Raw genomic sequence first — 138,233 nt, 5'->3', positions numbered from 1 at the left:
TGACCAAAACACCAAGGGTGCAGCCTAATTTCTTTGTTTACGGGACAACCTGTTTTCTTCTCACTTGATATCCTCTCAGTGTTTAAGCTGACGTTACACCGTGGACTTTGATGCAGTGCCAATGCAAGGATACTGGCTGCTCGGCAGTGTACCGGACTGTTACCAACACAGCACTGGAGGTATCCTTCTGCTGCAGTCATTTCAGTATTTCACACAGTTCTAGGGCTCAGCTACTACCAGTGATCCTGTACAGCTGCTGTAATTGAACATGCCCTTGTAGAATATGCCCATTCTTTTACAAGAAACAATGTCTGAAAATCAAAGTGACCATATTTACCACTTAAAGTGTTGGAATAACTCAGCGGGGCAGGCTGCATGCTGCCTGAGTTACTCCAGCACTTTGTGTCTTTTTTTGGTCAACCAGCATGTGCAGTTGCCTTTTTCTGCATTTCTACAAAACTCTTGCAGATGTCTGGAGGCTGAGCTGTTTCACCTATCCACAATCATTTGTCTTCAACCCAGTGATTCACGTGTAATTCAGGAGGGTGCACAACAGACAGGAGCTAGTGGGATCAGCGTGCATGGTTTCTCCAACACCACTGGTATTGACCCACAGCCCAGTCCCGGACTCACCCGTCTAGCAATGGAGTAGAGGGGCCACCTGTGGAACACCCACCACCTTCATCCACTGGACCCCAGGCCCCCTGCTGGTGGGGAGAAAGGTTTGCTCTCCATGTACAGTCAATGGTGTAGATCTACAATCATCTACATTGACTCCCAGGACTGGCTGATGGAGCTGAGCTAAGACCAGGGCTCAGGGACCTGCAGTCTTCCATAGGTGCACAAGGTCGCCCCTAATTCCATGTCTAGGAGCAGACTTAGGCCATTCGGCCCATCCAGTCCACTATTCAATCATGGCTGATCTATCTTTCCCTCTCAAACCCATTCTCCTGCCTTCTCCACAGAACCCCTGACACCTGTACTAATCAAGAATCTATCAATCTCCGTCTTTAAAATACCCATTGACTTGGCCTCCACAGTCTTCCACAGATTCACCACCCTTTGACTAAAGAAATTCCTCCTCCTCTTTCTAAAGGTACATCCTTTTATTCTGAGGCTATAATAATAATAATAATAATAAATTTTATTTATGGGCGCCTTTCAAGAGTCTCAAGGACACCTTACAAAAATTGAGCATGTAGAGGAAAAACATGTAAGGGGAATGAAATAAATAGTAGAGACATGACTAGTACACAAAGTAAAGACAGAATTCAATACAAAACACAGTATGAGGCAATTAATGCACAGATGAAAAGGGACGGGGACGTGGGGCTAAGGATAGGCAGAGGTGAAGAGATGGGTCTTGAGGCGGGACTGGAAGATGGTGAGGGACACGGAATTGCGGATCAGTTGGGGGTGGGAGTTCCAGAGCCTGGGAGCTGCCCTGGAGAAGGCTCTGTCCCCAAAACTGCGGAGGTTGGACTTGTGGATGGAGAGGAGACCGGCTGATGTGGATCTGAGGGACCGTGAGGGTTGGTAGGGGGAGAGGAGGTCAGTGAGATATGGGGGGGCCAGATGGTGGAGGGCTTTGTAGGTGAGGACCAGGATTTTGTAGGTGATCCGGTGGGAGATGGGAAGCCAGTGAAGTTTTTTGAGGACTGGAGTGATGTGATGCCAGGATTTGGTGTGGGTGATGAGTCGGGTGGCTGCGTTCTGGACCAGTTGGAGTCGGTTGATGTAGGTGGAGCTGATGCCAAGGAGAAGTGAGTTGCTGTAGTCCAGTCGGGAGGAGATGAAGGCATGGATGAGTCTTTCAGCAGCAGGCGGTGTGAGAGAGGGTCTGAGTTTGGCGATGTTGCGGAGATGAAAGAAGGAGGTTTTAATGACATGGCGGATGTGAGGCTCAAGGGAGAGGGTGGAATCAAAGATCACGCCAAGGTTGCGGGCCTGGGGAGATGGGGAGACAGTGGTGCCGTCGATGGTGAGAGTGGGGTTATTGATTTTGCTGAGTGTGGCTTTGGAGCCTATGAGGAGGAATTCTGTTATAGGAGGCCTCTGGTCATAGACTCTACCACTAGTGGAAAGATCTTCACCACATTCATTCTATCCTGGCCTTTCATTATTGGGTAAGTTTATTTTTTTATCACACAAAGAGTGGGGGTGTATGGAATGAGCTGCCAGAGGAGGTATTGAGGCAGGGACTATTCCAACATTTGTGAAAGTTAGACGGGTACATGGATAGGACAGGTTTGGAGGGATATGGGCCAAACGCAGGCAGGTGGGACTAGTGTAGCTGGGACATGTTGGTCGCGTGGATAAGTTGTGACAAAGGGCCTGTTTCCACACTGTATCACGTTATGAGTCTACCCCCCCCCCCCCCCCCATCTCATCATACTAAACTCCAGCGAGTACAGGCCCAGTGCCATCAAATGCTCATCTTATGTTAATCCACTCATTTCTGGGATCATTCTCATAAACCTCCTCTGGACCCTCTCCAATGCCAGCACATCCTTCCCCTCTCCCGCAACCCATCAGAAAACCTAGGGAACTGGACCTTCTGCAGCAGGCCACTCGGCCCAATACTTGCTGCTTCCCCTCTTGGGGACAGGACCTCTGACTGGAGCTCACCATATACCAGCAGTATTCAGCCATATACTAGGCCACAGCCAGGCTGATACCAAGGCAGGAACCACAGGGAGTGCCCAGAGCTCCATTTATTAAAAGGACTATTCCACCCACCACTTACCTGCTTTTACCATTAGATACCGAACAATAGCTTGAATTCGTAATTCATTATCCGAGTCCTCAGGATGGTGATAAAGAAGCAGGCGTCTGCTGCTGTCCAGCTTGTTTTACACAAAACCCATTGTCAAAATAATTGGGCTGGTCAGTGATATATCCTCCTCCCACTGGAGTGGCCACAGCTGATCATTGGGTGGCCAGCTGGTCATTGGGTGGTCAGCTGGTCATTGGGTGGTCAGCTGGTCATTGGGTGGCGTTTGCTGTCAGGAGGCAGTCCGTAATCATCGGACCACTTGCACCTCTTAGAGGAGCCTCCTAAAGGTGGCTAGAACCATAGACATTGACAGAAAAATGGCCATAGACACTAGCTAAAGCAAACTGCCCTGGACACTGGCTACGCCAAAGCCATGCTTAGCTGGCAGTCAAATGAGTCAAAGGAAACATATTAAAACACTAATATATCCAGCATTTAAAGCATTTAAATAAATAAATCAAAACTTTCTTACACGGTCCTTTGTACCAACCTTCCTCCATTGGGTGAGTAGAGTAGCTTCGACCACCCCAGGCCGCGGTGTTTGAGCCGGCCCGTTTGCGGGGTTCGGTGAGCCGCGGGTCTGTTTGTGCCATCGCCCGGTGGGGAATCGCCTCAGCACAGAGGGAGAAGAGGAGGGAAGAGACTGCAGCCCTAAGATTTTTGCCTCCACCACAGTGAGGAGGTGCTTGGAGGATACACTGTGGTGGATGTTAATTTGTGTTTATTGTTGTTTATTATTGAATGATTGTATGTATGACTGCAGGCACGAAATTTCGTTCAGACCGTAAGGTCTGAATGACAATAAAGGAATTCAATTCAATAGAGGAGAACTGTCTCGTGTTGAACCTGGCGACCTTCGTACATCAGGTTCACCAGCTGAAGGCATCGTTGATGACCTGCTTCCTACCTTGCCCTGTGACTCCGAGTTAGTGTGGACCCTGAGTGTGTGGAGCAGGGCACAGCCTGGCAGGGCAAGCAGGGATGCATTCCTTCTGCCATAGAATATAGGAGAGTAGGGCATAGGAACAAGCCCTTCAACCCACAGTGTCTGTGCCCAACCTGATGCCAAGAACATTTCCTAACTCCCTGCACATGATCCATATCTATGTGCCAATCTAAAAGGCACGTTAATGCCGTTATTGTATCTGCCGCAAACACCATCACTCACCCCTGGCAGCGTGTTCCATGCCCGCACCTCCTCTGTGTAAAACATTGCCCTGCACATCTTCTTTAAATTTTGCCCATCTCCCCAATGCACTCTAGTGTCGGATATTTCCATCTTGGGATAACGTTTCCGACTGTCTGTCTGTGCCTCAGTATTTTACCTGCTTATATCAGGTCTCCATTCAACCTCCACTTTGTCCAACCTCCCCTTGAAGGTCTTTATTCTTTGGAGCGCAGAAGGTTAAGGGGGGACTTAATAGAGGTCTTTAAAATGATGAGAGGGATAGACAGAGTTGACGTGGATAAACTTTTTCCATTGAGAGTAGGGAAGATTCAAACAAGAGGACATGACTTGAGAATTAAGGGACAGAAATTTAGGGGTAACATGAGGGGGAACTTCTTTACTCAGAGAGTGGTAGCTGTGTGGAATGAGCTTCCAGTGGAAGTGGTGGAGGCAGGTTCGATTTTATCATTTAAAAATAAATTGGATAGGTATATGGACGAGAAAGGAATGGAGGGTTATGGTCTGAGTGCAGGTAGATGGGACTAGGGGAGAATAAGTGTTCGGCATGGACTAGAAGGGCTGAGATGACCTGTTTCCATGCTGTAATTGTTATATGGTTATATGGTTATCGAAGCTAACACCCCCTCAAACAGACATCCCCTAAACCCATTCCAAAGCCTCCACATCCTTCCTGCATTACAGTGACCAGAACTGCATACAATACTCCAAATGTGGCTTAACCAAAGTCCTATAGAGCAGTATCTAGAATTCCTCACTCTTATGCCACAGCCAACAAAAGCAAGCAGACATCTGCCTTCTTTACTGCTCAATTTACTTGTGTAGCCACTTTCAGGAATTTATGGACTTGAACTCCAAGATCCCTCTGTTTTTATTAAAACTGTCTATTTTTTCCTTAGATTCGACCTCCCAAACTCCAATCTCTCACACTTGCTCGGGTTAATTTCAACCTGCCATTTCTCAGCCCACTTCTGCAGCTGATCCTTATCCCACTGTATACGTTGACAGCCTTATTCACAGTGCACGACCCCAGCAACCTCGATGTCATCTGCAGACATACTACCCAACACATCTACGCATATCCATTTACGTCATTGGCACTGGGCTCGATATGTTCCTTCACAAGGGGACATAGTTGTTGAGTGTAGGGGCAGACCGGGATTACTGTTTTTTTGCATCTTAATCTTCATATACTATTGTCAAAGGCTGCGGCTGGTGGTTTGAATGTGACCACCAGTCACCAGAATTCCATCGTCAATTAGTTTAATTTAGAGATACAGCGTGGAAACAGGTCCTTTGGCCCCCCGAGTCCGTGCCGACCAGCGATCCACATACACTGGCACTATCCTACACACACACGGGACAATTTATAATGTTTTTTTAACCAAAGTCAATTAACGTACAAACCTTTACATCGATGGAGAATGGGAGAAGCCGAGGATCCCGGTGAAAACCCACGCAGGTCACGGGGAGAGCGTACAACCTCCGTACAGACAGCATCCATAGTCAGGATGGAACACGGGTCTCTGGCGCTGTAAGGCAGCAACTCTACCGCTGCGCCACCATGCCACACCAATGTCTGCTTTCACAGAGTCGTGGCTCCAAGACATGGGAAATGACCCAATTTTCTAAAGCCGGTTAGATCTTTACTGCAAGGGCTGGTGTTCCACAGTGGGGCCAATAGCAGGGGGTCTTTCATGCATGTGGTGAGAGTAGGACCCTTCCTCTCATACACTGCATCCAACCAGTCGCCACCGACTTGGATCCCCGTGTCATAGACAACAAGCAGCTGTCGAGATGGGGAACTTTGTGGGGTTGAACAATCTCCCGTTTGCCCAATAGATGATGTGGGTAGCACGGTGGCGCAGCGGTAGAGTTGCTGCCTTACAGCAATTGCAGCACCAGTGACCCAGGTTCGATCCTGATTACGAGTGCTGTCTCTACGGAGTTTGTACGTTCTCCCCGTGACCTGCATGGGTTTTCGCCGAGATGTCCTGTTTCCTCCCACACTCCAAAGACGTACAGGTTTGTAGGCTAATTAGCTTCGTATCAATGTTAAATTGTCCATGGTGTGTGTTGGATAATGTTAATGTGCGGGGATCACTGGTCTGTGTGGACTCGGTTGGCCGAAGGGCCTGTTTCCGCGCTGTATCTCTAAAAGTAAAAAGCTAAAACTAAAGTTAGTGGAAACTTACTGAAGGTGCTGAATTGAAAAGTAACTGTGGGGTCACCAGCTTGTGGCAAATTCAGGCCTTGTACAGACTTGTGTGGGAGTCAAAGCGCGCTCGCAGTTACGCAAAGAAACCCTGGCAACTCCACATATAATTGGCTAATAAAGTATGATGATGATTATAAAGCAGTTCCAAAGTGTTGATGTGCTTCAGTTCCCCAGTGGTCACATGTTCTGCTCTGAATGACAGGAAAATGAAATCGATCAATTGACAAGTGACTGGATTTTCACAGAATGAGATTAAAATTCTCTCAACCACCAACCCTGGAGTTTAGGAATAAACTAGAGGTGCTATTATGAATATATGAATAAATATCAGGTCATTTGTGTTTTATTCAAAATAGCGTGTTGTGTACACATGGTTTTCTAATGGAAGTATTTGTATTCATGTATACTATAATAAAAGGATTCTGAACAACAACTCAATTTGCATAACTTACAATGCTAACCACCTCCGGGGATGGATTCCTGAGTCCAGCTTGTTATTGTGTCTAGTGTTGCATTTCTATTGGTGCTGTCTAACATCAAAGTGATTCACAGAGCACTTGTGACCAAAGATCCTATAGCAAGCAAGATAGCCCACTCAACAAAACAGACGTAGTACGATCATGGGCAGATTCATGGGTAATTTTAGGCCCCATTTCCGTAACCGGCTTCCGTCTCCGCACCAAAGATCCCATAGCGGAGCAAAGATACTAGTGGGGAGACGGAAGCCGGTTACGGAAACATCCTCGTAAAAATAAAAGTTATTTAGGAAAAATCTTCTAATTTTCAGAATTATCATTTATTAACACAAACTGTTTCCCTGCAATTGATTACACTGCGAGTCGGGTCGGGTTACTGAAATGAATGGAAAAAAGGCCCACGTTCCACTCCGTTGCGTACTACACGTCAGCCCATTGCATTTAGCAGGAGTGGTCTATCTTGCTCCACTATAGGATCTTTGCTTGTGACAAAGTAAACTTCTTCCAGGTGCTTTGCAGGAGTAGTGAAGCATAAATGTCGACACCAAACTGCATATAGAGAAGTAGGTGGTGGCTGCAAGGTCTGGAGAAAAGGAATAGGTGACGTTTTTGGGTCGAGACCCTTCTTCAAATTGAGAGTCAGTGGAGAGGGAAATAAGAGATACAGTAAGGTACATAGAACAAATGGTGAGGGTGGGGGGGGGGGGGGGGGAGGGAAGGAAGTATTTGCTTTCTTCCCTTCCCGTGATCAAACCCGCCAACAAGGGAGATGCCGTGGTAGTCTGGCCCATTGATCTCTACAAGGCTGAGGCCACGCACCAACTCTCAGACACCTCCTACTTATCCTTGGACCATGACCCCACAGACGAGCACCAGGCCACTATCTCTAGCACCATCACTAACTACATCAACCCCGGCTCCCTGCCCTACCAAGCCTCCAACCTCATCGTTCCCCAGCCCCACACGGCCCGAATTTACCTTCTCCCCAAAACCCACAAACATGACTGTCCTGGTAGACCCATTGTTTCCGCATGTTCGTGCCCTACCGAACTCATTTCCACATACCTTGACTCCATCCTATCCCCCCTGGTTAAATCTCTCCCTACCTATGTTCAAGACACCTCACACACTCTCCGTCGTCTCCGGGCATTCCATTCTCTAGGCCCCCATCTTCACCATGGACGTCCAGTCACTCTACACCTCCATCCCCCACCAGGAGGGTCATATAGCCCTCCGGTTCTTCCTCGACCGAAGAACCAACCAATCCCCGTCTACAGCTACTCTCCTCCGCCTAGCGGAGCTGGTCCTTACCCTTAATAACTTTTCCTTTGACTCCTCCCATTTCCTCCAAATACATGCGTGTGCCCATATAGCTATGGGCACACGCATGGGCCATAGCTATGCCTGCCTCTTTGTCGGGTACATCGAACAATCTTTGTTCAAGGCATACCAGGCCCCCATCCCCGACCTCTACCTCCGCTACATCGACGTCTGCATTGGTGCTACCTCCTGCACCCACACACAACTGACTGACTTCATCCACTTCACTACCAACTTCCATCCGGCACTCAAATACACCTGGACCATTTCCGACAATTCCCTACCATTTCTTGACCTCACTATCTCCATCGCAGGGGATAGACTACTGACCGACATCCACTATAAACCCACTGACTCCCATGGCTATCTGGACTACACTTCTTCCCACCCTGCTTCCTGTAAGGACTCCATCCCCTACTCCCAACTCCTCCGTATCTGCTCCCAGGATGAGGTGTTCCACACCAGGGCATCGGAGATGTCCTCATTCTTCAGGGAACGGGGGTTCCTCTCCCCCACCATAGATGAGGCTCTCACCAAGGTCTCTTCCATACCCCATGACTCAGCTCTCACTCCACTTCCCCGTACTCGCAACAAGGGCAGAGTCCCCCTTGTCCTCACCCTCCACCCTACCAGCCGTCACATACAACAAATATTCTTCCGTCATTTTCACCACCTCCAACGTGATCCCACCGCTCGCCACATCTTCCCATCTCCCCCCCTGTTGGCTTTCCACAGAGACTGCTCCCTCCTCCCTGGTCAATTCGTCCCTTCCCACCCTTCCCACCCCAGCGGTATGAACATTGATTTCTCTAATTTCAGGTAGTCCTTACTTTCTCCTCCCCTTCTCAGCTCTCCCTCAGCCCTATGGCTCCACCTCTTCCTTTCCTCTCCCCCCCCCCCCCCCCTCCCCCCACCCTCACATCAGTCTGAAGAAGGGTTTTGGCCCGAAACATTCCCTATCTCCTTCGCTCCATAGATGCTGCCTCACCCGCTGAGTTTCTCCAGCATTTTTATCTACCTTCGATTTTCCAGCATCTGCAGTTCCTTCTTAAACATAGAACAAATGGATGAGATATTTTGGGTCGAGACCCATGTTCAGGTGTAAAGAGCAAATGAATGAAAGGTATGCAAACGGACAAATCAAAGACAGCAACGATGATGAAGGGAAGGTGGAGCCCACGTCTGAAGAAGGGTCTCGACCCGAAACATCACCTATTCCTTCTCTCCAGGGATGCTGCCTGGCCCGCTGAGTTACTCCAGTATTTTGTGTCTACCTTTGATTTAAACGAGCATCTGCAGTTCTTCCCTACACATGGAGCCCACAGTGGCCCATTGTTGGCTGTGGGGAAGGTCATATAGTCATAGCGTGATACTGTGTGGAAACAGACCCTTCGGCCCAACTCGCCCACATCGGCCAACATTGTCCCATCTACACTTGTCCCACTTGCCTGGGCTTGGTCCATAACCCTCCAAACCTGTCCTATCCATGTACCTGCCCAACTGTTTCTTAAACGATGGGATAGTCCCAGCCTCAACTACCTCCTCTGGCAGCTTGTTCCATACACTCACCACCCTTTGTGTGAAAAAGTTGCCCCTCAGATTCCTATAAAATCTTTTCCCCTTCACCTTGAACCTATGTCCTCTGGTCCTCGATTCTCATACTCTGGGGAAAAGACTCCGTGCTTCTACCCGATCTATTCCTCTCATGATTTTGTATACCCCTATAAGATCTCCCCTCATCCTCCTATGTTCCATGGAATAGAGACCCAGCCTACTCAACCTCTCCCTATAGCTCACACCCTCTAGTCCTGGCAACATCCTCGTAAATCTTTTCTGAACCCTTTCAAGCTTGACAATATCTTCCCTATAACATGGTGCCCAGAACTGAACACAATTTTTGAAATGCAGTCTTATACAACCGCAACATGACTTCCCAACTTCTATACTCAATACTCTGACTGATGAAGGCCAAAGTGCCAAAAGCCTTTTTCATCACCTTATCTACCTGCGACTTGACCTTCAAGGAGCCATGCACTTGTTTTCCTACATCCCTCTGCTCTACAACATTACCCAGAGGCCTACCATTCACTGTATAGGTCCTGCCCTTGTTCGACATCCCAAGATGCAACACTTCACACTTTTCTGTATTAAATTCCATCAACCATTCCTCCGCCCACCTGGCCAATCGATCCAGATCCTGCTGCAATCGTTCACAACCATCTTCACTATCTGCAAAACCACTCACTTTTGCATCATCAGCAAACTAGCTAATCTTGCCCTGTATGTTCTCATCTAAATCATTGACGTAGATGACAAACAGTAACGGGCCCAGCACCGAACCTTGTGGCACACTACCAGTCACAGGTCTCCAGTCCGATAAGCAACCTTCCACCATCACCCTCAGCTCCCTTGCATGGAGCCAATTTGCTATCCATTCAGATCCCATGAGATCCTGTATGTAAGGATGACTCATAAATTTCAAACATGGATCCCGCAATTTCCTCTTGTTTCCTGAAATATCCTTGGAAATATTAGATCAAGCCCCAGAGATTTGTCTACCTTCAGACATGGCAGTACCTTCGGTACTTCCTCGACGGTAACCCTGACTGCTCTCATGACACGTTCAGTGGCTGCTCCAAGTTCCTCCGTCCTACTGCCTTTCTCCTCGGTAAATACAGAGGAGAAATACTCATCGAGGACCTTGCCCATCTCCTCTGGCTCCACACAGAGGTGACCGCTTTGATTCCTGAAAGATCCCACTCTCTCTCTAGTTACCCTTTTCCCCCTCATGTATTGATAAAATATTTTGGGATTGTCCTTAATGCTACCCGCCAGAGCTATCTCCTGGCCCCTTTTTGCCCTTCTGATCTTTTTTAGTTTGCTCCTTAGTTCCCAGAACTCCGTCAGGGATGCACTTGATCCCAACTGCCTATACCTGTCCCATGTATCCTTCTTGTTTTTGAACAACTCCTCAATTTCCCTCGTCAGCCATGCTTCCTTACATTTGCCTGCTTTGCCCTTCACTCTAACGGGGATGTATACATCCTGAGGTTTCTTCAGTACAATTTTAAAAACATCCCACTTGGCCGATGTTCTTTTCCCCTCAAATAACCTGCTCCAGTCAACTTGAACGAGACCTTCTCTCATACCCTCAAAGTTGGCCTTACCCCAGTTCAGCATTTTAACACGTGGACCCTCTCCGTCCCGATCCATAACTATCTTAAACCTAATCGAACTGTGGTCACTGGCCCCAAAAGGCTCATCCACAAATACTTCATTAACTTGCCCTTCCCAAGTTCCCAATACTAGATCCAGTGTTGCCCTCTCACATGTGGGAGCCTCCACATACTGTTTAAGAAAATTCTCCTGAACACTTTTGTGAATTGCACCCCATTTAAACCCTTCACACTATGATTTCCCCAGTCTATATTGTGAAAGTTAAAATCCCCTACAACAACCTTATTTGACCTGTAGCTGCCTGCAATCTCCCGGCACATTTGTTCTTCTAATTCCCGTTGACTATTCGGGAGTCTGTAGTACACCCCCAACAAAGTGATCATCCCTTTCTTGTTCCTCAGCTCCACCCATATAGCCTCACTAGATGAACCGTCCATAATGTCACCCCTGAACACAGCCGTGACATCCACCTTAACCAACAATGCAAGCCCCCCTCTTTTTCCCTCACCCCTGTCTCCCCTGAAGCTCCTGTACCCCGAATCATTGAGCTGCCAGTCCTGCCCCTCCCTTAACCAGGTTTCAGTCATGGCTACAACGTCCCAGTCGCTCGTACCTATCCATGCCCTCAGCTCATCTGCCTTACCCGTCAGGCCCCTTGCATTAAAATACGTGCAGTTTAAACCAACCCTCCTTCCTCGCTCTCCGCCTTTCACCTGCCTATTCTGTCCACTAACCTTTCCCATACCACCCTCCATACCAACTTCCAGCCTCTCATGTGCCCCTGTCCCACACGAGATCCCACCCCCCTGCCAATCTAGTTTAAACCCTCCCGTGTAGCATTAGCAAACCTTCCTGCTAGGATGTTGGTCCCCCTCCAGTTAAGGTGCAACCCGCCCCTTTTATACAGGTCACCCCTGCCCCAGAATAGATCCCAATGAGGTCTAACCAAGGTTCCATAAAGCTGTTCCCTCAATTTGTGGAGTAAAATATTCCAAAGGTGCATCCTAGCTTGTTACGGAGAGGAGCTGCATGGATCATGCATGGATCATTAGAATGTCGGGAGAGCTGGTGACGGGATGGATGGGAATTGTGACAACAGTGGAATCATTAAATTCAGGAATAAGTAAATGTCCAGTGGATAGCTGGAAGCTTTCTGCAAACTGAAGGGATTGTAGGTGTCGGGCGGTGTTGTTGGAACAAAGGGTTTGAACAGCTAATCGCCCGTTGTTGCTGCATTTTACACACCACCAAACACCGATCAGCTGCCGTTTGTGTCTTTGCCGGTCGTGGGATCTTGCTGTGCGGGAAGTTGCCCTGCACGGTGGCGAAGGCGGCTCCACCCGAGCTGACCACCTGCCCCTCGTCCAGGTTTACGTCCGCGCCCACGTGTCCCTCAGAGCAACCCGCGCTGTCCACGGGCATCCTGGGGGATTCCCGACCGCTGGGCACCGCGAGGGACCAGGATTGTAATATAATCATTTAATATTTAGTATATCTTGTATTATGGTGGTGGGTGTGTTGGTATTGTTTGTTTCGTAAATATTATTATTGTAAATAATTGAATACATTTATTTTGGTAAAAGAAATGTTGTGAAGGCCGTTCTACAGGTTGCGACCCACTTTGCAAAGTGCTGATGTGAAAAGCAGCAGGTGGATGCAACATGTTTGCATGTTTCTTAACCCTTTGTGCGCCAGTAGGGACGCGCTGTACGTTACTGACAGCATTGCCAACATTACTGACTATATTGTACAGAATGTTTGCGAGTTCCTTAACCCTTTGTGTGCGAGTAGCACAATGTATATCTCACCCTGCTGACTACGTACTGACACCAATGCTTCATCCCGTTGCAGGTCATAGAGCGAGGGATCTTGCATACACTGTCAACTGAGGAACGCAAGAGGCAGGAGGTGAGCACCAGTGTTGCTGGGACATGGGGACGTTGGCCAGGACAGAGGGGGGAGGGGCAGATCCAACTTAAAGATGAAGGAGCCACTAAAAGTCAGATATTCGCATCGCCATTGGAGGGGAGAGCAGGACAGCACTGGGAGAGGGGATTGGGGCAACGGCACTGGGTCAAGGGGATTGGCCCAAGGTGCTAGTCTAAGCAAGATAAAAACCAAATCATAGTTTGGTGACATGTGGTTGGGATTTTACAAGGTTTACAAAGTAGGAGTGAAGTCTCCCGTGGCAGAACTGTGGGGCAGAAGTTGATGAGTAATCGCTCCGCACATGTTGTTGCCTGCAAGTGCTCTGCAGTCCCCCTGTTTGTAGTTCCTTTCTGTGGGTGTATTGTGCAACATGTTGCTGCTGCAAGCTCCATTTCAGGAGGCCCGGTGTATTTAACGCCACCAGGGCCTGCAGTAACAGAGACCATTTGAGCAATGGGCTTGCCAGCTTGTCACTCTCTTAATAAACCCATCATCCACATCTCTTTAACCAACCCATCTTGCCTGCTTCCTCATTCCGTTCATGCTCAGCCCTTCAGAGGCAATATGGTGAGAAGGCAGGAGAGTGAGGTTAGAAGGGAGAGATAGTTCAGCCATGATTGAATGGCAGAGTAGACTTGATGGGCCGAATGGCCTAATTCTACTATTCCTTATGACCTTCCTGATCCATCTCTGCGTGATCCCTCTCTGTAAATGTCCTGTTGGAATCTCCACCACTGATTTTGAATTCTCACCTGTGGAAACATGTTCTCACGTCCACTCCGGGACATGTGACCTTCCCTTTTCTTGAGAAATACTCTAGTTTATTTGATGTTTGAACTCCTCAGGTCTGGGGACATCCCAGAAAACCTTGTCTTCACATTCACATGCCTTAAACATTGCAGCAAAGTGTTCTGTCTTCCTAGTGGGGCTGATACTGGTGAACAACTCCTCCATGCAATATCATTCCATCACTCAGAGTCATAGAGTGATACAGTGTGGAAACAGGCCCTTCGACCCAACTTGCCCACACTGGCCAACAATGTCCCAGCTACACTAGTCCCATTGGCCTGCGCTTGGTCCGTATCCCTCCAAACCTGTCCTAACCATGTACCTCTAGCTGTCTCCTCCCATCCTCCCACCCGCCCGCGGGCTCCTCCTCCTCCCCCTTTTTCGTTCCTTCTCCCCCCCCCCCCCCCCATCAGTCTGAAGAAGGGGTTTGGCCCAAAACGTCGCCTATTTCCTTCGCTCCATAGATGCTGCTGCACCCGCTGAGTTTCTCCAGCAATTTTGTGTACCTTCGATTTTCCAGCATCTGCAGTTCCTTCTTGAACACTAACCATGTACCTGTCTAGTTGTTACTTAAACGATGGGATAGACCCAGCCTCAAGTACCTTCTCTGGCAGCTTGTTCCATAATCTCACCACCCTTACCCCTCGGATTCACATTAAATCTTTTCCTCTTCACCTTGAACCTATGCCCTCTGGTTCTCGATTCCCAAACCCTGGGTAAGAGACTCTGGCATCTACCCCATCTATTCCTCTGATGATTTTGCACACTTATATAAGATACCCCCTCATCCTTCTGTGCTCCATGGAATAGAGACTGTTACGACTCCCGAATGCAAGTACTTCAGAGCCACGTAACACAAGTCAAAAACCAGGTTCAGGTTCAAAAAACAGTTTTAATGATTCATTGGAACACAAAACTCAAACCTGATTTAAACAACCCAGTCAGGGATATGGATAAACCGACAAACAATTTAACAATGCTCCAGCCAGCCACACCATGGGCCGTCGAACCGGAGATTCCAAAACTTGCCCAAAGAGATACAACCCTGAAACCAAAATACACGAAAACTCTAAGGTCAGCCCTTATCCGTCCCAATACAATATCTGATAACACGGAATGGTGAAAATACACAACGTTCTATGCCATGTGGTCAGGCTGCCTCGGCCCCCACCAACAGTCTGCTCATCAGTCGGAGTCTACGACGAAGAGAGAGAATTCTGGGAAGCTCTGGTCTTTATACTTCCGATGAGTCACCCGTCACCTGACGCAGCTGGGCCAATCGGGTACAGGAACCTTTAACCCCTCGATTCCAGACTCACAGCCACGAGGCCTGTACTTAGGATAGAAACAGAGAAGTAAGTACATAGCATTCACCAGGGGGGGGAAAGTGCCTAACACCCCCACCCAAAGATACTGAATAAGTTTCTGAAAATGAACTAAAAAAAACACCACCAAATTTCAGCAACTATTCAGTAACACAGACATCACTGGCGCGACAATGCATCAGCCAATACATCATCCTTGCCACGGATATGCCAGTCAAATGAGACAACCGCAAGGGAAGCGTCTCCAAAGCCTCAGAGTTACTCAGCTTTCCCTGCGTTACTGCCACAGACAACCGTGCCTCCCCCACATCACCACCCGTGTCAGGGGGCAGCACCACTGCAGCCAAAACATGCTTAGAAGGACTTAGCTCCGACCCATCAACCTCCACAGGCTCCTTCCTGTCGAACCAGTCCTTCATCCTAGACTGAGCAGAGGCAAGATTACCCATTGCCAGTTCGCATGCCCTCCTCAGTCTAGAGCGAAAAGTACAGACGTGGTCTAAAATACTACGTTTTGTATCCTCCTGCAACCATTTCTCCTTCAGGACCCTCAACGGACCACGTACAGTATGCGCGAACACCAGGTCAGCAGGACTGAACCCTAAAGACTCCTGCACGACCTCACGCACCGCAAACATAACTAGATGAACCCCCTCATCCCAGTCTTTTTCAAACTCCAGGCAGTAAGTCCTCAACATAGATTTCAAAGTCTGGTGAAACCTCTCGAGAGCTCCCTGGCTCTCAGGATGATACGCACTGGAGTAACAATGCTTAATATCTAACAACTTCATTACCTGACCAAAAACCTTCGACATGAAGTTGGTACCTTGGTCACTCTGCACAACCTTGGGCAAACCGAACAACGAAAAAAACTTAGTGAGAGACTTAACAATTGCAGGGGCAGTAATTCTACGCAAAGGGACCACCTCCGGAAAGCGGGTAGTCGCACACATAATTGTTAATAAAAACTTGTTGCCCACCCTTGTCCGAGGTAGAGGGCCCACACAATCAACTAGAATCCGCTCAAACGGCTCACCGACCACAGGGATTGGATATAAAGGCGCAGGAACAATCGATTGGTTCGGCTTTCCTGCCACCTGGCAAATGTGACAACACCTGCAGTGCTGTTTCACGTCCTTTTTCAACCCTGGCCAAAAAAAATTCCGTAAGATGCGGTCATACGTCTTATTGACCCCCAAATGTCCACCCAGAGGACCATCATGAGCCAAACAGAGTATCTCGTCCCTATACCGACGAGGCATCACAATCTGATCAACCACGCTCCAATCATCATGCCCAGATATATCCAAGGGAGACCACTTTCGCATCAGTAAGCCATCCCTTAGAAAATACCCCTTTGCTGTGGAATCCATATCCCCCTCAGGCACTGCGCAGTCGCACAGATCAGATAAACCTGGATCACTCTTTTGCTCCTCAACCAGCCGGTCACGTGACAGTGACACCGGCACATTTCCAGACTCTATCCCATCTTGAGATGGAGAAACACCCTTCACCACACAGGATCTATCATCCTGATCCCCAAAAATGCTCTCACTCAGGTCCACCACATCCTCAAACTTCGCCTGGCTCTTAGCCATAGCCCTCGTGACAGCACAAGCTGCGAAGACCTTTGGATGCTGCATAGCCAATCTATCAGGACTCTGCACCATCGGAACAGCCGTCACCTCAGGAGTAACTAAAACTCTACCTCCTGCCAAGTCATTCCCCAAAATCACAGAAACTCCCCCAACGGGAAAACACGGCCGTAACCCAACAGTTACCCGGCCTGAAACCAACTCGGACTCGAGACGCACGGTATGCAAAGGCACTACCATGTCATCCATCCCGAATCCTACCACTGGGACACTTGACCCAACCGATGATTCCCCAGAAAACGGCAGTACATCATCCAACATAAAGGACTGAGTAGCACCAGTATCACGCAAGATGGATACTGGAACTCTGTCACCCCCATCCTCTAGAGAAACAAAACCATTCATGATGAACGCAGAATAATTCCTACACTCATCAGACTCAGGCACCTCAGGTACGACAGGTGCCTTCTGTGCACCCACCAAAGCCACAGGCTTTGCATTTTTCTGCTTCAGAACGGGACACGACTTTAACATGTGCCCTCTCCTTCTACAATAGTAGCACACAGGACCTTCATCAGTCCTTACATTTTCGTCAACCTTATCAGCTCGGACATCCCCCTGTATCAACGTGCTGCCATTTGCAGGCACAGAAACAGCTTTGACACTGCCACCGGCGACACCACCACGATCAACCGGCCGTGCACCAAAACTATTGGATCGCCCAACAAAATCAGATTTATGAGTCAATACATACTCATCTGCCAATACCGCAGCCTTAGACACCTCATTCACCTTCTGCTCATTAAGGTAAGTAGTAACCCTCTCAGGGAGACAGTTCTTAAAGTCTTCCATAATTATCAAGGCCCGCAGTAGCTCAAAATCCTTCACTCCTTGAGAAGCGCACCACCTGTCAAAAAGTGCCTCCTTCTCCCTAGCAAACTCCACATAAGTCTGACTATCAAACTTCCTAAAGCGCCGGAACTTCTGCCGGGACGCCTCTGGAACTAATTCATAAGCCCTTAGTACTGTAGACTTCACACACTCATAGTCCAGACCGCTTTCAACAGATAAAGACGAGTACACCTCCCGTGCTTTACCCACAAAGACACACTGCAATAGCAAGGTCCACACGTCCCTAGGCCACTTCAAGGACAAAGCCACCCGTTCAAACACTGTGAAATACTTGTCCACATCCCTCTCACGAAACGGGGGAACCAGGCGGATGTTCTTGCTCATATCAAACTCCCGTTCCCTAGAAGAAACCCGGGAATTATCTATTTCTTTTTCCCGCAGCTGAAATTCAGCCCTTTTGGTTCCCTCCTCAAGCTCAAGCCGTTTCATTTCAAGAACATGCATGAGCTCTTTCTCTTTTAACAAAGAGGCAATTCTCTGTGACTCAAGCTCCATCTCCTTCAGTTTAATAATGGCCTCCATGTTCTGACCAGGCTGAACAGAAGGTGGGGGACTGTCTGTACCACCAGGCAAAACCCCAGCCTCCACCAACGCAGCCCACAACTCCGATTTAATGGAGTGTTTCTTTGAATGCTTGTCAATAGTCACGGCATAGTTCTCAGCCAGCAAAATCAAATGCTCTTTCGTACATCTATCAAACAACTCCCGACTAGGAGCCTCAACAAATTCTTTCACCTTAAATTCCATTTCTAAAGTAGCCCCAAAACACCAGCTAAAACCTGGGCACTAATGCTACCACAAACAGGGAAGAAAAAATTCCCTCTCAACACACAGACTTCCTCAGTCCAGAAGCCTTCCAAAAATACCCCCTAAAAACGTCTAGGGTCCTCAAAACTTAGGACGAGCCCCCATTTTGTTACGACTCCCGAATGCAAGTACTTCAGAGCCACGTAACACAAGTCAAAAACCAGGTTCAGGTTCAAAAAACAGTTTTAATGATTCATTGGAACACAAAACTCAAACCTGATTTAAACAACCCAGTCAGGGATATGGATAAACCGACAGACAATTTAACAATGCTCCAGCCAGCCACACCATGGGCCGTCGAACCGGAGATTCCAAAACTTGCCCAAAGAGATACAACCCTGAAACCAAAATACACGAAAACTCTAAGGTCAGCCCTTATCCGTCCCAATACAATATCTGATAACACGGAATGGTGAAAATACACAAAGTTCTATGCCATGTGGTCAGGCTGCCTCGGCCCCCACCAACAGACTGCTCATCAGTCGGAGTCTACGACGAAGAGAGAGAATTCTGGGAAGCTCTGGTCTTTATACTTCCGATGAGTCACCCGTCACCTGACGCAGCTGGGCCAATCGGGTACAGGAACCTTTAACCCCTCGATTACAGACTCACAGCCACGAGGCCTGTACTTAGGATAGAAACAGAGAAGTAAGTACATAGCATTCACCAGGGGGGGGAAAGTGCCTAACAGAGACCCAGCCTACTCAACCTCTCCCTATAGCTCACACCCTCTAGTCCTGGCAACATCCACGTAAATCTTGTCTGAACCTTTTCAAGCTTGACAATATCTTTCCTATAACATGGTGTCCAGAACTGAACACAACATTCTAAATGCGGTCTCACCAACGTCTTATACAACCGCAACATGACCTCCCAACTTCTATACTCAATACTCTGACTGATGAAGTGCCAAAAACCTTTTTGACCACCTTATCTACCTGCAACTCAACCTTCAAGGAACCATGCACCTGTACTCCTAGATCCCTCTGCTCTCCAACACTACCCAGAGGCCTACCATTTACTGTGTAGGTCCTGCCCTTGTTCGAAGTCCCAAAATGCAACACCTTACACTTCTCTATATTAAACTCCATCAATCATTCTTCTGCCCTCCTGGCCAATCGATCCAGATCCTGCTGCAATCTTTCACAGCCATCTTCACTATCTGCAAAACAACTAACTTTTGTATCATCGGCAAACTTGCTAATCTTGCCCTGAATGTTCTTATCCAAATCATTCATGTAGATGACAAACAGTAATGGGCCCAGCATTTGGGCCTCCATACCAACTTCTAGTCTCACGTGCCTCTGTCCAGCACGATATCCCACTCCCCTGCCAATCTAGTTTAAACCCTCCCGTGTAGCATTAGCAAACCTTCCTGCTAGGATGTTGGTCCCCCTCCAGTTAAGGTGCAACCCGCCCCTTTTATACAGGTCACCCCTGCCCCAGAATAGATCCCAATGATCCAGAAATCTAAATCCCTGCCCCCTGCACCAACTCCTCAGCCACACATTCATTTCCTCTATCTTCCTGTTCTTACCTTCACTAGCACGAGGTACAGGAAGCAATCCTGAGATCACTACCCTGCAGGTCCTGCTTTTCAGACTTCTACCCAATTCCATAAACCCATGTTGCAGAAACTCCTTCCTCATCCGACCCATATAATTCATGCCAACATGCACAATAACCTCCGGCTGCTCCCCCTCTCTCTTGAGGATGCCGTGCAGGCGGTCCATGACATCCTGGACCCTGGCACCAGGGAGACAACACACCATCCTGGAGTCTCGCCTGCTGCCGCAGAATCTCCTGTCCACACCTCTGACGATGGAGTCCCCCACCACTATGGCTCTGCCTGACGTCACTCTTCCACATTCAGCCTCAGCACCAGGGTTATAATCGCAGCCCTGGCTGCCACTCAATCTTATTGTGTCGTCTGCTCCCAAGAGGGTGCACCGGTTTTCAGTAGGTACAGCCACCGGGGTCTCCTGCTCTCCATGTTTACTTCACTTTCTCACAGTCACCCACCTTCACTCTTCCTGTATCCTTGGCGTGACAACCTCACTGTAGGTCCTGTCCAGGAAACTCTTGTTTTGCCGGATGGCTCTGAGGTCATCCAATTGCTGCTCCAGTTCCCCAACACGGTCATTCAGGAGCTGCACCTGGACCGGTGTGGTTTCCAGATGCTCCAGCAATGTCCCTGACTTCCCACATCCTGCAAGAAACACACTGTACCAACTTGCCTGCCATTACTTGAACAGACAACGGACAAAAAAAATCACAGCTTTCAAATCCAGTGTAGACTCCTTGCCTCAGTCTCCTCGCCGAAGACTCTTGAGCCAAAGACTCGCACAAGGTGATAATGTGATACAACAGTGAAACTCGGCAAGACAACAGTGAAACTAGTGCGACCACTAGGGTGGGGGAGGGATGGAGAGGGGATGCAAGGATTACTTGAAGTTAGAGAAATCAATATCCAAGAGAGAAGGCTGGAGAGGGAATTGCAAAGGTGACAGGAGTGATGCATCTGGGTCATGAGGAGAACGATTCTGTCTGACACTGGTCATGGACTTTTATTGTTAATTGGACAGTATAGGTGTATAAGATCATGAGAGGAAAAGACCGGGAAGATACACAGAGTGGGGGAATCAAGGACCCGAGGACACAGGTTCAAGGTGAAGGAAGAAAAATGTAATAGGAATCTGAGGGGCAACGTTTCCCACACAGAGGGTGGTGGGTGTATGGAACAAGCTGCCAGAGGAGGTAGTTGAAGCAGGGACTATCCCAACATTTAAGACAGGTACATGGATAGGACAGCTTTGGAGGGAGATGGACTAAATGCAGGCAGGTGGAACTAGTGTAGCTGGGACATTGTTGGCCGGTGTGGGCAAGTTGGGCTGAAGGGCCTGTTTCCACACTGTATGAATGAATAGATGAATATGTTTATTGGCCAAGTATTCACATACAAGGAATTTGCCTTGGTGCTCTGCCCACATTATCACTATAGGACTGGTGAAAGTAGGTACATTTGAATAGTTTGTATCAATAATCAATGGCCAGGCCAGACACTGCTGCAGGTTCATACAGGAATAATACTAAACTGGAGGGTGAGCTGGGACAACTAGCACGCATCACAGACATAGCTCAAAATGTTCAATAGAGAGAACACTGATGCACCTTCTCTGGCCCCCACAGCTCCCACTGATATTATAATCTCAGTCACCGAGGCCAACATCAGAAGATCCTTTAGGGGGTGAACCTTTGAAAAGTGTGTAGACTTGATGGTCGCTTGCTCAAAGCCTGTGCAAATCAACTAGCTGGAGTTTCTGCAGACATCTTCAACCTCTCATTACTGAGGTCTGAGGTTCCCACCTGCTTTAAGAGGGCATCAATAATACCGGTGCCCATGAAGAGTAAGGTGACGTGCCTCGTTGACTATCGACCGGTGGCATAACTTCCGTGGTGATGAAATGGAGCATATTAACTCCTACCTTAATGAGGACCTGACCCAATACAAGTTGCCTATTGTCACAATAGACCAATGAGGGATTCAATGTCTTGAACTTCTCCAGTTATACACTAGAGAACATATTGTCTGGTTGCATCAAGGCCAGCTCTCCGGGATGGCAACCCAAGGGATGAAGGAGAATGGAAAAGTGGTGAACACTGCCCAGTCCATCATGGGTACTGACCTCCCCATCATTAAAGGGTCTATTGGAGACGGTACATCTAAAGACAGCCAGCATTAATCAAAGACCCACACCACCCTGGCCACACTCACCCCACTCCTACATAGTGAAGGTGGAACAGGAACGTCCAGGTTCAAGACAAGCATTTGAGCACTACACAACACTAACCTGTGAACGGGTAGGAAAGAACTGCAGATGCTAGTTTAAACCGAAGATAGACACAAAATGCTGGAGTAACTCAGTGGGACAGGCAGCATCACTGGAGAGAATGAGTGGGTGACGTGTCGGGTCAAGACCTTTCTTCAGACTGATGATCTGAACAAAGGTCTCGACCCGAAACATCACCCATTCCTTCTCTCCAGAAATGCTGCTAGTCCTGCTGAGTTAAGGGGCTGTCCCACTGCGGCAACCTATTTGGCGAGTTTAGAAGAGTTTAGGAGAGTTTGAAAAAATGTCATGTTGAAGACCTCCTTAGACTTCCTTCAACCATGTTGAAGACCAGCTTCGGGAAAATTGGACACCGAATAGTGGAGAGTGAAGACGACCTCCTTCGACCTCCCTTCGACTATGATGAAGACTATCTTCGACTACCTTAGATTACCTACGACTAACATGCCGACCTACTACGACCTACTTCGACTAAACCATCAAGTATAAAAAGTAGCGATTTTTTCCATGGCGACCTTTTTGTACTCGCGGGCATTTGTCAACATGTTGAAAAATACACCACGACCTAGCTGAGGCCTCGAGTACGTGGGGACTACTCTCGAGTATGAAGGAGAGTTACAAAGACCTGCTAGGACCTCGTGTCGACCATGCTGCGAGTATGAGTCGAGGGCAAACTCGCCAGAACTCGCGGATCAGGTCGCCGCAGTGGGACAGCCCCTTATCTCCAGCATTTTGTGACTAATCTATGAACTATGGACTGGCTGTGGTTGCACTCAGAACCAGGCTGTGCACTAGTATTGGAGTTATTAATTTATTGATTTTTGTTTATTTCACACTATTTGTAAGGTGTTTGTTGACCTGTTCTGCTGCAGCAAGGAAGAATGTAATTGTTCGGTTATCAGTACATATCAACCCTTTCATCTCTAGATGGAGGTTAAAGGTCTCACTAATTGCAAAGCTCCTCTGCCTCCCCCTGATGGACCCTTCCAATAGAGCAGGGCCTGAGAGAGTGTGAGCACCAACCAGACGGCGAGGGCACAGAGGTGCATGGGCAGGCAATGGTTTAGTTTGAGATACAGCATGGAAACAGGCCAACACACACTAACATACACACACTAGGGACAATTTACATTTATCCCAAGCCACAGCGGCCCCTCAAACCTGTATGTCTTTGAAGTGAGGGAGGAAACAGGAGCTACCCAGAGAATACCCAAGCAGGTCACGGGGAGAATGTACAGACTCTGTACAGACAGCACCCATGGTCAGGATCAAACCCGGGTCTCTGGCGCTGTGAGGCAGATGTTGGCGATGCTCCAGCTATAAGATCTTGACAGGAGTCACAGAGGGCAGTGTTGAATGAAAGACTAACCATGGATCTGCCCTCCTTTGGCCCGACCCTTCATCAGCCCCACAGCAAGAGAGGCACAGCTTCAGAAAACCAACAAGTCACATCAGGTCAAACATTTTTTATACAATATTTAAAAACTGTAAATCATCCAGAATCTGTGACATTTAATTAATGAACATTTGGCAGATTCCAATGCAGCGAAAAGGCAGAAGGAGTGGAGTTACAGGTCAATAATCTCAACAAGGTTCAGGAGTAGGGCAGCAGGCCTGTCCCATGGGATCACAACCCAGGGAGGAGGCTGCACCTCACATCACTCTCATCTTTAGAGTCGGGTTCAGAAAGATGCCAGGTAAATGAAACATAGTCAAAAGTGAAGCACAATCTCCCCTAATGCCCAAGTCCTCCCGTTGAGCAGCTTGGAGTGGTTGAACTGGAACCGTCACACTGCACAGGGATACTGATTCAGTGGTTGCCATTGGAGAGTGGAGAAGGTTCACATTTCCCCTGCCCCTAGTGAATGCCTGGCCTGCCCTGGCCACCACCACTAGCTGGCAGACAAAGGTCTTGGTGATTTACTCAAGCACACAGCTGGTTGGCAGGGAGGTGGCGTGGAGGTGTGGGATACTGGCCAATACTCTCCCTCTCCCCCCTTCTCTTCGTGAGCCCCTGCGCCCACTGACACCACACAAGCTCCAGCTGTGGGGGAACAATATCCAGGCCCACCACTGATTATCTGGTGTCCTTGGCTCCAGAGCCTTTGCCGGACCAACAGAGGTGACGGCCTCCGAGTGGAGTCCAACGGTTTTGGATCGATCCGCCTGGGCTGCCAGGGAGCCGAGACACCGGCCCGTAAGTTGGCCTCAAAAGTTGGTTATGGGAACGGATTCGCCGGCTCTGGCCAGGCCAGAGTTCCAAAGCCCCGGCCACAGGCGGCAAATTCAACCCGCCGATCGGCCATGGAAGTCCCAATGAGGGCAAGATCAGCCGCCTCACCCAGTTGAGAATTTTCCAGAACTTTCTGATTATGTTTCAGACCGCCAGCGCCTGGCTTTGGAATGAATAATCTATCTCCACTCCAATCCTGGTCAAGATAACGGAGTCCAAGGACCCTGAATCTGGGAATTCTGTGATGGATCACGGGCTTCCTATTGACATCAGGGAGAGAAGTGTGGCAGGTCCTGGTAACTGGAACCATTTCACTGGTTGGTTTCTCCCCAGTGATGGAGCCCAGGGCAATGAGCATTGTTCCCCCACTCTCGCTTCACCCCACTGCCACTATGCCCATCACTACACTCTCTCTCCCTCCCTCCCTCCCCACACATATCCTCTCGCCAGCCCTGGCACTTGCTCATCCACCTGCATTCGCGCGCTCTCATTCTCGTTCTCAATCATTTTAAGGTCAGTTTAGGAAACTGCTTTTGTGCAACTTCTCGCTGGACAAGGTGCCCCCACTGACAAGAGGAAATGGCCTTAAACCCTGGACTTGCTTCTACACCATAAAACGCCACCACTCCCCAGGCTCATCGCAGGTTACACACGCTTTCCTCAATTTACACTAATCGCACCCACAATGGGCGTGAAACATTCATGACAATATAACCCAACAAAGCGAGGCTGTCCTCAATCAACATCACTGAGATTAAAACCCAACCCCTCCCAATAATTCACACACACCCTGAGTTTAAAATACAATTGCTAATTACTTTAGTGAAAGTGCATGAGTGGAAGTGTTGCAGAGCGGGTGATCTTGTCGATGGGAAAACCCAACACTTCCAGTCACTGTCACGGGGCACTTGTGGGAACATGAAGCCGGTTGCTGCCTCTGCTGGACATGTCGACTGGACACAACACTGCACACATCCATCCCCCTGAACAAGCAGAAATATTGGCTGAGACCCCCTTCCTCAGCCATCCCGGGCAGCAGAGGGAGTGGATGGGAATGATGCTGGGTGGTCCACCAGCCAATGCATGATGGTGGGGCAATGGGCATGGCTTGCTGATGCCTCAGGTGCAGGGTATAGCCCAGAACTAGGGCAAGCCATGATACCCCGGGTCTAGAGGGACCCATGCCAGGCTGAGGAGTGGGGCCAATGCCATGGTGTCCCAGGGCTGGGTATAGAGGGGACCCAGTGCCAGGCCGTGGAGGGGGGGGGGGGGTCAATGCCATGGGGTCCCAGGGCTGGGTATAGAGGGACCCATGCCAGGCTGGGGTGGTGGGGCAGGGTCTGGGGCTGGAGGTGGGCTGGGGTCAGAGGGCGGCTACACATCAGTCTCGATCCGCAGCCTCTCCATTCGCTGGACGTTCCGTCGCACCGCAATGTGATTGGTTATTTCCTTGGCACAGGACTCGGGAAACCAGCCTCTCTCCCAATCACGGATCCGCTCTCCGTGGTACCAGCCTATGAGAAGGAAGGAGAGATCCTGTTACTGGTGCAGGCTGGGCCCCACGGGTATTTAAACAAGAGACCAGCACTGATGGGGGGGGAGCGAGAATTCCCCCAAGTAGCACAAGTGATTATTTGGGGCATCCAAAGACACAACACCCTCACTAAGTAACTTCAATCATAATCAGCTGTTTGACTGCAGGGCATCTCCGAGACCAAACACTCCTGCTCTCGTCTGGAGCCCTCACCCGACCCCCTCCCCACCACTGCCCCTACACAACCTCACCATCGCAGTCTAGTTTAGTTTAGAGATACAGCACGGAAACAGGCCCTTTGGCCCATCGAGTCTGTGCCACCCAAAGATCCCTGGACACTAACACTTTCCTACACACACTAGGGATAATTTGCAATTTTCACCAAAGCCAATGGGGGAGTAGAATTGATGGCCTAATTCTGCTCCTATCACTTATGACCCGGGGAAAACCCATGCACGTCACCGGGAGAAAGTACAAACTCTGTACAGACAGCACCCGTAGCCAGGATCGAACCTGGGTCTCTGGCGCTGTGAGGCAGCAACTCTACCGTTGCGCCATTAAGCCCACAATGCAAAGCCAAGCAGCCATTGCTGGCCGATGACGTTACTCTGCCCATCCCCAGGTAGATGTTCCACCACAGCTCAGTGAGCCGAGCATGAAGGTGGGACAGGTCACTGGGGCGAGGGGACTCCAGCTAGCAACAGGACCTACCGTCCACTCTCTGCAGAATGACTACCACGTCAGCCGGCTGCAGTGACAGCTCGTCGGGCTGCTTGGCGAGGTGGGCCTTGACGATCTCCACCTGCTGGAGGCCTAGACAAGGAGAAGAGGAAATGGTCACATCACCATATAACCATATAACAATTACAGCACGGAAACAGGCCATCTCGGCCCTTCTTGTCCGTGCCGAATACTTATTCTCCCCTAGTCCCATCAACCTGCACTCAGACCATAACCCTCCATTCCTTTCCCCTCCATATACCGTCACACACACAGCTCCTTAACCCAACTAAATGCCCACAGAGCAGCCCTACGACAACAGTGACACCGTAGAATGCACGCCTCCCCCCTCCCTACCATCCCCTCCCGCCTTCCTAAAGTCCTCTCTCCCATCCCAATCACCCTCCCCACCAACCCCTCACTCTCCCCCTCCTGACTATCCTGTCCCTCCCACCGGACCATCCGCACCCTCCCATTGGACTGTCTCCACCCACAGAGAGGGTGGGTGCCAGCTCTCTGCCTGTCACTGTGAGCTTCCTGCCAGTGGGTCAAAGAGATTCCCCAGTACAGTGTTCGCAGCGCTGTGCCGCCACCTTTGGGCCTGGCATCAGGCAGCAGGAGTTTCAGCCCACAACAGCACACAATGGCCCAAAGGTCAGGCAAAGTACACTTCAGCATCATCAGTGAATGATTAATATCTCAATGTTCACACTGTAGGTAATCACCGTGACTCTTGACTTCTGCTTTCACATGGCCATCATTGTGTACTTGACTCTCCTGTGAGAGCCTCCAACAATGCCGCGTTGGAAATAATAATCATAATTTAAAAAATAATAATAATAATAATAAAAAATTAAAAAAAAATAAGTTTTAAAAAACAACAAACATCAGTTGGCTTGGACCAAAGTTTAGTTTAAGTTTATAGATCCAGCATGGAAACGCTGGGTCCACGCCGACCAGCGATCGCCCGTTCACACAGGTTCTATGTTATCCCACTCCCCACACCTATTAACCTACAGACTCGCATGTCTTTGGGATGTGGGAGGAAACCGGGGCACCTGGAGGGAAATCGTGCAGTCACAGGGAGAACGTGGGAACTCCACGCAGACATGACCCGAGGTCGAGTTCAAGTGAGTTCATTGTCACGGGTCTCTGATAGGACAATGACATTCTTGGGACGACAGATGGCACAATGGGCTAGGTGTTCGGCTGGCAACCGGAAGGTAGCCGGTTCGAATCCCGCTTGGAGTGCATACTGTCGTTGTGTCCTTGGGCAAGACACTTCACCCACCTTTGCCTGTGTGTGAATGTGTGTGAGTGATTGGTGGTGGTCGGAGGGGCCGTAGGCGCAGATTGGCAGCCACGCTTCCGTCAGTCTGCCCCAGGGCAGCTGTGGCTACAGAAGTAGCTTACCACCACCGAGTGTGACTGAGGAGTGAATGAATAATGCGATGTAAAGCGCCTTGAGTATTAGAAAGGCGCTATATAAATCCCATCCATTATTATTATTATTATTCTTGCTTTGCTTCAGCACAACAGAACATAGTAGGCATTGACTACAAAACACATGAATAAATAAACTTATCAAGTGCAAATAACAGATAATGGGTTATTAATGTTCAGAGTTTTGTTCGAGCCAGGTTTAATAGCCTGATGGGTGTGGGGAAGTAGCTATGGAATGGAATTTGGGGTCTCTGGTGCTCCAAGGCAGCAATTCCACCAACTGTGTCACTGGCGCAGAATGCAGAGAGACAGGAGGAAGGATGCTGTGTGATTGGGAGGGGAATGTTGCAGCCAAGGATTAGAGAGCAGGGGATGAACATCAGAGGCTGCAGGCGGCGCTGGAACAAGGCAGGACCTTTATTCTGCCGCGCTGCAAGTTCATAAGTTCATAAGTAATTCAGCGCATTAAGTCCTACTCCATCATGGCTGATCCAACTTTCCCTCTCATTCCCCCCATTCTTCTGCCTTCTCCCTATAACCCGACCCATGTATTAATCAGGAATCTGTCAATCTCTACCAGTCCACAACCAGATGAGGAAAAACTTCTTCACCCAGAGAGTTGTGAATCTGTGGTATTCTCTGCCACAGAAGGCAGTGGAGGCCAATTCACTGGATGTTTTCAAGAGAAAGTTAGATTTAGCTCCTTGGGCTAACAGAATCAAGGGATATGGGGAAAAAGCAGGAACGGGGTACTGATTTTAGATGATCAGCCGTGATCATATTGAATGGTGGTGTTGGTTGGAAGGGCCGAATGGCCTACTCCTGCACCTATTTTCCATGTTTCCATGTTTCTATGTCGGGTCGATCACTCACCTTCTTTACTGATGCGGTCATCATCCTTCTTCAGGAGGGCATCGATCCACCGAGCTCGGTCACTCCTGTCATGGAAACAGAGTGGGGGAGCTCACTAATCTCCACACGCCAAGGAACACGCATACACACCACACGGGTGTGACCAACTCTGCTGACATACAATGCTGTGCCTCCCCCCACCCACACAGCGAGACTCTCCCCAACCCCGACACCCAGCTTGTCCGTAATGCTTCTGATAACCAGACGATGGCAGCATCTGACCACAATCCCCAGCCCCCCTGAACCTCCACATCTAGAACTCATTCCCTTCCCATGGATTATCTGGCTGCGAGCAATTGATGGTGATCTGTGTCACTGCTGTTTCTCCCTCATACAGGCTGCCTGACCTGCTGAGCATTTCCAAAATGTTTCAGCGGTGGAGTTGCTGCCTCACAGCGCCAGAGACCTGGCCGGATTCCATCCTGGTTACGGGTGCTGTCTGTATGGAGTTTGCACGTTCTCTATGTGAACACTTGGGTTTTCTCTGGTTTCCACCCACATTCCAAAGACGTGCAGGTCTGTAGGCTAATTGTAGCTTTGGTAAAAATGGTACATTGTCCCAAGAGTGTAGCATAGTGTTAGTGTGAGGTTACCCATAGTGTTAGTGTGAGGTTACCCATAGTGTTAGTGTGAGGTTACCCATAGTGTTAGTGTAAGGTTACCCATAGTGTTAGTGTGAGGTTATCCATAGTGTTAGTGTGAGGTTACCCATAGTGTTAGTGTGAGGTTACCCATAGTGTTAGTGTGAGGTTACCCATAGTGTTAGTGTGAGGTTACCCATAGTGTTAGTGTGAGGTTATCCACTTTGTGGCAAATACAGGAAAGTAGACTATTATCTGAATGGTGGCCGATTAGGAAAGGGGGAGATACAACGAGACCTGGGTGTCATGGTTCACCAGTCATTGAAAGTAGGCATGCAGGTGCAGCAGGCAGTGAAGAAAGCGAATGGTATGTTAGCATTCACAGCAAAAGGATTTGAGTATAAGAGCAGGGAGGTTCTACTGCAGTTGTACAGGGTCTTGGTGAGACCACACCTTGAGTATTGCGTACAGTTTTGGTCTCCTAATCTGAGGAAAGACATTCTTGCCATAGAGGGAGCACAGAGAAGGTTCACCAGACTGATTCCTGGGATGTCAGGACTTTCATATGAAGAAAGACTGGATAGACTCGGCTTGTACTCACTAGAATTTAGAAGATTGAGGGGGGATCTTATTGAAACTTACAAAATTCTTAAGGGGTTGGACAGGCTAGATGCAGGAAGATTGTTCCCGATGTTGGGGAAGTCCAGAACAAGGGGTCACAGTTTAAGGATAAAGGGGAAATCTTTTAGGACCGAGATGAGGAAAACATTTTTCACACAGAGTGGTGAATCTCTGGAATTCTCTGCCACAGAAGGTAGTTGAGGCCAGTTCATTGGCTATATTTAAGAGGGAGTTGTGGCCCTTGTGGCTAAAGGGATCAGGGGGTATGGAGAGAAGGCAGGTACAGGATACTGAGTTGGATGATCAGCCATGATCATATTGAATAGCGGTGCAGGCTCGAAGGGCCGAATGGCCTACTCCTGCACCTATTTTCTATGTTTCTATGTTTCTATGTATTGGGGCCAGCACAGACTCGCTGGGTTGAAGGGCCTGTTTCCCAACTGTGTCTCTTAACTGAACTGAACTGGAACGTTGGCTTTTATTGCAGGGACCGGAGACAGGGTACAGATCATTGTTGAGATAGCACCCACGTATCGTAAGGTGCACAGAGAATTCTCCTGCACTTGCACTACATCTGGCATGAACTGTTATTCCCTTCATCCTGTATACTGTGGACAGCTCGATTGTAATCATGTCTTGTCTTTTTGCCGACTGGAAAGTACTCAACAATAAGCTTTGTGCTGTACCTGAGTGCATCTGACATTGGTAAACTAATCTAAACAAGGACACTGAAGAGAATGTGCGTGTATCTCCTGGTTAGAATAACTCAGTGAAACGTTGTCATGAGCCAAGACATTGTTTCCAGCAGCTGGAGTCCAAAACAAGGGATCGTTCCCCAGGCAACGGAGCAGCCACTTGGTACTGTGCCGAGAGGAAGGTCTTTTACTCAGGAAGATGTATCTCTGGAAGTCTTTAGCTGGGAGGACCACAGACACTCAGTGACAGGGTGTGCTCAGACAGCTGTGGAGGCCTCGCCAATGGATATTATTAAGGCAGGGAATGATCCATTCTGAGGTGATGCCCTCTGGTCCCAGACTCTCCCAACAGTGGAAACATCATTTCCACATCCACTCTCTGCCTTTCTGTAAGTTTCAATGAGGTCCCCCCCTCAACCTAAACTCCAGCGAGTGCAGGCCCAGTGTTGTCAAACGCTCATCATATGTTAACCCACTCATTCCTGCAATCATTCTTGTAAACCTCCTCTGGACCCTCTCCAGAGCCAGCACATCCTTCCTCGGATATGGGGCCCACATTTGCTCACAGAACTCCAAATACAGCCTGACCAGCACCTTATAGAGCCTCGGCATTACATCCCTGTTTGTGTATTCCAGTCCTCTTGATGTAAATGCTAGCATTGCATTTGCCTTCCTTGCTACCGATTCAACTTGCAGATTAATTTTTTGGGAATCCTGCACCAGCATTCCCAAGTCCCTTTGCACCTCCGATTTCTGGATTCTCTCTCCATTTAGAAAAGAATCTACGCCTTCAATTACCAAAATGCATGACTCCGCACTTTGCTGTACTGAATTCCATCTGCCACTTCTCTGCCCATTCTCCTAACCTGTACAAGGCCTTCTGCTGAGTCCTTGCTTCCTCTATACTGCCTGCCCCTCCACCTATCTTCGTATCATCTGCAAAGAAAGCCTTCAATCCCCTCATACAAATCCTTAACATACTACGTGAAGAGTAGCGGTCTCAGCACCGAGCCATGTGGAACTCCACTAGTCACCGACAGCCAACCAGAAAAAGTGCCTTTTATTGCAACTCTTTGCCTTCTGCCATCCAGCCAACCCGCTATCCGTGCTAGTATCTTCCCTTCAATACCGTGGGCTCGCATCTCCCCCAGCAACTTGACAACATCTACAGATCCCCTCTGCATGTCCTGTTATTAACTTCCACAAAGAACTCCAGCAGGAGTTGGTCCAGTGGGAGGGAGGGCGGTGGTTGGGCAGGAGTGGGGTTTACTGTTGAACACGGCTGGGGAGTGGGGGGGGGGGTACACGGCTCCCTCTGACCCCTACATACTCACAGCGAGTGTGAGCCAAAGACCATGTGCTCCAGTTCCCCCGCATTGTTCTTCTTCATGGTGATCTTGAAGAGGTGGTTGGAGGGGGTGCTGCCCCCGGTGCCCTTGCCGGGAGGGGAGTGGGGCGAGTCATTGTTCTCCAGGGCCTCCACCTCCAGCTGGTCCAACATGGCATAGCCCTGCACTGTGTAACTCTCCTCACTGCCACAGGGGGAGAGAATGTCAGCCTGGGTCTCTCCCTCACCCTCACCCACACCCACACCCACGCACCAGGCCAGCATTACTCCCCCCCACCCCAGCACCAGGCCAGCATTACTCCCCCCCCACCCCACCCCAGCACCAGGCCAGCATTACTCCCCCCCCCCACCCCAGCACCAGGCCAGCATTACTCCCCCCCCCCCACCCCAGCACCAGGCCAGCATTACTCCCCCCCCACCCACCACGGGCCCAGCATTACTCCCCCGGGCTGACCAGACCCTAGCCACATTGCCCCTACCTGCCTGCCCTGTGGGAGGGGCTGGGTGGGTGAGGCGTAGGGGGCACTGTCAGAGCGGGGTTGGAGGATCCAACATGGCCTCATCTCTGAAGCAGAGAGCAGCCCAGTGGTGCAGCAGGTAGAGCTGCTGGCTGCCTCTCGGTACGAGAGACCTGGGCTCAATCTAGACCGTGGGTTCAGGTGCGGAGATTGCATGTTCTCCCTGTGACCACACGGGTTTCTCCAGGCACGATGGATCACACACACATATGTAACACATGTGGGTTTGTGGGCTCATTGTCTGTGAGGTGGGAGGAGGGGGAGACGGGGCAGGGTTGTGGTGGGGGCTCGGTCACTGTACTCCCTGGTCTAGTGGCCACCCTTGCCACAGGCCAGTACTGGGGGAAGGAGGGGGGGGGGGGGGGGAGATGTGCTTCATTGCACCCTTCACACACAGCCTTGGCACCAAGGGGGGGATGGAGGAGGAATTGGGGGCGCAGGTCCAGTGCCCACTCACCCCGTTCCCCCCCACACACCCATTCAATGTGAGGGAGGGGGCCGAGGTTCTGTGGCCACTACCTCGCACACTGACGTGGGGAGAGAGTTTCAGGGAGTTCCCCCTCCCACCCCCCAGCACCAGGAGGGGGGGGGGTCTCCCAGAGGAAGCTACCTGCGTTTCTTGGTGATGATCAGCACGTCGTTGAAGAGGAAGAGGAAGCTGGTTTGTTTCCCAAACACTTTACTGAAGATTCCGGACTCTTCCGCAAAGGCGAGGAGCTCGCCGCGCTTCTGCAGCCAGCGCGAGGTGGAGATCAGCGGGAAGCCCTGAAACACACGGGGGTCCCGTCAGCACCGGGGGGGAGTGGAGGCCCATCACGGTGGGATGGAGGGGGCTGGGCCCGGCCCGAGCTGTGGGGATGGTTGAGGGGAGGGGGGAAGGGTGGGGGGTTGGGGGTGATAGAGGGGGGGCGAGGGGTGAGGGGGTGGGTGCTGGTCTGGGTGGAGGGGGGGGGGGGGTGGAGTGATTGAGGGTGAGGCAAGGCTGAGGGTGGGCGAGGGATGACACCAGGTGGGGATGAGGGGATGTGTGGACGGGCGAGGGGGTGGGAGGGGCTGAACCATGCTGCCCACATGGGTCTGGCCGCCCACCTTCATCTTGCCAAACTCCAGCTGTGTCTGGATGGTGAACATCTGCTCCGTCCTCTCCATCTTGTGAGCCCCATCGTTGCACGACTTCACCAGCTGCAAGGGGACGGGAGGGTGAGGGGTTAGTGGGCTCCAGGATCCCGCCACTCCACAACAATAACCGCAGGCAAGAGCAGTGCAACGTAGCAGCATCTGTAGACCCCCCCCACCCCACCCCGCCCCCCACTTCCTCACAGTGTAGAGATGCTGGGGCGTCACGGTGGCAAAGCGGTAGAGTTGCTGCTTTACAGTGCCACAGACCCAGGTTCGATCCTGAGTACGGGTGCTGTCTGTACGGAGTTTGTACGTTCTCCCTGTGAGCTGTGTGGGTTTTCTCCAGGTGCTCCGGTTTCCTCCCACACTCTAAAGACGCACAGGTTTGTAGGTAATTAGCTTGGTATAAAATGTATAAAAATTGTCTCTAGTGTGTGTATGGTAGTGGTAATGTTCGTGAATCGCTGGTCAGCACGGGCTCAGTGGGCCGAAGGGCCTGTTTCCGTGGTGTATCTCTCAACTGGATCAGAAATGTAGGGCCGCAGAGCTGCTCACATCCTCAGCTCCAACACACAGTGGCACTGGGCACACTGGACTAAACATTATTTCTTGCACTAAACGGTATTCATGTTATTCCCTTTATCATGTATCTGAACATTGTAAATGGCTCCATTGTAATCAGTCTTTCCACTGACTGGTTAGCATGCAACTAAAACGTTTTACTATACCTTGGTACACTTGATAACAAACGGTTACAATTAGACCGGGGGGGGGGGGGGGGTGGGGGGCACAACAAAGGCCTGACATTTCTACACTGGGGCTGCCTGACAGTTTGTACGTTTGTATGATCTTGTATGATCACTACTAATGCCTCCACAATCTGTACAGCTTCCTCTTTCAGTACCCTGGGGTGTAGTATGTCCGGTCCAGGTGACCTATCCACCTTCAGACCTTTCAGCTTTTAAAGCACCTTTTCCTTAGTAATAGCCACTCCACCATCTTCTCTTGAATTTCAGGCACGTTGCTGGTGTCTCCCGTTGTGAAGACTGATGTAAAAACATCGAATTCATCTGCAATTTTGTTATTCCCAACCCAGCGTCATTTTTCAGCGGTCCAATGTCCACTCTTGCCCCTCTTCAACTAATTATATATCTGTATAAACATTCGGTATCCATTTTTATATTATTGGATAGCTTACTTTAATATTTCATCTTTTTCTTATTGCTTTTTAGTTGCCTTCTGTTGGTTTTGAAAGCTTCCGAATCCTCTCGCTTCCTGCTAATCTTTGCAATATTACATGCCCTCTCTTTTACTTTTATCCTGTCTTTGACTTCCTTTGTCAGCCATGGTCACCTCATTCTCCCATTAGTAGGCTTCTTCCTCTTTGTGATGAAAACATCCTGCTTCTTCCAAATTACTCCCAGAAACTCCCACCATTGCTGTTCCACCTTCATTGCTGCTCGGGTCGTCTTCCAATCAACTTTAGCCAGTTCCTCCCTCATGCCTCTGTGGTTACCATATAACTATATAACAATTACAGCACACCAAAAGCTTTCTTTACCACCCTATCTACATGAGATTCCACCTTCAGGGAACTATGCACAGTTATTCCTAGATCTCCCTGTTCAACTGCATTCCTCAATTCGCTACCATTTACCATGTACGTCCTATTTTGATTGTCCTGCCAAGATGTAGCACCTCACACTTATCAGCATTAAACTCCATCTGCCATCTTTCAGCCCACTCTTCCAAATGGCCTAAATCTCTCTGTAGACTTTGAAAATCTACTTCATTATCCACAACACCACCTATCTTAGTATCATCTGCATACTTACTAATCCAATTTACCACACCATCATCCAGATCATTGATGTACATGACAAACAACAGTGGACCCAACACAGATCCCCGAGGCACCCCACTAGTCACCGGCCTCCAACCTGACAAACAGTTATCCACCATTACTCTCTGGTATCTCCCATTCAGCTACTGTTGAATCCATCTTGCTACTCCTGCATTAATACCCAACAATTGAACCTTCTTAACCAACCTTCCATGTGGAAGCTTGTCAAAGGCCTTACCGAAGTCCATATAGACAACATCCACTGCTTTACCCTCATCAATTTCCCTTTACCTTTACTCAACAGTAATACCAACATATCCGATGTCTCACATCTCTAGCAAATTGTAATCACTGCTCCCTAGGAGTTCCTTCACCTTCAGCTGCCTAATCAAATCTGGATCATTGCACAGCACCAGATCCAGAATTACCTATTTCCCCAGTGGGCTGGAATACAAACTGCTCTAAGAAGCCGTCTCGTAGGCATTCTACAACTTACTTCTCTTTGGGTCCAGTCCCAACCTGATCATGCCAGTCTACCTGCATAATGATATGCCCATGACCACTGTAACATTGTCTTTCTCACATGCTTTCTCTATCTCTTGATGTAACGTCTACCCTGTCATTCAGAAGCCTGTGTATAACTCCCCTCTGGGTATTTTCACCCTTGCAGTTCCTTACCTCTACCTACAAGGAACCTACATCATCTGATCCCAAATAATTTCTTGCCAAGGATTGGATGTTGCCCTGGTATTTTATTTAATTTGCATGTTTAATCGATAATGTTTTATTATTAATGTTTAATGTTTTATGTGTCATTCCTAACTGTCACTGTATGTCATGTTGTCACTTGCGGGCAGAGCACCAAGGCAAATTCCTTGTATGTGAATATACTTGGCCAATATACTTATTCATTCATTCATTCATGAGCGGAGCCACCCCACCCCGTCTGCCCACCTGTATGTATTTTCGAAAGGATGTATATTCTTGGATGCTCAGCTCCCAGCTCTAATCCTCTTTCAGCCACGACTCTGTGATGCCCACAACGTTGTTCCAACTAATTTCTAGCTGTGCTACACTTTCACACACCTTGTTTCAGAAGCTGCCTGCATTCAAATATAACACCTTTGGTTCTGCATTCACCACTCCTTTTCTCAAATTGTTCCCTATGTTAGACTGTTATCCCTTTCTAAACTTTCTGTCCTACTTCTTATTCTGGAGACATCAATAACCTCCTTTTCCAATCCATTATGTTTAAAGCCCTATCCACAGGGGAATGGACACAATTCTCTGTTGCAATGATTGAGAGTCCCGAAGGTTCCAGGTTCGGGCCATCCCATCTGATCTACAGAGGAATGTGGTGTGGGAGGCGAAATATCCAGTTGTCATGGCCCACGTGGGTACCAATGACATGGGTAGAACAAACTAAATTAAAACACAGTTATGCAATTTGCCAGGACTCTGGTCCCAGCAAGATTCCGTCTCATTGGACCACTTCCCTCCTTCCAATATCCCACAAACTCAAACCCACTTCTTCCACACTAATATTTGAAGAAGGGTCTGGACCCGAAACGTCACCCATGCCTTCCATCCAGAGATGCTGCCTGTCCCGCTGAGTAACTCCAGCATTTTGTGTCTATCTTCTAATATTTGAGACATGCATTTGACACTCATTTAATCTCTTTGACCCTATGGCAATTTGCTCGTGGCTCAGGTAGCAATCTAGAGATTATTATTGTTCTGCTTTTTAATTTAGTCCCAAGTTGCTCAAATTCCCTCAGCTGAACCTCTTTCCTTGTTCTACCTGTGTCACAGATAAAGATGTGACTGCCTCCAGAGACACAACGTCCAGGTCCCTGTCCCTGATGCGATGCAGTGCTTGAAGCTCAGATCCCAGCCTGAGGCTCAACGGGGATGACCAGCATTTACTGCAGATGTGGTCACCATGAACCACCAAGATGTCCACCAGCTCCCACATCATGCAGCTGCAGCATATCACGTGATCCTGCAAACTTACTTTATTTCTCCCCAACAGCTCCTTTTTAAGCTCCATCTCCAGACTTGGAACTGATTGGCTTGGCAGCTCAGCGCTCCTTTCCTCAGCCCTTCTCGCCAAAGCCTCTCGAGCCAAAACCTCTTGCAATTGACCTCAACATGACCTCGTTCCCAAAATGGCCGCGCCACTAAACTAAATCAACACAGCATCCCGGTTCATCTTCTCTACACCATCGCCTGCACTTGTGTTGCCCAAAACACCAGAGGAATTCAAAACAACTACGTATCCAAATAAAATCACTACCTCCAGTAACAGGACACTCCCTGAGTACAGTGTCGGAGGGAAGAAGGGTCTTGACCCGAAACATCACCTATTCCTTCTCTCCAGAGATGCTGCCTGCCCCGTTGAGTTACTCCAGCGTTTTGTGTCGATCCCCCTCAGTACTGCAGTGAGGAGGAACATTGACAGGTCTGAGTAACGTTGGTCAATATGGATGGGCATGAGGTCCTCAGCAAGAGCTGCCAGGCTTGTAGGGGTCAAGATGGTGGAGAGCCCGAGGATTTGGACAACGCAAGCGGAGAGTGGTGCTGGGGGCAGTGGAACAAGGACTGTGATCTGGCAGCCTGCTCTGATCAGGGCTTCTGCCAAGCCTGACATTGACAAAGTGGGGGAGTGGAGCACTGTGGGGTGGGGGGGGGGGGGGGGGGGGGGGGCAGGGCACCCAGTCCTACCTTGCTGATGGCCTTCAGTGCATGAGTCGCTGCATCATATCCCACTTCGAAACGGTTGGTTTTCTGGCAAATAGTCTGAAAGACAAATGTGGGAGGTTTAATGAGAGAGCACACACGCTACAGAGTTGCTGCTGGCACCTTTCACACCAAAACACAACACCAGGCTTCTCCAGAACTTCCTCTTCTTCTCTGGCTCCAGCCTTCTGCCGAGATTCACAAGAAGCAGAATGTGGCCATTCGCCCAACAGGTCTACCCCGCCATTCCATAATGTTTGGTCTATCTTACCCTCTCACCCCCATTCCCTTGCCTACTCCACGTAACCCCTAACACCCGTACTAATCACTAATCTGTCCAGAGGTGGTGAGTTCACGGCAGTCAGCTCCACCCACACTGAGCTGCACTTTCACACAAGGTCCCTCAAATTCCCAGGGCAATATTGACGGCATCTCTCTGCAACCATGGTCAGTGCAGTGCAGACAGCTCGCTGCGACTACATTCCCCTAGCAAGGATTAACTTGGCAGAGTCAAACAGAGACCTAGAGCCAGTATGCACGGAGCCACAGTGGTGCAGCGGTAGAGTTGCTGCCTTAGTGCACCAGAGACACGGGTTCCATCCTGACTATGGGTGCTGTCTGTACACAGCTTGTATTGTATGCTCTCTCCATGACCTGCGTGGGTTTTCTCCAGGTGCTCCAGTTTCCTCCCACACTCCAAAGACGAACATTGTTGTATGTTAATTGCCTTGGTATAATTGTAAATCATCCCTGGTGGGTAAGATAATATTAGTGTGCGGGGATCGCTGGTCAGTGCAGATTTGTTGGGCTAAAGGGCTTGTTTCTACGCTGTATCTCTAAACTAATCTGGTAACCCAGAGTGCAAGTCTGGTCCAACAAGGTCACTAATTTGTAATTACTAACTAGTGCTGGCTCTCATAATGGTGCTCTGGTTAAAATAGATAAAATTGTCTCTGTGGTCGGAAAGTTACTAGAGACTACTCTGAGGGATAAGATATACATGCACGTGAATGCACTAACATGGACAGAACCTACCCAGTGAACAGTAGGGCTGTGGGGAGTGTTGTAGAGCAGAGGGATCTAGTTTGTTGAAAGTGGCATCACAGGTAGATAGGGTGGTTACAAAGGCTTTTGGCACATTGCCCGTCATCAGTCAGTGCATCGAGTATAAAAGTTGGGAGATCATTTTGCAGTTGTATAAGACATTGGTGAGGCTGCATTTAGAATCTTGGCATGTTATAGGCATGTTATAGGCAAGATGTTGTCAAACTAGAAAGGGTGCAAAGAAGACTTGGAGGATGTTGCCAGGACTCGAGGGTTTGAGCTATAGGGAGAGGTTGAGTAGGCTGGGACTCTATTCCTTGGAGCACAGGAGGATGAGATAAGATCTTATAGAGAGAAATCTCTTATAGAGGTGTGTAAAATCATGAGAAGAATAAATTGGGTAGTCGCCCAGAGTGGGGGAATCGAGAACCAGAGGACATAGGTTGGAGGTGGGAAAGATTTAAAAGGAACCAGAGGGGTAACTTTTTCAGGCAAAGGGTGGTGGTTGCATGAAATGAGCTGCTTAAGGAGGGAGTTGAGGCAGATATTATCGCAATGTTTAAGAAACATTTAGACAGGTACATGGATGGTACAGATTTAGAGGGATATGGGTCTAACGCGAGCAGGTGGGATTAGTGCAGCTGGGACGTTGGCCGGTGCAGGCAAGTTGGGCCAAAGGGCCTGTTTCCACACTGTATCTAAAATTGTGATATGACCAACAAATGCCTGCATCCATCCCCACTAACTCTCAAATCCCCTTCTGGTTGGAAGTTTCTGCAAACCACTGCTGAAGTAGGGTCCAATAACCTGACCTCAGATGTGATCTATGTGGAGTCTACATGTTCACCCAGTGAGCGTGTGGGTTTTCTCCAGCTGCTCTGGTATAGAACTATGTTTGTTCCGAACATGATGCCAAGTTAAACTGATCTCATCTTCCTGCACGTGATCCATATCCTTCTATTGACGCCACTTCCATGTGCCTATCTAAAATGTGCCTGTTAAACATCACGATCGTATCTTGCTTCACCACCACCTCTGGCAATGTGTTCCAGGCCCCACCACGCTGTGTAAAAAGACTTGCACATCTCCATTAAACTTTCCCCCAACCCCCCTTTAGCCATGCGCTCTGAGGCTGGACATGTCCACTCTGGGGAGGAAGGTTCTGCCTGTCTATCGATGCCTCTCATATTGTTATATACTTCTATCAAGTCTGCCCTCAACCTCCAACATTTCAGAGTCTATCCTCTTCAATCCCAATTCTATCCAACCTCTCCCTGTAGCTAAAACCATCTAATCCAGGAAGGATTCTAGTAAACCTCCTCTGCACCCTCTCCAAAGCCTGCTCATCTTTCCTACAATGAGGCGACCAGAACTGCAGGCAATACTCCAAATGAGGCCTAACCAAAGTCATGTAGAGTTACATCGTGAATTCCTGACTCTTGGGTATCCTCCAACACTCCATAGATGTGACAGTCTGTAGGTTAATTGGCCTCTGTAAATTGATGGCAATGTTTTTTTAATTTTCAGACATACAGCCTGGACACAGGCCCGTCGGCCCACTGAGTCTGTACCAACCAGTGATCCCCACACATTAACACTATCCTACACATACGAGGGACAATTTACATTTATACCAAGCAAATTAACCTACAAACCTGTACATATTTGGAATGTGGGAGGAAACTGAAGATCTCGGAGTAAACCCACGAGGTCACGGGGAGAACGTACAAACACCAAACAGACAGCACCCGTAGTCGGGATCGAACCCGGGTCTTTGCCGCTGTAAGCGCTGAAAGGCAGTAACTGTGGCGCTGCGCCACCGTGCCGCCCCAGTGTGTTGGAAGCGGATGTGAAACAGAGAACTAATGTGAACGTGTGATCGATGGTTGGTGTGGACTCCGTGGGCCGAAGGGCCCGTTTCCATGCCGCATCTGTAAAGTAAAGTGATCACTCAGAATGCAAATTCCAAGGTGGCGACACCACCAGGGGGCAATGCTGCCCATTTACATGTCAGTGCAAATACTGGGCGGGGAACTCCCGCACGTTTAATTGATGCAACGACTTGTTGACGGGGATAAATAAATCACCCAACTTGAGGAGGCTCAAGTTGAAGGTGAAGTCCAGCATGGAGCAGCCCGTTAGAATGGCTTGTATCTGTGCTGTAAATACTGTTGCACTGTTACTAGGACCAGGCTTGGAATACAGTTTGCTCCATCATATCCTTTCCACACACGACTCCATCCTCTCTGAAATGTGTTGGTCTCCCAGCAGAGCGAGATGCCCGCCGGGGAATGTTGCCAACTGGCCCGCTGCAGACTGCAGGAGTACGTGCTGAGGGACGCACTGAAGCTCGGTGCAGCCAACGCCAAGGCTCTGTTGGGGAGGACCACAGTCTAGGGTCCTTCTGCTGCTGTACATTAGGGGGCAAGGTGTGGTGGAGACCCTCCTCAAACAAGGGAAGGATATCACCCCAGGGTGCTGGGTATAACTATGGTTTTAGGGGAACACTACCAAATAGAACATTAACGAATGTATGTGTTGCCATGGAGAATATTGCAGGAAGTTTTATACACCTCAGACAGGCATCTCAGCAAATCCAAAGCCTATTCTCCCCTTCACCACACAGCATCGTCAGAGTTACAGGTCAGCCTTCCACCATAATGTTAACCTTCGGCAGCTTAGAACCCAGCGGCATGAGTATTGATTTCTCTAACTTCAGGTAACCCTTGATCCCCTCTCTCTCCGTCCCTCCCCCACCCTGGTCATCCAACTAATCTCTCTGTCGTCCTGCTTAGTTTCACTTTGTATCCTCTTGTTATCACTTTTTCTGCCGCCAACAATGGACCATTGTGGGCTCCACATTTCCCGGATCATCTTTGCTGGCTTTGATTTGTTCTTTTGATGCCTTTCATTCATTTGTTTTTTGTACCTTTTCATATCTCTACTTTCCCTCTCCCCTTACTCTCAGACTGAACAAGGGTCTCAACCTGAAAAGTCACCTATTCCTTTTCTCCAGAAATGCTGCCTGACCCGCTGAGTTACTCCGTTTTGTGTTTATCTACATGATAATCAACATCCCTGCGAGACGGAGACAGGGGGACAGAGGGGGACAGAGGGGGACAGAGGGGGACAGAGGGGGACAGAGGGGGACAGAGGGGGACAGAGGGGGACAGAGGGGGACAGAGACAGAGACAGAGACAGAGACAGAGACAGAGACAGAGACAGAGACAGAGACAGAGACAGAGACAGAGACAGAGACAGACAGAGACAGACACAGACACAGACAGAGGAAAGGGTAACCTACATCCACCAACAAGGGCAGCCGTGTCACCCTCTGCATGGGTAGGATCAGGAAGGAGATGATGGGGAGGCCTCCACACTCTGGCTTGCTCTGAATCTGCTGCAGAACCTCCTTGAACTGCGTGTTGGAGATGCTGCAAGAGGCAAGGAGAGTGTCAGTAACACACGTGACATTGGCAGTATCAGTCCATGCACAGTAATTAAACCTTTAAAGTTGTTACTTCTCTCAGGATTGTATGATTGGTAGAAACAAGGAACTGCATAGAGTCATAGAGTGATACAGTGTGGAAACAGGCCCTTCGACCCAACCTGCCCACACCAGCCAACATGTCCCAGCTACACTAGTCCCACATGCCCGCGTTTGGTCCATATCCCTCCAAACCTATCCTATTTGTCTAACTGTTTCTTAAATTTGGGATAGTCCCAGCCTAAACTACCTCCTCTGGCAGCTTGTTCCATACACCCACCACCTTTTGTGTGAAAAAGGTACCCCTCAGATTCCTATTAAATATTTTCCCCATCACAGTCCAATGCCTTCTGGTCCTCGATTCATCTACTCTGGGCAAGAGACTCTGGGCATCTACCTCATCTATTCCCCTCTTGATTTTATACACCTCAATAAGATCACCTCTCATCCTCCTGCACTCCAAGGAATAGAGTCCCAGCCTACTCAATCCTGGGCCTACAGCTCAGAAGGTAGACAAAAATGCGGGAGAAACTCAGCGGGTGAGTCAGCATCTATGGAGCGAAGGAATAGGTGACTTTTCGGGTCGAATCTCTCCCTATAGCTCACACCCTCTAGTCCTGGCAACATCATAAATCTTCTCTGCCCTTTCCAGCTTGACAACATCTTTCCTATAACATGGTGCCCAGAACTGAACACAATAGTCTAAATGCGGCTTCACCAACGTATTATACAACTACAACATGACCACCCAACTTCTATACTCAATACTCTGACTGATGAACGCCAATGTGCCAAAAGCCTTATTGACCACCTTATCTACCTGCAACTCCACCTTCAAGGAACCATGCACCTGCACTCCCAGATCCCTCTTCTCTACAACACTCCCCAGAACCCTACCGTTCACTGCTCATGTTAGACTTCCCAAAATGCAACAGCTCATATTTGTCTGTATTAAATCGCAGCCCACCCGGCCCACCCGACCCACGTTGAGGACCCAATACTCATTGAGGACTGTTCCCAACTCCTGTGGCTCCACATAGTGTTGACCTCTGATTCCTGAGCGGTCCCACTGTCTCTATAGTTACACATTTCCCCCTTATGTATTTATATATATACGCAGATACCAGTTTACAAAAACAGGACAAGGTGCTGGAGTAACTCAGTGGGTTGGGCAGCATCTGTGGAGAAAGGACACAAAGAGCTGTATGATTGGACTAATTGCATGGGCTGCTGTAATATGTGCAGGAAAGTCCAGAGACACAACAAGCCCTTCCGTGAGGAAAGCAGTTGTTAGTGTCTGATATCTCAGAGTGAATATTCGGAATATTAGGAAAAAAGGAAGTGCAACGAGACCTGGGTGTCCTTGTACACCAGTCATTGAAAGTAAACATGCAGGTACAGCAGGCAGTGAAGAAAGCTAATGGCATGTTGGCCCTTATAACGAAAGGATTTGTATAGGAGTAAAGAGGTCCTTCTGCAGCTGTACAGAGCCCTAGTGAGACCACATCTGGAGTATTGTGTGCAGTTTTTGTCTCCTAATTTGAGGAAGGACATCCTTGCTACAGTGCAGCGTAGGTTCATGAGGTTAATCCCTGGGATGGCGGGACTGTCGTATGAGGAAAGATTGGAAAGACTGGGCTTGTATTCACTGGAATTTTGAAGGATGAGAGGATATCTTATAGAAATATATAAAATTATAAAAGGACTGGACAAGCTAGATGCAGGAAAAATGTTCCCAATGTTGGGCGAGTCCAGAACCAGGGGCCACATTCTAAGAATAAAGAAGAGGCCATTTAAAACTGAGATGAGAAAAAAACTTTTTCACCCAGAGAATTGTGAATTTGTGGAATTCTCTGCCACAGAGGGCAGTGGAAGTCAAATCACTGGATGAATTTGAAAGAGTTAGATAGAGCTCTAGGGGCTAGCGGAATCTAGGGATATGGGGAGAAGGCAGGCATGGGTTACTGATTATGGATGATCAGCCATGATCACAATGAATGGCAGTGCTGGCTCGTAGGGCCAAATGGCCTCCTCCTGCACCTATTTTCTCTGTTTCTAAAAAGAGGCTCAATGGGACACAACCCCACCTGGCACATACTTCAGAGTGCAGTAACCCCTCATTTAATGGCCCTCTTTATAACAGACTTAGTTATAGTAAACACAACACCCGGCCCTCACCCCTCGCCTACACCCACACCCACGGCCCTCACCTACACCCACACCCACGGCCCTCACCCCTCGCCTACACCCACACCCATGGCCCTCACCCCTCGCCTACACCCACACCCACGGCCCTCACCCCTCACCTACACCCACACCCACGGCCCTCACCCCTCGCCCACACTAGGGACAATTTACAATGAATGCAAGCCAATTTAACCTACAAACCTGTACGTCTTTGGAGTGTGGGAGGAAAGCAGACAACGCGGAGAAAACCCAAGCAGGTCACTGGGAGAGTGTACAAATTTGGTACAGACAGCACCCATAGTCAGGATTGAATCCTGGTCTCTGGCGCTGTGAAGCAGCAACTCTACCGCTGCACCTTCATACAATATTATACAATGACTTATACAATGATAATCCCTTACTTGGGTATAGTGGACAGTTGGCAATAACGGACACCATTCCATTATAACGAGACACCATGGTCTGTTATAATGAGGGTTTACTGTATCCCAAACCTTGGAGCAGTTCAGTCTGTACTCACAGTAACTTCTGCAAGGTTCTCTGTTGGTACATTTCATTGGAACAGTAGACAATGTAAGCATCAAAGTGATGTGTTGCGTGACGCTCCACAATGTCACTGATGTCTCGGATCACTGGGTTATCCTGGTGGCGTATTTCCAGCTCATCAAAAAACCTAAGGAAAGATCACAGAGTCGATACTAAATAAACCAAGCAGCCATTCCTTGCTCTTCTCTCTGACTCATTACAGGAAATGTCCTTGGCTTATCCAATCCACACACTTCCTTCAGTTACAGCAAGCACTGGTGGCAATGAACTCATTCTACCATCAGCAACAAACCTCTGCAATTATGTAGCCCCTTTTACAGGTATCTCAAGGTGACTGTGATTGCAAACCACCCATGAAATGAGGTATTAAGTCAATGGATATTTTTAAGGCAGAGATAGATGGATTCTTGATTAGTACAGGGGTCAGGGGTTATGGGGAGAAGGCAGGAGAATGCGGTTAGGGGGGAGAGATAGATCACCCCTGATTGAATGACGGAGTAGATTTGATGGGCCGAATGGCCTAATTCTGCTCCTATCACTCATGACCTTATGAGGATAGATTACCATAGACTCACTCAGAGCTCGTATCTAAGGGATATCTTGAAGAGGGTTGGAGAGGGGGAGGTGGGGAGACTTGGGGGGGGGGGGGGGGGTAGGAAGAGTTGGAGAGGCTCGAGAGGGAGGGGGTGCCTTGGCCCTGCCCACCACAGCCAGGCCCCGCCCCCCATGCTCAGGGAAGAGGCAATGGCTCCATGTGACTGGGGCAACGTGCTGGGGGACACAAAGGGAAGTGGTGATGGAGCCTGTTCACTATCATCATTTGTTGGCAGTTCACTTCTGAACCACATTAATGATAACTAAGCAATTACAAATAGACACAAGAAACCTGGCAGATGTCATTCAATACAACCAAATATCATGCCATGCATGTCTCACACAAGATCAAACCATTTTTTATCAAAATACAGCATGGGTGGCCATACATTGCTTGCTGTCGACCATCACCCATATCTAGGAGTCAAATTAAGCAAAGATTTAAGTTGGGCGACGCATATTAGTCAAGTGTCTAACAAGGCAAATAGAACTCTCGGCCTTCTCAAGAGAAATGTTCACGCATGTAGTACATCCGTCAAAGAGAATGCCTACAAGTCCTTGGTCAGGTCCAAATTAGAGTATTGTGGAGCCGTATGGGGTCCTTTCAACAACAACAACAACATCACCCTGGAGAAAGTACAACGCCAAGCAGCCCGCTTTGTATGTAATGACCACAAGCGCAAATCAAGTGTGAATAATACGCTGACGTCTATCGGATGGGATACCCTAGAGCTCCGCAGATTCAGGCTAAGACTTATTGTAATTTACAAGGAGATTCACAAAATCACGCCATCAAATCTCCCGTCATCCCAGACCACCAACTGCCATGAAACAAGACAAAATAACGGTCCCTACATCATCAACTCGCTAAATTTCAATAAACTTTGTGGCCAATATTCCCTTTACACAAGGACGATAAGGGAATGGAATATGTTACCACCCAACACACGTGCTGCTCCCGATGTTGTCATTTAAAAAGGGGATTGAGGAACTAGATCTCCTTAACTTGATCAAAAAGGCCCACTTCACAATTTAATCACTACTCTACTCACTCCGACCTACGCGAGATTACCACTGATGAGGTGTTTGCGCCGTGATCAACCAGAACCAAACTGGCAATGCTGATATCTTGAACAAAAACCCAAGATTCTGGAGTAACTCAGCAGGTTGCACAGTGTCTCTGAAGAACATGGATAGGTGACTCTTCCTCAAAAGATTGCAGTAGGGGTAAGAAAACTGGAAGAGGGGCGAGGGTGGGATGAAGCGTTGGGAGTGATAGGTGGATACAGGGGAAGGTTGATTGGGCAGATGTGTGGACAAAGGGTAGAGATTAAGCCATTCAGCCCTTCGAGCCAGCACCGCCATTCAATGTGATCATGGCTGATCATCCCAAATCAGGTGTGAAGAGGTGTGAAGTGTGACCAGAAGTGTGACCAGAGGAAAAGATGAAGAGGTGTAGGTGGGAGGGGATGGGGGGAAAGGAGGAGGTGATGTAGTGAGAGAAATGGGTATGCATCCAGAAGGGGCACAGGGAAGGTGGGGAGATTGTAAACCCACCAACGCCACAGTGACATTTCACTTCACCCACTGAACAGGCATCCGTGGGGAGCAACTTAGCATCAGCTCCGTAGCCACAAACCAAGCAATACACACACCATCAGCTCCCTGCCCCTATAAACAGGGACAATGGCAGAGCCCCCCTCCACAGCCATTCACATGTAGAGGATGATCTCATGTGTGAGAGGATGTTGATTCCTATAATCACCTCGTGCGATTCCAACTAATGAGCCCAGACTCTGTGACTCTGGACATTGCACTAAAACGCTCCAGGTCTCCGCTCAGGGGCTTCTCCATCCTGCCCAGTTTACCTGCAGTGTATTTTCTCTGCCACTTAACCCGTCTCTATGAGACGATGCACAACCCAGATTTTCACATCTTTGGATCCAATGGTCATTAATTTCCCCAATGACAGCAACCTGCCTCTCAATATCAAATTTTCCTTGAAGTTGGAGTTGCCTCTATTAATTAAACTCATCTCACCTTCCAGTTTGCATTCTCATGGTTCTCCTAGCATCCAATCTCCCTCCACCACACCCTGGTTCCAGGGTTTCCCACTGAGCCTTGTGCAATTCCTGAACCCTCTCACCCTTTATTCTCAAATTCACCGTGATCACTCCCTTCTCTGGGGCTGTAACTGTCCCCGCCCCGTTGCTAATGAGAGGGCTCTGCACGCCTACAGTCCACACTCTTCAACCCCATGTTAAACACACTACAGAGACACAAGGAACTGCAGATGCTGGTTTACAAAAACAAGACACAGTGTACTGGAGCAACTCAGCAGGCCAGGCAGGGTCTATGGAGAACATGGATAGGAGACGTTTCTGGTCGGGACAGAGAAGGGTCCTTTATTGTTATTCACTCTACCACTGGCCCTCAGATTCCGTAGCCGCTGAAACTCCCATAATCCCTAAATCTCATTCCCCATTCTTCAGATGCTCCTTAACACCGACATCTTTGAATGGGTTTTAATCATCTGCTTTAAATCACTAAATGTGGCATTAGTGCTCTTCTTCAAGAGCGTTTCTGTGGCGCAGCGGTAGAATTGCTGCCTTACAGCGCCTGAGACCCAGGTTTGATCCTGACTATGGGGGTGCTGTCTGTATAGAGTTTGTACCTTCTCCCCGTGACCTGCGTGGTTTTCTCAGAGATCTTCAGTTTCCTCCCACACTACAAAGACGTGCAGGTTTGTAGGCTTCAGTGAAAATTGTAAATTGTCCCTCGTGTAGGATAGTGTTAGTGTGCAGTGTGATCGCTGGTCAGCATGGACTCCGCGCCTCATCTCTAAACTAAATTCTAGAGTAGAAATATAAATGCAAGATGCCTGCAAAGTTGTCCTGACCTGTGCAACGCAGCAGAGATGATGGGAATGTGATTCCTTGCAGGCGGATCCAGGCAGGTTGGAACAGGAGCGCCAGCCAGCCAGCATGTTAGTTTATGAGGCTGACTCCAGCAACAATTGGAAACATGTTAGGTCTCCAATGTTCCCAAGAAGCTTGCTGGAGAAGATTCACTGTTTTTTTTACATTGTTTTCAAATGAGAGATTAGATGCCTCACATTAGGAAGGGCAAAGTTACTGAGTGTGTACACGCGTATGCCTCACGACCAATGTGAGCGCGTGTGCAAGATAGACAGAGACAGAGACAGAGACAGAGACAGAGACAGAGACAGAGACAGAGACAGAGACAGAGACAGAGACAGAGACAGAGACAGAGACAGAGACAGAGACAGAGACAGAGACAGAGACAGAGAGAGACACACACACACACACACACACACACACACACACACACACACACACACACACACACACACACACACACACACACACACACACCACTTGCTCCACTTGTCCATGTCTCAGTGAGAAGTCCAACAATCACACTTCACCATTTCATAGTTTTAGTTTAGAGATACAGCACGGTAGCAGGCCCTTCGGCCCACCGAGTCCATGCCAACCAGCGATCAGCCCGTACACTAACACCATCCTACACTCTAGGGGCAATTTACAGTTTTTACCAAAGCCAATTGACCTACAAACCTGCGCATCTTTGCAGTGTGAGAGGAAACTGGAGCACCCAGATTTCCAGCCGTGTGGTCACAGGGAGAGAACGTACAAACTCAGTACACACAGCACCCGTAGTCAGGATCAAACTACGGTCTCTGGTGCTGTAAGGCAGCAACTCTACCGCTATACCACCGTGCCACACCCACTTTGGTGATGCGTTGGTGCACCTTGTGCCTGGGACTTGTACTTCCTGAGGTTTTGTAATGTCTGCAATAACAGGCAAAATATTGTGAAGTGGAATTCCCCCAGTCTTAACTCAGATCTTCCCACCTGAACAATGAGGGATAATTCAGAAGCTCTTATAGAATGCGAGAAGCACACAGCACCGAAACAGGCCCTTCGGCCCACCAAGTCTATGCTGACCATCTACCACCCATTCACATGAACCTTACACGTGTTCATATTTTACTTCGGAGGCACGTGAGTGATTCCGTGAAGAAGCCCCGCCAGTTCGCATGCGCGTCATTACGTCAGACGCAAGGCGAAACGACGGGCTGGCAGGGCGCAGCTCCACCAGCGGTAAGTTAAAAACCCGCAGGTATGTTTTAAAAAACTCACTGTGGTCATCGTTTGCGGTCTGTAAGGCTGGTTTACAGGAGGCAGCATGACTATGGAGAAGACGGTGAAAGGAAGGTCGAGGTGCACCGTCGGGAAAACAGCTGGAGAAGACAAGGCATGAGAGCCAAGCACCAGACGTGCCAGATATAGCATGTAAATCTGCCATACCAACGGGAACTGGTGAGCCGATGGAAGAACCTGGCCAGAACCATTAATTATATGGCTTCCCATCAGTTACAGGAGTTAACGATGGAAGAAACGGCGAAAAGATACGAGACACCTGTCAACTTTGCCTCAATCAAAGTGGCCACAGTTAACCGGGCCATCTGGGGGCAAATGGGTGTAAGCATGAGAGCACAGGAGTTAAGGCTCCAAAAGGTCTTAAAACTGGTTGGGTCAGGCATTACGGCCTTTGGAAGATCACTCGAAGGGGCGCCCCTGTCTGATATAGAGCAATGCACACTTTGAAATAAATTGTCTTCGTAAAAATGCAATAAGACCAACTCTCAATCCAAAGTTTGCAGCTTTGTGCAGAACAACCAATGTGCAGCTGCCGAACCTGTTGTTCGGTGGGATCTGTCGAAACAGGTCAAAGAACTGGATGACGAGGCGAAGACGGTCGGTCTCATTAGAGCACATTCCGTTTCGCCGATTACACCCCTATAGACGGTTCACTGAGGCTGGTTCGGGTCAAGGACCAAGCCGGGCTCTGCCATCTTTACGCAATTGGCGTACCCTCCAGAACTCGGAGGCAAAGGTATCCACTAGCAAATATGGAGGTAGGTGCATCTGGTTCTGTTCAGGACATATCATATATGGGTCAGTCACGAGTTGGGGGTAGATTGCAGTTGTTCTTCAATGAATGGTGCTGCACAACATCAGATCCATTTATACTAGACAGTATTCAGGGGTTTCGAATTGAGTTCATTTTTTAATTGCGTCCACCCACACAACATACACCAAATCGGACATTGGTGTTTTCAAAACCAGAAACTTTACAGGTAAATGCTGAAATTGGAACGTTACTTACAAAAGGTGTAATTGAGAAGTTGGTTCATCAACCTCATCAGTTAGTGTCTAATATATTTCCTAGACAAAAGAAGGATGGTGGGTGTCGAGTCATTCTTGATCTAACTCGACTTAATTCCCATGTCCAGTATAAACATTTCAAAATGGAAACTTTTGTTACTGCTAAGCAAAGGATGTTATATGGCAAGTATAGATCTGAAAGATGCATATTATTCAGTACCGATTCATTACGATTATCGGAGATATTTGAAATTTAGTTGGATGAGACAACTGTGGCACTTTAAAGCATTACCTAATGGTTTAACCTCAGCTCCTAGACCATTTACAAAGTTGTTTAGTTGGGTTTACTCCGGGCTCAGAAACATATAGGTACCAACAGGGGTTTCTGCGGCAACAGACGGGATGCGAGGATGGTGTGCTGCCTTCCTGGTGCCAGGATCCAGGATGCCACGGACAGAGTGCAGAAAATCCTCAAGGGCGATGGTGAACATCCGGAAATGGTAGTGCATGTCGGCACAAATGATGTCGGAAAGAAGGGGATGAATATTCTGCAGCGTGACTTTAGAGAGCTCGGAAAAATGCTGAAAAGCAGGACCTCCAGGGTTGTTATCTCCGGTTTGCTTCCAGTTCCTCGTGCTGGCGAGAGCAGGAACAGGGAGATACGGGACCTGAACGTGTGGCTGAGGAACTGGTGCACGGGGCAGGGATTTAGATTCTTAGATCACTGGGATCTGTTTTGGGGTAAGGGGGAACTGTACAAAAGGGACGGATTGCATCTTAACAGGTGGGGGACCAGCATTCTGGCAGGCAGGTTTGCCACTGCTACACGGGTGGTTTTAAACTGAATAAGGGGGGTGGGGCATCGAATGGGATAGTGGAGGATGGAGTTAAAGGGAAAGGGTTTCTTAAATGTGTGAGCGTAGAGACAGAGGGGTGTAAAATGAGGATAGAAGCAATAGGTAGCAAGGTGAAAAGTAAAAGTGGCAGGCAGACAAAACCAGGGCAAAAATCAAAAAGGGCCACTTTTCAACATAATTGTATAAGGGGTAAGAGTGTTGTAAAAACAAGCCTGAAGGCTTTGTGCCTCAATGCAAGGAGCATTCGTAATAAGGTGGATGAGTTGAATGTACAGATAGCTATTAATGACTATGATATAGTTGGGATCACGGAGACATGGCTCCAGGGTGACCAAGGCTGGGAGCTGAACATCCAGGGATATTCAATATTCAGGAAGGATAGAGAGAAAGGAAAAGGAGGTGGGGTAGCGTTGCTGATTAGAGAGGAGATTAACGCAATGGAAAGGAAGGACATTAGTTTGGAGGATGTGGAATCGGTATGGGTAGAGCTGCGAAACACTAAGGGGCAGAAAACGCTGGTGGGTGTTGTGTACAGGCCACCTAACAGTAGTAGTGAAGTTGGAGATGTTATCAAACAGGAAATTAGAAATGCGTGCGACAAAGGCAAAACCGTTATAATGGGTGACTTCAATCTACATATAGATTGGGTGAATCAAATTGGCAGGGGTGCTGAGGTAGAGGATTTCTTGGAATGTATGCGGGATAGTTATCTAAATCAACATGTAGAGGAACCAACGAGAGAGCAGGCTATTTTAGACTGGGTATTGAGTAATGAGGAAGGGTTAGTTAGCAGTCTTGTTGTACATGCCCCCTTGGGCAAGAGTGACCATAATATGGTTGAGTTCTTCATTAGGATGGAGAGTGACATTGTTAATTCAGAAACAATGGTTCTGAACTTAAAGAAAGGTAACTTTGAGGGTATGAGACGTGAATTGGCCAAGATTGACTGGCAATTAATTCTAAAAGGGTTGATGGTGGATATGCAATGGAAGACATTTAAAGACTGCATGGATGAACAACAAAAATTGTTCATCCCAGTTTGGCAAAAGAATAAATCAGGGAAGGTAGTGCATCCGTGGATAACAAGGGAAATCAGGGATAGTATCAAAGCGAAGGATGATGCGTACAAATTAGCCAGAAAAAGCAGCATACCGGAGGACTGGGAGAAATTCAGAGACCAGCAGAGGAGGACAAAGGGCTTAATTAGGAAAGGAAAAATAGATTATGAAAGAAAACTGGCAGGGAACATAAAAACTGACTGCAAAAGTTTTTATAGATATGTGAAAAGAAAGAGATTAGTTAAAACAAATGTAGGTCCCTTGCAGTCAGAAACAGGTGAGTTGATCATGGGGAACAAGGATATGGCGGACCAATTGAATACCTACTTTGGTTCCGTCTTCACTAAGGAAGACATAAATAATCTGCCGGAAATAGCAGGGGACCGTGGGTCAAAGGAGTTGGAGAAATTGAGTGAAATCCAGGTTAGCCGGGAAGTGGTGTTGGGTAAATTGAATGGATTAAAGGCCGATAAATCCCCAGGGCCAGATAGGCTGCATCCCAGAGTACTTAAGGAAGTAGCTCCAGAAATAGTGGATGCATTAGTAATCATCTTTCAAAACTCCTTAGATTCTGGAGTAGTTCCTGAGGATTGGCGGGTAGCAAACGTAACCCCACTTTTTAAGAAGGGAGGGAGAGAGAAAACAGGGAATTACAGACCAGTTAGTCTAACATCGGTAGTGGGGAAACTGCTAGAGTCAGTTATTAAAGATGGGATAGCAGCACATTTGGAAAGTGGTGAAATCATTGGACAAAGTCAGCATGGATTTACAAAAGGTAAATCATGTCTGACGAATCTTATAGAATTCTTCGAGGATGTAATTAGTAGCGTGGATAGGGGAGAACCAGTGGATGTGGTGTATCTGGACTTCCAGAAGGCTTTCGACAAGGTCCCACATAAGAGATTAGTATACAAACTTAAAGCACACAGCATTGGGGGTTCAGTATTGATGTGGATAGAGAACTGGCTGGCAAACAGGAAGAAAAGAGTAGGAGTAAACGGATCCTTTTCACAATGGCAGGCAGTGACTAGTGGGGTACCGCAAGGCTCAGTGCTGGGACCCCAGCTATTTACAATATATATTAATGATCTGGATGAGGGAATTGAAGGCAATATCTACAAGTTTGCGGATGACACTAAGCTGGGGGGCAGGGTTAGCTGTGAGGAGGATGCTAGGAGACTGCAAGGTGACTTGGATAGGCTGGGTGAGTGGGCAAATGTTTGGCTGATGCAGTATAATGTGGATAAATGTGAGGTTATCCATTTTGGTGGCAAAAACAGGAAAGCAGACTATTATCTAAATGGTGGCCGATTAGGAAAAGGGGAGATGCAGCGAGACCTGGGTGCCATGGTACACCAGTCATTGAAAGTAGGCATGCAGGTGCAGCAGGCAGTGAAGAAAGCGAATGGTATGTTAGCTTTCATAGCAAAAGGATTTGAGTATAGGAGCAGGGAGGTTCTACTGCAGTTGTACAGGGTCTTGGTGAGACCACACCTGGAGTATTGCGTACAGTTTTGGTCTCCAAATCTGAGGAAGGACATTATTGCCATAGAGGGAGTGCAGAGAAGGTTCACCAGACTGATTCCTGGGATGTCAGGACTGTCTTATGAAGAAAGACTGGATAGACTTGGTTTATACTCTCTAAAATTTAGGAGATTGAGAGGGGATCTTATAGAAACTTACAAAATTCTTAAGGGGTTGGACAGGCTAGATGCAGGAAGATTGCTCCCGATGTTGGGGAAGTCCAGGACAAGGGGTCACAGCTTAAGGATAAGGGGGAAATCCTTTAAAACCGAGATGAGAAGAACTTTTTTCACACAGAGAGTGGTGAATCTCTGGAACTCTCTGCCACAGAGGGTAGTCGAGGCTAGTTCATTGGCTATATTTAAGAGGGAGTTAGATGTGGCCCTTGTGGCTAAGGGGATCAGAGGGTATGGAGAGAAGGCAGGTACGGGATACTGAGTTGGATGATCAGCCATGATCATATTGAATGGCGGTGCAGGCTCGAAGGACCGAATGGCCTACTTCTGCACCTAATTTCTATGTTTCTATGTTTCTATGTTTCTATATTGTGATGGCCTATTTGGATGATGTTCTAATCATAGGCAACACTCAGGAAGCAGCTGAATTATCTGTTTCAGTTACTAAACATATGTTTGAGAGGTTGGGGTTTCTCATCCATCCAGCTAAATCCAAATTGATACCATCTAGAATCATTGATTATTTGGGGTTCACCATTGATTCAACTAACATGTTAGTGACTCTGCCTAGAGGCAAGAGATTAGAATTAATGGAAGCTTAAGCCTAAGATGGCGGATGTGCGGGAGTGGGCGCCGTCTGTGTATGGCAGCCCGTCTCTTCATCTTTTTTTTATTTTAAGTCCTGTCCAAAATGTTAGTGGAGGTCTTTTATGTGGTGGGTGGGGGGGGGGGGGGGGGGGGGGGGGGAGGGGGAAACTTTAATTCTTAGTCCCCTACCTGGTCGGAGAGGCAGCATCCCTCCGAGCTGCTTCTTTGCCCCGTCCTCGCGGCCTACCATCGAGAATGGAGCGGCGTTTCCTGTCGGGTCCGGCTGGGATTACAGCTTCGGCGGTGGCACAGCGCAAGGACACCACCACGGAGCGGAACCACGGAGCGGGCGATGCCTTACCGGGTCGCCGTGCGGTAAGCTCCGGAGCGCTGTGGCCGCCGACTCCCAACATCGTGGAGCTGTGGCTGCGGGCGTCCGGCCGCGGGCGGCGCTGGATTTGGAGCGCCGCGGAGCCAGGGATTGAGTTCTCCGGGGTGGGAGCTCCAACCGGCGCGGCCTGAGGTCTACGAGTGCCCCGGTCTCCAGACCGCTCCAGACTTTCCAAGCCGCTTGAGGAATTGTTTCACCCGACGCCAGTGTTCCATCTTCACGGCAAGAGGGCCCTGAAAACATTGGACTGGCTGCAAGGCCACAAATGGGCCCCGACCTCGGGTGTTTAAGAGGAAGAGGATTTAACTTTCTGCTGCCTTTCCCTGCAGTGGACATTTTTGATTCTGTTGTGGGGGGATGTTTGTGTTGAACTCTATAATGTGTTGTGTCCATTTTCTTTCTTTATTTATTTTTAACCTTTTTCTATGGTTTGTATGTAAATTTATTATTTAATTTATGTAAAGCACTTTGGTGTCAATGCAAGTTGACTTAAAATGTGCTATATAAATAAAGCAACAATAATAATAATAATAAGCTTGTAGCAATCTTGTTGATGAGCAGCAATCCTCCATCCGACGAGTGGCTAGTGTAATTGGCAAATTAGTGGCTGCTTTCTCTGGAGTGCAATTTGGGCCTTTACATTATCAGAATTTGCAATGTGCTAAGGAACAGGCACTCAAAACACATGCAGGTCATTTCGATAGACTCATGCGGTTGCCAGTTGAAGCTATCACTGAGTTACAGTGGTGGATAACAAATGTTTCACGTTGCTCTAGTAAAATTCTGGTTAATCAACCTTCAGTTGTCTTACAAACTGATGTGAGTGCCTTGGGATGGGGAGTCACTGATACCAATTCGAGCTGCGGCGGCAGATGGAATGTGCATGAGGCGTTAATTCTTCAGGTGCATGGTATTAACTATTTAGAATTGTTGGGAGCAGTCTATGGCTTAAAAGCGTATTGTTCAACTATGCATGATTTGCATGTTCAACTCCAGTTTGATAACACCACAGCAGTTGCATATGTTAATCACATGGGCGGAATTAAGTCGGTATCATGTGATAAGCTGGTTAACCTTATTTGGCATTGGTGTATTGCAAGAAACATCTGGATTTCAGCAATCTACTTACCAGGTAGATATAACATGGTGGCAGACACCAGGTCACGAAAATTCAATGACACAGAGTGGATGTTGAATCCAAGAATTTTTTTAAATGTTATCGCCTGGTATGGTTTGCCAGATATTGATTTGTTTGCATCCAGGCTAAATCACCAGTTACCAAAGTATGTTTCATGGGAGCCGGATCCAGGGGCAGTAGCGGTAGATGCATTCTCGCTACATTGGGGTGGTATGTTCTTTTATGCTTTTCCCCCATTCTGTCTCATCAGTCGATGTCTCATTAAGATTGAGCAGGACTCCGCCTCAGGCATTTTGGTAGTCCCCGACTGGCCCACACAACCATGGTTCCCACTCATTCTGAGACTGATCACATAGCCTTTTATGGTTGTTCCCAAATGCAGCAACCTGTTGGTTCACCCTGTGACAGGAGAGAGTCATCCTTTACATGATCATATTAATCTGTTGGTTTGCAGATTCTGACAAGACCGTTCCTGGGGCTCGGACTATCAGGTCGTATGGTGGATGTGATTACTGCGGCCTGGAGGGATAGTACTAAGAAACAATACGTATCTCATATCAAAAAATGGGAGATGTTCTGCTTGCAGTCAAATATATCTTATCACACTGCAAGCAAACCTGATGTATTGGAGTTCCTAGCCATATTATATTTTGATGAGCGACTGAGTTATAGTGCCATCAATAGTGCCAGGAGTGCATTGTCGTCCTATTTATGGCAGGGGTCGGGACAACATTCTGCCGGTTCTCATCCATTGGTGTCCCGGTTCATGAAGGGTATTTTTTAACTGTAATCCTCCTAGGCCTAGGTATACGGAAATCTGAGATCTGAGCATAGTAGGACTTTGTCAATGGGCTCCAGTTACATCTCTGTTTTTGTAAAGACTCACCCTTAAAGTGGTCATGCTCATGGCGCTCATTTCAGCACAACGTGTCCAGACATTGCAAAAGCTACGACTGGACAGCATAGTTTCTTCTGTAAAAAATATTACATTTTATGTTTATGATGTAATCAAACAGAGCAGGCCAGGGACGTCTGGGATTAAACTGAGCTTTATGGCATACCCCATTGATCTGAGGCTATGTGTAGTTACGCACTTACGACAGTATATCGAGGTCACCAAGAGCGTTAGAGGCTCGGAAATCACGATGCTCATCAGTCACAAAAAAACTCATAAGAAGGTTCGGTACAGACCATTTCTAGGTAGCTGAAACAAGTTTTGTGTTGTGCCGGAGTGGACACTGATGTGTTTAAATCTCACTCCACCAGGGCGGCATCAACATCCGCAGCGAGGGCACTGGACGTCCCTTTAGACCAAATTCTCGGGGCTGCAGGATGGTCCAGTGAAGGGACATTTCAACGGTTTTATAATAAACCTGTCCTCACGCCGGAAGTATTTGGGCATGCTATTTTGAGCTGTTTTGTAACTTCCCCCTGGGAGAGAGGGGTCGTTATTGTTTCTTTTGTTTAGTAAAACATGAACATGTATAATTTGAACTATGTTGAATACATTATTTGTTCATCCTGTGTCAACTGAGGCATTGTGTTGTATGGACCTGTATCTACGGCATGAAATCACAGAGCTTTGAAATCTTCACGGAATCACTCACGTGACTCCGAAGTAAAATAGTAAGATTAAACGAGAGTTTACCAGTTTGAAGTTTGATCTTTATTTTATGAGGAGTTACGGTGAGCGATTACGTGCCCACCGCTCCCAGCCCTCATATCACAAAGGTCATCTGGTAGTTCTAATCTTTTGAGTCTTACTATGTTACTTCGACTGTTGTTATCTGTGATTTCACATTGCTGCTTTGAAGATTGACGCCCATGCGGACTGGCGGGGCTTCTTCACGTAATCGCTCACCGTAACTCCTCACAAAATAAAGATCAAACTTCAAACTGGTAAGCTCGTTTAATCTTACTATTTTATGACACTGCTGGCTTTAAGCCATGGGAAGATAGTGAAAAGACTGTAAGCCTTGTATCCTGATGCTGTTAACATAGTTACACAGGGATAATAAAACAGTGGTGAATGTCTCCACCACTAAACCCAAACTGAGATTATTCAATGGATTCATATCTGGAATTTTTACCAAAGAATAAGCATAACACACAAAGGCTCATTAGAATGGCACAGATCCAGTAACTGGATCGGCCAAAGTCAGCATGGATTTATGAACCATGGGGAAATCATGCTTGACTAATCTTCTGGAATGTTTTGAGGATGTAACAAGTAGAATGCATAAGGGAGAGCCAGTGGATGTGGTGTATCTGGACTTTCAAAAAGCCCTTGACAAGGTCCCACACAAGAGATTAGTGTGCAAAATTAGCGCACATGGTATTGGGGGTAGGGTACTGACATGGACAGAGAACTGGTTGGCAGACAGGAAGCAAAGAGTAGGAATTAACGGGTCCTTTTCAGAATGGCAGGCAGTGACTAGTGGGGTGCCACAAGGCTCGGTGCTGGGACTCCAGTTTTTTACGATATATATTAACGATTTAGAAGAAGGAATTAAATGTAACATCTCCAAGTTTGCGGATGACACAAAGCTGGGTGGCAGTGTGAGCTGTGAGGAGGATGCTATGAGGCTGCAAGGTGGCTTGGATAGGTTGAGTGAGTGGGCAGATGCATGGCAGATGCAGTATAATGTGGATAAACGTGAGGTTATCCACTTTGGTGGCAAGAACAAGGCAGCAGATTATTATCTGAATGGTATCAGATTAGGAAAAGGGGAGGCGCAACGAGACCTGGGTGTCCTTGTACATCAGTCACTGAAAGCTACGCATGCAGGTACAGCATGCAGTGAAGAAAGCTAATGGCATGTTGGCATTCATAGCAAGAAAATTTGAGTATAGGAGCAAGGAGGACGTACTGCAGTTGTACAGGGCCCTGGTGAGACCACACCTGGAGTATTGTGTGCAGTTTTGGTCTCCAAATTTGAGGACAGACATTCTTGCTATTGAGGGAGTGCAGCGTAGGTTCACCAGGTTAATTCCCGGGATGGCAGGATTGACATATAATGAAAGAATGGAGCGGCTGGGCTTATATTCACTGGAATTTAGGAGGAGATGGTATCTTAAAGAAAAGAAAATTCTTAAGGGATTGGACGGGCTAGATGCAGGAAAAATGGTGGGGGAGTCTAGATGTTGGCGGAGTCTAGAACCAGGGGTCACAGTTTAAAAATAAGGGATAGGCCATTTCGGAATGAGATGAGAAAAAACTTTTTCACCCAGAGAGTTGGGAATTTGTGGAATTCTCCTGTGCAGAGGGCAGTGGAGGCCAATTCACTGGATGTTTTCAGCAGAGAGTTAGATTTAGCTCTTAGGGCTAACAGAATCAAGGGATATGGGGAGCAAGCAGGAACGGGGTACTGACTTTGAATGATCAGCCATGATGATTTTGGATGGTCAGCAGTGCTGGCTCGGAGGGCCGAAGGGCCTACTCCTGCACCTATTTTCGATTTTTCTTTGACACTTCCTCCCCTCTCCCATTTCCCCATCCATCCTACCTCTTACTGGCCTCCTGGATGTCACAGATGTTGGAGAAGAGGTGGTGGTGCTCCGTCGTGGTCATGGTCTTCTGCAGCTCCTTGGAGTTCTTGAACATATTGATTAGGACATTCAGGCTGTGCTGGTAGGAGAACTCTGACACGATGATCTCGAAGATGGCCTGGAGAGAGAGGGGAACAACCTTGGAGCTTAATACATGGCCCATACTGCACAGCACAGTGTGGGCTCACTTTCTAAATGGCCTTACCTGGAGTGGGAGCAGCAGTGAAAGCAAGCTCATAAATTCAGGGAACAGAATTAGGCCATTAGTTCCATCAAGTCTACCCTGCCATTCAATCATCTATCTTTCCTTCTCAACCCCATTCTCCTGCCCTCTCCCCATAACCCCTGACACCCGTACTAATCAAGTATCTGACAATCTCCGCCTTAAAAATACCCACTGACGTAGCCTCCACAGCTGACTGTGGCAATTAATTCCACAGATTCACCACTCTCTGAAGAAATTCCTCCTCATCTCCTTTTGAAAGGTACGTCCTATTCTGAGGGTAGGGCCTCTGGTCCTAGACTCTCCCACGTACACTGATCACCCTCACACTCCAATTCCTGGGAAACCAATCTTGCTTTCAGCAAAAGTCCCAACACGCGCTGTTCATTCCATAGCAGGAAGAACAGGGCAGTGTTCAGTCACCGTCCATGTTGGACACCCAGGAATGACCCAGAGGACAGCTGCCCTCATTCACCGTGCAGTGCATATGTGACAAAACAGTGAAAGATTGAACCACTGTGCGGCCATGGTGGCACAGCAGTAGAGTTGCTGCCTTACAGCGCTTGCAGCGCCAGAGACCCGGGTTCGATCCCGACTACGGGTGCTGGCTGAACGGAGTTTGTACGTTCTCCCCGTGACCGCATGGGTTTTCTCCGAGATCTTCGGTTTCCTCCAACACGCCAATGATGTACAGGTTTGTAGGTTAATTGGCTTGGTGTATGTGTAAATTGTCCCTAGCGTGTGTAGGATAGTGTTAATGTGCATGGATTGCTGGTCGATGCGGACTCGGTGGGCCGAAAGGCCTGTTTACCGTATAGTAGTGCAGTGAAGGAAGGCTTTCTCCTAGGTGAGTAACGTTTAGAAGGTTTAAAAAGGCCACAGAGGAGCAGCAGCCAGACCAGCAAGTGAGTGGATTGGCTGAGACATCCTAATTAGTTGAGTGGATAGTTGACTTGATGAGATAAAATTAAGTTCAGGTCTTGGGGAGCGGCCTATGTGAGGGGAAGTGCCTTGGTGACGTGAAGTGCGAGTCTTTGGCTCAAGAGTCTTCGGCAAGGAGGCTGAGGCAAGGAGGCTACACTTAAATCGGTTCTGCATGTTTCCGATATTTAAACCTGTGACATACTGCAGTGCAGAAGGAGGCTATCGGCAGCAGAGAAGGGATTAGGTTTCACTCAACTCTGTGTCTCATTCGAAATGTGTAATTTTCTCCACTGAAGTAATGGCAGGCAAGTTGTCACAGTGTCTCTGCTGCAGGATGTGGGAAGTCAGGTACACTGCTGGTGTCTCTGACAACTACACCTGCAGATATTGTGTCCAGGTGCAGCTCCTGAAGGACCGTGTAGGGGAACTGGAGCAGCAGCTGGAAGACCTCAGGACCATCCGGGATAACAAGAGTTTCCTGAATAAAACATACAGTGAGGTTGTCACACCGAGGATACGGGATGAGCGAAGGTGGGAGACAACGAGAAGAAATAAACATGGACTGCAGGAGCCCCTACTGAAGGAGGTACACCCTCTTGGGAGCTGTCTGAGCGGACAACATGACAAGCTTGAGTGGCAGCCATGGCTGTAACTCCAACCCTGGTGCTGAGGCTCAACGGGGAAGAGTGACGTCAGGCAGAGCTGTATTGGTGGGGAACTCAACAGTCAGAGGTGCGGACAGGAGATTCTGCGGCAGCAGGCGAGACTCCAGGATGGTGTGTTGCCTCCCTGGTGCCAGGGTCCAGGATGTCATGGACCGCCTGCACAGCATCCTCAACAGTGAGGGGGAGCAGCCGGAGGTTGTTGTGCATGTTGGCATGAATGATATAGGTTGGAAGAGGATGGAGGTTCTGCAACAAGAGGTTATGGAATTGGGTAGAAGATTGAAAAGCAGGACCTGCAGGGTCGTGATCTCAGGATCGCTTCCTGTACCTCGTGCCAGTGAAGGTAAGAACAGGAAGATAGGGGAAATGAATGTGTGGCTGAGGAGTTGGTGCAGCGGGCAGGGATTTAGATTTCTGGATCATTGGGATCTATTCTGGGGCAGGGGTGACCTGTATAAAAGGGACGGGTTGCACCTTAACTGTAGGGGGACCAACATCCTAGCAGGCAGGTTTGCTAATGTTACACGGGAGGGTTTAAACTAGATTGGCAGGGGGTGGGATCTCGTGCAGGACAGAGGCATGTGAGAGACTAGAAGTTGGTATGGAGGCCCAAATGCTGGGCCCATTACTGTTTGTCATCTACATCAATGATTTGGATAATAACATGCAGGGCAAGATTAGCAAGTTTGCCGATGATACAAAAGTTAGTTGTTTTGCAGATAGTGAAGATGGTTGTGAAAGATTGCAGCAGAATCTGGATCGATTGGCCAGGAGGGCAGAAGAATGATTGATGGAGTTTAATATAGAGAAGTGTAAGGTGTTGCATTTTGGGACTTCGAACAAGGGCAGGACCTACACAGTAAATGGTAGGCCTCTGGGTAGTGTTGGAGAGCAGAGGGATCTAGGAGTACGGGTGCATGGTTCCTTGAAGGTTGAGTTGCAGGTAGATAAGGTGGTCAAAAAGGTTTTTGGCACTTCATCAGTCAGAGTATTGAGTATAGAAGTTGGGAGGTCATGTTGCGGTTGTATAAGACGTTGGTGAGACCGCATTTAGAATGTTGTGTTCAGTTCTGGACACCATGTTATAGGAAAGATATTGTCAAGCTTGAAAAGGTTCAGACAAGATTTACGTGGATGTTGCCAGGACTAGAGGGTGTGAGCTATAGGGAGAGGTTGAGTAGGCTGGGTCTCTATTCCATGGAGCACAGGAGGATGAGGGGGTATCTTATATAAGTGTGCAAAATCATCAGAGGAATAGATGGGGTAGATGCCAGAGTCTCTTACCCAGGGTTTGGGAATCGAGAACCAGAGGGCATAGGTTCAAAGTGAAGAGGAAAATATTTAATGTGAATCCGAGGGGTAAGGGTGGTGAGTTTATGGAACAAGCTGCCAGAGAAGGTACTTGAGGCTGGGTCTATCCCATCGTTTAAGTAACAACTAGACAGGTACATGGTTAGTGTTCAAGAAGGAACTGCAGATGCTGGAAAATCGAAGGTACACAAAATTGCTGGAGAAACTCAGCGGGTGCAGCAGCATCTATAGAGCGAAGGAAATAGGCAACGTTTCGGGCCGAAACCCTTCTTCAGACTGATGGGGGGTGGGGGGGAGAAGGAAGGAAAAAGGGGGAGGAGGAGGAGCCCGAGGGCGGGCGGGTGGGAGGGTGGGAGGAGACAGCTAGAGGTACATGGTTAGGACAGGTTTGGAGGGATGCGGACCAAGCGCAGGCCAATGGGACTAGTGTAGCTGGGACATTGTTGGCCAGTGTGGGCAAGTTGGGCCGAAGGGCCTGTTTCCACACTGTATCACTCTATGACTCTGAGTGATGGAATGATATTGCATGGAGGAGTTGTTCACCAGTATCAGCCCCACTAGGAAGGCAGAACACTTTGCTGCAATGTTTAAGGCATGTGAATGTGAAGACAAGGTTTTCTGGGATGTCCCCAGACCTGAGGAGTTCAAACATCAAATAAACTAGAGTATTTCTCAAGGAAAGGGAAGGTCACATGTCCCGGAGTGGACGTGAGAACATGTTTCCACAGGTGAGAATTCAAAATCAGTGGTGGAGATTCCAACAGGACATTTACAGAGAGGGATCACGCAGAGATGGATCAGGAAGGTCATAAGGAATAGTAGAATTAGGCCATTCGGCCCATCAAGTCTACTCTGCCATTTAATCATGGCTGAACTATCTCTCCCTTCTAACCTCACTCTCCTGCCTTCTCACCATATTGCCTCTGAAGGGCTGAGCATGAACGGAATGAGGAAGCAGGCAAGATGGGTTGGTTAAAGAGATGTGGATGATGGGTTTATTAAGAGAGTGTGTGATGGAGTGACAAGCTGGCAAGCCCATTGCTCAAATAGTCTCTGTTACTGCAGGCCCTGGTGGCATTAAATACACCGGGCCTCCTGAAATGGAGCTTGCAGCAGCAACATGTTGCACAATACACCCACAGAAAGGAACTACAAACAGGGGGACTGCAGAGCACTTGCAGGCAACAACATGTGCGGGGCGATTACTCATCAACTTCTGCCCCACAGTTCTGCCACGGGAGACTTCACTCCTACGTTGTAAACCTTGTAAAATCCCAGCCACATGTCACCAAACTATGATTTGGCTTTTATCTTGCTTAGACCAGCACCTTGGGCCAATCCCCTTGACCCAGTGCCGTTGCCCCAATCCCCTCACCTGACCCCCACAGTAAACGCTCACTGATATTGCCCCCTGCCGTGGGCCCAATCCCCTCAATCCCCTCTCCCAGTGCTGTCCTGCTCTCCCCTCCAATGGCGATGCGAGTATCTGACTTTTAGTGGCTCCTTCATCTTTCAGTTGGATCTGCCCCTCCCCCCTCTGTCCTGGCCAACGTCCCCATGTCCCAGCAACACTGGTGCTCACCTCCTGCCTCTTGCGTTCCTCAGTTGACAGTGTATGCAAGATCCCTCGCTCTATGACCTGCAACGGGATGAAGCATTGGTGTTAGTACGTAGTCAGCAGGGTGAGATATACATTGTGCTACTCGCACACAAAGGGTTAAGGAACTCGCAAACATTCTGTACAATATAGTCAGTAATGTTGGCAATGCTGTCAGTAACGTACAGCGCGTCCCTACTGGCGCACAAAGGGTTAAGAAACATGCAAACATGTTGCATCCACCTGCTGCTTTTCACATCAGCACTTTGCAAAGTGGGTCGCAACCTGTAGAACGGCCTTCACAACATTTCTTTTACCAAAATAAATGTAGTCAATTATTTACAATAATAATATTTACGAAACAAACAATACCAACACACCCACCACCATAATACAAGATATACTAAATATTAAATGATTATATTACAATCCTGGTCCCCGGCGCGGTGCCCAGCGGTCGGGAATCCCCCAGGATGCCCGTGGACAGCGCGGGTTGCTCTGAGGGACACGTGGGCGCGGACGTAAACCTGGACGAGGGGCAGGTGGTCAGCTCGGGTGGAGCCGCCTTCGCCACCGTGCAGGGCAACTTCCCGCACAGCAAGATCCCACGACCGGCAAAGACACAAACGGCAGCTGATCGGTGTTTGGTGGTGTGTAAAATGCAGCAACAGCGGGCGATTAGCTGAAGCCCTTTGTTCTAACAACACTGCCCGACACCTACAATCCCTTCAGTTTGCAGAAAGCTTCCAGCTATCCACTGGACATTTACTTATTCCTGAATTTAATGATTCCACTGTTGTCACAATTCCCATCCATCCCGTCACCAGCTCTCCCGACATTCTAATGATCCATGCATGATCCATGCAGCTCCTCTCCGTAACAAGCTAGGATGCACCTTTGGAATATTTTACTCCACAAATTGAGGGAACAGCTTTATGGAACCTTGGTTAGACCTCATTTGGAATATTGCATACAGTTCTGGTCACCCCATTACAGGAAGGATGTGGAGGCATTACAGGAGAGAGTGCAGAGGAAGTTTACCAGAATGTTACCTGGATTAGAGGGTAACAGTTAGGAGAAATATGGTTATTTTCTCTGGAACGTTGGAGGTTCAATCAATCAATCAATCAATCAATCAGTTTTATTCGTCACATTGCACATAAAGTGCAAGTGAAATGAATTTGTCAGCAGCGGTACAATGATAAAGAACACACAAACACAATAAACATTTAGCACAAACATCCACCACAGCATTCATCACTGTGGTGGAAGGCACAGATTGGCCAGTCCTCCTCCATTTTCCCCCGTGGTCGGGACCTCAACCATCCGCAGCCGTTGCTGCGGGCGTCCAGATGATAAAAGGACAAGGGAAAAGTCAAGGTAAGTCCAGGATCAGCTCTTCCCCTCTGGAGACCGTGGCTTCAGGCTGGTGTAGGCCGCAGGCCGGCGGTCGATGATTTAAAGTTCACGCCGCAGCCAGAAGCACGGCAGACGAAGCTCCCCTCCATGGGTGATGGTAAGTCGCCACCACGCCCGCGGTAGAAGTTGGCCGCGGGCCGGCCGATGGAGCTTCTTCTTCCCCCCGGGTCCCCAACGTTAGATCCCGGGCTGCAGATGCCGCGCCAGCTGGAGCTCTGCAGACCGCGGCTTCAGGCTGCTGGCTGCCCGGTCCAGCAAAACGGAGCGCTCCCCTCCGGCGAGCCCCAGCGAGGGCTCGCCCGCTCCACGCTGAGAGTCCGCGCTGCACCCGCCGCTGAAGCCCCAGACGCGTCTCCGGGAAAGGCCGTGCCGATCCTTGCTGTTAGGCCACGGGGGAGGCGACCTGGAAAAAGTTGCCTCTCCGTGGAGGAGGCGACCAAAGCGGTTTCCCCCTCACCCCCCCACACACCACCCCCCCACACACCACCCCCCCACACACCACCCCCCTCACAAGACATACAGAGAAACATTAAAAACATACATTAAACCACACTAAAAAAAACAAAACAAGCAGAAAAACTGACACGCTGCTGACAGGGCGCCGGCTTGCAGCGCCCCCACTGACCTGTTTGAGGGGAGACCTGATAGAAGTATGCAATATTACAAGAGGCATTGACAGGGCATTAGGTCACAACCTTTATCCCCAGGATGCTGAAGCTGGAGGCAGATACAATAGTGGTATTTAAGATGGGCACATGGATATTTTGGGAATGGAAGGACACAACCCACATGCAGGCAGATAAGAGCAGTTTATTTTGGTATCACGTTGGGCAAAGATAGCGTGGGCTGAAGGGCCTGTACCCGTGCTGTGCTGTTAGTTGTTCTATGTAGATGCAAACACCTGCTACGTGGATTTGAGGGAGGAATGTTTTTCAAGACAGGAGGAAAAACCCGCTTGGAGTTTTTAAATAAAATAAATCCCAAAAGGATGTTTAAGACTGGCTGAGGGGGGTGTTGGGACCTTGGGGGCTGAAAGGTGTTGGTGGCTGTGGCATGTTGGCATGTTGGGGGCTGCAGCATGTTTGGAGCTGTGACATGTTGGGGTCTGTGGCATGTACGGGCTGTGGCATGTTGGCATGTTGGGGTCTGTGGTATGTTGGCATGTTGGGGTCTGTGGCATGTTGGCATGTTGGGGTCTGTGGCATGTTGGGGGATGTGACATGTTGGCATGTTGGGGGCTGTGGCATGTTGGGGGCTGTGGCATGTTGGCATGTTGGGGGCTGTGGCATGTTGGGGGATGTGACATGTTGGCATGTTGGGGGCTGTGGCATGTTGGGGGCTGTGGCATGTTGGGGGCTGTGGCATGTTGGCATGTTGGGGGCTGTGGCATGTTGGCTAGTTGGGGGCTGAGGCATGTTGGCATGTTGGGGTCTGTGGTATGTTGGCATGTTGGGGTCTGTGGCATGTTGGGGGATGTGACATGTTGGCATGTTGGGGGCTGTGGCATGTTGGGGGCTGTGGCATGTTGGGGGCTGTGGCATGTTGGCATGTTGGGGGCTGTGGCATGTTGGCTAGTTGGGGGCTGTGGCATGTTGGCATGTTGGCGTGTTGGGGGCTGTGGCATGTTGGGGGCTGTGGCATGTTGGCATGTTGGGGGCTGTGGCATGTTGGCATGTTGGGGTCTGTGGCATGTTGGGGGATGTGACATGTTGGCATGTTGGGGGCTGCAGCATGTTTGGAGCTGTGACATGTTGGGGTCTGTGGCATGTACGGGCTGTGGCATGTTGGCATGTTGGGGTCTGTGGCATGTTGGCTAGTTGGGGGCTGTGGCATGTTGGCATGTTGGCGTGTTGGCGTGTTGGGGGCTGTGGCATGTTGGGGGCTGTGGCATGTTGGCATGTTGGGGGCTGTGGCATGTTGGCATGTTGGGGTCTGTGGTATGTTGGGGTCTGTGGCATGTTGGGGCATGTTGGGGGCTGTGGCGTGTTGGGGGCTGTGGCATGTTGGCATGTTGGGGGCTGTGGCGTGTTGGGGGCTGTGACGTGTTGGGGGCTGTGACGTGTTGGGGGCTGTGACGTGTTGGGGGTTGTGACGTGTTGGGGGCTGTGGCATGTTGGGGGATGTGACATGTTGGCCTGTTGGGGGCTGTGGCATGTTGGGGGCTGTGGCATGTTGGCATGTTGGGGGCTGTGGCGTGTTGGGGGCTGTGGCATGTTGGGAGCTGTGGCATGTTGGCATGTTGGGGCATGTTGGGGGCTGTGGCATGTTGGGGCTATGGCATGTTGGCATGTTGGGGGCTGTGGCATGTTGGGGGCTGTGGCATGTTGGGGGCTGTGACGTGTTGAGGGCTGCTACATGTTGGGGGCTGTGGCATGTTGGCATGTTGGGGCATGTTGGGGGCTGTGACGTGTTGGGGGCTGTGACGTGTTGGGGGATGTGGCGTGTTGGGGGATGTGACATGTTGGGGGATGTGACATGTTGGGGGATGTGACATGTTGGCATGTTGGGGGCTGTGGCATGTTGGGGGCTGTGGCATGTTGGCATGTTGGGGACTGTGACGTGTTGGGGGCTGTGACGTGTTGGGGGCTGTGGCATGTTGGGGGATGTGGCATGTTGGGGGATGTGACATGTTGGGGGATGTGACATGTTGGGGCTGTGGCGTGTTGGGGGATGTGACATGTTGGCATGTTGGGGGCTGTGGCATGTTGGGGGCTGTGGCATGTTGGGGGCTGTGGCATGTTGGGGGATGTGACATGTTGGCATGTTGGGGGCTGTGGCATGTTGGGGGCTGTGGCATGTTGGGGGATGTGACATGTTGGCATGTTGGGGGCTGTGGCATGTTGGGGCCGTGGCATGTTGGGGCCGTGGCATGTTGGGGGCTGTGACGTGTTGGGGCTGCGGCATGTTGGCATGTTGGGGCTGCGGCATGTTGGGGGTTGTGGCATGTTGGCATGTTGGGGGCTGTGGCATGTTGGGGCTGTGGCATGTTGGGGGCTGTGGCATGTTGGGGGCTGTGGCATGTTGGGGCTGTGGCATGTTGGGGGCTGTGGCATGTTGGGGGCTGTGGCATGTTGGGGCTGTGGCATGTTGGGGGCTGTGGCATGTTGGGGCTGTGGCATGTTGGCATGTTGGCACGTCGTGTTGCTCAGCCTCGGCATGGAGCCGGCACGTTTAGACTGGACGTAGCCACAGCTGCATTGTTCACCCACACACAGACAGGAGCTACACACAGGGGGAATGCAGAGCGAGCATTCTCCAGGGCAACGCACCAGATGGCCACACTCACCTGTGGCAACTGGCTCCAGGTCATCTGTGGCGGCCGGTAGTTCTGGACCACGATCTTCTCGTTGGACTCCCGGGATTCCAGATGCTCCGTGTCCTCCAGCAGGTCGTCGTCGGACTCTGGGACCATGCCCAGCCCCCTCTCCCGCACCTCCTGGTACAGCCGCGGGTCTGAGGACAGGAGCCTGCTCAGGAACGAGCTGACCGCTTCATACAGAGTCCCCAGCTCAGTCCCACCAGTCCCCTGGTTGCCCAGGGTTACCTCCGCTCCCTGTAACAAGCCCTCCCAGCTGCCCAGGAGGGAGAGGCGGCGGAGAGCACCCAGGATGGGGTTCTCAGCTGGCTGGCCCTCTGCCATTGCTGATCGATAGCTACCTGGCTCTGACAGATCCACTCCTCTCCCCTCCTGCTCTCTCCCCTCCTGCTCTCTCCCCCTCCTGCTCACTCCCCCTCCTGCTCTCTCCCCCTCCTGCTCTCTCCCCCTCCTGCTCTCTCCCCCTCCTGCTCTCCCCTCCTGCTCTCTCCCCCTCCTGCTCTCTCCCCTCCTGCTCTCCCCTCCTGCTCTCTCCCCCTCCTGCTCACTCCCCCTCCTGCTCTCTCCCCCTCCTGCTCTCTCCCCCTCCTGCTCTCTCCCCGCCTGCTCTCTCCCCTTCCTGCTCTCTCCCCTCCTGCTCTCTCCCCTCCTGCTCTCTCCCCGCCTGCTCTCTCCCCTCCTGCTCTCTCCCCCTCCTGCTCTCTCCCCCTCCTGCTCTCTCCCCCTCCTGCTCTCCCCTCCTGCTCTCTCCCCCTCCTGCTCTCTCCCCCTCCTGCTCTCTCTCCGTCCCACACTAAGGGCCAGTCAGCAAGCTGACAGGGAGGCGGGGAATGTAACAGGTCTTCTCCAGGAGTTTGCTGAACTAATCTGAATTACAAATCAGCTTGTTAAAACCTCCTCACCTCATTGGGCCCAGAGCAGTCAATAACCAAATCCCACAGCCCCCAGCTACTTTGTGATCCTGACATCTTTCTCTGACATACCGGTTTCACAGGCTCATTCTGTGCTGTCGTCTGTTCAAAGTCCCAACGCCGCCAACACTCTTCCTGCTCTCTCGCCCGAGCCCCCGACCCCCCCCCCCCCCTCACTCTCACCGGGGTCACTAGCACACTCCCCTCTTCCTCACCAAACACTCCCTGCCCATGCACCGCACCCCACTCCCCAACACATCCCCTGCTCATTCACACATTCAGACAATGCCGTAGACTGGCACAAAGTGTTGGAGTAACTCAGTGGATCGGGCAGCATCTCTGAAGAAAAAGGATAGGTGACGTTTTGGGTTGGGACCCTTCTTCAGACTCTTCAGTACATGTTTGCTTGTACAGCGAGATATGGATCAACCACATTTGGAATATTGCGTGCAGTTCTGGTCACCCCATTACAGGAAGGATGCAGGGGCTTCAGATGCAGAGGTGGTTTACCGGAATGTTGCTTGGATTAGGGCGATATCAGTTGCAGAAAGTGGTTGGAGAGACTTGAATTGTTTTCTCCAGAACACCAGAGGTTGTGGTGAGAAGAAATATACATATATATATATATACACACACACACACATTTATGAGAGGCATAGATCGTGTCGACAGCTTAGCTTTAAGGTGAGAGGAGCAAAGTTTAAGGAGAAGCCCGGGGCACAAACACACGTCTGGAACACACTGCTGGGGGGTGGTGGTTGAGGCATATATGATAGAGGAATTCAAGCAACTTGTGGAGAGGCAAGTTGATATGCAGGAATTGGAGGGATATAGACTATGCACAAGTGGATAAGAGATGGTCACACAATGAATTGATGGTCACATCATATTTGCAACAGACATTATTGGCCGAGGAGTATGTTCTTCTGCTGTGCTCATGTTCTATGTTTATCTGTGTTTTTGCAGAGAAGTTACACAAGGATGTTGCTTGGACTCGAGGGCTTGAGCTACAGAGAGAGATTGGGTGGCAGGCTGGGACCTCATTCCTTAGAGTGCAGAATGAAGAGGAGTGATCTTGTAGCAAATCTTGAGGGAAATAGATCAGTTCATTGCAGTCTTTTAGCCAGAGTAGGGTAATCAAGAACCTGAGGACATAGATGTATGGTAAGAGGAGAAAGATTTAATAGGAATCCGAGGAGAAATGTTTTCTAGAGGACGATGGGCGTGAGGAACAAGCTGCCAGAGGAGGTAGTTGTGGCAGGTACTATAATAACATTTAAAAGACATTTGGACAGATACATGGATAGGAAAGGTTTAGAGGAATATGGGCCAAATGTGGGCATGTGAGACTAGTGTAGATAGGGAATCTTGATCAGCATGCACGGCATAGACTATATAACTATCTAATTCCAGAGCCCTGGCCCATTCCCGGGTAAACACCGCTCCATTTGAAAATGTAGTTTCCAAAAGCCTTAACGTCCCCCCTTGTCGACCGGTTGGATAGGCTAGAGCTGAAGGGGCACGCTCCCTGCACACCCACACTCACCATCCTTAAAGGAGCTCCGGTTCCGGGTGCCTTTCTTCCGTCCCAGGGTCCGCTGTAGAGGAAGGGGCGTTAAAATAACAAACTCAGCAAAGCATCCAGAATACGGCACAAATCATATAAATACGTTCTATTCCATAGCTCCAGTTCTTGCCTTAAACCACGGGCGATACTTGTTTAATTAAATATCCACCTCGACCTCCCCTTCCCCTCAATAAGGTCGGACAAGGTTAGTCCCCCCTTCCCCACCCTCAGCCGTTCGGCACTGGGGCTGCCCCACCTCATCCCATCTGCACTCCCCCCAGGCACCTGACCCATCAGAAGTCTAGTCCCAGTTTATGAAAATATAATTTAAAACCCAAATGCTGGAGATGTGAAACAAAAGCAGAAAGCCTCAGCAGACCAGGCAGCGATGGTGGAGGTAAATGATGATATGTTGGGGGGAGGGGGAGGTGATGGGAATGTGGGGAGAATGCAATGGATGCCAGCCAGTCAGTGGTGGGCAAGGGACCTGTTACTGTGCTGCATATGTGTGTGACTGCATCAATGTTGGGCTCTGGGTGAAGATGGTGGCAAAGTGAACCTTCCCTCCTGCAAGTCACACACACTGTGGCTGAGACTCCCGCCCAGTGCAATCTCCCCCAGCCCCAGTCACCTGCACCCCCACCCAGTGCCGTGGCCCCCAGCCCCATCACGGGAGCTCCAAGCCCCCCCCCCCCCCCATGGTGCTGCCCAAACTGCACCGATGTCGACCCAATGCCAGCCCCCACATTGATCGCTGACCCCCCCCACCCACCCCCAGTGCCGACCACCCCTGCCAGTGCCGCCCCGTCTCCCAGTGCCTCCCCCCACCACACCCGTCCCCCCCACTCCCACCCCCAGCCCGCGGGTGCTCGGTGCCCACCTTGCTCCTGCCAGGACTCCGTGCGGGCCTCGGTGCCGCCGTCTCTGGCACGGCCACCAGCGTGGGCACGGTCAGTAGCTCCTTGTCGTTGGTGAAGTCGGTGAAGCCGCCGGTGGCCACCTTGTAGGACTGGTTGCGACGGTTACGTTGCAGGGTGGTGCTCGGCTCCTTGCCGTCCATGTAGCAGAGGTCGGAGGGGGGCATGCTGTGGACCTCCCTGCGCCCGCTGTCCCTGCGTCCAGTGGGAGAGCTGCCTCGCTGCCACCTGCTGGGTCTGCTGGTCTCCGCCAGCTTGTTGGGGATCAGCTGCTGGTGGCCCAGCTTCAACGCCGCAGCACTCTCCGTGCTCAGCACCACGCGCGGCACCTCACACAGCGAGGGCATCGAGCTGGCACCGCACAGCCCCAGGTTGTCCAATCCCACACCGTTCGGCGACCGCTGCCCCTCCACGCCAGAGCTGATCTGCAGGTCCGACCCAAGCCTGGGCTCCAGCAGCAGAGCCTGGGCCCTCTCCTCCAGGTCGGTATCTGAGTACCGATGAGACACGGCTCCAGCCCCACGGTGAATCCCCGGCCTCTGTTGCTCGCCAGCCATCGGCTCTCACTCCCTCGCTCAGCTCCTAAACCAGGACACAATCACAATGACAAAGTCACTGCTGCCTCCAATACACAGCCTTTTATCAACAAAACTATTTCATTCCCATCTGCTCCAGCAATCGTGGCAGGTATGTCATCTCGGATACAAAGCTGCTCGTTACTTTAGAGATACAGCACGGAAACAGGCCCTTCGGCCCACCGAGCCCATGCTGACCAGCGATCACCACACAATGACACTATCCTACACACACCAGGGACAACTTACAATCTTTACCAAAGCCAATTAACCTACAAACCTGTAAGTCTTTGGAGTGTGGGAGGAAACCGAAGCACTCGGAGAAAACACAGAGGGTCACAGGGAGAACGTACAAACTCCGTACAGACAGCACCCGTAGTCAGGATTGAACCTGGGTCTCTGACACTGTGAGGCAGCAACTCTACTGCTCATTCTTGAAGGACCCTCCCACAGACAATGTGAACAGCACCCAGCAACACCATGGTCAGGACAGCACATCCCCTCTAACCTCCCACCATGTTCCATCAACTCTTGCCCCAGGTGGCACAGTAGGGCCGCAGGTAGTACACCTGCCTCACATCTCACGGGGTGCACCGACGGTGTGGAGTTTGCATGTTCTCCCAGTAAGTGTATAACTTGGGCCATATGCTCCCATATCCCAACAATGTGCTGCTAGATTAATTAGTTTAGTTTAGAGATACAATGTGGCAACAGACCCTTCGGCCCACCGAGTCCATGCCAACCATCCATCGCCCATTCACACTAGTTCTAAGTTATTCCACTTTCCTATCCACTCCATACACACTAGGGGCATGTTTTATATACAGAGGCCAATTACCCCACACGTCTTTAAGAGTGTGGGAGGAAACCAGAGCACCTGAACAAAAACCACACAGTCACAGGGAGAACGTGCAAATTCCATACAGACAGCACCTGAGATCAGAATCGAACCTGGACCTCTAGCGCTGCAAGGCAGCAACTCTACTAATTAGTATTTATATTTTAGACCTATGCTCCATGGACAAACAGTTTATATTACACATTCCTGTAGCTAAATGGAGAATACATTTAATTGCCAAAGGGAATTGAGGAGGAATGGGACTGAGAGGATTGCAGACAGCATGGTCAAGATGGGCTGAATGGTCTCATTGCAGGCAAGTGACAAGTAATGGGAGTTGCCTTGGCGTCATCGTGTTCACCAAGCACTAAAGCTCAGCTGCTGCTCAACACAGCGTTCCCAAAGCACCAAGCACCGATTCAGGTCTAAAGATTCTTCCATGCTGTTTCTGAATGGCCTGCATCTTCAGACTGAACCCCACATTAGACACTGAGGTTCACCACCAAGGACAGCTGGCCTATAAACCGATTTTCAACAATTCAGCAGCTTGTCAACCAAAGACCACAGTGATGAGGAGATCTATTCGTGGAGGCAGCAAGTACAGCCGAGGCAATACATGACTCCCTCACATCTGTATTCTTCATAGAAAGGAAGACATAGCTGAGATAATAGATGAGGTAAACATTGAGAAAGAGAGGTAGATACAGAATTCTGGAGTAACTCAGCGGGTCATGCAGCATCTCTGGAGAGAAGGAATGGGTGACGTTTCGGGTTGAGACCCTTCTTCAGTCTGAAACGTCACCCATTCCTCCTAGCCTGAGATGCTGCCTGTCCCGCTGGGTTACTCCACCTTTTTGTTTCATGTAACTGTGCTGCCTTCCACAGTTAGATAGCTGACCAACACCACTGTCCAAGGTGGCACCCAGACATGACAGGTCAGCAGAGGGGCACAGTGGTAGAGTTGCTGCCTTACAGCCCCCGGGACCCGGGTTCGATCCTGACTACGGGTGCTGTCTGTACGGAACTTGTACGGTGTTCCAGGTTCCTCCCACACTCCAAAGACATACAGGTTTGTAAGTTAATGGCTTTGGTAAGTTGTAAAATTGTCCCTGGTGTGTAGGATAGGGCTAGTGTACATGCCGATCACTGTTCGGCGTGGACCCGGTGGTCGAAAGGCCTGATTCCACGCTGTATCTCTAAAGTCTGAAGTAAACCAGTTCTGCACAGTGTGAGAGGAAGAGGAATCAGCCTTTGCATGAAACTAGTACCAGACTTGTTCAGCTCTCACCATGAGGTCCCCACCATGAGGATCACGTGGTCTTCACATTAGTCGTCACAACTGAAGCTGACCCAGACGTGCGGTTCCCGGAGGTTGCAGGTAGTGGAAGCGGGTAGGGAGACTGACAAAAACCTCCGGGAACCGCACGGAAACCTTGGGTGGGGCGCAAAGTCTCCAGAGGTTTCCGTTCAGGTTTCCTAAGTGGGACAGGGGCATTACACAACTACTGTGCATAACCACAGCAACAGCATTCCAAAAGCACTTCCCTGACTATAAAGAGGTCTGGGAAACACTGCCTGCATGATGCAAGCCTATCTCTCGATTGTTTGCTGGTGGAGGTTGGCCCTTCCCAGGGATTGAAACGTGAGAATGCTCAGCGTCCTGGTAATCATGGCACAAGATGCAACACGTTTACAGAGCCGGTTTGTTCAGCAGAGTGTAGTTTTGCCTTCACAGTTCCTGTCTTCAAGTGGCACGCAGAGCGAGGGAGGTGTCATCACAGCCCTACCGCCCACCCCAGACTTTGACCCCACATTTCACCATCCAAGCACGTTCCTGGTGACCTGGGTGGGGTTTGCAGGGAAAGTAACAGCTTGGTAAATTCAACCTTGCAGACCACGTCACCACCCAGAGAACGCTTGATGTGCTGTTCCTGTAACACAGTGCCAGATTTTATACAAGGCACGTTCCCACTAAGAAGCAGCAATCAAATATATGTTGGTATTGCCCAATACACCAGGGAGAGACCCGTCTTCCCCAGTGAGCTCCTTACACAGCACTGTGGCATATTTTGTGTGGCCACAACTGGACTGCACGGTGTCGCAGTGGTAGAGTTACTGCCTTACAGCGCCAGGTACCCAGGTTCGATCCTGACTACGGGTGCTCTCTGTATAGAGCTTGTACATTGTCCCTGTGACCTGCGTGGGATTTCTCTGGGATCTCCGGTTTTCTCCCACATTCCAAGACTGACTAATTTGTAGGCTAATTGGCTTGGTATAATTATTAATTCACACCATCCTGCACACACTAAAGTCTGTGTGTGGGGAAAACTTGTCGGCACGGACTCGGTGGGCCGAATAGCCTGTCATATGAAGAAAGACTGGATAGACTCGGCTTGTACTCGCTAGAATTTAGAAGATTGAGGGGGGATCTTATTGAAACTTATAAAATTCTTAAGTGGTTGAACAGGCTAGATGCAGGAAGATTGTTCCCGATGTTGGGGAAGTCCAGAACATGGGGTCACAGTTTAAGGATAAGGGGGAAATCTTTTAGGGCCAAGATGAGAAAAACATTTTTCACACAGAGAGTGGTGAATCTCTGGAATTCTCTGGCACAGAAGTTAGTTGAGGCCAGTTCATTGGCTATATTTAAGAGGGAGTTAGATGTGGCCCTTGTGGCTAAGGGGATCAGGGGGTATGAAGAGAAGGCAGGTACGGGATACTGAGTTGGATGATCAGCCAATTTTTAAGGCAGAGATAGATAAATTTGTGATCAGTACGGGTGTCAGGGGTTATTGGGAGAAGGCAGGAGAATGGGGTTGATAGGGAAACATGGATCAGCCATGATTGAGTGGCAGAGTGGACTTGATGGGCCGAATGGCCTAATTCTACTGCTAGAACTTACAAAACACGACATGACAGGGCAGAGTGGGGAGCTGATCCAGGTCATTGTTGGAAACAGGACCTTGGACCGTGTGATTTTTCCTTTGTGCCAGCCCGTGAGATTGAACCCACAACCTGTTGATTCAGAGGGCAAGGGTGCGACTGATCGAGTTACACCAGACTGGATTCAGCCGCTGATGCTGTGAGTAAAAGCTCGCTTTACAAAGCCTGGGTGTGGCAAACCTGAGCTTTCATTTCAGTTTAATTCAAAGTACTATAGCTCGTGAAACCCATGGATGGGAAAACACAGGCGATGATCCAGCAGCTTCCCAGGGTCACTGCGCAAGGGTAAAGATAATTCCACAATATGGATGACATCTCCAACTACTGAAGCTGACCGCAGTTTACCCTTTTGCTCCAGTCTCAGAAGATCTCAATGGGACGAGCGTTAAAGGTAGTCAAAGGGAGTTACCAGGCTGTGCTGCTGGGGAGATTCCAAGATGATTCAATACGAGATCCAGCAGGAAGTGACCAGGGAACTTGCTTTCTCTTTGAGAGGCCTGTGCCATGACTAATTGATCCGTGAGATGAGTGCTGATACCAAGGTTGAAATACCTTTGAAGACATGTCCCGACCCAAAACATCACCTGTCCATCCCCTCCAGAGATGCTGCCTGATCTGCCGAGTTACTCCAACACTGTCTGTTTCACAGTTGTAATACCTTGTCTTGGTAATAGTGTCATACAGCATGGAAACATGCCCATCAGCCCAACACCAACCAACATGTCCCACCTACACTAGTCCCACCTGCCTGCATTTGGCCCATATCCTTCTAAAACTATCCTATCTATGTACCTATTAAATGTTTCCTAAACATTGTAGGATAGCATTAGTGTGCGGGTCGGTGTATTACCGGTCGGTGTGGACTCAGTGGGCCAAAGGCCCTGTTTCCACAATGTATCTATAAACTAAACTAAACCTCACTAGCGAGGACAATATTCACTTCCCTTGAAGAGAACTAACCTTTTGAACGGTTGCGGTCCTTCAGACGAAGGGATTTAGTTTAGTTTAGTTTAGATATTGAAACAGGCCCTTCAGCCCACCTAGTCCGTGCCGACCAGCGATCCCTGCACATTAACACTGTCCTAAGCCCACTAGGGACAATTTTTACATTTATACCAAGCCAATTGACCTACAAACCTGTACGTCTTGTGGAGCGTGGGAGGAAACCGAAGGTCTCGGAGAAAACCCACGCAGGTTACGGGGAGAACGTACAAACTCCGTACAGGCAGCACCCGTAGTCTCCCATTGCTGTTGGGAAGGAGGTTCCATGATTCAAGCCCAGTGTTGAAGGAGCGGTCACAGCTCTTACCAGGTGACCATCTCCTGGATCCCGTGACTTTGTAAACTTCACCTTTCACCCTGGAACCACTGATAGCACGGATTTCTGGATTTGACTTGACAAACTGTGGATGATTATTACAATAAGTTATATGTTACACAGATATGTCAGTGAGCAGACGTCCAATCAGCAACAGGAGGGGAATGTTCTCTGACCCAAAAATCATTGACGACTTCACTTCAATCACAGATCATCGGAATCTTTCAGAAAGGCACAGAGAACTGGAGTTACAGCTGGAAAACCATGCGATCATGAGAGTTTCTTAAATACGACTTGTAGTGAGGTGGTCATGCCTAACGTACAGAGAGACTAGGTGGGAGACCATGAGTAAAGGGAGTAGACAGTGCAGGTGACCCCCTTGGCCTTTTCCCTTCAAAACAAGTATATCCTTTTGGATACTTTTGGGGGGGGGGGGGGATAACCAGTCAGGGATGAGCAGCAATGGCAGGCAGGGCTGTGGCCACGAGCCTGGCTCTGAGGCAGAGTGGGGAAGAATAATGTCAGGCAGAGCAATAGTTTTAAGGGCCTGTCCCACGAGCATGTGACTGCATGCGGCGAGCGCAACCTAACGTGGTCGCTTGAGCCGTACGGCCTTGCGGGGCCGGTCCCACTTCGATCGCCGGAGCCGTATGGAGTTGTGCGGGACTGGTCCCGACATCGCGCGGGGCTCCGAAAAACTGACAATGTCCAAAAATCCCGCGCGGCAACGGCCTGCCGGCCCGCAGCCACATTGAGGGCGTACGCAGCGCCTTGATGCCGTACACAGCAGCTTGACGGCGTACGCCTAGCGCGTGCCGTTGCGCGATGACGTCACTGCCCGACGCCGTGCGACGTCCAAATTCAGTCGGCCCGCCTCCTGCCCAGCTGATTGGTGAGTATGATGTTGGGACCAGCCCCACACAACTCCAGACGCCTCCACGGTTGGAAGTGGGACCGGCCCCACGAGGCCGTACGCCTCAAGCCACCACGTTTGGTCGCGCTAGACGCATGCAGTCGCATGCTGGTGGGACAGGCCCTTTAGAAGATTCACTAGTTAGGGGGGCAGACAAGAGATTGACTGGCAGCGATTAAGACTCCAGGATGTGTGGCCTTCCTGGTGCCAGGGTCCAGGATGTCTCCGATCTGCAGCATGATATAGCGGGGTGGAAGATTGCAACCTTCACGTGGTCCACCCTGTTTCGACTAATGCAATCAACTCGACATGCACAAACGGAAGATCAAATAGAACAAGTTGTCCAACAACTTTAAGCTGTGCACGCCACACAAAAGAAGAAGAAGCATGATGACAGGGGGGGATGACAGGAGCACTTAGGGATAACGGAATCAAGGGATATGGTGAGAAAGCAGGAACAGGGGTACTGATTTAGAATGATCAGCCATGATCGCTGAATGGCAATGTTGGCTCAAAGGGCCAAAGGGCCTACTCCTGCACTTATTTTCTATGTTTCTATATTTTCAAGGGGGAGGGTGAACATCCAGAAGTAATTGTGCATGTTGGCACAAATGACAGAGGAAGGAAAAGGGAGTAGATTCTGCAAAGTGATTATAGGTGAATTCTGCAAAAGACTAGAATGCAGAACCAGCAGGACAGTGATCTTCAGATCTCTCCCAATGCCACGTGGTAGTGAGAATACAAATATAAAGAGAAGATTCATGAATGAGTGCTTTAGGAATTGGTGCAGAGGGCAGGGATTCATATTTTTGGACCATTGGGATGTCTTGTGGGGCAGAAGTGACCTGTACAAGAGGGACGGGTTGTACCAGAACTGGAGTGGATGGCAGGAGCACGGTCAAAGTCAAAGTAGCCTTTATTGTCATTCCTTGCGATCTGAACAAACTTTTGTTGCCTTGCAGTCCTACATATAGTACAAAATGACAAAAACACACAATAAACACAAATTAACATCCACCACAGTGAGTTCACCAGGCACCTCCTCACTGTGATGGAGGCAAAAGTCTTAAGTCTTTGTCTCATCTCAGGTGGGGAGTGAGGAAAGACTACTTCAAGTAGCCCTTGCTTTCCCTCTCTCTCCACCGCCCCCAACCCCCCCTCCCCCGCCCCCTTCCCACCAGTTTTACTGTTTCTGACTGCATTTTATCTCTGTACCGCCCCCTCCCTACATCAATCTGAAGAAGGGTCTCGACCCGAAAAGTCACCCATTCTTTCTCTCCAGAGATGCCGCCTGTCCTGCTGAGTTACTCCAATATTTTGTGTCTACCTAATGAGGAAGGACTGTTGGATTGAATTGCACTCATTTTATGATGGGTAAGGTGGATGAACTTGGGGCATGGATAGGAACGTACGACTGGGGCATTGCAGTTATTGCGGAAACCTGGCTGAGCGAGGGATGTTACTGGCAGCTTAATGTTCCAAGGTACAGTGCTAATGGAGAGAAAGTGGGGTAAAAGTGGGGGGTGGGGGGTGGGAGTGGGTGTTGCTTTATTGATTAAGGAGAATATCACGGCAGTGGTCCAAGATGGCAATACTAATGGTTCATCCAGTAAGGCTATATTGGTAGAGCTGAGAAATAAAAAGGGTTTGATCACCTCTATTGGGAGTGTACTAAAGGCCCCCAAATAGTCAACAGGAATTAGAAATATGCCACGAGATTGCAGGCAGCTGCAAGACTAATAAGGTTGTCAGAGTAGAGGATTTGAACTGTCCTAATGTAGACTGGGACTGTCATAATGCCAAGAGCTTACACACAGTTGAATTTGCCAAATGTGTTCAGCAAAGTTTCCTCAGGATATATGTAGAGGGACCTACACAGGAGAGGACATAGCTTGATCCACTCTTACAAAATTCGGATGAGCAAGTCATAAGGTCATAAGCGATAGGAGTAGAATTAGGCCATTCGGCCCATCAAGTCTACTCCGCCATTCAATCATGGCTGATCTATCTCTCCATCCTAACCTCATTCTCCTGCCTTCTCCCCATAACCTCTGACACCCAAATTAATCAAGAATCTATCTTGGCCTTAAAAATATCCACTGACTTGGCCTTCTGTGGCAAAGAATTCCATCTGAATAAATAAATTTCTCCTCATGTCCTTCCTAAAAGAACATCCTTTAATTCTGAGGCTATGACCTCTTGTCCTAGACTCTCCCATTAGTGGCCTCTGGGTATCCCTCTGCAATTGGATCCTCGACTTCCTCATCCACAGACCACAGTCTGTTCGAATTGGAGGAATATGTTGTATAACGAGAGATAAAATTGGTCCATTAGAGAGTCAGAGTGGAGAGCTATCTGCAGAGCCAAAAGAGATGGGGGAGATATTGAACAATTTCTCTTCTTCGGTATTCACCAAGGAGAAGGATATTGAATTATGTGAGGTAAGGGAAACAAGTAGAGTAGCTATGGAAACTATGAGATTCAAAGAAGAGGAAGTACTGACACTTTTGAAACATATAAAAGTGGATAAGTTTCCAGGTCCTGACAGGATATTCCCTAGGACATTGAGGGAAGTTAGTGTAGAAATAGCAGGGACTATGACAGAAATATTTCAAATGTCATTAGAAACGGGAATAGTGCCGGAGTATTGGCGTACTGCGCATGTTGTTCCATTGTTTAAAAAGGGGTCTAAGAGTAAACCTAGCAATTATAGACCTGTTAGTTTGACGTCAGTGGTGGGCAAATCAATGGAAAGGATACTTAGAGATAATATATATAAGCATCTGGATAAACAGGGTCTGATTAGGAACAGTCAACATGGATTTGTGCCTGGAAGGTTATGTTTGACTAATCTTCTTGAATTTTTTGAAGAGGTTACTCGGGAAATTGATGAGGGTAAAGCAGTGGATGTTGTATATATGGACTTCAGTAAGGCCTTTGACAAGGTTCCTCATGGAAGGTTGGTTAAGAAGGTTCAATTGTTGGGTATTAATGGTGGAGTAGCAAGATGGATTCAACAGTGGCTGAATGGGAAATGCCAGAGAGTAATGGTGGATGGTTGTTTGTCAGGTTGGAGGCCAGTGACTAGTGGGGTGCCACAGGGATCTGTGTTGGGTCCACTGTTGTTTGTCATGTACATCAATGATCAGGATGATGGTGTGGTAAATAGAATTAGTAAGTATGCAGATGATACTAAGATAGGTGGGGTTGTGGATAATGAAGTAGATTTTCAAAGTCTACAGAGAGATTTAGGCCATTTGGAAGAGAGGGCTGAAAGATGGCAGGTGGAGTTTAATGCTGATAAGTGTGAGGTGCTACATCTTGGCAGGACAAATCAAAATAGGACGTACATGGTAAATGGTAGTGAATTGAGGAATGCAGTTGAACAGAGGGATCTAGGAATAACTGTGCATAGTTCCCTGAAGGTGGAATCTCATGTAGATAGGGTGGTAAAGAAAGCTTTTGGTGTGCTGGCCTTTATAAATCAGAGCATTGAGTATAGAAGTTGGGATGTAATGTTAAAATTGTACAAGGCATTGGTGAAGCCAATTCTGGAGTATGGTGTACAATTTTGGTCGCCTAATTATGGGAAGGATGTCAACAAAATAGAGCGAGTACAGAAGAGATTTACTAGAATGTTGCCTGGGTTTCAGCACCTAAGTTACAGAGAAAGGTTGAACAAGTTAGGTCTTTATTCTTTGGAGCGCAGAAGGTTAAGGGGGGACTTGATAGAGGTCTTTAAAATGATGAGGGATAGACAGAGTTGACGTGGATAAGCTTTTCCCATTGAGAGTAGGGAAGATTCAAACAAGAGGACATGACTTCAGAATTAAGGGACAGAAGTTTAGGGGTAACATGAGGAGGAACTTCTTTACTCAGAGAGTGGTAGCTGTGTGGAATGAGCTTCCAGTGGAAGTGGTGGAAGCAGGTTTGATTTTATCATTTAAAAATAAATTGGATAGGTATATGGACGGGAAAGGAATGGAGGGTTATGGTCTGAGTGCAGGTAGATGGGACATGGGGAAAATAAGTGTTCGGCACGGACTTGAAGGGCCTGTTTCCGTGCTGTAATTGTTATATGGTACCACTTCATCCTCAGTAACAATTAGTATGGGAGCACCTCAAGGCTGCGTGCTCAGCCCCCTGCTGTACTCACTCTATACTCATGACTGTGTAGCCGGACATAGTGTGAACTCCATCATCAAGTTCGCCGACGACACCACTGTTGTGGGATGAGTATCAGATGGGGACGAGTCAGAGTATAGAAGTGAGATCGACCGACTGACCAAACAGTGCCAGCACAACAACCTGGCTCTCAACATCAGTAAGACTAAGGAACTGATTGTGGACTTTGGTAGAGGATGGATGAGGACCCACAACCCTGTTCATATTAACGGGAGGATGGTGGAGAGGGTCAAAAACTTCAAATTCCTGGGCATGCATATTTCCGAAGATCTTTCCTGGACCCAGCACACCGATGCAATTATAAAGAAGGCACATCAGCAACTCTACTTCCTGAGAAGATTGCGGAGAATCGGCATGTCGAAGAGTATTCTCCTAAACTTCTACAGGTGCACAGTAGAGAGCATTCTGACTGGTTGCATCGTGGCCTGGTTCGGCAACTTGAGCGTCCAGGAGCGAAAAAGACTACAAAAAGTTGTGACCACTGCCCAGTCCATCACCGGCTTTGACCTCTCCACCGTCAAAGGGATCTATCGTAGTCGCTGCCTCAAAAAGGCAGCCAAAATCATCAAAGACCCACACCATCCTGGCCACACACTCATCTCTCTGCTGCCATCAGGAAGAAGGTACAGGAGCCTGAGAACTGTAACGTTCAGGCTCAAGAACAGCTTCTTCCCTACAGCCATCAGGCTGTTAAACACAACAACGAATAAGCTCTGAGCTCTGAACTGCAAAAGGCTATATTATTATTGCACTATATTTGTTATTTATTGAAGTTTTTCTTTATTTCCTCTTCCCCCGTTATGTGCTATGTTTACATATTCACATATTCTGTTGTGCTGCAGCAAGTAAGAATTTCATTGTCCCGTACGGGACATAGGACAATAAAACACTCTTGACTCTCTTGACTCTCGAGTCTTGGAAGCATCTTCTCCACATCGACTCTATCCAAGCCTTTCACTATTCTGTAAGTTTCAATGAGGTCCCCCCTCATTCTTCTAAACTCCAGCGTATACAGGCCCAGTGCTGACAAATGCTCATCATAGGTTAACCTACTCATTCCTGGGATCATTCTTGTAAACTCCTCTGGACCCTCCCCAGAGCCAGCACATCCTTCCTCAGATGTGGTGCCCCAAATTGCTCACAATGCAGCCTTCCCAGCACCTAATGGAACCTCAGCATTACCTCCTTGTTTTTGTGTACAAGCTCTCCTGAAATAAATGCTTGCATTGAGTTTGCTCTCTTTACTACCAACCTCAGTGACTGAAGTGCCTGTGGGTGAGTATTTTGGGACCAGTGACATCTGTTTTATTAGCTTTAAGATAGCTATGGATAATGACAGGGCAGGCCCACACTGTTAGAATTGGGAGAAGGCCAACGATGGAATTTAAAAATAACTTTCTCAAGTTGATTGGAGTAGGCTGTTTGCAGGCAGAAGAGTGTGTGGAAGGTGGGATACTTTTACAAGTGTGGTGACAAGCATTCAGGGCATGCATGGTCCTTTTAGAGTGAAGGGGATGGCAAGTGGGCATAAGAAACCTTGTATGACCAGAGAAACTGAGGTTCTGGTCAGGAAAAAGGAGGCATGGGACAGCTATAGATTGCAGGAGATAGCTTTGGCCAAATGTATTTTATAACCACATTAAGGGAAAGAGTGACGAAAGAGAAATAGAGACCCTCAGAGAACAAAGCGGTCATCTCTGTGTGGAGCCGTAGGACAAGGGCAGGTCATTAATGCGTATTTCTCCTCTATTTCTACCATGGAGGTAAACATGAAGATTGGGGAACCGGGAAGTGTTGAGGATAGTTAGTATTATGGTCGAGGAGGAGATGAACGTCCAAAAGCTTATGAAGGTAGATAAATCTCCGGGGACTGACCAGAAATATCATACAAAACAGTGGGAAACTAGAGAAATGTCAGATGCCCTGGCTGAGATGTACAGATCATCATTAGACACAGGTGTGGTGACAAAAGACTGGAGGGTGGTCAATGTTGTGCCTCCATTTAAGAAGAGACTAGACTAAGTGGGACCTGTTGGGCCCCCGTCACACGGGAGGCCCCGTTCCCTTATGCAATATTCCACCACTCACCCATAGCTCCCAACTGCGCAGGCACGGCTCATTTCCCCTCATCCCCAGCACTCTCTCCTCCCTCCCGTCACCCTCCCTCTTATTTCCCCTCACCTCCTCCCCTCCCCCAATCCCTCCATCTCCTTTTCCCAACCCCCAGGCACTCCCACCCTCCCTCCATAACTTCCCTACCTTCCAATCGCTCTATCCCCCACCTCTACACTCCTCACCTCCCCCTGGGGTGGGAGATTGCAACCTTATAACCATATAACCATATAACAATTACATGGTCCGCCCTGTTTCGACTAATGCAATCAACCTGGTGTGCACAATCAAATAGAACAAGTTGTCCTTCAACTTTAGGCTGTGCACGCCATACGCAAGAAGAAGAAGAAGAAGACCTCCCCCTATCCCCCCCACTATCCCTCCTCCCCCACCCCCCCCCCCACTATCCCTCCCCCCTCCTCTCCCTCAATCCTCCCAATCTCCCTTCTCACCTCTCACCTCCCCCACGCAAGATGAGAGTTTAAGTTATGTATAGATAGATGCCAAGGGAGGTAGTTGAGCAGGTACAGGACAACATTTAAGACAATTGGACAGTTACAAAGATTTAGAGGGACTTGGGCCACAACAGGGCAGGTGGGACCAGGGCAGGTGGGACCAGGGCAGGTGGGACCAGGGCAGGTGGGACCAGGGCAGGTGGGACCAGGGCAGGTGGGACCAGGGCAGGTGGGGGCATCTTAAGTGGGCGTGGGCGAGTTGGGCTGAAGAGCCTGTTTCCCTGCTGTACGACCTCATGGCATGTCTAGTTGATAAAATAATATTTTCCAAAAATTTGGAAAATGTTCGGGAAAGAAATCTGTAGTTAAGAAAACTTAATTACACCATTGGTTGTCATCAGCTGGAGAGTGAGAAAATAGTGCAAAATGCATTCAGCTGCTCAGATTCCATATCTTTTCATTCCTAAACCAAACCTAATCCTGCACGTTGATACATTCCATAATATAGTGATTAAGAAGGAACTGCAGATGCTGGAAAATCGAAGGTACACAAAAATGCTGGAGAAACTCAGCGGGTGCAGCAGCATCTATGGAGCGAAGGAGATAGGCAACGTTTCGGGCCAAATCCTTTCTTCAGACATTATATAGTGAGCCGTAGCATGCCTGCCCAGTCTCACAACTCTTGTGTAAAGAATGAGTATTACAATCTACCCACTTTTAATTTTGTACCTGCCCCTCAAACTTTACCACCTCGCGTATACTCCAGCACGATGGCGCTGCCTTATAGCACTTGAGACCCGGGTTCGATCCTGACTGTGGGTGCAGTCTGTACAGAGTTTGTATGGTCTCCCCATGACCTGCATGGGTTTTCTCAGAGTTCTTAGATTTCCTTTCACACTCCAAAGACGTACAGGTTTGTAGGTTAATTGGCTTGGTACAGATGTGAAAGGTAATGTGCGTAGGGTAGTGTTTAGGCACGGGGATCACTAGTCCGTGCGGACTCGGTGGGCCGAAGGGCCTATTCCCGCACGGTATCTCTGAACTACAGTAAACTATAGCATGGTGAGTGCAGGAAGTGGTGGCTTTCAGATGCAAAATTAAGCCCAGGTCCATCCGCTCTCTCAAACACACATGAAAGGTACCACAACACTATTTAAACCTGATGACTGTGATCTTCCTTCTGTCCTACAGGTAAAGATAATGTCCATTTGTCACTAGTTATACAGAACAGTTTTTCAACCATTGGGAGGAAGCAGTTGAAGAGCACTCTGGTGATGACAGTTCAATCGTGACCCCAGGTGCTATCTGTGTGGGTCAGGATCCTTCTTCAGACCAATTGTAGTGGTGAGGAGTAAACTGGTGGTTGGGGCAGGACTAAACCTGGCAAGTGATAGATTGATATGGGTCAGGGCATTTGTTTAGCAGTGGAATGGATAAAGGCTAGAAATGAAATGGAGAACAAAGGATGTCAGATAAGGAGAGATGAGGAGTGAAAGGTAAAGCCTCGGTGAAGCCAATGTTCATATTGGTGTTGTAAGCTGCCCATATCAATATGAGCTGTTGTTTCTCCACTTTGCGTGTGGCCTCACTCTGACAATGGAGGAGGCCCTGGGCAGAGAGGTCAGTGTGGGAATGGGAAGGGGAGTTAAATAGTTAGTAACCGGGGGCTCCTATTGGCCTAGGCAGACCAAGTGCAAATGCCTGGCAAAATGATGTAATGACGACCACATCGGGATCAACAGATGCAGTAGATGAGGTTAGAGGAGGTGCATGTGATCCTCTGTCTCACCTGCAAGGAATGTTGGGGTCCCTGGATGGAGGGGAAAGGAGGATTTGGATGGAACTGTGGTTGCAGGGGAAAGTACCTGGGGGCGGGAGGTGGTTTGATGGTAAGGGATTGTGGAGGGAGCAGTCTCAGCTCATCGAGTCCACATTGACCAGTGATCACCCATTCACACTAGTTCTATCCTACACACTAGAGACAAGGATTGGACAAGCTAGATGCAGAAAAAATGTTCCCAATGTTGGGCGAGTCCAGAACCAGGGGCCACAGTCTTCGAATAAAGGGGAGGCCATTTAAGACTGAGGTGAGAAAACACTTTTTTACCCAGAGTTGTGAATTTGTGGAATTCCCTGCCACAGAGGGCAGTGGAGGCCAAGCCATTGAATGGATTTAAGAGAGAGTTAGATAGAGCACTGGGGGCTAGTGGGATCAAGGGATATGGGGAGAAGGCAGGCACGGGTTATTGATAGGAGATGATCAGCCATGATCACAATGAATGGTGGTGCTGGCTCGAAGGGCCAAATGGCCTCCTCCTGCACCTATTGTCTATGTTTCTAATTTAATGAAGCTAATTAACCTACAAGCCCATGTGTTAGGAAAGTGAGAAGTAACCGGAGCACCTGAGGCCCCAGCACGGGGTCAGGATCAAACTCGGTCTCTGGAGCCGAGAGGCAGCAGCTCTACGTTGCGCCACTGTGCAGCCCAAATCTACACCTTTAACTCGGGGAAAGTGAGAGGAGTGAAAGGAGATGTTGTTGAGGGCGAGGACAAGTTCTGCCAGGCAGAGGAGAATGTTAGTCGTAGGGAACTGGATGGGTCTCGACTCAAGGAAGAGCCAGAGCACATGGAGGCGAGGTAATACATTTAGAGGGATATGGTCCAAATGTGAACAAATGGACATCTTGGTAGTCATGGACAAGTTGGGCCAAAGAGCCTGTTTCTGTGCTGTGAGACTCCAAACATAGAATCATATAGCAGAGAATGTGCTGAATAATGATGCCAGGATAAACTAATCTCTAGAGTAGACAAAAATGCTGGAGAAACTCAGCGGGTGAGACAGCATCTATGGAGCGAAGGAAATAGGCAACGTTTCGGGTCGAAACCCTTCTTTGGCCCGAAACGTTGCCTATTTCCTTCGCTCCATAGACGCTGCCTCACCCGCTGAGTTTCTCGCATTTTTGTCTACCTTCGATTTTCCAGCATCTGCAGTTCCTTCTTAAACAAATCTCTGCCTGCACGTGATCCATATCCCTCCATAGCCATTTCCATTCGCCGATCTAAAAGCTGCTGAAATGCCATTATCATATCTGCCTCCATCACCACCCCTTACAGTGCGTTCCAGCCACTCAGCGCCCTGTGTGTAAAAACTCGCCTCACACATCCCCTTTAAACTTTTCCTCTCTCGCTTTAAAGTTATGCACTCAAGTCCTTGATGTTTCCATCCTGGGACAATGACCCTTACCCAGGTCTCTCATAATTTGATAGACTTCTATCAGGTCTTCCATCAACTTCCAGCATTGCAGAGAAAACTATCCAAGTCTGTACAATATCTCCCTGCCTTTAGCTGATGCCCCTAAATCCAAGTAGTGTTCTGGTAAACCTCCTCGCAAACCCTCCCTATCCTTCCAGAACCGCACGCAATACCCCAAATGCGGCCTAACCAACGTCTGATGGAGCAGTATCATGACTTCCTGATTCTGAATGTCCCAGCTACTGAAGGCAAACACACCAGATACATTCCTCACCACTCCATCTACCCGTGTTGCCACCTCCAGGGAGCAGAAACATTAGCACAAGTAACCACCTCAAAAACGTCTTGCTGTAGAGCGGTGAAAGGCGCGATAGATATAATTGTAGTTGTACTTTGTCTTTAAGAAGTTTCCGTACATGATCAGCGTTTCACTCACCTGCCGGCAGCGGTGTCCGCGTCTGTGACCCGGATTCAGGTGTTGATCGATAACTCCCCTGTGGAGATGGTGTAATGTGAGGAGGGGGAGACACGCGGGTGTAGCTAGTGCGGGGCCGCTGTACCTGGGGGAAGCCGCCAACACCTTGTCCCAAACTCAGGAAAACGCCTCAACTCTGAGGCAACTCTCCAATCTATGATCAACATGACGGCGCTTCCGCTCGGCAACAACATAGTTACCTTAGTGGATCCGCGACTGACAGGTGCCTGTGTGAGTCTAGTGTTGACTCGGGGCCGCAGCCGCGCTGTCCCGGGACCACGGCTACTCTCCCCCCCTCCCTCCCCGGGACCCTGCTCTCTCCCCGGGACCTCTGCTCTCCTCCCCCCCCCCACCCCCCCGGGACCCTGCTCTCTCCCCCCCGGGACCACGGCTACTCCCCGCCACCCCGGGGACCCTGCTCCCCCCCCCAGGACCCTGCTCTCTCCCCCCCGGGACCGGACACCGGTCAGTGTCCGGGCTGCGGGAGCTCACCTCACCTCACCTGAGCGCAGTCACTGCGGCACTTTAGCGGCTGACTTGAGGCCGGATGCGGGTGCGGGAAGCGGCGGCAACAACCACCAGCGGTGTCCCGCACCGCCACACAGCGGCTCCCCTCAACACCCGCACACACACTGGTGCCTTGGAAGAGTCAGAGAACACTTTCTAATCTAATACCTGGCAAGCCGAATGAGGAAAATCATGAGAGGAATAGATCGGATAGATGCACAGAGTCTCTTGCCCAGAGTAGGGGAATCGAGGACCAGAGGACGTGGGTTTAAGGAGGAAAGATTTAATAGGAACTTTAAAAAGTAACTTTTTCACACAAAGGGTGGTGGGTGCATGGAACAAGCTGTCAAAGGAGGTAGCTGAGGCTGGGACTATCCCAACATTTAAGAAACAGTTAGATAGGTACATGGATAGGACAGGTTTGGAAGGATATGGACCAAACGTGGGCAGGTGGGACTAGTGTAGCTGGGACATTTGTGGGCAAGCTGGGCCGAAAATCCTGTTTTTATGCTGTATCACTCTGTCTCTAGAATGATTACGCTATCATAGGTGGGCCGGGCCAGGCCAACCTCGTGTAGTTTAGAGATATAGCATTGAAACGGCCCTTCGGTCCACTTTGACTTCAACCATTGACCATGTGTTCACACTAGTTCTACATTATCCCACTTTCCCATCCACTCCCACACTAGGGGCAATTTACAGAGGCCAATTAACCTACAAACCCGCACGTCTTTGGAATGTTGGAAGCCCACGCGGTCACAGTGAGAGCGTGCAAACTCCAAACAGACGACACCTGAGGTTAGGATTGAACCTGGGTCTCTAGTGCTGTGAGGCAGCCACTCAACCAGCTGTGCCACTGATGCTTGCTATCCAATCGGGTCATATAATACTATAGATAAAAACAATCAAACCAAACTCAAGTACAACAGGTGGAGCAAGAGGGAAGATACAAAGTGCAGGATATGTTTCTCAACATTCTTGCACACCAGCTCCAGAGACAAAGTCCAATGTATACAACAGGGTAGAGGTGAACCGGACAGTACCCTAGCTTATGGTAGGGCTGTTCAGAAGCCTGATAACAAAGGAGAAGACGTTGTTGATAGACACGAAAAGCTGGAGTAACATAGAACGTAGAAAATAGGTGCAGGAGGAGGCCATTCGGCCCTTTGAGCCAACACCGCCATTCATTGTGATCATGGCTGATCGTCCCAAATCAATAACCCATGCCTGCCTTCTCCCCATATCCCTTGATTCCACTATCCCCTAGAGCTCTATCTAACTCTCTCTTAAATCCATCCAGTGACTTGGCCTCCACTGCCCTCTGTGGCAGGGAATTCCACAAATAACTCAGCAGCTCAGACAGCATCTCTGGACAACAGGAAGTTCAAGTTCACATTTATTGTCACATCAGTCTGAAGAAGGGTCTCGATCCAAAACGTCGCCTATTCCTTCGCTCCATAGATGCTGCCTCACCCGCTGAGATTCTCCAGCATTTTTGTCTACCTTCAATTTTTCGAGCATCTGCAGTTCTTTCTTAAACAAGTTCACATATATTGTCACATGCACCAATTAAGGTACAGAGATATTTGAGTTACCATACAGCCATACTAAGCGAAAAGAACACAATACACACATAAACTAAAATTTGACGTAAACATCCACCACAGTGGAATCAACATTCCTCACTGTGATGGAAGGCAATAAAGTTCAGTCATCTTCCTCTTTGTTCACCGTGGTCGGGGCCTTGAATCCCCAACACTTGCCGTTGCTGACGGTCTGATGTCCAGGACCTCTCGTCGAGATGATCGAAACTCCGGCATCGGGACGGGTTGGAACACATGGAGCTCCCGAGTTGGCCGCTTCTTACTGGAGACCGCTGCTTCACGGTGTTAATGTCCACAGGCCCCGCGGTCGGAGCTCTTCTTCTGATGATCCTCGGCAAATGATCCTCGGCTCCACGATGGTAAGACCACGCCGCGCCCGCGGCTTGAAACTATGGGCCGGTCTCCAGGGAAGGCCACACCAGTCCAAGTTGTGAGGGCACGGGGGGGGGGGGGGGGAGATGCGAAACTGAGAAAATCCATCCCCATCGAGGTAAGTGACTGAAAAAAAGTTTCCCCCTATTCCCCCCCCCCCCCCCCCCCCCCCCGCCACATAATCTAACCAAGAAACATTAAAACATACATTTAAGACATACTTAAAATAATAGAAACAGAGAAGGGACGCAACACTATGGCCAGGCGGCCATTATAGGTGGTCAAACAGATGACGTTTTGGAACTCGACCCAAAACATCACCTATTCCTTCTGTCCAGAGATGCTGTCTGTCCCGCTGAGTTACTCCAGCTTTTTGTGTCTATCTTTGGTTTAAACCAGCATCTGCAGTTCATTCCTACACAGAAAGAAGCTATCCCTGATTCTGGTGGTGCCCGCATGTTGTGTCCATCTTCACTGGTGTCCAGTCTCTGGGACGGATTGAGTGACATCTGCATCTATCTGCAATTTCTTGCTGTCTTGGGCAGAGTTGTTCCCAAACCAAGCTGTGATGCCACCTGACAGCATGGTGGATCTGTAGAGGTTTGTGATATATAAGTCATGCTAAACATGGGAGACATGCCAAATATCCTCTGTCTCTTAAAGAAGTGGAGGCAATGCTATGCCTTCTAGGCTGTCGTTTGAATATGCTTGGTCCACAACAGATCACTGGTAATATTAACAAGATGAACCATTGATACTGATTGGCACATGTACTCCACTATGTTTCCTGAAGTTGACAACAAGCTGCATCATCTTGCTGCCATTGAGGGAGAGGTTGATTAATGCTGGCTGTGTGGAGTTTGCATGTTTTCCCTGTGACCATTGGGTTTCTTCCATTGCTCCAATTTCCTCCCACCTCCCAGAGACAAGCCAGTTGGTGGATTAATTAGTTTTTAAGAAGGAACTGCAGATGCTGGAAAATCGAAGGTAGACAAAAGTACTGGAGAAACTCGGCGGGTGCAGCAGCATCTATGGAGCAAAGGAAATAGGCAATGTTTTAGGTTGAAACCCTTCTTCAGACTCACGGTGGATTAATTAGCCTCTGTAAAGTGTTTCTGTTGTGTAGGCAGTGGATGGGAAAGAGGACTAACATCGAACTAGGGTGAACAGGTGATCAACGCTCAGTGGAGACTCAGCAGAAGGGCCGTTCCCATGCTGTATCTCTAAACAAAACAAAGTCTAAGACCCTGAGAGTATGTGACGGGGTGGATGCAGAAAGGATGTTTCCATGTGGAAAACCATTTGGGGTCATTGCAGATAAGACCAAGACGAGGCAACATTTTTCTTTTAAAATGTTCTGAGTCTTTGTCTTTGTAGAAGACAACATTACCTCTTGATAAATGAGAATGAAAAATCACCAGGGGTGAATGGGAATGGGCAATAGAGATTACTGAGATCAGCCGTGATCAATAAATGGTGCATACGTAAATTCATAAGTGATAGGACCAGACTTAGGCCATTAGGCCCATCAAGTCTACTCTGCCATTTAATCATGGCTGATCTATTTTTCCTCTCAACTCCATTCTCCTGCCTTCTCCCCATAATCCCAGACACCCGTACTAATTAATGAATTCCACAGATTCACCACCCTCTGACTAAAGAAATCCCTCCTCTTCTTTCTAAAGCCACATCCTTTTATTCTGAATGTTGGAGCAAGTTTAAAGGGCTGAGTGGTCTATGCCTACTGCTCATTGGCATGGCCACATGTTACTGACAAGCTGTGCTGGGAGCTGCTGGATTCTGGGTGGCTGTGGGTACAGTGAGCTGGGAGCTGCTGGTTTCTGCATGGGCTGTGGTGTGAAAGAATGCTCCACAACTAGCAGCATCTCCTGCCAAGCTGTTTCGGTGGAGTTTGGACTGGAATGGACACAATTGTGGACAATTGTCCACTAGGCCGTGTCCACAAGGTGCTGGTGAAGCTGATCTAGCTATTGACCTGTATGGGAGTAGGGATCACTGCGCTCTCTGTCAGCACGGCAGTAACCCACTGGATAGGTTTGTGTTCTCTCAGGTAAACCCAGCCCCAGGCATCCATCCGATCCAAACAAGAGTCAAAGGGCTGAACTCCAGGGATGGTGCTTTTAGTCTCCCACATGCTTTATCATCTATCCTCCAGAGTGTGAACCCCTCTCGTCAGGTTTCTGACCTGTGCCATCAAAGCAGCACAGTTGGTATCAGGTTCCTACTGATACTCCGTGTGATTGTGTCAAAGGTGAGGTGTCCCAGCACAGCCTTCCCGGTCTGCACCCCATGGTCAGTCCAGCGCCCTCCAGCCCTGCGGGACTGCACACTGTCCACCTGTCCACCTGTCCACCTGTCCCCCTGTCCACCTGTCCCCCTGTCCCCCTGTCCCCCTGTCCCCCTGTCCCCCTGTCCCCCTGTCCCCCTGTCCCCCTGTCCCCCTGTCCCCCTGTCCCCCTGTCCCCCTGTCCCCCTGTCCCCCTGTCCCCCAGTCCCCCTGTCCCCCTGTCCACCTGTCCCCCAGTCCCCATCATGGTGTCGCCACTGACAGCTCCTCGTCCTGAACTTTCCTCTCTCCCTCCAATGCCCCCCAAGGATCCGTCCTTCACCTCCTCCCTGTTTCTGACCCACACGATGCCCCTTCAACTTTAACCTGGGCTCGAGGATGACTGGCATCATCCCCAGATCCCCAGGGGCTGACATGAACGATGAGACCAAAGTGGGACTTGGAGGCTCTCCCACAGGTGGAGCAGGTGGGGTCGTGCAGCAAAGACCATCACTGCCCCCTGGATGGGTCAACTTGCACCATGATTCTGGGAGAGGTTCTTTGCCAACTGGGACGTGTGTCTGAGGAGTTCACTGCAGATCACATTCCCTGTTGCAGGCAGCAGAGACTGCTACAGTCACCACAAGAAATCCCAATGTTGCCTACACCATTCTGTTCTCCCTGATGTTCCCCAAGGATCCATCCTTGATCTTCTTTGGTTTTTCATTGGCAGAGACATAGGTTTAAGGTGAAGGTGAAACGATTTAATAGCAATCTGAGGGGTAACTTTTTCACACAAAGGGTGGTGGGTGAATGGAACAAACTACCAGAGGACGTTAAGGCAGGGACTCTCACAATGTTTAAGAAACCTTTGGACAGGCACATGGAGAGAACAGATTTAGAGGGATATGAGCCAGATGCAGGCAGGTGGGACGAGTAGATGGGACATGTTGGCCGGTGGTGGCAAGTTGGGCCAAGGGGCCTGTTTCTGCTCTGTAAGATTCTGTGATTCTATGACTCTGTGACATGCTGCCCTTTGACAATATTAACCAAACATTGTACCACATGCAAACAGGCCCCCCAGCCCAACTTCCACATACTGACAAACCAGCCCCATCTACACCAGTCCCAACCTGCCCATGTTGGGCCCATATTCCTCTAAACCTTTTCTATCCATCTACCTGTCCAAATGTCTTTTAATCAAGATCCAGCTGCAATTTTTAACAACCATCTTCACTATCTAGTTCTCTCCCTGTTTAGAAAATAGTCTACGCCTTTATTCCTGCTAATGCAAGACTCTACATTTTGCTATTCTGGATTCCATCTGCCACTGCTTTGCTCACTCACCCACCCAGTCGAAGTCCTTCTACAAAGTCCCTGCTTTCTCAACACTACCTGCCCCTCCACCTATCATCTCCAGACTTGGCTAGAAAACCTTCAATCCCCTCTTCCAAATCATTGATATACAACGTGATGAGCAGCGGCCCCAGCACCAACCCATGCTGAACTCCGCTAGTCAGTAGCAGCTAACCAGAAAAAGCCCCCTTTATTGCCACTCTTTGTCTTCTGCCAACCAGCAAACCTGCTATCCATGCTGGTATCTGCCCTTCGATATCATGGGCTCTCATCTTCCTTAGCACTCATGTGTTGTCCTGACAATCCAGATAAACTACATCCACTAACTCTCCTTTGTCTGTCCTGCTATTTACTTCCTCAAAGAATTCCAGCAGATTCATCAGACAAGATCTCCCCTTCATGGCCTGTTTTATCATGCTTCTAAGTACTCTGTAACCTCATCTATTATAATGGACTCTAAATCTTATCAACTACTGAAGTCAGGCTAAGTGGCTTCCACTCTTCTCCTTTACTCCCTTCTTGAACAGCGGAGTAACATTTACAATTTCCCAATTGCCTGGAACCACTCCTGTCCTTAGTGATTCTTGAAAAATCAATGCTTCAGCCAACGCTAATGTGGAAAAAGTTGCCCCTCATGTTCCTGTAAAATCTTTCTCCTCTCACCTTAAGCCTATGCCCTCTGGTTCTTGATTCCACTACTTTGGATAAAATAATGTGCATTGACCCTATCTATTCCACTCCTGATCTTGTATCACTGTAAGATCACTTCTCAGCCTCCTATGCTCCAAGGAGTAAAGTCCTAGCCTGGCCAATCTCTCCCTATAGCTCAGGCCCTCAAGTCCTGGTGGCAGGAGTATTTTACACAGTGTCTGGAATGTGCCGAAACAGATAAGACAGTGGCATTTAAAGGACTCTTGGATAGGCAGATGGATAAGCAGGGAATGGGTTATTTGCAGGTGGATAAGTGATGGTCTTGGCATAATGTTCGACACAGACATTGTGGGCTGTAGGTAGACACAAAGTGCTGGAGTAACTCAGCGGGTCAGGGCCGAAGGGCCTGTTCTTGTGCTGTACTGTTCTAAATTCTAAAATCCTCATAAAACTTCTCCACAGTCTTTCCAGCTTAACACCCTTCCCATAGCAGTAATTGTTCTTGGTGTCACTTTAAACATGTCAGCGGCAGGATTCCACATCAATGGATGATGCAGGAACCTGTTTAACCGGCTGCTCCATGTCAGATTGCCCACTTTACACCCACGCCCACAGTTCCAGTCGGCAATCGCATTCTTGGCCTAGTACGGGTTAAAAAAAGTTTACTCGGCTTTTGTTCATTTATGCTGTTTAAACTTCTAAAATCTTTTCACAACTGCCTAACTATTTCATCGTTAATCCTGTTGATATGTTTTACACAGCAAACGTACACAAACAGAAGCAAATCAAAACAATGGAACAAATAGTTTTGAGGAAATGTTGGCTGAGAGTCCACACGGGGAACATCGCCGCTGTTCACCTGTTCCCTGCGATCTTTTGTTTTACTGTTTTCGAAGTTGGAGAGGGCTTTGGTTTAACACGGTGAGGGCAGAGAGGGTGGCATGGTGACGCAGCGGTAGAGTTGCTGCCTTACAGAGCCAGAGACCCGGGTTTGATCCCGACTATGGATGCTGTCTATACGGAGTTTGTATGTTCTTCCTGTGAACTGCGTGGGTTTTCTCCGGGTGCTCCAGTTTCTTCCCACACTCCAAAGACGTACAGGTTTAATTGCAGGAGGAATTGAGTGAAATCCAGGTTAGCCGGGAAGTGGTGTTGGGTAAATTGAATGGATTAAAGGCCGATAAATCCCCAGGGCCAGATAGGCTGCATCCCAGAGTACTTAAGGAAGTAGCTCCAGAAATAGTGGATGCATTAGTAATAATCTTTCAAAACTCTTTAGATTCTGGAGTAGTTCCTGAGGATTGGCGGGTAGCAAATGTAACCCCACTTTTTAAGAAGGGAGGGAGAGAGAAAACGGGGAATTACAGACCAGTTAGTCTAACATCGGTAGTGGGGAAACTGCTAGAGTCAGTTATTAAAGATGGGATAGCAGCACATTTGGAAAGTGGTGAAATCATTGGACAAAGTCAGCATGGATTTACAAAAGGTAAATCATGTCTGACGAATCTTATAGAATTTTTCGAGGATGTAACTAGTAGCGTGGATAGGGGAGAACCAGTGGATGTGGTGTATCTGGACTTCCAGAAGGCTTTCGACAAGGTCCCACATAAGAGATTAGTTTACAAACTTAAAGCACACGGCATTGGGGGTTCAGTATTGATGTGGATAGAGAACTGGCTGGCAAACAGGAAGCAAAGAGTAGGAGTAAACGGGTCCTTTTCACAATGGCAGGCAGTGACTAGTGGGGTACCGCAAGGCTCAGTGCTGGGAACCCAGCTATTTACAATATATATTAATGATCTGGATGAGGGAATTGAAGGCAATATCTCCAAGTTTGCGGATGACACTAAGCTGGGGGGCAGTGTTAGCTGTGAGGAGGATGCTAGGAGACTGCAAGGTGACTTGGATAGGCTGGGTGAGTGGGCAAATGTTTGGTAGATGCAGTATAATGTGGATAAATGTGAGGTTATCCATTTTGGTGGCAAAAACAGGAAAGCAGACTATTATCTAAATGGTGGCCGACTAGGAAAAGGGGAGATGCAGCGAGACCTGGGTGTCATGGTACACCAGTCATTGAAAGTGGGCATGCAGGTGCAGCAGGCAGTGAAGAAAGTGAATGGTATGTTAGCTTTCATAGCAAAAGGATTTGAGTATAGGAGCAGGGAGGTTCTATTGCAGTTGTACAGGGTCTTGGTGAGACCACACCTGGAGTATTGCGTACAGTTTTGGTCTCCAAATCTGAGGAAGGACATTATTGCCATAGAGGGAGTGCAGAGAAGGTTCACCAGACTGATTCCTGGGATGTCAGGACTGTCTTATGAAGAAAGACTGGATAGACTTGGTTTATACTCTCTAGAATTTAGGAGATTGAGAGGGGATCTTATAGAAACTTACAAAATTCTTAAGGGGTTGGACAGGCTAGATGCAGGAAGATTGCTCCCGATGTTGGGGAAGTCCAGGACAAGGGGTCACAGCTTAAGGATAAGGGGGAAATCCTTTAAAACCGAGATGAGAAGAACTTTTTTCACACAGAGAGTGGTGAATCTCTGGAACTCCCTGCCACAGAGGGTAGTCGAGGCCAGTTCATTGGCTATATTTAAGAGGGAGTTAGATATGGCCCTTGTGGCTAAGGGGATCAGAGGGTATGGAGAGAAGGCAGGTACGGGATACTGAGTTGGATGATCAGCCATGATCATATTGAATGGCGGTGCAGGCTCGAAGGGCCGAATGGCCTACTCCTGCACCTAATTTCTATGTTTCTATGTTTCTATGTTTCTATGTTTAAGATGAATTGGCTTGGTATAAATGTAAATTGTCCCTAGTGTTTGTAGGATGTGCGGGGATCGCTGGTTGGCATGGACTCGGTGGGCTGAAGGGCCTGTTTCCTACATATTTCTGCTCTATCTCTAAACTAAACTAAAAACGAAACACCTCGATCATTGTTACATTGGTGAGTCAGCCCGGTTTTGGTGGCTTTGTCTCAAGGGTGGGACCTGAATCAAAAGCTCCTAATTTGGAGATCAGGGAGCAGCCATTAGGCCGAGGTTGGTCTTCACACACACTGTTGAATAAACAGATTGTCAGTGGAGCTACAAAGCACATGCACTGGTATTTGTAACTAATGCTAAATAAAGACAAATAAAGTTTTGGGAAGTGGAAAAACTTCAATAGCCTTTCTAAGTTAAATGCCTAAGGCATAATATAATTTGTCAGGCTGTGGAACTGAAGAATTCATCATCAACAGAAGCATTTGTTTACAATCTGCACTGTGAGAAAGTATTACTGGTGTGTTGTTGTTTAATGTGTGCAAGTCTGTACAAGTGATGTGACTCATTCTGGTATCTGTGTGTTTGTGTATCTGTGCCTGGTTTGTGTGTCTGTGTACACATAGTTAGTTTCTGTGGGCGTTTTATTCAGTTTATTTCAGAGTATTTGTGCTTCTCAATGTATAGACGCACATGTGGGTCATATGTTGTGTATGACCTGCATTTATATGAAAATATGCGTATATGGACTTTGTATATGTTATATTTGCATGCAGCATCTATATGCGTTCCACATGTTTAGGAGGGTATGCATAATTAACTGAATGCATGCTTTTTCTGTGAATGCATATCTCTGTACAAATATGTACACAACATTGCCTATGTGTTTGTTCATGTGAAACTGTACAAAGTGTATCTGGACGTGTATAATTGTGCTTGATTGTGTGTGTTGTTCCACCATGTTTCTCTGCGTGAATTATGTTTGAACATGCGTGCATTTCTGCTTTGTGCACGTGCGTGTGCGTGTGCGTGTGTGCGTGTGTGTGCGTGTGTGTGTGTGTGCGTGTGTGTGTGTGTGTGCGCATTGCAAGAGAATGTGTGCATACGTTTTATATACCTGTGTGTCTTGTTTGATTTTGTCGTGTAAGCACGTTTGTGTTTCTACGTCCTTGTCTATGTATGGATTTCTGAGTTTCACATTGTGCCTAGATCGTGTACATGTGTGTTTGTGCATGTGTGCAGCACATGTGTAAATGCTTGTGTATGCACGTCAATTTTATGGGATCTGTGTCCATGTTCACATCTGACCACTATTCAAGGTAAAAGCTGTCCCAAATCAGTCTTGATACTGAAGAATAGGTGCGTTAAAAGCTGCTGGCATGGGAGGACCTTGCAAAATAAGTAGCAGTGATGCACATACAGAAGGTCTTAGTCCCATCGCTTATGCATATTAATCACCAAGGGCCTGTACAAAATCTGCACACATCTTCCACAAAGCAAGTTTATGGCCAGAGCTTCAAGCAGGCAAACAATTCCAGCCATGAGATGTTTGTTCTTGTGGTTGTTGTACACCAGATTACTTTTCTTATTTGCTGGTGACTGCAACCTTTGGGATATCAGCTCATCTTATGTCTAATGTACTTGGTTTGGCAAAGAGATCTAGCTTTGGATTTATTTTTTGTCATTTGTTGATTCAGATAACACAATCTGCAGAAACATTGCTTTTGCTTCTTGAACTGGAAGAGAAAGGAAATGACGCAACTGACTATCTGCATTCTAGGCTGCCTTGGGAAAGCAGCCAATCATAATCAATAACTTATCCCGCCCCGGGACATTCCTTCTTCCCTCCACTCCTGTTGGGCAGAAGACACAGAAGTTTGGGAGTGCGTACCACCAGACTCACAAACAGCTTCTTCCCCTCTGTCATCAGGCTTCTGAATGGTCCTTCCATAAACCAGGGTACTGCCCGATTCATCTCTACCCCATTGCAGACATTAGATTTGTCTCGAACTGATGCGCTACGATGCTGAGAACTATATTGTGCACTCTGTACACTTCCATTTGCACTACCTATTGTACTTGAGTTTGACGATTATATTTATGTAATGTTACATGATTTAATTGCATAGCATACAAAACAAAACTTTTCACCGTGTACACGTGACAATATAACCATATAACTATATACCAATTACAGCACGGAAACAGGCCATCTCGGCACCTTGTCTGTGCCGAACACTTATTCTCCCCTAGTCCCATCTACCTGCACTCAGACCATAACCCTCTATTCCTTTCCCGTCCATATACCTATCCAATTTATTTTTAAATGATAAAATCGAACCTGCCTCCACCACTTCCACTGGAAGCTCATTCCACACAGCTACCACTCTCTGAGTAATGAAGTTCCCCCTCATGTTACCCCTAAACTTCTGTCCCTTAATTCTGAAGTCATGTCCTCTTGTTTGAATCTTCCCTACTCTCAATGGGAAAAGCTTATCCACGTCCACTCTGTCTATCCCTCTCATCATTTTAAAGACCTCTATCAAGTCCCCCCTTAACCTTCTGCGCTCCAAAGAATAAAGACCTAATTTGTTCAACCTTTCTCTGTAACTTAGTTGTTGAAACCCAGGCAACATTCTAGTAAATCTCCTCTGTACTCTCTCTATTTTGTTGACATCTTTCCTATAATTTGGCGACCAAAATTGTACACCATACTCCAGAATTGGTCTCACCAATGCCTTGTACAATTTTAACATTACATTACATTACAATAATTAATCTACGCTTAGACCAACTTGGATTTAGAGTCTTGGTCATGGCCATGATCCCAGTGATCATCCAGAAAACCTTGCAATGTAAACTACTGAATGTGAACATGTACATTCGCCCCGTAACACACAGGACACTTTGGGCTTCTTATAAAGCCATTAAACCCTTGCTGCTTCTTGTGTCAGGGTAGAATGGTAGACGGGATACAGCAGAGAAGGAGGACATTCAGCCCTTTCAGTCAATGCCAGCTCTACGTAAAAGGCACAGCTGTCAATGAAATCGGGAAGTCACCCGAAGGCTCGGCAGATGGCGTAACCGGGAGGAAGCAGGAGAAGTCGGGCACAAGGAGCAAGGGCCAGTAGGATGGAGAACCGGGGTAATGCCACCAGTGCCTTCAAGGTCGGCTGCAGGAGGACCCAAATATGGCCGGGCAAGGAGAGGAGAGGGACATTGGTTCACGGGAACTGCTCCAGTACATCGATCACGCGGGCCAACCGGACTTTGGACTTTCAATAATGGCGCCAAAAATGGTGGCGCCTGCATGTGTAATATATGCAAAAAGAATCAGACTGTGCAGTTGTAATTGTGATAAATAAAACTCTATTGACGATTGTTTGCCAGTCACTTCATTCTATGTCCCCGGCTCATCAATTTTCACCTACGGGACCACAGGTGCTTTGTCCACATGCTCTCTCTCTCTGTGCCTTTCATGATTTTAAATACTTTCATCAGATCTCTTCATGTCTTTTCTATTCCAAGGAGATCACTCCCAGCATTGACAGATTATGCATCTCCAGTATAAGTTTAGTAAATCACTTCTGTTCCTTACTCTAAACCTTGCTCGTCGTTTCATGTTTGGCGTCTGTGACGAGTGCAAGGTTTCATTTGTGTCTGTGCCAAAGATTCACGATGACTTGTTCGTACTGTGCATTCATTTGTAAAGCCCAGGCTCCTTGATACTTTAACCAATTTTTCAACATGCCTGCTACTTTTATGACCTTTGCCCACATACCTCCACATTGCTGTTTAGTTTAGAGATACAAGCATGGAAAACAAATCGAATACTAAAGTGGATAGCTTTAAGGCAAGAGGAGCAAAGATTAAAGGGGATATGCATAGTCATAGTCACACAGTGTGGAAACAATGTCCTGCAGACCAACCTGCCCACACTGACCAACATGTCCCATCTATACTAGTCCCACCTGCCTGCATTTGGCCCATATCCCTCTAAACCTATCCTATCCATGTACCTGTCTAAATGTTTCTTCAATGTTGTGATAGTTCCTGGCTCAACTACCTCCTCCAGTAGTTCATTCCAAGCATCCACCACCCTTTGTGTGAAGGGCAAGTGTTTTAACCAGAGGATGGTGAGTGCCTGGAATGCACTGCCAGGTGTGGTGGTTGAAGCAGATTTGTTAGTGGCATTTAAAAGACCTTTGGACAGGCACATGGATATATATGCAGGGAATGGAGGGATATGTATTATGTCCAGGTGGATAGCAGTTGTTCTGGGCATCACTTTGACAAAGGCATTGCAGGCCAAAGGACCTGTTCTGGTGCAATACTGTTCTGTGTACTACAATACAGCATGGAAACAGGCCCTTTGGCCCATTCAGTCCATGCCAACCATCGATCACCTTTTCATACCAGTCCTATGTAACCCCACTTTTCCATCCACTCCCTTCACTCTAGGAGAAATTTACAGAGGTCAATTAACCTACAAATATGCATGTCTTTGGGATGTGGAAGAAAACTGGAGCTTTAGGAGGAATCTCCCTGTCACAGGGAGAACGTGCAAACTCCACACAGACAGCACCCGAGGGCATGATTGAACCTGGGTCTCTGGTGCTGTGAGGCAGCATCTCTACTAGATTTGTCCCACACCATGTCAGCCGCATTTCCTTCATCAAACCTCTCAGTTATGTCTTCAATAAATGGAGAAGTAATAAGTTTGGAGATAGACACAAAAAGCTGCAGTAACTCTGCAGGACAGGCAGCATCTCTAGAGAGAAGGAATGGGACAGACCAGCATCGATCTTACACCAAATTCTAACACAAGGTCGTTCCCAGCAGTTAAACTTGCAGAAGACTGGATTCAGGTGTCAAAGGAGGTAGCGCTGAGCCACAGACGTGAAGCAGCAACTGTCATCATTGTGCTAACATAATCATTGCTAGCACAATGTACCAAACATCTTGTACCCCTGACAGGACAGGTCTACCATGGGGGGTAGTACTGTAGTCTACATGCTGTAGGGAGTACAATACAATACAATACAATACAAATTTATTGTCATTTGAGCCCCAGTGAGACTCAAACGAAATTTTGTTTCCACAGCCATACAAACAAAAACAATGTCCTACAGACATACACACAATTAAGTTCACACAAACATCCATCACAGTGAACCCACTGTGATGGAAGGCAAAAGTCTTTTCTCTCCCCTGTTCTCCATGTCTCTCCCGATGTCCAAGCCCCAGGCGGGCGATGATAAGTCCCACGGCCATTTTAGGCCGTGCCGGGCGATTTACGGCCCCGCTCCCGGTCTAGAAGTCTCGAAGTTGGAGCCCCCGGCGGGCGCTGGAATGTCCCATGGCCATGAAGCCGTGCCGGGCGATGTACTTCCCCGCTCCGGGTCATTCCAACCCCGCGACACGGGCTGGAGAAGTCGCGTTGCGGGAGCTCCGGGTAGCGGTCTCTCTCTCCCCCCGGACCCGCGAGCTCCCGATGTCCCAGTCCACCGGACCTGCGGCTGCGTTGCTGGAGCCTCCGAGCCCCAGGAGTCGAGTCGCAGCAGCGAGTCACCACCGCTCCCCACGTTCCGAGGCCGGCCAGCCCCACGATGGTGATGAGTCCGCAGCTCCGCAGCTCCTCAGTCTCCCGAGCCCCCGGGTCGTTCAGGTTGGAGGCCGCTCCACGGTGCTAGGCCCCAACGACAATGGAGACCCGACAGGGAAAAGGTCGGGTCTTCCGGACAGGGAAGAGATTTTAAACGGTTTCCCCCTCCCCCCCCCCCCCCCACCCCCCACATATACACATTTAAAAACCAGTATTTAAAAAACACCAAACACTACATTTAACTAGACAAAAAATAAAAAAAGACAGACAGGCTGTAGGAGCCGCTGCAATGAGTCGCGCCGCCACCAGGAAAGGTTCAAATGTCAAAAGTTCAAATGTTAACACTATATATTTATAGCTATCCATATAGCTAATAATTATACGCAGCATGGAGTAAATGAGGTGCTTGTGGAGTATAAAGAATGTAAAAAGAATCTTAAGAAAGAAATTAGAAAAGCTAAAAGAAGATATGAGGTTGCTTTGGCAAGTAAGGTGAAAGTAAACCCAAAGGGTTTCTACAGCTATATTAATAGCAAAAGGATAACGAGGGATAAAATTGGTCCATTAGAGAGTCAGTGGACAGCTATCTGCAGAGCCAAAAGAGATGGGGGAGATATTGAACAATTTCTTTTCTTCGGTATTCACCAAGGAGAAGGATATTGAATTATGTGAGGTAAGGGAAACAAGTAGAGTAGCTATGGAAACTATGAGATTCAAAGAAAAGGAAGTACTGACACTTTTGAGAAATATAGAAGTGGATAAGTCTCCAGGTCCGGACAGGATATTCCCTAGGACATTGAGGGAAGTTAGTGTAGAAATAGCAGGGGCTATGACAGAAATATTTCAAATGTCATTAGAAACGGGAATAGTGCCGGAGGATTGGCGTACTGCGCATGTTGTTCCATTGTTTAAAAAGGGGTCTAAGAGTAAACCTAGCAATTATAGACCTGTTAGTTTGGCGTCAGTGGTGGGCAAATTAATGGAAAGGATACTTAGAGATAATATATATAAGCATCTGGATAAACAGGGTCTGATTAGGAACAGTCAACATGGATTTGTGCCTGGAAGGTCATGTTTGTCTAATCTTCTTGAATTTTTTGAAGAGGTTACTCTGGAAATTGATGAGGGTAAAGCAGTGGATGTTGTATATATGGACTTCAGTAAGGCCTTTGACAAGGTTCCTCATGGAAGGTTGGTAAAGAAGGTTCAATGGTTGGGTATTAATGGTGGAGTAGCAAGATGGATTCAACAGTGGCTGAATGGGAGATGCCAGAGAGTAATGGTGGATGGTTGTTTGTCAGGTTGGAGGCCAGTGACCAGTGGGGTGCCACAGGGATCTGTGTTGGGTCCACTGTTGTTTGTCATGTACATCAATGATCAGGATGATGGTGTGGTAAATTGGATTAGTAAGTATGCAGATGATACTAAGATAGGTGGGGTTGTGGATAATGAAGTAGATTTTCAAAGTCTACAGAGAGATTTATGCCAGTTGGAAGAGTGGGCTGAAAGATGGCAGATGGAGTTTAATGCTGATAAGTGTGAGGTGCTACATCTTGGCAGGACAAATCAAAATAGGACGTACATGCTAAATGGTAGGGAATTGAAGAATGCAGGTGAACAGAGGGATCTGGGAATAACTGTGCACAGTTCCCTGAAAGTGGAATCTCATGTAGATAGGGTGGTAAAGAAAGCTTTTGGTGTGCTGGCCTTTATAAATCAGAGCATTGAGTATAGAAGTTGGGATGTAATGTTAAAATTGTACAAGGCATTGGTGAGGCCAATTCTGGAGTATGGGGTACAATTTTGGTCGCCTAATTATAGGAAGGATGTCAACAAAATAGAGAGAGTACAGAGGAGATTTACAAGAATGTTGCCTGGGTTTCAGCAACTAAGTTACAGAGAAAGGTTGAACAAGTTAGGGCTTTATTCTTTGGAGCGCAGAAGGTTAAGGGGGAACTTGATTGAGGTCTTTAAAATGATGAGAGGGATAGACAGAGTTGACGTGGATAAGCTTTTCCCACTGAGAGTAGGGAAGGTTCAAACAAGGGGACATGACATGAGAATTAAGGGACAGAAGTTTAGGGGTAACATGAGGGGGAACTTCTTTACTCAGAGAGTGGTGGCTGTGTGGAATGAGCTTCCAGTGAAGGTGGTGGAGGCAGGTTCGTTTTTATCATTTAAAAATAAATTGGATAGTTATATGGACGGGAAAGGAATGGAGGGTTATGGTCTGAGCGCAGGTATATGGGACTAGGGGAGAATACGTGTTCGGCACGGACTAGAAGGGTCGAGATGGCCTGTTTCCGTGCTGTAATTGTTATATGGTTATATGGTTATATGGTTACTAGATCCCATTATGTCTAATGTCATCAGGTCAAACATACATCCAAGCTGAGGCTCTATGAGGTGCTGGTCAAACTGCATTTGGAGTATTGTGAGCAGTTTTGGGCCCCATATCTGAGGAAGGGTGTGCTGACTGACATTGGAGTGGGTCCCAAAGAGGTTTACGAGAATGATCACAGGAATGATTGAGGTCTAATGAACATTTGATGGCAGTGGGAATAGTGAAAGGCCTGGACAGAGTGGATGTGGAGAGGATGTTTCCATGTGTGGCAGAGTCTAGAACCAGAGGCCATAACCTCAGAATAAAAGGGTGTACTTTTAGAAAGATGAGGAGGAATTTCTAATGTCATAGGGTCGTGAATCTATGAAATTCATTGCCACAAAAGGCTGTGGAGGCCGTCATTGGGTATTTTTAAGGTGCAGGTTGAGAGTTTCTTGATTAATAAGGTTGTCAGGGGTCATGGGGAGAAGGATGGAGAATGAGGTTAAGTGGGAAAGATAGAACAGCCATGATTGAATGGAGGGGTAGACTTGGTGGACCGAATGGCGTAATTCTGCTCCTAGAACTTATGAAGTTATGAACCACCGACAACATACCGACTTCCTTCATGTTGAACAACTCTTAGAAGAAGCACTGAAAGAAACAGAATGTCCTCTGGCTGAACTTGCTGACATATTTACCAGGCTGGGACTCCAGCTGGTAATGAGTGAAGTAGCCTGGGGGACAAACCTGATCTTCACTACTTTACCCACGGCAGCAGATCCATTGGTGGAAGTGGCCAGAACACTGCCCCGGTGAAGATAAGCTCCTGCCATGATGGTTAATAGTAAGATTAAACGAGAACTTACCAGTTTGAAGTTTGATCTTGATTTTATGAGGAGTTACGATGAGCGATTACGTGAAGAAGGGCCGTCCGTCTGCGTGCGCGTCAATCTTCAAGGCAGCGGAGTTAAATCACAGATAAAAAGAAGACCTGAGAATAGTAAGATTATGAAGAAACTAGAACTTCCATCTGACCTTGATAGTATGAGGGTGGGAGCGGTGGGCACGTAATCGCTCATCGTAACTCCTCATAAAATCAAGATCAAACTTCAAACTGGTAAGTTCTCGTTTAATCTTACTATTTTACTTCGGTGTCACGTGAGTGACTACGTGAAGATTCCAAAGCTCTGTGATTTTACGCCGGTTACGAATCCAGGCGTCACACACTGAATGGATTGACCATGGATGCGTGTAATCATTAAAGCATTCAGGCATTACGTAGTTAAGTAAAGAAACTGATGCTTTAAATGAAAGAAAAGTTTTTAAAAAAGTTACCCCTCCCAACCTTGGGGGGGAAACTAAGGGACAGAACTTAAAATGGTACGCGCAAACACCCCCAGTCCGGTTATGGGTTTGTTATAAAACCGGTGGACCGTTATTTCATTCGTCCATCCTGCAGCCACTAGGATGTCGTCAAGGGGCACGTCCATAGCTCTTGCTGCCGACGTAGATGCAGCCCTGGTGGAGTGAGATTTAACCATATAAATGTTTACTCCTGCTACCGCCATTACCTCTTTTGACCATCTGGAGATGGTTTGAGTTGACACCTTTTGGTGTGGTTTTTTTATGGCTGATGAGGACCGATTGTTCTGAGCCTCTGAGGATCTCCGTAACTCTCAGATAGTGGTGTTAGTATGTTACCACCCACACAACCGTTGGTCCTCTGGATATGCCAAGAACTGGATCTCCATCCCTGACATTCCTGGCCTGCTCTGTTTATCAGGTTCCTGATTAGGAATGTTATGTTGTTCATATTGATGGTCATGTAGTCCAACCGTAGCTTTTGCAGTGTCTGGACTCTGGTCAGCATTCCACCTTCAGGGTTAGTTATAGGCGGTCCCCACTGTCAAAGTAGGGTTTGTACCACGCTCACATCCCATGTGTCAGTGTACCTTGGCCTTGGAGGTCTTAAATTGTAAATTCCCTTCATGAATTTTGTTGTAAAGGGGTGCGTTCCTATCGACCAGTGCCCTGCTTCCGGCATCAGATTGGAGGAGAGTGCGCCTCTGGCACTATAGATGCACTATAACTTAGTTTATAGTTATAGTACAGTTGATAGGAACTCCAAGACATCTGTTATCCGAACTGTGTTGTATTTGTTCGGACAGTCCTATGCCTTGAAATGGCCTCCTCAGAATCTGCAGACCAACAAGTCATACGTTCATGTAGTGGATGATTGCTCCCTGTAACTGGGTTCACTAGGAGGTCCCTGCTCTTGGGTACAGCCATTACTGGCTGGACTATAATTCCCAAAAATTTTGGGAACCAGGCTTGAGTAGGCCAATCTGGCACTACCAATATGCCTGCGGCTTAGTCTTGCTTGATTTTTGTCAAGCATCGGTTTGTGAGACAAATTGGCGGAAAGCATACATAAACATTCCTCCCCAATTGAGGGAGAAAGCATCCACTGCCTTGCTCCTGGATCCAGCTCGCAGGACACATATCTGGGTAACTAATGGTTAGTCTAGATGCAAACGGATCAACATCTGGTATGCCAAATCGTGTAGTTATTTTGTTAAATACTGTCTGATTCAACATCCATTCTGTGTTGTTATTAAACATTCGTGATCCAGCATCTGTCACCGTGTTATATCTACCTCGTAGATTTCCCAAATATTCCTCTCGATACACCAGTGCCAAATGAGGTTCGACAACCTGTCATAAGATACAGATTTTACACCACCCTTGTTAATGGATATATGCCACCGCAGTGGTGTTATCAATCTGAATTTGAACAAGCACCGGTTGCATATCGCTACAGAGAACCTTGAGTCCATATTGTGCCCCCAACAATTCTGGGTAATTGATTCCATGTGTTGGGGAATTACAGACTCCTGCTCATTCCATCTGCCCCCACAGCTTTAGACTGTGTTGGTGTCTCCCCATCCTTAGCCGCTTGCATAGGTCTGAAGAAACCCCGATGGCTTTCGAGCAAAATTTCCCTGAGCTGTCTCCCATTCGTTATCCACCATAGTTATTCAACAATGGCCTCTGCTGGCAATCCATAGTTTGCCAATTCGGCCTGCATGTAATCTGAGTGTTCGTTCCTTTGCTTTCCCGTGACATACTGCTGGGAATGCAGCTACTATTTGCCAATTACACTATGACCTGATAGATGGCTAGAATTTGACTATCAGGTCATTGCAGGCTTAATTAATATTGTCGTTTGCCCCTAGGCAAAGTCACCAACATATTTACTGTTTTTGATAGTAAATTCTAGGTAATCAATTACCCTTGTAGGTGTCAATTTTGATTTAACTGGATGGATGAGGTAACCAATTCTTTCAAACAGGGGTTTGGTTTGCTTTGACTGATGCTTCTGCCAATTCTTGGTGACTCCAAAATGAAAATGTCCTCCAAATATGCCATTACAATGTGGTTTTGAGACCTTTGTAGTCCCAGAATTGGTTTCCGTAGTTTAGTCAATAGTCTAGGAGCTGATGTCAACCCATTTGGCAGAGCCATGCCATCCAGTTAAACTTCAAATATCTCCTGTTCTTAATGAATAGACACCGAATAGTATGCATCTTTGAGGTCGATGCATGCCATGTGACCATTTTATAGGAAGCTCCTATAAAACAGTTGTTAGACCATAACAAAAATTGCTGTTTCTAAAAGTCTGTACTGCACAAATGAGTTAAACCTGGATGAAGTGACATCCTCCATCTGTCATCTGTCCTGGAAGACAATCCTGCCCATAATACTGGGTCTGCCTCGAAGACAACTCCGGTCCGAGTTCCAAGTCTGCTTGGAACCTATGTATGTTGTGCAGTAAAAAATAATCCCATGTTGTTATCTGTTTTTTAAAACCAGATCTGAAATTCATGTTATTGTCATTTTGAACAAAAACACAAGAGTAAAATTACCAACATGTAACTGGTCCACAATCCCTTGTTTCAGTAAACCCAGACCCACCTACCTCCATGGCTACCGGTGGTCTTGTGGTAAGCCCAAAGGCCCCTGATGCGGGTTCCTTTTCTCTCCTTGATTGGGAGTTGGACTTGTAGGAAGTGTGGATTCCATGTTTCTCCTGACCTCTGCTTGGGTCTGGTCTGAAAACCTTAACATACTCAGCCTGCCTTGTCGGACAATTCTGGCCATAATTCTGAGTCTGCCTTGAAAGACGACTCTGATCATATTTCCGTGCCCAGCTTTCAAGCTACCACCGGCTTCAGTGAACTGCTTACCCCCTATGGAGGTGTGGGGTGTGTTGTCGCCTACTGATGAAGTTTGCTTGTCGTTGGTACCTTGATTGGTCCGACAGTTTTTGCTTCCTTCTTCTGGTCTTACCTGAAGAGAGGATTCGGCGGCTGGTTTCTCCAAAGTCACCCTGATAGCGCTGTTCCCTTGCCGGCATTTGTGCGGATATTCTGCCAACTGCTGGCTCTTGAGGCCATATGCATATGCTTCAGTATGTTCATACTTTAATTCGAGATCAGTTACCTACTGATCTCGAAACCAAATTTCGTTTGAACGTTATGTGAGGTTCAAATGACAAATGAATGGTATTGTATAGTATTGTAATTCGAGATCAGTTACCTACTGATCACTCACACTCCTCTCCATTGAGAGTGAGATTTGTAGGTAGCCCTGAAAACAGGTGCTGCCACAGGCCCCTGAGGATACCTGCGCTGACATGGCCCCTCCAGCAGGCCTAAATGAGATTCTTGCTTTGGGTCAGACTGAAACTGACCGTGAATGCTCCTCTCCTCAGAGCAGGGGACATTTTCTAGATCTCTATCCAGGGAAGCACCCAGTGGAACCTGGATGATTGTAGAAGTATTTATTTTCTTTTGTGCTTATTATTTATTTTATGTAAAGCTTTTTGGTGCAAGTTAACTTAAACAGTGCTATATAAGTAAAAGTTACTTACTTACTTCCTTACTTCTGCTTGTCCCAGGGAAGGTTCCCCCCCCTGCTTTTGTACTCTGATCCAGAGTGGTTTCTTCCATATGTACTTCCCCCTCCAATGGGGAAGACATTGGGCTGCCCCATTATGTGAGGCTCCCGGTACTGCCTGCTGCTGTAGGCCCCGGGCTGACACAGCTCTCTCCTTAGAGCAGGTCATTGTTGGAGCAACTTCTCCATAAGTTGCTCCTATGTGGGAGAGTCGTCCTCAGACGCTCTCCGTTGAGGGAGGGTATCCCTTTCCCTCCCCGGACTCTTCTGAGTCAACGGGTTGTTTGACTTGCGGGTGGATTTTCCCGTACTGCAGGACCACCAACGGAGCTCTCCTCCTGCAACAAGTCTCCTGCCGGATCAGCTGCCGGCGCTGTGTCGGGAAACACCGTCGCCCGCTACTGGGAAATGCTGCGGTCTTCGGCAGCCGACTTCCCCGCGGACCGTATCCTCGACATCTGGGCCCTGAAACTACAAAAAGTTTCAAGCCCGAAAGAACGCAGGTTAATGATTCAACTTTCCTTACCTGCCCATCCTAACGGCCTGGGAGGACGCAGTGCCTCTCCAGTCCGTCGCGCATTGCGTTCAGACGTAATGACGCGCACGCAGACGGACGGCCCTTCTTCACGTAGTCACTCACGTGACTCCGAAGTAAAATGAATCATCATGTGCCACTACTAACAGGGTAAATGCATGGAATGAATTCTAGAAGTGAGATGAGATTGACAATCCTTGATATGAAGAATGTTCAACCTCAAGAGTTAATTCTCTCTTTCCACAGATGCTGACCTGCCGAGTGTTTTAAACACCTCATGGTTTTAACTCAGGTCTTCAGCATCTGCAGTTTTTTTATGTTAAAAATTAAAAAAAGAAAACTTTCAGGTTAGTTAAATAGAATTCGCCTTTAAGAAATTCATGCTGGCTTTCTATAAACAAGTGTCACATGTCTGAGTGACCGGTGATTCTGCACCGATCACTGTTGTTGGATCATTGAGATGGAATTGTCTGCTCTGTAGTTGTTGAATTTGTCACTGCACCGCTGAGGTGCTGGTACATAGCTCCATGAAAGTGCTATCACAGGTAGGATAGGGTGGTCAAGAAGGCTTTCTGCACATTGGCCGCCATCAGTCAGGGTGCTGAGTACAGAAGGTGGGATGTTATGTTACACAAAATGCTGGAGCAACTCAGTGGGACAGGCAGCATCTCTGGAGAGAAGGAATGGGTGACCTTCCGTGTCGAGACCCCTCTTCACACACAACCCGAAATGTCATCCATTCCTTCTCTCCAGAGATGCTGCCTGTCCTGCTGAATAACTCCAGCATTTTGTGTTTATCTTTGATTTAAACCAGCATCTGCAATTCCTTGCTGCACATGTTATGTTACAGTTGTACAAGATGTTGGTGAGGCCATATTTGTAGAATTGTGTTCAGTTTTGATCACCCTGCCAACGGAAAAGTGGTGTTAAGCTGGAAAAGGTGTAGAGAAAATTAGTGAGGATCTTGCCAGGGCTAGAGCTAACGGCAGTGGTTGAGCAGGCCAGGGCTCTATTCCTTGGAGCGTTGGATGATGAGGGGTGATCTTATACAGGTAAGTAATTTGAGGTGCATATTTTACACAATGAGGATAGTGGGTACGAGCTGCCAGAGGGCAGTGGTTGAGGCAGTTACTACCACAACATTTAAAGCACATTTGGACAGGTACATGGATAGGATAGGTCCAGGGGGATATTGGGCTGATGCAAGCAGGTGGGGCTAGTGCAGGTGGGGCATCTTGGTTGGCATAGGCAGGTTGGGCTGAAGGGCCTGTTTCTATGCTGTATGACTCTATGGCCGTGACCCTTCTTTGAATAAGGTTGTAAAACTTGAAATTCTCCACTCCTCTGGTTCCACCCTTGAAGTTGTAGATGTGTGGATGACTATGACCAGGGCATCCACAATCCCATCCCTTGTCCCTCTCACCAACCATGGCTGTGATCCACCTCAACCAGGTAATTTTCTCATTTTAAGATCATCCAGCCTATCTAGTACTTCCTCTTTATCTATTGTTACCGCATCCTCTATCTTAACAATGTCTTCCTTTGTTCAGACATAAATCAGCAGCATCTCCTCTGAAAACTTCATCCATGCACTCTGCCTTCATGAATAAATGGCCTTTTTTAGTGTCTGATTCCCACCTCTCATTTTAGAAATATTTCAACTTATGTGTTGAAGACCTGTGCTTCACTTTTATGTTTATGGCCAGTCTATCCTCATGCCCTCTCATTACTCTCTTATTTCCTTTAATTTGACCCCTGAAATGTAGTCTATCAAATTTTCTTTTTCTGCACTCTTTTATCTTGTTGATTGTTCACAAGTTCTGGGTATAATTTCCCCTCCCATCACTCTCAAGAGAATATATTTGTACTTCTTCTGCAACACAGCTGATTTTGTTTAGTTTAGTTTAGATACGGTTTGGAAACAGGCCCTTTGGCCCACCGTGTCCGCACCGACCAGCGATCCCCGAACACTAACACTATCCTACACACGCTATGGACAATATACAATTATACCAAGCCAGTTAGCCTACAAACCTGTATGTCTTTGGTGGGAGGGAGGAAACCAGAGATCCCGGAGAAAACCCATACAGGTCACGGGGAAAACGTACAAACTCCACACAAACAGGACCCGTAAATCAGGATGGATCCCGGGTCTCTGGTGCTGTGAGACAGCTACTCTACTGCTGTGCCATTACTTGGTCAAATGGAGTTTTGTTAATCAAACTTAAATCAACCATTATCACAGTGAATGCTGGCTCAGAGGGCCGAAAGGCCTACACATGCACCGGTTGTCTATTGCCTATTGTCTATTATAGTTAACCACCACAAAATCTATGTAATCTTGTTAAAATTGCCTTTGCTCTAACTGACCATTTTAATCATGTATATCCATATCCATTTCATGGTGATTGTCAAGTCAAACTGAAATGAAAGAACAGGTGCAGAGAAATGCTACAATTGAAATCACGAGACAGTGATTAAAGTGGGCGGAACCCCAGCCTGCCGAGTTCTGCCCGGGGGTCAAAAGGGCACACAGCACCAGAAGCCAGTGAAGAAGAGACAAGAAATTTGCGAGCAGAGAACTTGAACAGTAAATCAAAAGGACTGTCCGAAAAGACTGCCGCGATAGCCAGAAAAGGCAAGCAGGACTGATTTTCTACAGACCCGATTGGCAGCCGGTTTTTCACCTGTTAAAGACCAAAACTGTTAAAGACCAAAACTGTTAAAGACCAAAACTGATAAAGACCAAAAATGGTAAAGACTAAAACTGCTAAAAACTGCTAAGGACTAATCTGCCAAAATAAAAGAAGGAGAAAATAAAAAAGGTGGAAAAGAAGTGTTTGGTCTGAGTGAATCCAGTTCATCATTTCGGGGTAGATAAATCAAATCCCTTTCAAGCGGGGAAACTGCAAAAACATTAGAAGACTTGACAGTGAAAAACCGCTGTGACCAGGAGACTCCAGTGAAAAACCGGGCGGGGCCAGGATCTGGAAACCTGGAAAAGAGACAGTTAAGTCAAGATAAAACATGGCTGATGAAGTTGCTGGAAAGTCAGCTGAGCAGCTCAAGGTGGAGAGGACAACAGCAAAACGGGCATTCTCTCGTCTTGTTAACAGCATCATTAGGAACCATAAAGAAATGTCTGAAGAGGAGCTCAGGAACAATTTCAACAAACTCATGCAGGAGGCCGAAAAAGTCATGGAAGCCAATGACGATGTGGAGGCTGGACTCATTGCAGAGCTGGAGGCGGAGCTGGACGCAGATGAAGAAACTGTGTTAACTGAACAGCAAAAAGCCGACCTGGCAAAGACTGCAAAGGAGTGTGAGTCGAAACTAAAAGAGGTCAAAGGGCTCATCCAGGACACTCTATGGGCAAACTTTGGAAATGTTGAATTATCCACCTCACTACAGACAGCAGATGGTGCATGTGAACTTGCTGCTGCCACCGCACCATCAAATAGCAACCAAGAAGCATATGAATTCATGCTTAACCACCTGCAGAAACTGGTAGAGACTGCAAAGGAGACGCACAGTCGGTGGAAACGTTGGGTCCCTCTGGATGAGCAAGAGAGCTTCCAGAAACACCTAAGAACACTCGAGCTTCTGGTTCCCAAGCTGGTTTCCAGGAAGGCTGACTTCATACAGGCAAGAATAAAGAAGAACGCTGAAGGATTAGCACAAGCGGCGAATGCTTTCAATTATCCTTCACCAGCCATCAGACTGAGACCCACGGCCCTTCCTAAGTTTACTGGAAACAAGCGTGACTTTTATAGATGGAGGAAGGATTGGGAAGCACTGCAAAAGCAAGGTGAACCCACTGGATCAAATGAGGTGAAGAAGGTTCAATTGCTGGACAGTCTGGAGGACAAAATTACAAGAGACCTCCGCCTCACAAGTTATAACACTGCAGATGATATCTTTCGTGTCCTAGAGAACCGGTTTGGAAATCAAACAGCTATTGCTATTGAGATAGTGGAGGAGCTTCAGAGAATCCCACCTGTCAGAGGACATCAGCCACGTAAAATAGTGGAATTAATTCAAGCTGTGGAAAAGGCGCTTAATGACTTGAGCGATCTCGGAGACACAGGCGCTATTAAAAATCCACTGATGACAAAATCAATTGAAACCAAGCTTCCAGAAACCCTTAAGAAGGAATTTGAAGGTTTTAAGAATTAAGAAGGTTTATGTAGCTGACAAGAGGAATGCTGTGGCACCAGAGAAACGGTTTGACAGTCTCTTGTCATTTCTCAAAGAGCAGGAGAGCATATACGAACAGCTCGAGCAACTGAGGGACGAGGAGCCGAGTAGAAAGGAAACTCGGTCTGAACCAAGACATGCCAGAACCAAGTCTACCAAGTCAGAAAATGACCACACAAGTTGTGTAGTCTGTGGTGACATAAAGCATAAAAGGAAGCTGTACTTCTGCAAGCAGTTTCGAGGGCTAAAGCTGACAGAGAAAAGAGCTGCAGTAAAGAAGTTGAGAGCATGCAAAAAGTGTCTTGAAGTTCATGATGATGGTTCATACTGCAAACCTGCATATCTGTGTAAAAATCAAATCTGCAAGGATGAACAGACTCCTGAGCATCATTTTTATCTGTGCCCCAATTATGAGATGAGGAAAAGCAGTGTGGATCAGAGAAGGAGTAAATTTGGTCCAGAGGAAGATAAAAGCAAGAAGAAATATACAGTGGACCAAGAGGAGTTTTTCAGCAAACTTCCACCAGAGTTGGCAAAACAATGCCGAGATGTGTTCTCCAACACTGCATCAAGAGCCTCCAACACTGCAAAGCATCAGCCAAGCCTCCTAAAGGAAGGTGGACTGCAAGAGCATCCAGTGATTTTGATGCTTCTGGAGGTCGTAGCAAATGCTGGACAAAAGGTTGGGACATTAATTGACTTGGCTTCATATACCAACTACATAACTCACAAGGCTGCGAGTAGACTGAACCTTAGGAGTGAAGACATCACGCTTATCGTCCATGGAGTTGGGGGGATGAAGGTCCACGTAGAGACGAGGCGCTACCTTCTAAAGATCCGAGTGAAGACTCCCAAGGGCACGCTCAAGTCGCACCAGTTAGTTTGTTATGGATTGGACAGCATTGCAGATGTTCACAAACATGTGACACCACAGCAGCTGCAAAAGTTCTTTCCAGACGTCCCACTTGAGGAACTTGTGAGACCAAAAGAGATACATTTGCTCATAAGCCATAGAGAAGGTCAGCTAGCGCCTCAGAGGATTAGAACTGTTGGAGATCTCATTCTGTGGGATGGACCACTGGGAAAGACTGTTGGAGGTTGTCATCCTGAGCTATTTGAGAAGCTTACTAGGTCAGCCCACATGTCCAAAACACACTTCGCAAGATCAATGAGAGCAGCTGCTTCAAAGTATGAGGAGCTCACTGCCCCAGTCCCTGAGGAAATTTCACCAAACGGACAGGTCGCCGTCAAAGTCCAGAAGTCACGTACATCAACCGCCAATCGGGACTTCTTGGATTGGTGGAAGTGGGATAGCATTGGAGCAGCATGTGAGCCAAAGTGCGGGGGTTGCCGCTGTGGAAACTGCCAGCCAGGCGGAAAAGAAATGACTCTTGCTGAAGAGAGAGAGCTCGAAGTGGTAAGGGAAGGCCTCACCTACGTAACAGGAGACCGTCACAGTAAAGACCCACATTGGCATGCTAGCTATCCTTGGTTGGAAGACCCAGCTTCTCTACCAAATAATAAAAGTACAGTGGAAGCCACATTTCTCAGGACGGAGAGGCAGCTATCCAGAGAACCTGAATGGAAAAGTGCCTACACAGCTCAGGTGCACGACATGGTGGACCGAAAGGCTGCAATCAAATTGTCCGAAGACATGATTGCAAACTGGAAGGGACCAGTGTGGTATGTGAGTCACCTTATTGCTCCAAACCCCCACTCTGTCACAACCCCAGTGAGACTAGTGTGGAACAGCAGCCAAAAGTGCAATGGTGTCAGCTTAAATGATTTGCTGATGAAAGGTCCAGACGTCCTCAACCAAATTCGTGCCGTCCTCCTCAGATTCAGAGGCGGAATCTATGCTGCTCTGGGAGACGTAAAGAAGATGTATAACTCAGGCTGGTTGGAGGACCGTGAAGTACACTTACACAGATTCCTCTGGCGAGATTCCGAGGACGAGGAGCTGGGAGAGTATGCTATCACAAGAGTGAACATCGGAGACAAACCTGCGGGGTGCATTGCACAGTTGGCAATGCGTGAGACTGCTAATCTTCCTTCTTTTACCCACCTCAAGGATGAGCAGCAAGTACTCCAGAAAGACAGCTATGTTGACGACATCCTCACATCTCACAACAGCCTCGACCAGTTGAGAATCATCACAGCAAATGTGGAACAAATCCTAAAAGCTGGTGGGTTTGAGCTCAAGCCTTGGGTTCTGTCTGGCCAAAGTGGGAGGAAGGAGGACAGTGATGCTTTAAAGAAAAGCAAAACAAAAAGCATGATCCTACCAAACCAAATGCATGATGATGATAACAAGGCACTTGGTCTGGGCTACATTGTTGAAGAGGACATGCTCCACGTTATGGTGGGAATCAATTTCTCCAAGAGAAAGAAAAGGATGCGGCTTGGTCAAAGCCTTCTACAAGAGCAAATCAAAACTCAGACGCCAAATCCCCTAACAAGAAGAGAGCTTTTCAGCCAGGTAGCAGGGATATATGACCCCATCGGCATAGTGGCTCCTGTTAAGCAAAAGGGAGCGATTCTAGTACGCAGAGCTTTCCAAGAAGCAAAAGAGGGAAGCTGTTCGGTCAGAGACACATGGGACATGGCATTCTCAGATGGACTCAGGGAGGATGCAATTAAGCTCTTTGAAGAGTACGTACAACTTGGAAAAGTCAAGTTCGTCAGGGCACTGACTCCCTCTTGCTCCGCAACTGAACCCTTGGGAATCACCTTTTCTGACGGAAGTGAGCACACCTACGGGGCAGTGATGTACCTGAGATGGGATTCAGACCATGGCCCAATTGTCAGACTTGTGGAATCCAAGGCCAAGTTAACTCCCTTGGACCACAGAGGAGACGCTGTTAAAGCAGAGATGTGCGGAGCAGTGTTCGCCTCACGCTTAAAGAAGTATTTTGAGCTACACAGTCAAATTCAAGTGGAGAAGTGGTATCATCTTGTGGATAGCCAAACAATCCTTGGTGCAATACAGCGAGAAAGCTACGGATTTCAGACATTCTTCGCCAATCGGATTGGAGAGATTCAAACAAGCACCAACATTCAGGACTGGCGGTGGATTCCTGGCCCACAAAACATCGCTGATGTAATCACCAGAGGTGCCAGCCCTCAAGACCTTGATCAGTATTCGGAGTGGCAAAATGGACCGAAGTTCCTGGTATTGCCTGTGAGTGAGTGGCCAATAAAATCAGCTAAAGAACTGGCTGCCACTGCCAGAGAGAACATCAACAAGTTACAGAAGAAAGCTTTTGTTGCAGCACTATCAAGGGCCAAAGTAGAGAACCAAGAACCGGAACCAACAAGCCCAAAGAGACCACCTGCAGGGTCAGCTATTCAGAACCTTGTTGATGTCAAGCGGTTCAGCATTCTAACTCGACCGATCAAGACAGTCGCATGGATTTGGAGAGCAGCGAAGAGGTTTCTTGGCAAGAACAAAGCCCTAAACAATCCAAAGTGGGAGGCCATCTCTTTGACAGGAGTCATTACAATAAGAAAACAAGAAAATGCTCTAAAATACATTTTTTGTGCTGCGCAATGGGGCACAACTTTCCCAAGCACCACAACAGATCGACTGGTAGCCTATAAAGACCAAGTTCAAACCTAGACTTCAAAGTTTGACTTTAAAGCGTCGATCTCCCAAGTGGTTCCATTGGAAGATCGAGTGGGAGGTGTCAAGTCAAACTGAAATGAAAGAACAGGTGCAGAGAAATGCTACAATTGAAATCACGAGACAGTGATTAAAGTGGGCGGAACCCCAGCCTGCCGAGTTCTGCCCGGGGGTCAAAAGGGCACAGAGCACCAAAAGCCAGTGAAGAAGAGACAAGAAATTTGCGAGCAGAGAACTTGAACAGTAAATCAAAAGGACTGTCCGAAAAGACTGCCGCGATAGCCAGAAAAGGCAAGCAGGACTGATTTTCTACAGACCCGATTGGCAGCCGGTTTTTCACCTGTTAAAGACCAAAACTGTTAAAGACCAAAACTGTTAAAGACCAAAACTGATAAAGACCAAAAATGGTAAAGACTAAAACTGCTAAAAACTGCTAAGGACTAATCTGCCAAAATAAAAGAAGGAGAAAATAAAAAAGGTGGAAAAGAAGTGTTTGGTCTGAGTGAATCCAGTTCATCATTTCGGGGTAGATAAATCAAATCCCTTTCAAGCGGGGAAACTGCAAAAACATTAGAAGACTTGACAGTGATTTAAAACCTTATCGTGATCACTGATTGCTAGATGTTCCCCCATTGATACTTGTTCATTTCCCAGTAATGCTGCCTTCCTCAATGGGTCAGATCACAACACCTTTCCCAAACACACTTCTGAAACTTCCCCTTCACTTTGTTTCTTATGTTAATTCTATCCAAATTTAAATCTGGGTAGTTGATGTCCAATGTGGCCACTCCTCCATGGCTTTCCATGTCATGGCAACTTCCTTGCAAGTTTGTTCCTCCATATCTTTCCCCCTAATTGCCATCCATTAGAATAGTCCCAGCAGTGTAATCACACCTCCATTATTCCTTATCTTTAAGCAGGTCCTGTCCTTAATCGTTTCAGGATATCGAGTACCGTGGTACTGTAGAATAATAAGCCCTAGTTTTTATGGACCTCCTTATAACACATAGAGTCAAATGTCATACAGCGTGGGAACAGGCCAATTGCCCCAACTTGCCCACACCGACCAACATCTCCCAACTACACTAGTCCCATCTAGCCTCACTTGCCCCATATGCCTCTAAACCTGTCCTATCTAAATGTTTCTTAAATGTTGCGATCGTCCCTGTCTCAACTACCTCCTCTGGCAGCTCATTCCATATATCTACCACCCTTTGTGTAGAAAAAGTTACCCCTTTGGTTCTTATTAAATCTTTCCTCCCTCACCTTAAACCTATATCCTCTGGTTTTTAATTCCCCTACTCTGGGCAAGAGACTTTCTGCATTTACCAGATCTAATCCTCTCGTGATTTTGTACACTTCAATAAGATCACCCTCATCCTCCTGCTCTCCAAGGAATAGAGTCCCAGTCTGCTCAACCACTCACTGTTGCTCAGGCCCTTGATTCCTGGCAACATCCTCACAAATCTTCTCTGCATCCTTTCCAGCTGGACAACATGTTTAACCTATAACATGGTGCCCAAAACTAAACACAATACTCTAAGTGCAACATGACCTCCCAACTTCTATACTCAATACTAATGAAGGCCAATGTGCCAAGTGCCTTTTTGACAACCCTATCTACCTCTGATGCCACTTTCAAGGAACTATGTGCCTGCACTCCTAGACCCCTCTGCTCCACAACACTCCCCAGAGCCCTACCATTTACTGCCCATGTTAGACTTCTTAAAATGCACCACCTCACATTTCACGGCATTAAATTCCATCAACCATTCCTCAGCCCACCTGCCCACTGAATGGAGTTCAGTTATAGCGGATGGGCCTACCAACCTCCACCAGCAGGCCACTGCCAATGCTACCTCTGGGCCTCATTGTCTCTCCAGCCGCTTCCAGGCCAGACCTGGTGCCACCACCAGCACCGACCCTCACCTGCACTCGGTCTGCCCGCAGGCTGCAACCATTGACTCCGCCGATCCTCACCTTTCCCCCAGCACCCAACAGGCCGGGGCCGTCAACTCCCCTGGATTCCAGGCCCAGTTCCAGACCGGGAGTCTGAAGAAGGGTCCCAACCCGAAACATCACCTATCCACGTTCTCCAGAGATACTGTCTGATCCGCTGAGTTACACCAGCACTTTGTGTCCTTTTGTGGATTAGCCAGCAACTGCAGTCGTTTGTTTCTACTAATACAATGATGATCCCTCACTCGAGTATAGTGGACAATCGGCAATAATGAACACCAGTGCCCTCCCTTTGGTCCATTATAACAAGGGTTTACTGTACTTTCCTGAGTTTAGGCAAACCTGGAACTCACTCCCACTCTTCATCCTTGAGGCTGCTGCAAACATTATTGTCTCCTGTGTTTGTGGTTAATACATTAACCTTCATGCAAGCCGACGCATGCTTGTACCGATAAACAGACACATGGGTGTTCAGCCATCAGAGCACTCCCTGCACTATTGCCCTCACTACATCGTTTGCACTACATCTGGGTTCACTATTTGCAGTTCACTAACTTCTCTCTGAAGTTTAATTTAGTTTAGTTTAGAGATACAGCACGGAAAGAGGCCCTTTGGCCCATCGAGTCTGCGCCGACCAGCAATCCCCGCACATTAACACTACCCTACACATACTGGGGGACAATTTACAATTATACTAAGCCAAGTAACCTACAAACTTGTACTTCATTGTAGAGTGAGAGGAAACCTAAGGTCTCAGAGAAAACCCACACAGGTCACGTACAAACTCTATACAGACGTCTCCAATTTCAGATAGTCCTTGCTTTGCCCCTCCTTCCCCTCCCCTTCCCAGCTCTCCCACAGCCTACTGTCTCCACCTCTTCCTTTCTTTTTCCCCCCCCCCCCCCCCCCAACCCCCCACCTCCAAATCAGTCTGAAGAAGGGTCTTGACCCGAAACATCATCTATTCCTGCGCTCCATAGATGCTGCCTCACCCGCTGAGTTTCTCCAGCATTTTTGTCTACCTTCAGACAGCACCTGTAGTCAGGATCGAACCCGGATCTCAGGTGCTGTAAGGCAGCATCTCTATCTCTGTGCCACCGTGCCATGATGTGTGTTGATGAGGTTCCTACCTGACTGTGTTCTTCAGGGTGTCCATTGTTCTCACTGGCACTCAACGGTTTAGCTCTCCAAGTGGCAGGGACACCAGTAGTGTGTTTGGATAAAACATTCTATTGTTAACACAGTTGTCAGCCCACTTTTTAAACAAAGTCACAATTGTCAAAATAATGCAGAAACAAAGTTTATGTGGAGCATAATAACTGCCACCAGCAGATAAATACATTCACAGCTTTAGAATGATCACCCTCTACTGGAGAACGAGAACAGGAATGACAGCCAACATAATAAAACATTTATCAATGATCCAGACACGTTACCTTAGAAGGGCAGTAAGTTCTGCATCTCCAATGCTTCTTGTTATATCTTGCAGGAACTCCCTGAGGTACTTCACCATGGATGGAATTATTGTTAATGATAGTCACCATTGTTTTGTATATACAAATAATGCAGACATTTGTACTTCGAGTGTTGCAGTGATAAATGATCAGGCAGCCCGAGGTGTTTTGGTGATATTGGTTGTGGGATAAATAATAGCCAAATGGCTGGGGAAAACTTCCTTGCTCTTCTTCAAATGAACCAGAGAGACTTCAGGACAGAAGTGTCCTCACTTTAAGACCAGTTGAAACACAGCGCTGCCGATTATGCAGCTCTCTCTTGTTGCAATAGACAGCGTCACCCTCTAAACATGGGTCGACTGAGCTTGTATTCACTGGAATTTAGAACGATGAGATGGGATCTTATAAAAACATAGAACATTCTTAAAGGATTGGACAGGCTAGATGCAGGAAAAATGTTCCCGATGTTGGGGGAGTCCAGAACCAGGGGTCACAGTTTAAGAATAAGGGGTAGGCCATTTAGGACTGCGATGAGGAAAAACTTCTTCATCCAGAGAATGTGAATCTGTGGAATTCTCTGACACAGAAGGCAGAGGAGGCCAATTCACTGGATGTTTTCAAGAGAGAGTTAGATTTAGCTCTCAGGGCTAATCAAGGGTTATGGGGAAAAAGCAGGAACGGAGTACTGGCTCGAAGGGCCGAATGGCCTACTCCTGCAACTGGTTTTCTATGTTTCTATGTTTCTAAACAAGGTGCTATGAACAGTGGAGATGGGAAAGGATGAGGCAGGAGGCTGACAAACAGAGTTGTGATGCAGATTTTTGGGCTGTGTGGGAAGGAACTGCAGGAGCTGCTTTAAACTGAAGATAGACACAAAAAGCTGGAGTAACTCAGTGGGTCAGACAGCATTTCTAGAGTAAAGGAAAAGGTGACTTTTCGGGTCGAGACCCTTCTTCAGACTGAAGAAGGGACTCGCCCAAAACGTCACCTGTTCCTTTTCTCCAGAGATGCTGTCTGACCCACTGAGTTACTCCAGCTTTTTCTGTCTATCTTAAGAGGTTTTGATTTCCTGATATATTGAGGAATTTTCTGCTCATCAATCGTTGGATATTGGACAAGCAGCAGGATAATTCAAGTGGTGCAGGAGTCTAGAGATGATGAGGTGAAGTGAAGGTGAATGCACACTATCTCAAGGAGATATTGGAGGGGCTGAGTGTAGACCTTAGAGCAATGTAGTGATTACACCACAGGAGAGATTAAAATTCCTCCCAGTGCAATCAATAGGTATTCCTTCAGGAATTATGTACAGATGCTGAATGAAACCTGGATCTGGTTGTGAACCTTGGTGGGTGAGGTGGGGATATGGGTTCCAGTTCTAAAGGGGAATGCTTGAATCATTTCCATTCTTCTCACATTGGAAACGTCAAGAAATTGTATCGAGCCATAGTCGAAGAGTGTGGAAACAGGCCCTTTGGACCAAATTGCCCACACCAACCACCATGCCCCATTGACTTTAGTCCCACCTGCCTGCTTTTGGCCCATATCTCTCTAAGATGCTGCTGCACCCGCTGAGTTCCTCCAGCAATTTTGTGTACCTTCTCTCTAAACCTGCCCTATCCATACACCTGTCTAAATGTTTCTTAGACGTTTCGATAGTCCCTGCCTCAACAACCCCCTCAGGCAGCTCGTTCCATGCACTCACCACCCTTTGTGTGTAAAAGATACCCCTCAAGTTCCCATTAAATCTTTCCCCCTCACCTTAAACTTATGTCCTCTGGTTCTCCATTCCCCTAATCTGGGTAATAGAGTCTGAGCATCTGCCAGATCTATTCCTCTCATGATCTTGTATACCTCTCTAAGATCCCCCTGTGCTCCAAGGAATAAAGCCCTAGCCTGCTCAACCTTGTCTCCCAATATTTGCGGAGCAGAAGGAATACCATACAGCGAGACCTTGATCTTTGGTACTGTTAAGGTCAACAATGGACGGTTAATGTAAAGGAATAAGAAATAAGAAGTTCTGCCACTCACAGAGATTATTGGTGATCTAATTTAGGTCATTTTCTTCCCCAATCCTTGTAATTTACATAATACAGAGCCATCATAGGTAATGTTGGTGCTCTTAGAGCATGACGATGACATTAGCCAGTGTCCTAGTATTATCAATCATGTGGCTGGAAAGTATTTCATAATCCCCTTAATTTAAAAGACATTGGGACTGATACATGGACAGGAAAGGTTTAGAGGGATATAGACCAAACACGGGCAGGTGGGACTATTGTGGATGGGGCAATGTCGGTATGGGCAAGTTGGGCCTAATGGCCTGCGTTTGTGCTGTATGACTCTATGATATTGCAGCATGGTGGTGCAGCGGTGGAGGTGCTGCCTTACAGTGCCAAAGACCCAGGTTCGATCCTGACTACGGGTGCTGTCTGTATGGAGTTTGTACGTTCTCCCATAACCGCGCGGGTTCCCTCTGGGTACTCCTGTTTGCTCCCATACTCCAAAGGCGTGTAGGTTTGTAGATTAATTGGCTTCTTGAATTGTATATTGTCTCTAGTGTGTAGGATAGTGCCAGTGTACAGGGCAATCGCTGGTTGCCGTGGACTCAGTGGGCCGCAAGTCCTGCTTCCGTGCTGCATCTCTAAAGCCTAAAGCTATTTCCAGAAAGCTCATGTTCAACAATCATGTTCAACAATCCAATAGTCATGAAAAACACACGGGAGCCCTTTAATATAAAAAGCACACAGGTTTATTGCATATCAATCTTGTGTATAAATTCATTGTAGCATTTTGAAAGATTACATTTGGTATACATTCCTACTCTACATCATTAACATAGGAATCAGGTTGGATTTTATTCTCATTTCTCCAGGTACTAACTGTATCACAAGCATCAAAATGAATGGATTTTTTTTCCTGTGAATCACTTATTTTCATTTTACTAAACTCTTTTGACTCTCTGGCAAGCAAGGATTTGTGTGTGTGTGTGTGTGTGAGAATTTGTGTGTGTGTGCGTGTGTGTGAGTATTTTGTGTTAAACTATTCAGCTTATTAACAAAGCGCCCCTTTGTATCTGGGCAATGAAAGACTCCTAACTTTGGACAATGCCTAACCACATATACAAGTAAGTGCATCCCTACAGTATTTTCATCACGAGAAATACACCGACAGCTAAACACAAGCCATGCACAGCCATTTTTTCAGATTTTTTTTTTTCTTGAAGATTTTGTTTTTTTTTAAACATTTTTAAGCAATATACAATCCAAACAGAAAGGAAACAAGCATTGTCTTTGTAATCTTCAAACATTTCTGGTTAATGAATTCTAACCACTTACAATAACTATCTTTTTTTAAAACACCACACAGTTTGTCAAAACCAAGGAAAAAACGCGCAAATGATGTATTGGGAAGCATATTGAAAAACCTAGGACATAAATAGAAGTTGAGGCTTAGTGGCGGAGGGAGGAGTGGGGCGGGGGTGACACAGTTTAGCTGTTTCCTTCACGTCAGGCCTACCAGGGCTCAAATGACCAAGTGCAAATAGACACTAGAACTGTGTATCGTGTAACCTAGTTGGGAACAACACAACTTGTGCCTGTGTCTCTCGCTCCCATGTCTAATTTTCATCCTGCTACAGAACTGTGGTACATCTTATGTTAATCCATTTGTGGTAAACATTCCCCCCCCCCCCCCCCCACCCTCCTTTCTGTTACCCCAACTATCAAAATTACATGGAAGATTTGGAGAGTTGAGAAAGAATTCCGGGATATGTGTGGATTACTTCACTGGGCTTATCTCACTCTGTTAGCCAGCAATCCTTCATGCAAGGGGAGACTACCTCAGTGCATCAGGTGTAAAGAATCTTAGATCCATTCTTTAAGAACGCACAAGATTCTTGTAGACCTGACGTTTAGAACAGCTTGCCCCCTGAGAAAGACGAAGAGTCGCTTGATGCATGAGTAGAGGAACTCATTGTAGGCCAGGGTAACAGATTACCTTTTGTATCCTTAACACCAGCTCCTCCACCCCTCGCCTTCAGTGCAAGGAATTCACAAGTGCATCTCACTGTAGTTGATAGAAACTTAAATTAACAGCAATGACATTTTTAATTGGAAATGTTCACGTCCCCTTAGTGCACCCGTGTCAAAAATACTTCTTGGGATTAATAATATTGATTCAAACAATGAAACAATTAAGTTGACGGTAAAATTCAAGACTAGAAGAGTTCTGACATGGGATCACATTATTGTAAAGTCCAATGGGATCAACAACAATCAAACAGTTATTAATATTATGCACCCAGATCACCGATGTAATTAAAAGGCCAATTTAACCCGAGATTGTGTTTACTCGCATGGACCTTGCAGGAAACCTTTCATCCATCTTCTGGAATTAAAGCAATAAATAAAAATGAAAAGAGAGCAGAATGGGACTGAGGGAACATCTAACAGGATCATCTTGAAACATGCAAGACTTTGTAAATGTGAGCACACAGCAGCGATGGGAGTGAACTGGCCATTGGCAATGGGAATAAAACCTGAGAACAGAGTAAACTCCTGCTATTGATTCATAAACACCAGTTTTACCAAAAAACAAATGATCCCCTAGGAAATCTATACATAACAGGAGCTGTGAATGACCAAATCCTCCTCATGTCTGATTCTCTAAGGTCCAATGCACATTGTTTTAATGAATTTTGCCCTTGCTTATTTAAGGCTGCTTTCATTAGCCAGCCCCGTTCAAGTGAAAGTTCTTTCCTATGTCAGGAGAGATACTGTCTCCGTCTCCCTGGGATGACACCTCCAGGCTTGTCTATTGAGGCTTCACTATTATGATGCATAACTATTTGCCAGGACATGTAGCTGTATTAACTTCACCTACACTCCCAGCCTGAAATATCTTTCCCGACTTTGACAGTGAGACGAACATCTCAGATTCCTGAAGATTCGTCCTCCTGTTAACCCGTCTTCCCAGTGAAAGAATCAGGAATGATTGGTTATGAGGGAATGTGCAGTGGAATGTCAGACCCTCACATTCTAAGTGCTATTTATCTTTCAATAAAGTTAATAAATAGGGCGGATGGAGGAATGAAGCGTAAAACTGTAATTGGCCGACCAGCAGCTCCAGTTCCCACTGGTCAGAAACGTCAACACTAATGAAAACAGATTCTGCAATGGTAACCTGAAATATTGCCCAACAATTCTAGTGGGTATATTTACTGGGACAGCGAATTATAATGAGGGAGAATCTAAACTCTGCTAATATGGCTCTTCATTCAAATGCTGGCTGTATGATAGGAAGGGAAAAAATTAGAAACAGGCTAGTTATTTGTCATTTGTCAATGAAATCATGGCTGATGTATCATCCAACTCTACATACCAATCATAGATGGAGGCAAAAAGCTAGAGTAACTCAGCGGGTCAGACAGTATCTCTGGTAAAAAAGGAATAGGTGGCATTTGGGGTCGAGATCCTTCAGACTGAGAGTCAGGGGAAAGGGAAATGAGAGATCCAGACGGTGATGTAGAGAGTTATAGAACAAAGAAATGAAAGATATGCAAACATGTAATGATGATAAAGAAACAGACCGTTGTTAGCTGTTTGCTAGGTGAGAACGAGTACAATGAGACTCACGAAATACCCATCATCTATCTCCCTACTGGTCTCCAAAGCTTTGGTTAATAAAAATGCATCCATTTATAATTTGAACTGAGCAACTGATAGAGGATTAGTTATTTGTGTAAAAGAGTTCCAATGTTTTGTTTTAACCATTTGTTGCATTAAAAGTGTTTCTAAGTCTTAGTCTCTTCAACATCCAGACAGAGTTTATTTCTATTCATCCCATATGTTTATTTTAGTATTGTGTACAAATCACCCATCATCTACTGAATTCCAGGAAGCCTTATCCCAGTTAGAGCAATCACTGATTGTGCTTGAGCTTGCTGTCCAGGTATAATTCTAGTCAATCTACACTACACCTCGTCCAAGCCAATATTTGTTCCCAAGGACTGCTACTCCCCGTATAATAACTGTAATATAACTCCTACCTCAAGTAACCTAGATATCTAGTCAGCTATCACTTTAATTTGTATTTGTTTTTGCTTCAAAGTCGTCAGCATTTAGAAAGTACTCACTTCTTTCTTTTCATGTTTAAAGTGGAAAAACCTCCCGTTTGTACATATTTAAACTCATTTGTCCAACTTTGTCTCATTCATTAATGCACTGCTATATCTTGGTAGCCCCATGATTCCCTGCACATGGCCTGCTCTGTGGCCAACATATTTGGAAATGTGGCTTCCAGTCTCATAACCAAGTTCTTTGTAAAAATGGTAAGTAGAGAAATGAAGGTGAAAATAAGAAATGGGGGTTGTGGATGAGGAATGGAGACTGGGAAGAGAAAAGAGGATGAGATGAGAATTGGGGTTAAGAGCTGCAGAGTGGCACAGTTGCTGCCTTGCAGCGCCAGAGACCCCAGTTCGATCCTGACTACGGGTGCTGTCTGTACGGAGTTTGTACATTCTCCACGTGACCACGTGGGTTTTCTCCGTGTACTCCTGTATGACAATTGTGTAGGTTAATTGGCTTGGTAACTAGTGTTAGTGTGTGGGGATCGCTGGTCGACATGGACTCGGTGGACAGAAGGGCCTGTTCGAAGGGCACTGTATCTCTTAATGAAACTACAGTAAAAATGAAGATTGAAGATTCAAAGAAGAATGAAAGCTGGAATAAGGAATTGAGGTTGCAATGAGGAAAGAGGCTGAAGATATTGAATGGCCGTGAAAATAAATGGTAGGACCTGAGATGGAATGGACCATAAACAGTGGCCGGGAAAGCTTATCCATTTGGATAGACAATCAACAGCATGGGGAGGAGCTGGTTTCATCAATCACATGGCTGTTCAGGACAAGAAAATCCTTTTGCCACAGACAATTTTGCCTCTAATTGTTAATTGGAAAGATCTTCCCATAAGTTTAATAAATCTCAAACTAAAACTGCTTGCGTGTTTTCGTGGGCTGCAGGAAAACATTTGACTAAAAGACCACACCATTGAGTCTTGTTGGAAATTTTGCATGTATGAATATGACATACACAAATGGGGAGAGAGCTGACTTCTGATCTCTCCCGCTGATGGTCACATTACATATTATCACTCTCTTATTGATGGCCACTGGACGTGCCCATGAGCAGTGACTCATTGGGAGAGGGAGCAGAGAACCATACCCCTCGTGGTTTTAGTCTCTGGTGGGAAGCCATCATCGCAGAATCATCTCAATTTTGAAGCATGATGAATGTGGAGCAGGATATCACGTTGGAGTTTAAACAGGGTGACTGCTACATTGTCCCATTTACTCTCTATCTTGACATGGGGACTTCTATGTAAGGTGAAGATTGATAGATTCTTGATTAGTAAGGGTGTCAGGGGTTTTGGGGAGAAGGCAGGGGAATGGGATTGAGAAGGAGAGATAGATCAGCCATGAAAGACTTAATGGGCTGAATGGCCTGATTCTGCTTCTAGAACTTATGAACTTCTGCCATCATTCCAGTCATGTGTAACTGGCTCGAGGTGATTGATTACCAGATACATCACAGTCAAGGAAACAGTATGTACAGGTCAACAATGCTCTTACTTGGACTATTTTAAGGGAGAGGATCTAGGTGGAGGCTCTATGTGTAGGATTCTCACATTTCTCTAAAGGAACTTCAGGGGACTTTCCCCAACAAGTGGAGCTAAAGAGATTCATGGTAAAACTGGTCATCAGAGTGCAGCTTCTCCAAACAGAAGCGATAAGTTGCTTCCAGCCGGGACTCGGTGGCACGAGGCCACACTCCCCTCATGCGTGGGTTCTGCCGTGCTGGCTCACCAGGCTATGCCCAACTGTTCATCTTCCAGCTCTGTGGAAGTCAGTGGGAAAGCAGGACCTTCCCCAGGACAGGGTGCAAGATCCCCACAGGGTTTGATTTCAAGGAAAGGCCGGTGTGTGTCACACTGTAAAAAGAAAGTGAAAGATGGCAACGATCAAAAAGTAACTGACTGGGAATGTCATGCTGACAAAGTGCTGCAACTTGCCTAATGATCCGATGATTCAAAAGAGAAAAAAATATATACTTTCAACCTCCCCCACCCAAGTTTTTTCTAAAAAAACATTTAGACTGCTGGCTTGCTTCATTGCTCAAAGAAAATTGAGGGACACGTGACAACTGTGCAAAGTAGTAACTGCATGGAATCAACATGCACCTTGATGACTGGACTCCACAATCTCTGAGAGGAAACAGCAGTCACAGCACCAAACCGAGTCACTCCAGGGGAACAAAGGAAATTACTGGCATTTATATAAGTATTTACAGGAGCTTTCACAAAGCAAAGGTTTCTTTATTCTTCTCATTTCTCTCTATAATTATCACCACGGGAGCGGCATCCACTGAGGCCCCGCTTCCACTGGCTCTCCTCAAATTGAAATCTAACAACAGGACCCACTCTTAAATTAAAATACTGAGTTCAAACAAAATCAAACCCCTCCCGCCCTCGTCTTCTCCACGGCTTGGCACTTCCACAATGCACGCCACGCAACAGAAAAACCTTCATCGCATAAGAAATTCACATTTGTTTTTTGGACTAGACATTATTTAGTTTGAAGTAGGGCGTCGGCGAGGATATTGTCTAAGGAATAAATAGACAGGGCATAAACACTAATGGACGGGTAGAAATTCAATACAGCCTACAACTAAATAAAATAAACAATAGAAACAAATTTTGATTGTCTGGGGATCAGCTTCTAGAAGGACAAACTATGTTATTTGGCACAAGGAACTCTCCCTATTTGACAGTTATTGTACAACATCATTACATAACTTTTGGTCCTTCTCTAGGTAATTATATTAACATTTTTAAATCACTCTCATGACAGCTAAGAGTACAAGACACAATACTGTTTCTTACAGAAAAAGATACAATGCCTAGGAGAGAGATATTTTGGATGCAGCAGGGGAGGGAGAGAGAGAACGTAGACGAATATATACATGTTGATTATTGCAAAATTGTCTGTCCTGCTTATTTCTCAAATAAGTTAAAATTACAATGGTACAGGATGATGTACGGGCAAGGGTGAACACACAGGCAAACTGTCTTCTGTGGCCTACATCACTTCTCCTGCAGCTTAATTGGCCCCTTTGTATTTAACAACATTTCAACTCCTATCTCAGCTGAAGCCCCAATGGTATAACTGTGCAAAACAATATTATGTAACAGGAATAAATATCTGGTGGAATTTAAGGTCAGCAACACAATACAGTTGTGACCACAAGAAAGAACGTTTTGTAAGGCCTCCTTAGCTTGGCGGACAGTGTTGGGGGGGAAATGGGTGGGGAGTTGGGATCTGCTTTGCGTAGCTTTACCCTGACAACAGCTTCCCCCAACTCCTGAGCCATCACAGTTGCCACCCAGCACTGTCCTTCGCAAATACATCAGAGCCATATCTCACTCTCTGCTTGCTTTCTCTCTCTGTGTCTCTCTGTGTCTCTCTCTGTCTCTCTCTGTCTCTCTCTCTGTCTCTCTGTCTCTCTCCCCCCCCCCCCCTCTCTCTCACACATGGTTGATTGGGTGAAAGGTCCCTGTTTCTGGTGTCGCTCCTGCTATGTTCAGCCAGGCGTCCAGAGAGCTCTGGGATGCTGGATGGAGAGAAGTATTCTCAGAGAACGAGAGCATCATGGCATAAGTCTGCAACGTTTGTTTAAGGGGAGGGGGGAGGGGGGAGGGGGGAAGATAAAAAAACATCACATTAATATTCACTTTCACAATAACAGTGATACATTTAATACATAACATTATTGAAAGAACATTAAATCTGGTAGTTCTAGGGTTGAGTTTGGTGACTACAATAGTCACGTATACTGAGGTACAGTGAAAAGCTTTTGTTTTGTGTTAACCAGTCAGCAGAAAGACAATCCATGATTACAACTGAGCCGTCCACAGTGTACAGATAGAGGAGATGAAGGTTAAAGTAATGAATGTTGCAGTCTGAGTGGAGATTTAAACAAGTGGAGTGATTGTAGTGTGTGGTGGCAGATCCACGTGTGTGGCAAACACACACAGACTCGCCTGAGCTGGGCGCCCTCTTGGATTCACAGAGCAGGCGTCATGGCTGCACAACCTCCCTCTGTGCCGCGTTTAAATGTTGAGGGGAATGATCTGACTGCTGTATGGATGCGGGCAGAGGTGTCTCCAAAGCGAGGGACTACAGGTTGCAGTGGGGACTGTGAAACCCCCTGTAGCTTTGTAGCTGTTGTTTCCCTTCATTAACAACTAACGAGGCTGCTCACTCCCGGGTCTGAGTGGAACAATGGTGATATTAGATCAGGATTCATCATTTCACGGTGTCTCGTTTATCAGTTTTGCCAGTTTTCTTTGGTTTAGTAGAGTGTAATAAGAGATACAGTGTTGAAACAGGTCCATCAGCCCACTGAGTCCACTGCAACCAACAATCACCCTGTACACACCATGCTAACCATCAGGAACCTACATGAGCTAATCCCATTCACTTTGGCCGTGGTGATTCAAGTGAGAGTACCTGCCTCAAGCAGTGTGTTCTGGTTTCCAACCATCTCTCTGGGAGAACAAGCTCTTCCTCAGATCTCTCATCCTTTTCCCTAAAACTGTGCCTTCTAAATTTAGACACCTCCAGTACTTGAAACCCTTTCCCAATATCTAGAAGAGTTAAATATCTGCTGGAGTTAAAAAACACAGTACAAAGTACTGGAGTAACTCAGTTTGTAGTAAGGGGGAGAAATGAGAGGTGTGGGGTGGGACAGAGCCAGGCAGGTGATAGGTGGATACAGGTGATGGGGATGTGATTGGCAGATGGGTGGACAAATGGCAGAGATGTAAAGGAGACAAAGACTGTAAGATAAGGAAAGAAATTGAGTGAATTGTGAGGCCAGAGGAAGGGATGTAGGTGGAAGGGGACGGGGGAAATGGAAGGGGGGTGGGGCCAGATAGTGAGAGTCTGAAGAAGGGTCTCCACCCAAACCTTTACCTATTCCTCTCCTCCAGAGATGCTGTCTGACCCGCAGAGTTTCTCCAGCTTCGGGATCGTTAGGGAACTGGATACACATCCAGGTGGGGCACAAGGACATCGGGGGTTACAAAGGAGCAAAGGGGGTGGGTTTGGTAGAACCCATCCTGGATCTAGAATTGGAGAATTCAATATTCATACCGATATTCATGGGTTGTAAGCTACCTGAGCAAAATATGAGATGTTGTTTCTCTAGTTTGTGTGTGGCCTCACTCTGGCAATGGAGGAGGCCCAGGACAGAAATGTGAAGGGGAGTTAACATAATCTGCTGCATTCGAACCTCCTGGTGTGGCCTTGTTTACATCAGCAAGACCAAGCGTAGACTAGGCAACCGTTCAGCTGGATACGCATTTGGTCAATCAATATCTACTGCATCTCCCAATTGCTAATCATTTTAGCTCCTCTTCCCATTTCCATGCTGGCCTTTCAGATCAAAATACTCCATCTATGCTCGTCCCACCTGCCTACGTTTAGCCCATATCCCTCTAAACCTTTCCTCTCCATGGATCTGCTCAAATGTCTTTTAAATGTTGTTATAGTACCTTCTCTGGCAGCTTGTCCATTTATCCTGTGTGAAAAGGTTGTATCTCAGGTTCCTATTGAAATGTTCCCCCATCACCTTAAACCTATGATGTTTGGTTCTTGATTCACCTACTCTGTGTAAAAGACTCTGTGCATCTACCTTATCTATTCCTCTCATGATCTTATACCCCTCTATAAGATCACTCACCCCTCATCCTCCTGCACTCCAAGGAATAGAGTTCCATCCTGCTCAACCTCTCCCTGTAGCTCAGGCCCTCAAGTCCTGGCAACATCCTTTTAAATCTCTACTCTTTCCAACTTAAAAAACATCTTTCCAATGGCAGTGTGACCAAAACTGAACACAACACTCCAAATGTGGCCTCACTCACATCTTGTACAACTGTAACGTAACATCCCAACTTCTATACTCAATACCTTGACTGATGAATGGCTAATGGCTTTGTTTCGCCCCACCCCTCGTCCAGCTGCCTCTCCTGGGTACAATCGGACTGGAACGTCACCTATCCATGTTCTTCACAGATGCTGCCTGACCCGCTGAGTTACTCCAGCACTCTGTGAAACGTCACCTATCCATGTTCTTCACAGATGCTGCCTGACCCGCTGAGTTATTCCAGCACTCTGTGTCCTTTTCAGACTACGTGATATTATTCATCAGTTGCTAAGTGTATCCTCCTCACTGCCGCCAATACCACAATTTTACTTCGGAGTCACGTGAGTGATTCCGTGAAGAGCCCGCTCAGCATGCATGGAATTCCTGGCGAACCTTCACCACGATGAAGGACTCAGCTACAGAGCCATCAACACAGCTAGAAGTGTCCTGCCTGTCTATTTAAAACCAGCTCCAGGACAACAGGCCATGGGGTCCCACCCGTTGGTGGTCAAACTAATGAAGGGTATTTACAACTCTAACCCCCTAGACCAAGGTACACCCATACATGGGATGTCAGTGTGGTCCTGACATACCTCAGGGGATGGCCACCAGCCAGATCCCTCAACCTGGAACAATCTATGCTCAAAACACTCATGTTGATGGCACTTGTATCTGCACAGAGGGTCCAGTCACTACACCTATTGCGACTAGACAGCATGCTCACAGCTCCAGACCAGATCTCTGTCGTTATCCAGGGACTAATCAAACAGAGCAGACCAGGAACACCTAATCCAGTCGTAGAATTCCGAGCTTACCCGCCAGAACCACAGTTATGTGCCATGACCCTCCCACTATCCTACATAGACACAACCAAAAATATTCGAGGGAGATGTGGGTCAGTCATAAAAAACCTTATGGTTGGGTGACGAGCCAAATCATTGCGAGATGGCTCAAGCAGGTGCTAAAAACTGCTGGGATAAACACTAACATGTACAAATTTTATTCCACCAGGGCAGCATCCACGTCGACGGCTAAAAGAATGGACGTGCCTATAGACCACATCCTGGCTACAGCAGGATGGTCGGGGGAAAGACCGTTCAGAAATTTTATAATAAG

The 138,233-nt window shown here is 47.8% G+C and overlaps 4 protein-coding genes across 16 annotated transcripts in view; 2 read left to right on the top strand and 2 right to left on the bottom strand.

Moving 5' to 3' along the window:
• Window positions 1-170, top strand: part of megf6 (multiple EGF like domains 6) — a 611,064-nt gene extending 610,894 nt beyond the window's left edge. Inside the window, 1 exon segment of the mRNA XM_033047803.1 lies at window positions 17-170. The gene's annotated coding sequence lies outside the window, so the exon portion shown is untranslated.
• A 25,219-nt stretch (window positions 171-25,389) lies between these two features.
• On the bottom strand, window positions 25,390-91,466 carry arhgef16 (Rho guanine nucleotide exchange factor 16). 2 transcript variants are annotated; one of them, XM_033048582.1, is made up of 16 exons: window positions 91,440-91,466; window positions 90,899-90,956; window positions 73,833-74,451; window positions 72,932-72,983; window positions 70,445-70,611; window positions 65,725-65,781; window positions 60,977-61,137; window positions 45,906-46,058; window positions 43,016-43,145; window positions 38,653-38,727; window positions 34,056-34,148; window positions 33,577-33,731; window positions 32,435-32,632; window positions 29,165-29,229; window positions 26,840-26,941; window positions 25,390-26,108 (listed from the first exon to the last, which is right to left on the bottom strand). In XM_033048582.1, exons 3-16 carry the CDS (start codon window positions 74,424-74,426, stop codon window positions 25,969-25,971), a joined length of 2,142 nt encoding a protein of 713 aa, XP_032904473.1. In that variant the 5' UTR covers window positions 74,427-74,451; window positions 90,899-90,956; window positions 91,440-91,466; the 3' UTR covers window positions 25,390-25,968. The 2 variants fall into 2 exon arrangements, with proteins under 2 accessions (XP_032904473.1, XP_032904472.1); XM_033048581.1 differs by lacking the exon at window positions 91,440-91,466 and having other exon boundaries at window positions 90,899-91,148.
• On the top strand, window positions 39,380-58,007 carry LOC116990664. Its single transcript, XM_033048583.1, has 4 exons — window positions 39,380-39,385; window positions 48,149-48,152; window positions 55,795-55,947; window positions 56,865-58,007. Exons 3-4 carry the CDS (start codon window positions 55,806-55,808, stop codon window positions 57,824-57,826), a joined length of 1,104 nt encoding a protein of 367 aa, XP_032904474.1. The 5' UTR covers window positions 39,380-39,385; window positions 48,149-48,152; window positions 55,795-55,805; the 3' UTR covers window positions 57,827-58,007.
• Window positions 91,467-131,793: 40,327 nt separating the features above from the next.
• prdm16 (PR/SET domain 16) overlaps window positions 131,794-138,233 on the bottom strand; it is a 771,474-nt gene continuing 765,034 nt past the window's right edge. For 11 of the 12 annotated variants that reach the window (XM_033047847.1, XM_033047849.1, XM_033047848.1 and 8 more), the window contains one exon: window positions 131,794-134,850. In XM_033047847.1, the coding sequence (XP_032903738.1) occupies window positions 134,716-134,850 (135 nt within the window). In that variant the 3' untranslated portion in view covers window positions 131,794-134,715. The remainder of the gene's footprint in view (window positions 134,851-138,233) is intronic. The other variant, XM_033047857.1, reaches the window with a different exon arrangement.

Source organism: Amblyraja radiata, chromosome 31 (assembly GCF_010909765.2).
Source record: "Amblyraja radiata isolate CabotCenter1 chromosome 31, sAmbRad1.1.pri, whole genome shotgun sequence".
Lineage (NCBI taxonomy): Eukaryota > Metazoa > Chordata > Chondrichthyes > Rajiformes > Rajidae > Amblyraja > Amblyraja radiata.
Note: the sequence above shows the minus strand (reverse complement) of the source record. Positions and strands in the feature narration are given on the sequence as shown.

Coding starts and splice junctions, on each gene's coding strand:
- LOC116990664 (XM_033048583.1), top strand. CDS start 55,806: ATGTTTGAGAGGTTGGGGTTTCTCATCCATCCAGCTAAATCCAAATTG. Junction 55,948..56,864: donor CAAGAGATTAGAATTAATGG/AAGCTTAAGCCT, acceptor AATAATAATAAT/AAGCTTGTAGCAATCTTGTT.
- arhgef16 (XM_033048582.1), bottom strand. CDS start 74,426: ATGGCTGGCGAGCAACAGAGGCCGGGGATTCACCGTGGGGCTGGAGCC. Junction 43,146..45,905: donor AGAACCTTGCAGAAGTTACT/GTGAGTACAGAC, acceptor TGCCTCTTGCAG/CATCTCCAACACGCAGTTCA. Junction 34,149..38,652: donor CACTGAAGGCCATCAGCAAG/GTAGGACTGGGT, acceptor GTCCCCTTGCAG/CTGGTGAAGTCGTGCAACGA.